Below are 144,179 nucleotides of genomic sequence, written 5' to 3'. Positions count from 1 at the left end.
CTTTTGTTAAGGGAGGGAAAAAAATCATATCATACACCTATAGGCTCAGACTTGGTTTTATTTAACCAATATTTACTGAACATGTGCTGTTTGTAAAGTATGGGGCATAACACAGAGTTGAAGAAAAACAAGATTCCTGTCCTGGAGGAATTTGCAGTCTAGTGAAAAAAGAAAAACTCAAATATAAATAACAGTAATGTAAAACCAAAAATGATTAATTTGCCCACATGAGTCATAAACAAAGAGCTTTGGGAGCACTGAGAAGGCGATTAATTTTAATCAGGGGATTGGAGAAAACTTCAGACCTAGCGCTGACTCATAGCCTACCAGTAAACAGAACGTTAACAACTCTCTGGGCATCTGTGGGGGGCTGGGGGGTGCAGAGAATAGCTCACTACTTCTTCAACCCCTGGACAAGCTCATGTGTATGCCTTGGAGGGTCCAGAACTTAAAGGTAGTTTTTGTGCTAAGGAATGCTTCCCATACATCCTTGCTCACTGTTAAGAGACCCTCTCTGCCATTACCTACTTTTCTAAAGCTTCTGCCTTCAGGTCAGTCATTCTCTTGCCTGCTTGACTTTTGGTGGTGGTGGGGGGGGGGGTTGTTTGTTTCTCTGTCTTTTTTAATGTTTCCTTTAGCTGTCCTTTTTCCAATTCAGAGATTGATTTCAAATTCTGAACCCCTTTGTGCTTGACATTTTCTGACATAAACTTTGTTCATAAGCCTCAAAGAATCAGAAGCTTTAGGAAAATGACATGGTCAATAAAGCAGAAGAGGAAAATGGGATTTCTTTTTCTTAAAAAAAATGCTAAACCCTTAAAAGCATATTACTAAGTGAAAAGAGCCAATCTGGAAAGGCTACCTTACTGTAGGATTCCAATAATATGACAAAACCGGAAAAGGCAAAATTATGGAGATAGTCAAAAGACCAGTGTTAGCTAGGGGTTTGGGGGCTGGGGGTGGGGAGAGATGAGTAAGCAGAGTACAAAGGATTTTTTTAGAGCAGTGAAGACACCGTAAGTATGGGTGTATGTCATTATACATTTGTCAAAATCCATAGAATGTACAACAGCAAGAGTGAACAAGAATATAAGCTTTGGACTTTGGGTGGTAATGATGTGTCAATGTAGGTTCATCATTTGTAACAAATGTACCATTCTGGTGGGACACCTTGATAGTAGGAGAGTTTCTGAATGTATAGGGCAAGGGGATATATAGGAAATCTCTGTAGTTTCTACTAATTTTTGCTGTGAACCTAAAACTGCTCTAAAAAATAAAGTCTATTTAAAAAAAATTTTTTAAGTTAGTATGCTTTGTTTCTTCTACGCCCCCCCCCCATGAGGGACTGTTCTTATATTTAATCACAGTAGTGCCTTCTGAGTGTCTGTACTAGTCTCTGTTGTTTGTCAGCCTTGTAGAGTGAAATTGTATTTCACTTTAACAGAACATAAGTGGTGGGTAAATCTTTCATGCTCCTGGTCCATACATTTTTTTTTTAAAGATTCACTGTATTTTTGCTTCCTGTGATAAGTATTGTGCCTTGATGTGTACTTCAAAGTGATATGGCCCAGATAAGAAAGGGCAAAAAAGAAAGGAAAAAATCAATATGGGGAAATATCATTTCTGATTGCTGTGAAACATTTCAACGCTCCCTATTTGTTTTATCACTCAAAGAAAAACTCTGACAGTATACAAGGCTTATTTAGCACCATACAAAGTGTAGGATGCTAAGGGAAGACAATCTGCCTTGACCAGTCGCCATGGTAACTTCTAAAAGCAAACATTATGTCTGATTAGGTTGCCCTTCTCAGGAAGAATTGACCAGGAAAAGATCTTTTGAAAAGTTTAAAATGAAGGCTAGGAAGATACTGGTACTAATTCTACACAGCTGCTCTCCTCCCTGACTCTCCTAATAAGAGTGACTCAGACTATTTTCTAGAACCTTTTCCCACTCCCATAGAGAGCTTCCAATGACATCCTCCCCTTTTGAAAATGTGCCTCAGCTCGGTTCTTTGTGGTTATTGTCTCCACAGCTCATAATCAGAATTCCAGATATCTTTGTGGTTGCTTGTAAAGAGATTAATGAATGTTCCTGAAGAAAAAAAAAAAAAAAACAATAAAAGAAGTGAAACATAATCGGCTCTAAAAAAAAAAAAGTTGTAAAAGGAAGCAAAAACTCAATCGCGTCTGTCTTGTAGTAATTTGGGAGGCAGGCAGGCAGCAGAAAGGTGGAAACATTGAAGAAGCCAGATGTTTGCTTATGTTAGAATTATTTTGGGGAAAACTCTTATGCTTATTTTGTGAAAGCTCTTTTGGAAATGCTCTCTGCTTTTAAAAAAGATCCTTGTAAACAAGATTTTTTTCCACTAAGTTTCTACTACTAGCACTGCGTCCAGAAAGCATGATGTGTATCCATTATCCTGTTTTTCCTATTTAATATCCTAAATAATGTAAAAAGCAAGTGACTTCACTGAAGGCTGACGAATGTAAAGAGGGTCACCAAGTAAGAATGTGATAGTTTTACTCCTACTTTAACTGAGAGGGTAAAGTCTTCCTGGGCTGGTGTAATATTTGATAGAGGTGGGCTTAGAGAAAATTCATGTAAAGTCTGCAAAATACGTGCAAACCTTCTGGTGCTTTGTAAACCTAAAACACTAGGCAACATCAAATGCTATTGTCCTCACTTACACTGGCGTGGTAAGTAACTAAGGAATCAGTTATTCAACTTAACATAGGAAAAAAATCTTTGAATTTGAGCAAAAGGTAAAACTAAGTGTCATCCTTTTTTCCTCTCTTTATTGAAAGGAAGCAGCTTTTTTTTCTCTGATATACATGAATATTATAACAAATCCTAGAGAGAAATGTGGTCATATACAACAAAATTAAAAATGTATAACTCTTTTGCTTAGAGATAGAGCTCCACAAGTGTAAATGGAAATGCATGCATTGCGAGATTCTTATTAAAGCAAAAGATAGGAAGTTGTCTAAATGTATTCTGTGGGCAGGAGGTTAAAAAATGATGACGTAGTCATATATTGTAATACTATTTTGTTTTTAAGAAGAACAAGGACCTGCTATATGGGCCAATAAGGAATAATCCCCAAAATATACTCTTAAATGACGAGATAGCAAATAGATATGTCCTAAGTGTTTTTCTTATATTAACTCATTTGAACCTCACAATAATCCCCTTGTGTTGGTACTCTTATAATTCCTGTATTATAGAGGAGATGAGGGGCACATAAAGATTAGGTAACCTGTTCAAGGTCACAGAGCTCGTAAAGGGTAATGTCAGGATTTGACCCCAGACATCTAATTTCAGTTTGCAGGATTAAACATTGAAAAATAATGTAAAGCAATGTTTAGAACAGTGTATATAATATACTGCTAATGTGTAACAAAGGATATATATATGCATATATATACATATAATATATATGCATATATATGTATAATAATATATATAATATATATACATAAGCATATATAATATATATATGCTTATGCATACGCATGAACAAACAGACACAATCTTCGATATTCATGGATTCGTTTACTTGCTAAAATGCATTTACAACCTCAAAATCAATATTTACCAAACTTCCCAGGTCAAATGAGGTGGCACTTGGCCTTCTTGGTTTTGTTCCTATACCATAAATAAGTGTCTTTTTTACAGTGTACTTAGTGCCCGTTTTTTTCTCGTTTTTGTGCTTTTAGTTGGTGACTTTGCTGTTTAAAATGGGCCCAAGCATAATAGTGCAGAAGTGCTCTCCAGTGTTCCTAAGCCCAAGAAGGCTATGACATGCCTCAGAGAAAATAATGCGTTAGATAAGCTTTGTTTGGGCATGAATTATAGTGCTGTTGGGTGTTAGATCGATGTTAATGACTCGTAAATAAGATATCTTTAAACAGTAACACATATAAGACAAAGTTATATATTGATCAGTTGTTGACAATGTTGTGCCCAGAGGTCACAGGGTCTTAATTCTGTATTCCACCTAGGAGTAATGATGCAGGAGTTGCTAATTCAATGTTCACCGAGACTCTGGAACACAAGTACTGTGAATAACAAGAATCAGTTATATACATATGTATGTGCATATATGGGCTTATGTATGTATCATGCATAGAAAAATCTTAAGGTGATAAAATAAACTGTTTATAGTAGTTGTTTGGGGGAGGAAAACTAAGATACCAGATGGGGTTCAAAAGTGGGAGAAAGACTTTCTTTTCCCCTTATGAAATTTTACTACGTGTATCATCTATTGAAATATTTTCATGCAAACATTACAGAGAAAGGAAAAGTTTCCCAAAGTTTTGCATAATCCCACCTTCCTGAAAATGGATTCATAAAAAAAAGTTTCTAGGCTTTTGAAATGCAAATATAATATACATGATCATACTCTACTATATCTTGCTTTTTTAAACTTTATATGCTGAACTACTTTCTAGGTCAAAACATGAAGAGGTACCTATTGTCCCTTTTCCTTCTACATCCCACCACAAACACAGCCCCATACTGAGACATAGACGTCACAGATTTCTGGCTTTCCAGATTGCCCTCCCACAACTGGCATTTCTGCAAGACTATAGCAGCAACATTTTGAAGACAAAATCATGTCTTGACTCTGAAATTTAAAGTAAGAACATAGAAGAGGGTATTTCAAAAAATAAGGAGAATCTCCTGACAAGTTTTGTGATTTTTTATGTTTTTACTTTTCAGCCTGAGCCAGAGAATTTTCATTACAAAAAATAGAAGAGAAAAAGTATTTACTCTGAGTCAGTCACATACTAGGTACTGTATGCATGTGTATACATATTTTTTGATCTCACACTACTGGAGTTAGATAGAATCATTCCCATTTTATAGAGAAAACAGGCTTCCCCAAATGAAGCCATTCACGTCTCTAGACAGCAAAGAAGGGAACCCCCGTCTACATTCATTTTCAGATTAAATGTTTATGGATATTTTTGTCCTAATCCTAATATTTGACAGTCATATCTGCAGGTTATGTGGCTACTTTTTATCACTATATACAACATGAAATGGCATCCAGTTTCCCCAAGACCACATAACAGGTGCAATGTGAATTCTAGAACGTAAGAATTAGACTATTGGAGTCACAAGCGCACATGACTCATTGCATTAGACTCATTGCAATTCTAACCTTTTTGGTACATCCACCTTTTCTAATAAAACTAGTCTTCACCAGGAAGATTCTGATTTTGCTATTCAAAAATAAGAATAATGATAATAATAATAATAAAACCCCTTAAGATACTGACATGCCAGCTTAGAGAAAAAGATGATGAAAAATTACAGCTACTTAAGATAATGGCTTCCAGGACCATAGGACCAAGTTAGGTTGAATATAAATGAAGTCAAGGAATTATTCTCATGATTGTATTTCAATTAGACCTGTTGGTATATTCGGTGTTTAAGTCTGAATTGTAATACTCACTAGTTTCCTCTAGAGGGAGAATGAAACAAGAATAGGCAAATAGAGTATTAAAAGGTGGATAAAGTAGAACGATTTTGAAGATCTCCCCTTAACAGAGAAAAGACATTTTGCCAAAACTGTCATAAGCAAAACCAGAGTGGGTAGTGTTATTGTGATAAATTTTCTAGATACAGTTGAATCAACCTCTAATATAAAAAGCATCATGTTTTTAGTTTTCCTTTAATTTTGAATAGAAAATAACTGCACACACACAATTTCACCTACTTCACTCTTTATAAATTGCAACAGTATCTATATTCTAAAAGAGATGATGAGCTGCTAAAAACACTTTTTTAAAAAAAATTGTGCATTTAGTACTTAGTATTCATGAAATAAATACTATGCTTATCTACTTGAATACACAGCAAAGCAGCCTAAGTAAAGGAGGACTCCTGCAAAGCAAATTATCCAATGCTATATAAAATACCACATAAAATTAAGTATCAAGATGATTATCCTTCCTCACCCCACAATCTCCTTAGGATGGTCAATGTTCTGCTAAAATGATCCAATCTTTTAAAGTTTGGAGATCCAGAGGAAAACCACTGAAATAAGTGTTTATGTGCATTGTGCAAGAACTGAAATTCAGGTAGCTTCACTGTTATTACAGAATCTGAAGAAATAAACATCAAAGGGAGATGAGATCACTATCTCCAGAAATAAAGGTTTCCACAAGAGAAACAATGTGGAAGAAAATTATCCTCTTTGCTAACAATATGGTGATTAGCCTTTCCTGCTTTGTCCTGATGATGAGGTGATGTCACTGGTCAGAAGCACTGGCCTATTTTCTGTTCTGCCTATGGTGGGTTGAATTGGATGAAAATAAACATCTTACATAACAGGCCGGCTGTGCACTTCATCTTTTTTTTCCCCCCAAGGAGATTTTCCCAGTGTGAATTCTGCATGTACAATTAACATTGGCGAAATTTCAGCTAAAAAATCTGTTAGGTTTATAAGCAGATTGACAATACAGCCCATGTATGCTGCCTCCCATCCCCCCCAACCACCCTACTGCCTATGCGCATACTCCCACACACACATCATCTCTACCATCACTACCTCCAACACCATCACCTCCACCCCTCTCATAATCAAACCAGCTTTGTACTGAGAAGGGAAAACAGGCAAGTTAAAATTGAAACTGGTCTTCAAAGAGTTGTGACAAAATAGAAGATTGCAGATGAGAGCCATTGTCTTATTCCAGTGATGTAAATCAGACCCCCTCCCCCCCAACTCGGGGCTTGCTTTCTCAAAATTGAAGATGATGAATCAAAGATTACAAGCCAAACCAAAATGATGCAGCCCTACGTTAGTAGCCCTCATGGTCATGAAAAGAGCAAACCCAGCAGAGAGAATTTTCCATTGTAATTTGTAATAAGTAACACAAATTCTGGAATTTTCTGTCATGAATCCCGTTTTGTATGGAGGGGTTTATCAATTTTTAGGTTCTGGCATTTATTGTGGAGGCTACTTATGGAGTGAATATGTTAAACTGAGCATTCAAGTTGATTTCCCTAATTCCTGAAGATACAATAAAATCAGAAGCGCCAAAGAGCTGAAGCAAACACACGCTAGAACAGCCTGGATGGAACTCATTTGAAATCAGCAATATAATTTGCAGTGGGTTGGATGGAGCCCATCAATGGACTTAGTGGTCTTACTTCCAGAGAAAATAATCACACAGTCTTTACTCAGTAAAGTAAATATTTGAATACTTATCATATGCCTAACACTCGACAAATATTAAATAACCTAAATAGTATAGAGTTGAATTTAGACTATGATATAATATTTTTATATGCTAAGCACTAAATATAAATGTTACTAATCTATAGTTCAAGAGAGGAAAACCATTAAAAGTAGATGCAAAGGAACAGATGATGAATTAAGATTATCTGATCCTTCCTGGCGCAAAAATAATCACCAGTTCTCTGTTCCAAGTAGAAGTCACTTTGGAAAGGGCCAAAATGCAACTCTCTTTTGCTGGGCGCATATACATAATGTCAGGTCAAGAAAACCAGTTCTATGCCTATATGTGCATTACTGTGTATCCATTTAGAAGTTCTGACCTATGTTCAGAGGCTACTCTGTCTTTTTTTTTAAATAGAAGTATATAATTGACATACAATATCCTATTAGTTTCAGGTGTACACCATAGTGATTCAGAATTCTTATACATTATGAAATGGTCCCTATGATAAATCTAGTTATCATCTGTCTTCTATAATGTGCACTAGTATGATACATACCTGCTTAATATACACCAGTAATAATGGACAGAGAATATATATATATATATATAATGTGCTGTCTATGTTACTCTGGAGAGAGAACTGCATTTATATTCTAAAGATTTGCATTTAAATATCAACTCTAATTGCTCCTGCCAGTAAGACCTTAAACAATTAATTATACTTCTCTAAGCCTCAGCTTTCTCATAAATAATGTGAAGACAATGATGCTTTTAAGAAATGCTTTGGAGGGCGCCTGGGTGGCTCAGTCGTTAAGCGTCTGCCTTTGGCTCAGGTCACGATCCCAGGGTCCTGGGATCGAGCCCCGCATCGGGCTCCCTGCTCCGCGGGAAGCCTGCTTCTCCCTCTCCCACTCCCCCTGCTTGTGTTCCTGCTCTCACTATCTCTCTCTCTGTCAAATAAATAAATAAAAATCTTTAAAAAAAAAATGCTTTGGAATAAGAAAGAAAACGTGCTAAAGTATCTGACGGTACACAGCAAATAACTGGATATACCTATATATGATACATGTATATGATTGATCAAAGTCATAGATAGTCATTCAGCAATTTTACAAAGAAGCAAGACTGAATTACTTAATATTTACCAAATTTTGATTTCTTGGAGCAATTATTTATTTACTTGGCTCATAGTTTATATAAGAATGTGTAATTATTTGCACTGAATGGGTTGTATTCAAATTAATTTCCAATTGTTGAGCCAGTCAAATATATTTTCATGCCTATTTTATATTTAATAATAGAAGGGAGGAAGAATAAATTATTTCAGTACTTTATTGTCTTTCAAGAGATTTCAACATTCTTGGGAAGATGATAAAGAAGCAATTACAAGGGCGCCTGGGTGGCTCAGTTGGTTAAGCGACTGCCTTCAGCTCAGGTCATGATCCTGGAGTCCCAGGATCGAGTCCCACATCAGGCTCCCTGCTCAGCGGGGGGTCTGCTTCTCCCTCTGACCCTCTTCCCTCTTGTGCTCTCTGTCTCTCATTCTCTCTCAAATAAATAAATAAAATCTTTAAAAAAAAAAAAAAAGAAGCAATTACAAGACATTAAGTAATAATTATATAAGATATAGTATAAGTGTTCTAGGAACTAAGTGGGTATTTTATTGAATTAAAAAGTTATTGTTTTCATGTGCATTTTCAAGATGGTATGTTTATATGTAGAAGAAAAATTTTTATGAATGTTTAAAATAATATTATGATCTTTTCAAATATTTCCATGAATTTTATAAGAAAAATTTCTTGATGTAGGGTTTTTGACAATGTTAAAGAACTTAAATCTGGGAAAGTTTAAAGCTGATAATACTTGTTTTTTAAAAAGATAAACATCTAAGATAAATATATGTGTACAAATGCATAATTTTAACAAATACAGGTACAACACAAGAACTTAGGGATTTATTGAAATATTCTCATGTTTCCATGTGAGAAAATTAAAAAAACTATGGAATTGCAGTCCTTAGTCATAAGCTCTGAATTACCAATGTAAAAATTGGTGGTGAAGGCTTATTGACTTACAGTGTAGGGTTTTATTTTACTATTTCTGATGAAATTCTAACGAAGGAAATTTAGGTTTCATGGGTTCTGGAAAAGGAGTAAGAAACTCAGCTTTCTCTTTGTGTAAAATCTCAAGTCCAGATGCTGGCTTTTTTTTCTTCATGAAAATTCATAATGTATCTGTTATAGCTTCCTAATTAAAGTCACACATGTATGAATAATGTTTTGAAAATCAGTCACCATCCACTTTACATATGTTAACATATATTATGTTTCAGAATAATTTTCTGCCAAAAAGCTCAGTGTACTAGATACCTGACAATAAAGAAGTAGTACAATATTAATTTTTTACTCATTGATTGGGTTCAGGGATTTTATAATATTGAAAAGTGAAAAAAAGCTAGAATTATTTATTTTCTAAAACTGAAACTTTTTGTGACTAAAAAGTGGTTTTATTTTCTTGTGCTTCCAAAGAGCTGTAACTTTTAATTCATTCAACAAATAATTTTTAAGCATCTACTTAATACCTGTTGCTCTTGAAAGCATCTGGAATATATCCATGAACAAGGCAGAAGAAAACATACGTGTATCTCAACTCTAGTTCACATTCTGAATCAACAGTAAACTAAAAACACAACTAGTTCTATAACAGAAGGTAGTAAGTGCTATGAAGAGCAACAGAATGGTCTCGGTGAATGATCAGAGGAGGAAGTGTAGTTCTGAATGGAGTGGTCAAGATTGGCATTATTGAGAAACTGACATTTGAACAAAGATGTGAAGGGTGTGGGGGAGGTGAGATTTGAGTGTCTCTCTAACACTGAATACAGCATAGTACCGATTATCAGGAGTCTGGCTCTGGTATTAACTTCACTTGGTGATCTGGCCAACTCTTTTATTTCTTTAGCTATAAAATAAGAACAGTGAAAATATCTACTCAAGATTGTGGTGAGAAACAATAAGACCATTTATTCCACAAATACATTGTTCAAGGCCAACTAAGGGCTAGGCACTCAAAAGGAGTAGCCATAATCTTGAGCCCTTGAGAAACTTGCATTCTAATAATGATTACATTGTAGCAATGAACAATGACCATGAATTTCAAGGCTTTTGGAAACTGCCATGTATTTTGTAATTGAATAGATACTAAAAAATAGAATCCCCTTTCTCATTCATCATCCTCAGACTTCTGACTGATCAAACCTGGCTGTCTTGATCTCCTGAAGCTTCACTTGAGCTGTCTCTCTCTCTCTACCCTTCTGTAGCTTCTCTTACCTCTCAACCACCCCTTCTCCCTTGAATTCACTTACTCCTTTCCTTCTTTCAGATCCTTTAAAAATAGCATGTTTTAAGAGTACATTCAAAATCCTCTTTGTTTTTCTCTGTTCATTCTTTCCATGGATAATTTAAGTATTACCGATTTTAAATATCACCTCTAAAAAAACCATCTACTTCTCCACTGTACCTAAATTCTGAGCAGAGACATTAGACAAAAGTCTACAGATGAAGAAAAAAAATGACTATTTTATTTCTAAAGGCTAAGAAGGAGGATGCAACTTTACATGGGAACCCAAAGGGCTGGCTAACTGAACCTCATAATTCATTGCCCACGTAGGAAGGCAAAACTTCACCTCTACCCTCCTTAGGATCTCCTCTGAGATAATTAAACTGACATAAGACAGATGAACAGGAGAAAAGCATACAGATTTTACATGTACACTGAGCACTCCTAGGAAAATGAAGACCCAAAGAAGTGGCAAAACCTAAATGCTTATACACTATGTTGATCAAAGAGAGGTAAATGTGGGTAGGTAACTAAAATATATAAGAAGACTAAGGGAAGATAAAAGTTATTTTAACAAGTTCTGCATGGAATTCTGTTAGCCTCGACGCCTCGTCTCTGGTGATAAGAAAGTTTCTTCCCCTGTGGATTTGGGGGGAGGGGGAATCTTCCACATGGGAGTTTTATCTCTTGTTTTCAGGAAGAAAAGGAAAATTTAGAGCATCCTTCTTGCACCTGCTGTTTTTCAAGTGCTTTTAGCTTAAAATAATCCTATGCCACTCACTGAAAGTTGTAGACCATGGAAGTCTTCCCATGTGGAGTGTCCTCCTGGGACTTTGTAGGCAGAGTAAAGTCTGATCAGAAGGCTCTGTACTTACAGCTGAAATTCTGCCCCCTATTTTTTTTTTCATTCCAAACTGTATCCAGCCATATTGTCCAACATAGCACGTCAGTTCTGCAACAGAATTAAAAAATAACATCAGGATGCTCATATAATAAAAGGTATAAAGATCACCCAGCTTAAAAAAAAAAACAAAAAACAACTACTTAAAATAATATGTAGATGTCCCAAATGTGAATATAAGCTCCTTGGCATTATCAAATGCCAGAAAGAAGTTAAAGATTAAATGAACTTTCAAACTAAATTCTAACAATCAGTGGCATTGAATTCAAAATAAAGTCCTACATGAATTACAAGTTCACAGAAAGAAGAGTCAAACATTCATTCTCAACCTTTTCTCAACTTGTCCATCTTTGCCAGAGTTCTCTATGCCCAGGCAGAGTTGAGGCTCTGTTAAGCAGTTCTAAGCCTCAGCTATCATTTGCTAGAATGGTTATTTTTTTTTTTTGAACCTCAGAATTTTAATTATTTTTAAAGTAGGTTTTAAAAAATTTATTTTTGGGGGTGCCTGGTGGCTCAGTCAGGTGGATGTCCATCTCCTGGTTTTGGCTAAGGTCATGATCTCATGGGTCATGTGGTTGAGCCCAGTGTTGAGCCCCACACTGAGCTCCACATTTAGCGGGGAGTCTGCTTGAAGATTTTCTCCTTCTGCCCTCCCCCTGCACCTGTGAACATGCCCTCTCTCTCAAATAAGTAAATATTTTAAAAAATTATTTTTTATGTTTTTATTGAGGCATAACTTACAAGTAGTGAAATGTGCAGATCTTAAATATACAGTTCAATTAGTTTTCACAAATATACACACTTCCCAGTGAATTCCTATCCCTCAAGAAGCAGTCATTCTGATTTACCTGATCCAACAACGTGTCTACGTAGAATCACAAATATGTACTCTTTAGTGTCTGGCTTCTCTCACTCAGGATATTTTTGAAAATTACCTTTGTTGTTATGTGTAGCAATGGTCCATTCCTTTTTTATTGCCGAGTGATATTCTACTGTAGGAATATCCCACAGTTAAAAAAAAAAAAAATCCATTCTCTTCTTAAGGGATTCCTAAGCTACTTCCAATTCTTTTGATGTTATGAAGCAAGTCACTAGGCACATTATTGTACAAAGATTTTTGTGAATATAATCTTTCTTTTTCTTGGATAAATACCTAGGAGTGGAATTTGTAAGCCATAGGATATAAGAATACATAATTTTACAAGAAACTACCAAGCAATTTTCAAAAAAGATGTATCATTGGACATTCCCATGGCAATATTTGAGAGTCCTATTGCTCCATGTCCCTGACAACATGCGACAGTCTTTTTCATTTTATCCATTTTTAGGTGTGTGGTGGTATCCTATTGTAATTTTAATTTCTGGGTGTTTTTTTTTTTTGTTTTTTTTTTTTTTTTTGCTTCATAGTAACAGAGTCCAGACATTTAATATTATTATAGCATGGGCCTCACAATACAATCCCCAGCTCTCAGAACAGTTTTGCTCCTAAGCAAAATTATAAATCCTATACTCAGCAATATTAAAAAAACAGCATAACCTCTTTGATATTTGAGTGAAAACATAAACCATTCAGTATCTTAGTGAAAAAAAAGAGTAGATGGAGAAATTCTGCTTGTTTTGAACTCTGCTAAGATGTCAGTCAGTCTGGGGTGCCTGGGTGGCCAGGTCGGTTAAGTGTCTGCCTTTAGCTCAGGTCATGATCCCAGGGTCCTGGGACCAAGCCCTGAGTGGGGGCTCCCTACTTAGCGGGGAGCCTGCTTCTCCCTCTCCTCCTGGCTCATGCTCTCTGTCACTATCTCTGTCTCTCTCTCTCTCACATAAATAAATAAAATCTTAAAAAAAAAAAAAAGATGCCAGTCTAAACCACCTACCATCCATAATGAAAAAAAAAAAAATCTTAATCTCAACTGGAAAAAATCTACCAGCAAGGGGTTAAATTGAATTTTTTTTTTTTTTTAAGATTTTATTTCTTTATTTGACAGAGAGAGAGCACAAGCAGGGCGAGCAGCAGAGAGAGAGGGAGAAACAGCAATGCTGGGCTCAATGTGGGCTCGATTTGGGGCTTGATTCCAGGACCCTGGGATCATGACCTGAGCCGAAGGCAGACGCTTAACCGACTAAGCCATGCAGGTGCCCCAAATTAAATCTTATGCATTTACTATTTCTGAGGAGGGAAGATCCACAAATGTGTTACCTCTTAATTTTAATTTTTCTCTTTAGTCCCATCATCTCCCTTAGGTGGTTTCCAAGGTCACCTTGTTCATCTGACTAAGCTGATGCAGGGGAATAAAGCAGAGAGAATGACGTGAGGAAGGCTTACAGGAGCCACGCCTGGAAAGAGTATACTGCCCTTTCCACTTACATTCTGTTGGCTGAAACTCAATTCACGTGGACAGAGTTCATTACAAGGGAGACTGAAAAATGAGACCTAGTACAGGGAAGAAGAGAAAATGGGTTGAGACTAGGTAGCCTCTCTGCACATGTCAGTCTGGCCTGCAATGCCAGATCATACGAAGCCTATATAGTCAGGGCCCATGACTGCTAAAAGCAGGCGATGACACTCTCTAAAAGGTTCCCAGACCTTTTTGAGCCTCCTGTGTGTACCTTCACCACCTGAGCACTTCTGACAGGGCCCAAGTGCCTTTGTAGTGGTCTGAATGCCTTTGTTTAAACCTCATGCTTTCAGGGCGCCTGGGTGGCTCAGTCGTTAAGCGTCTGCCTTTGGCTCAGGTCATGATCCTAGAGTCCTGGGATCGAGCCCCGCATCGGGCTCCCCGCTCTGCGGGAAGCCTGCTTCTCCCTCTCCCACTCCCGCTGCTTGTGTTCCCTCTCTTGCTGTATCTCTCTCTGTCAAATAAATAAAATCTTTAAAAAAATGAAAAATAAAAAAAAATAAACCTCATGCTTTCTTAGGTCTCTGCCGCCATAGAGACACCCATTATCCCCTTTGCCTGTGGAAAAAGTTACCATAGTCAGACACCAAAGTCAAAACACCGTTGACCCAAGTTTTAAGCTTTTGTTCAGGCTACAGCCATTGAAATCTGGCTCAATATAAGCTTCCAAAGCCATCAAAGTTAAAACACCTTGCCCATACATAAATTAATGCCTGTGTATCTTTCAGGTCTCAGCCCAAATGTCAACCAATGCTAACTGAATTTAGGACCACAGGAAATAAAGCCAAATTATCACTCCGTCACAGACCTGAAACCTAATTGTTGAACACCATGATACAAAAGCCACAGCCTCAAGATTTGACATACATCAGTTCCTTGATGGTGAGCTGAGCCCCTTCCCTTGTAAGGTCTCTTTTCTTTCCTTGTCTCCCCTCCTCCTCACCCGCCCCACCCTTCGTGTTCTCTCAGAGGATAGAAAACAGTGATGTAATTAAATAAGCACTATACTTGAAGTTAGGAAAGTCTGGATTAATGTGAGCCCTGTTCCTTACCAACTTTTACTGGGAACTCTTGCCTAGTCAGTTCCAACCAGATGCTTTAAATTCAAGATCTCTTGCATTTGTAAAGCACTCTAGAGCTCATAGACTGTTTTCCACTGACATTTAATGAATTATCCCCTATATCCTATGAGGATGCTTTAAAAAGATCAAATTGTCTTTACCTCAAAACCAGCTGCCTGCACTTATTAACCTATTTTCTCTTTCAATTATTTCATTGTCTCTCAGGCACCGATGAAGGAAAACGGGCGGCTCGTGTCTAAGGAGTACTCAAGTCCTAGAAACTGCTTCTTCCTAATTCTCCTATTTCCATTTTGACTGCCACTCCTCCTGTTTGAGGCTTTGCTCACTCAAAGTGGGATTGATATAAATAATCCCAACTGAATTCTGTGTCTCCTGGGAGAAAACTCCAGCACAGTTATTTTAATATCCTAATACACAGTCTTCATTTGACCACTCCCAATTGAAAAGTATTTAGTGCCTCTCTTCTGAGAATTATCTATAAGCTGTGCTGTCTAATATGGAAGCCGTATGTTGCATGGGATTACTTCAATTTTATTTTTAAGATTTTATTTATTTGTCAGAGAGAGCGAGAGAGAGAGCACAAGCAGGGGGAGGGGCAGAGGGAGAGGGAGAAGCAGGTTCCCTGCTGAGCAAGGAGCCTGATGCAGGACTCGATCCCAGGACCCTGGGGATCATGCCCTGAGCCGAAGGCAGACGCTTAACTGACTGAGCCACCCAGGTGTCCATGATTACTTCAATTTAAATTAATTAACATTAAAATTAAAAATTCGGTTCCTCAGTTGTATGGGCCACATTTCAAGTGTTTAATAGACATGTGTGACTAGTGGCTACCATACTGTCCAGTGCAGGTATAGAATACTTCCATAATGGTAGAAAATTACATTGGACAGTAATTTTTTCTCACCTCTAAATAGCTATTGCACCTATAAGTATCTTTTTAAAGCACTTGATGACCTTGACCTTGCATTGTTATTTGATCAGCTGTGTGGTGTCACAGAAAAAAAAGCATAGGATTTTCATTCAGAAAATGTTTTTGCATCTTGACTCCACCACTTCCTAACCACATGGCCTGGGGCAAATCACTTGTTTCCACATCCATAAAATGGAGTTAAAAATAGGACCAATCCTATTTCTTTCTCTGAGTTGTTCTAAATTTAAGTTCATGTATCTGTGAATGCTGTAAAACCGAATGCAAATAGCACTGATAATAGAAGTCATAAATGTTGTTGTTCCTAATATGGTATCGTTTCTTCTCATCACATTCAATAATAAGACCACATCAGATTGTGTATTCTAGCTCCAACAGTGCCATGCAGAAAGCAAGTTCTCAGTATCATTAATATTTGTTGAATTTGAACATTAAAGTATTCCTGTAGAGAACATATGAAATATGTATATTTAAATTTCTAAACATATTAGTATATACTACATATATATTTACTCTTTTCTTCAGCTAAAATTAGGAATATAAATATTTTAAGTATACACTATTGCAAATCAGATCCTATATTTAGACTAAGGGATTTTTCATTAAATGTGAGTTTTTGTCTCTGTGATGATAAGAAAATGTAAAACTAACTTATCCAGATAATTCTGTCAATTCTCCCCGACTCTGTTCTTATTCCAAAATATCTAAACTAACCAGATGTGAGGGAAACTGCATCCAAAATAGTTTTAGGTGGAGTTAGCCAAATGTTCAATTCCAGGTGTCTGTCTGTTCATTTGTAGTCATTTCTACTCATTAATCTGGAATGATCATGCTTATTACAGTTTTTCTTTTCTTTTCTTAATTTTGAAAGATCTAACTTAACAACTGATGGTTACAAATCCCCACAGCTTCCTTTCTAGCTGTTGTTTTGCAGTTGTGGGGATTTGCGGAGCCTGAATGAGGAGTGCTAAAAGGGACTCTACTAGGGTAGGAGCAGAAGGTCACATTTTTTGCATGCAGGTGCTCAATGAAAAGTGTGGCCTCCTTTGGCAATATGACTTGACTTTATAGGACTTTCCTGGCTAACAGTAGAGCCCACAGACACACAGCAAGCCAGGAATGAAGGCTTGCAACTAGAAGTAGTATTCAGATTAAGAAAAAAATCATCTCCTGTAAAAGTAGGATTAAAATCAATTCTGAGAGAACCTCACAGGACTCAGCAAAAGTTTGTCTCACATTTCCTCTCTTGGCTTATTGGGCTGAGGAAAGCAAAATGAGAAGGATATATCTCTGTGTTCGGGGCGGGGGCGCGGAAGGGGGTGGTGAAATTATGCAGTTGGCATGCTTTACCTTCAAAGTGCTGCATTTGGCTCCACATCACAAAATGGGCCACTATCCTACTCCTCAGCAAAAAACACAATTTTGAGAACCAGAGTGAATAAAAATTCCAGGTGTAATTTAGTAGACTAAAAAAGATGTGTAGGGTAGTAAAATTACAAAACCTCACCTTTTTTGTCTTTTTTTTCCAAGTTTTTATTTAAATTCCAGGTAGTTTCACCTTTTGTTTTAATGTAAACCTCTTTTTGATGAATATTGAGCACCATGATTTCATGACTGAGGAATGAGTACTGACCAGAAGAAGGAGAAAAGTTAGACCCTCAAGAAATCCCTAATCTGTTGGCTCCCAGGCAGCCAGCTGAGCTCATGGAGAGCTCAAAAGTGCTGCCTCTGTAAAGTGAGTAATGTCTAGTTGTGCCTGGGATTACAGATACTCCTCAAAGAAATCTTCCCGTAAAAATGGAGATTGGGATATCAGCTTTGAAGGTGAAAATACAGTCCAATAGCTCTATAGCTTTATGAAAAAAGAGAAGTAGAATTCTTCCAGGAAGTGGAGGGCAGAAATGAAACCATATTTCCTTGTCTCTGGGGAAAATGTGCTTTTTTTAATCCTGAGAATAAGTGACACAAAAGCTTAAATAGCATTTAGTTTGTTGTGGGCGGTGATCCCAAAAATATCTCAGGATTGCTTGACATGTGAGTAAATGAGTGGCAGTGAAGCAAATTAACTAGAGCATGTAGATACGTCTGCTAGATTCTTAACAATGTGTTTCGCTCCAGGTAAACAAAGTGTTCAGAGATGGAGTTAAGAGGGTGATTTAGCCAAGCAATGGTTTGCAAATACTTCCCATATGGAAAGGAAACACCACACATTTCTACCCAGTAATTTGATTTCCTTGGCTACATACATATACACACACACAAGATAGATACACACACACACATATGTATATATGTGCATCTATACACATGTATGTATATATACAAAGCATGTGTATATACACATATATACATTTGTATTTGTATTACTTAAGTGAATACCTTATTTATGGATATTTGGAACGCGGATCATTTAAACAATACAAATGCTGCTATATCCAGGAATGATTTCTTAGACTTGGTAAACAAAAACTGAACACATGTATCTGAGTTAGAACAACAGACTAAAATTTAGCCATTTGCATGTGAAATATAAAAGTCCTACATTAGAGAAATGAGGTAGAAGATGAATTAATCACTTAAAAAGACATAGATATTATCTGTCTATGTTTACATAAATATGTATACATATAATATATGCATGTGTGCATATAACACACACATATATAAAATTGGTTTATACACACACACACACCCATACACACACAGGCATATTATTAATAAAGACAAGTGAAACCACCATGACAAACAGCTTCCAGCCTCAGAATTTCAATTAGTGCATCAAGACTTTTTTCTTTCCTTAAAACAAAGAATTTGCTCCGATTATCCACCCCACCAGCACTGCCAGTTACTTGAATGGATTTTATTTATTTATTTATTTATTGGCCAGCTTAGCATCTATTTTTTGTCTTCTGATGGCAATATCCCCCACTAATGTGTGATTTGCACTAGCTAACCATAATCCCAATTCCTGGGAAGGTAATGTGACACAGGGCCCGTTCTGTGTCATTAGCTAAATTGAATGCATCAAATAGAATCTTACAATGAATTTCAGGCCCCAAATTTGGGTCAAAGTATTGATAACAGAGAACACCTCTTTGTGCCAGTCTTGAACTTTGAGAATATAAACATGGAGCTTCTGGCAATCCTTTTAAGTCCACAAGGGAAGAAACTGCCTGGAAATCACATCAGCATAGAGGAAACAGAGCCAAGGGCTAGAGAGAGCAAAGGTCTTGGCAAGAGAGAGCAAAGGTCTTGGCTAGAGAGAGCAAAGGTCTTGGCTAGAGAGAGCAAAGGTGACAGTGCATAGAGTTTAGAGTGGGTGCCCACAGATGAGTCAAGGGAGACGTCACAGTCTGGATTGGAAGCGTATCAAACTAATATAATGTGAATCATACGGGCTGTTTAAATGCCATTGTTTGGGAGGTGCTTTACAACTGTATTACTGAGTGGGCTGGGCCGAATGTGTATCTTGAGGCGTCCGTGTTATTCAATATTGGGCATGACCTAATGATAAGGTGACTGATTTTTTTTAAGGGACCGGGAAAAAATTGAATTACACCCCCCACACTCTTTAATCCTTACACCTTCCTCCACAGGCAGGGCCCTCTTTTGTGCCATATAATGAAGCTGTCGAAGAAATGAAAAAGGATAATACGGTTTCACCATCTTTCTTCCTGTTGAAGCTCTCACAGAGCCTGAGAGACCTAAATCTCCTGTGAGGCAGGGAAGGATTATAAAGCCTCTTCTCACCCTAGGTCCTTTCCAATTATGGACAGTATTCAAGAGCGCAACACCAGCAAAGCTGCCTTTTAAGGTCTGGAGTCTTTTCCTTAGAGGGACAATCTGCCCTTGACACACAGTGGGGGCCAGGGTAAATGTATCACAGAGCTGAGGTCTAGGATTAACTTTAGACTTGGTGCTTTAAGAGGGGACAGTAAAAAGGAAAGGAGTTTGGCTTCACTTAGCAAAATGGGAGACTATATCAAGAATTAGTGAATACATTATTTTAGATGTATGATTTTGTAAGTAATTAAAATAGATGATGGCAAACTTAAACCACAAAAAGGAATATACTGGAAGCGAGCTTGGATAGCTCATGGAATTGAAACAAATATTGAGTGAAATCCTTGGGAAGGTATAAACTAATACAGTTCAAGAGTCTTAGCAGTGGAAGTATGTAAAACTCTCTCTGAAGAGCTGGCATTTAGATGAATGAGTTAGTCTTTCCATTCCAAATTCCAAATTCTTGGAAGAATGAACTTAGCCTTGTGGTGATGGGAGGAAGTCACCGTGGACCTACCTTTCAGCATCAGGGATGGTTGCATAGGTAAGAAATTTTAAACAGGGAAAAAATGGCTTAGATTACAAGGGAGAAGTTCTGACTTAAAGAAACAAACAAAAATACATACATCTGGCCAGAACAATCCTATATTGTATCTGAGAAACTTGAGGGAATCTGTGGGTTGATGGGTTGCAAAACCAGGAAGAAAAGAACAGCCCACCCCTTTCCCACTGAAAGTGAAAATTAAAATGCCCATGTGCTGGTCTTCAGGGTCACAAATGAATGGGGAGATGCTAGGTTGATCATGACTAACCCCACAGGCATTTAGTAGAGAAAGCATGCAGAGGATAAAAAAATGTTTAAAAAGGAAAACAAAACTCTTAGTTCTTGAGTGTAGCAGAAGTAAGGGGAAAAGGGCAAAGGACATGTCAGGGGCTTTGTATTAAGCTGGGATTTCATAAATTAAAAGTTCTGATTCAATTATGATTACATTGATTACAACATCTTAATATATAGAGAAAGCCACTGGGATTTTACAGACATCTTGATGGGATCATACCTCAAGATCATCTGGATCTTTTTGCTCTATTCCTATGTTCACCTCAAACCTTCAGATGACGAGTTCTGTTTCTCTTGAGACAATGGTAGAATAGAGACAACATGGGCCTTTTAATAATAGCTGAATTCTGATCTGCACTGTATTAATTGTTTGATAATTCAATGAGATGACAATGAGATAATGTACAAGTTCTGGGAGCACAGTAGGTTCTCAGCAAGTAAAACTTCATTTTTCCTTTCTCCTGGTACTGTGAAAGAGATACCCAGAACAGATCTTAGTATTCTGGTCTCTGGAAAGGAACAGTGTCTGTTGTGGTCTAGTAAATTTGGGGGTGAGTTTGTAGAAAAATCCTTTCAAAATTTGCTTACCGTGGGTCAGTTTTGCAAAATATCTCAGGATCTGATGAAATAGGAGTATCTAGTTTCTGGATGCTTAGAAAAACTAAGATCATCCATCATCTTCTGTGGTTGCAGAAAGGTAGTACCCTTCTGTAAACAGCTTTTAATAAGACACTGTCCATTTATCAAGAAGTATGCATACTCCCGCATTATTTATTCACTGCAATCATTGATGAGACCATCCAAAGCTAAGGAAGGTAGCTCTGTAGTGCAATGTTATGACTGTTCTTAGCTCAAGTCAGAAGTGATTTGGCTTCTATCAAATGGTTAGTTGCAAACAATACTGGAGGGGATTCCTAGGTACTAGAGGTAAGTATGTGTACGCACGCGCATGTATATGTGTGAGTGTGTGTGTACCACACAATACATAGTTGATATGTGCTGAAATTTTTGCCAGTAAAATTTGAGGTGGTAGTTGTAATATATCAACCCATTTGAAATGCACTGTGGAATTCTGTCATTTGAAACCAACCACAAATAAATCCCTTTGTCAAATGATGCTTGTAAATATTGATTTTGTAAATATTGGATTTGCTAAAAGACATAACTCATGCTCTATGTGAATCTATAAAATCTAATATCAAAGGGAGAGTAGCTCCCTGGTGATGATCAGCATGTACACACACACACACATTCATTCACCCTCTCCAAATATCCATATATAATTAACTAATGAATGAATTGAAAGCTCCAGCAGTTTATGTGGCCACTGGTGAAGAGGCTCTGTTCTGCTACTTCAAATAAATACAACTAAAGCCTGCCAGGATTGTATCAGGCAAACAATAGTAACACTGTCTCATGACTATAGACTCTGCCAGGGCTTTGAGCCTTTAGGAGTCAAGCAGAAGGAATTCTTCACCAAGCCATGGCTCTGCCCCCAGAAAGCATCTTTGTTATGACAAATGGCAGCTTGCATTCATCTATCTCTACTACCAGTAGAAAGGGAAAACAGATAGCGCCCAACACTGAAAAAAATAAAAATTAAAACTGGGAAGAATTTTTAGAGTCTCATCCAGTCTCATCCAGTACTTTCAGACTCCTGAACTTCATGAAATAGCAACATCCGAAAACATAACTAAAATTTTTAGAAAATTAACTAGGGAGAAGGAGGTCAGATATGGGATTTTTACAAAGCGAAAAAAGTTTTAAAATACCACTGCCAGTTTGAAGATGGCAACTTAGATTTAATATCTCCCTCAATTCTTCTTAGAAATCATAGAAAGCAGAAAGGAGACCAGGAAACAGCAGGACAAAACACATTTTCAGTAAAACCAAGAGACAGCTGGAATGCCCAGTTTTGGAGTAAGTGACGGGTGTCTAAGAACAGTGGCAATGGAACAGAAGTGTTACAGAGACAATGGGAGCTACGGGGCTCAAAATATCAGAGTACTTTTTTTTTTTTTGACAGAGAGAGAGAGCGAGAGCAGGAACACAAGCAGGGAGAGTGGGAGAGGGAGAAGCAGGCTTCCTGCCGAGCAGGGAGCCCAATGTGGGACTCGATCCCGGGACTCCAGGATCATGAGCTGAGCCGAAGGCAGACGCTTAACGACTGAGCCACCCAGGCGCCCCAGAGTACTTTTTAAGAGCCATTTTCTGAACCAAAAGTCTAATCCCCTGTTTGCAGCATCAGAAGTGGTGTACACCTTTAAAAACACAACCTTCCATAATTCCAGTTTTGTTTTAAGAAGTACAGGGAGACTGAACGATATCCTATAGTTGTAAGAAGTAGTCTGTCTCCCTGGAAGCTAAAGAGAAGATAAATATATGTATTTTTTCTGTGTGTGTGTGTGTGTGTGTGTGTGTGTGTGTGTGTGAAAAATGCCACAGCTACCATCCCCGCAGATACAAGAAGAATGCAGAGTAAAGAAGTACCCAAAATCCTGCATCCAAGGGAAACGCAGGCAAATTGTGATTCCTCCTCATGAAACCCCCCAAAACAAATACACAACTTCAAAATTAAATACTCAAAATATAACCTAAAAATGATTGATAAAAATACGCTACAAGAATCAAAAGAAACAGAAAAACAGATTAAACTCACAATAAAATTGTTTTCATGGAGTATATTAAAATTGAGACCAGGTATTTTTTCATCATTAAAAAAGATCCTGAAGTATTTCTCTTTGTAAAATCATGTAAAGAAGAGAGGTAATAGCTTAAGGAGAATATGCCAGTAGAAGAAGAGGATGTAAAATATAAGTTAGCAGATCTTCAGGAATAAAAAAAGTAGAAACTGAAATAAAGATGACTCTGGAAGATCCAATATATACATGATTGGAGCACTGCAGAACAAATATAGTTGTACACAGAACAAATATGTGAAAAGAAGGTCTAACTGGCACATGAAAAAGTGCTCAGTATTATTAGTTATCAGGAAAATGAAAGTTAAATTTTTTATCAGATACCACTACAGTAACGTGGCCAAAATTAAAAGACTGACAAGTCCACAACTGGCGGGATGTGGAGCATCCTGAGTCTCATACATTGCTGGTGGGAATGTAGATTCAGCCACTTTGGGAAAAAGTTCGGTAGGTTTTTTTTGTTTTGTTTTGTTTTGTTTTTAAAATAAACATATGTATCTTTGACACAGAGAGTCTACTTCTAGATGTTTATCCAATAGAAGTGAAAACAAATGTCCATTAAATGCATGTTTTCTATAGAAGAATATTTATGCCAGCTTTATTTGTAATAACCAAAAACTGGAAACAATCCAAATATGCATCAACAAAAGAAAGGATATACAAAGAATATTTATTCTGTGGAATGACAGATACTGAGCCATCAACAGGAATAAATTATTCACATGTCCAATATCTGAAATGAAATATCATAGAAATATGTTGAGTGAATAAAAGGTAAATGTAAAATATCATATACTTCATGATTTGATTTATGTGAAGTTCATTCTAGAAAGAACTATGTTCGCAAACCTAACTATGTTAAAAACAAAAACAAAAACAAAAAAACCTGAAATACGGGTTGCCTCTGTGTGTGTGTGTGTCGGTGGGGGGGTGATGGCTGGAAAGGGAAAGTGAAAAAACCATAAGAACTTTCTGGAGTGCTGGAAACATTCTGTATCCTGATAGGATGTGGGTTCAAGAAGTGTACCCATTTTTCAAAATTATATGGTCAAGATTTGTGAATTTAAGTGTATGTATATTGAATTAAAAAAAAAGACAACCCAGTGTAATGAATAATCAGGCAGGAGTTGGAAGGTGGGTAGAAGTGCAGGTAAAATAAAAGTGACAGAATTTTGATCACTGTTGAAGCTGAGTGGCGGCTGCACGTCAATTCAGTCCTTCTGCTTTCTTCATAGAGATCTGAATTCTTCTCAAATAGTTAAAAATTTGAAATAAGAGAAGGTTTCCTTCTACATAAAGAATTGGCATAATGCTCCAAAGAAAACTGCTTTTTTTGGCCTGAATTCTATTTTATCGGTTATTACCATCAGGACTCATGTTTTCTTTGTATTTACATTTGCCTGTTATTTCTTGGCTAATCTTTTTCATTTAACCATCTACATTTCTTTAAACGTATCACTTTAGGGAGCCTTAGGTTGGATTTTGCTGTTAGCCGACCTGAAAAAAATTTCTTTCGATATATGCCATAAACTCAGATTATTGTTATGACTAATAGATTTTGTCTTCATTCTACAGTATTGCTTCACATTATTTTTTCATGTCTTTTACTTGTGGTTTCATGTCTCTATGGTTTTGTTATTTCATGTGATATTTAGAATGAATACATTTTTGCTCTATGATTACCTTTGGGTATTTTTTAAAAGATTTATTTATTTATTTTAGAGATTGAGAGATAGTGCATACTCCCACACACACACATCGTGTGGGGAGGAGCAGAGGGAGAGGGAGAGAGAAAATCCCAAGCAGACTCCCCGCTGAGCGTGGAGTCCAACTGTGGGGCTTGATCTCAAGACCCTGAAATCCTGATCTGAGCCAGAACCAAGTGTCAGATGCTTAACCGACTGAGCCACCCAGGCACCCTGATTACCTTTGTGTTAATAATTAAATTCTATACATGACCTTAATTCAACCCTTCTTTTGGAAATTTAGTTTTTAGTATGAATAATGTTGAGATTGGTCAATACCTGCCCCTTTCTTCACTTCTCTTTCTTCTTTCCTCTCATTTTCTAATTTTAATCACTGGATGTAATTTTAGATTTTATGCTTTTATTCCTAAGTATATCTAATTTATACTTGATTTGTGACTCTCGGGTTATACCATTATACTACCTACTAATATCTATGAAAATATAGGGAGCTAATTATACTTGCCATTAATCCTCTCCCTTCTCTTATTTTTTTTTTTTAAGATTTATTTATTTATGTTAGAGAGAGAGAGCTAGTGCATGAGCTGGAAGAGAATCCTCAAGCAGACTCCCCGCTGAGCGTGGAGCCCAGCGCAGGGCTGATCCCAGGATCCTGAGATCAGGACCTGAGCCAAAGTCAACAGTCTGATGCTCAACCAACTGAGCATATTATATTTACACACTATTCATCTTTATCTTCTTCTCTTGATTCTACAATTAAATATATTCTCTTCACACCCTCACAAACCTTATGATGAAGTAGTTCTAGTCATTTTGTAGTGGCAGATGCTCATTTGCTAGTACATTTCTCAGGAAGTGCTCATGGGAATGACATTCCCAGATGCTAGCTTGTTCATAACTTCATTTGATTGGTTGTCAATGGCCTTGAATTTGAAAGATATAAAAATCCATGTCTCATATTTCCTTCCTGAAGTGTTATAAAAAATATTCTATCACTTACTAACTCAAAAATATATTTTGTTGTGTCCCTGTTTTGTTTTTATTGAGGTAAAATTTACATACATTAAAATTCACCAAATTCATCCTTCTTAGTGTACGGTTCTGAAGCTTCCAAATATATTCAGGTTGTTGTCAGAATTCAGCTCCATATGTTTAGAGGACTGAGGTCTCCGTTTTCTTGCTGGCTGGGAGCTGGGAGTTGTTCTCAGGTCCTAGAGGCTATCTATATCCTTTGGTTCATGCCCTGCTCCTCCATCTTCAAAGCCAGCAATGGTGGATGGAGTCCTTTTCATGCTTTAAAGCTCCTTGAGCTCCCCTTCTGCCTTGTCTGTCCTGCCTTCCTCTTTTGCGGCATCTCTTTTCCACTTTCCTCCTCCTTTTTCAAGGACTTCTGTGACTAAATTGGGCCCACTCAGATAATCTAGGATAATCTCCTTTTTTTAAGGTCAGCTGATAATTAACTTTAATTTCATTGCTAAGCCCTTTCACAGCAGTGCCTAAATCAGTATTTGATTAGATTATCTTTATGGCAGGAATGAGAATATTAGGGGGACATCCTTAGAATTCTGCCTACCACACACAGACATGGAAAAAACCTCACTCAATTTCATTCACAGGGAAATATAAATTAAGCATACACTGAGATACCATTTTTCACTACTTGTACATAGGCAAAGATCAAAGTGTGTCATACCATACTGATGAAGGAGAGAGGTAACAGGAACTTGGATGAGTTTTAACTAGTAGAACATCTATAAAAGTAACATGGCAAAATCTATAAAAATCATAAACATCAGTAGGTGTTTATCCAGAAATTCTACTTCTAGAAATGTTTCCTACAGATATCACATACATATGAAGTGATCTATGTATAAGATGGCTATTGTAGATTGATTTTTGTAGCAAAATACTGAAAGCAACTTAAAGGCCCAGAGGACTAGTTAATCAGTTAATATAACTTGATATCAATAGACTGCAAGACATAGAATATAACAGAATACATAAACACAATGATGAACCTCTTCATATACTGTTAATAAAATTGTAAGCAAGATATATTCTTTTAAAAAGAAGTTATAGAACAGTGGATATTGTATGCATCCAGTTGTGCAGAAAGCAATGCAGAATATATATACCTACATGTACTAGCTTACACTTGCATAAATACCTCTAAAAGTATATGAGAAAAACATAACAATGGGTGTCTTTGGGGAAAAGAAATTGGCAACAGCTGGTGTCAGAGATGGGGCCCTTGGGGTTTTTTGAATCATGGGCCATATGAATGTATAACCTATTTGAGAGTTAAATGAATAAATAAACCATGTAAAGTTCTTCTTACTAACACTATCATTTCTTAGAGTAAATATTTGTATTGGAGAAGCAGGCATTTAATGAGCATGTACCACATACCAAACAGCCACAGAGCACCTCCTGGGCATCATCTCTTTCGATCCTTAAAACAGCCTGTATGGTTAGTACTATTATCTTCATTTTACAGTTGGGAATACTGAGGTTCAGAATGACACATTATTGCCCAAGGTTTCATAGGTGCTAGGACACTGGCCAGGACTTGACCCAGGGCAAATTTATATCACAAATTTCATCACCACATGACAGTAATACTCTACTCTTAAAAAAGAAAGAAGAACATAATCTTAGGATGAATAAAGAATATTCTTTTAAACAAATTATTTAGATAGCATTGTCCTTCTAGTTCCCATTTTCTGTGCACAGTGGCATTAGTTCCAAATCAGAGTTTAAGATATACTGATCGAGTCCAGTCTGCAGTGAGATGCAGTCTCCTGTGCGACACCTGCCACAGAGAGATGCGGTGCTTCTCCTGAACATTTCCATAAACTGACTTGCTCACAGAACAGTCCATCCCATGTATTAAGGCTCACTTCCGTGCTAGCAAATGTGTGCTATGTTGGTATGACATAAGCTTCCCTTGCACCCTTCCTGCCTTTGTCCTCAGTTTGCCCTATGGAGCTGCCACAGAAGTTCTAATCGATCCCTCCCCCGTGTGACAGCTCTACAAACATTCAAAGTATTTCCCTTTTAATGCTAAGCCCTCCAAGATTCTCTGTTTCTCATACAACAAGATTTCAAGTCTCTCTCTCATATGCATAAACAGATAATTCTCCTCTGGGGCACTCCAGTTTGTCCATGTTTTTGATAGAATTTTTTACAAGAGAATATTGACCAGCAGAAAGCAGATGAAGATTATCACCTTGAGTTGCTGAATATCATCCTATTAACACAGACAAAAATAGATTACCTTTATGACAAGAGGATCAGTCTGGTAACTTGTTTTGAGCAGGCAGCCATATAAATCCTTAATTATTTTTCACATTTGCAACTCATGGGTTTCCCACCCCACCAGAGAAAGAATGCCTTGTCTTAAGGGCAAGACTTTAATATTATACCTATTCCATTTAATTTCTTTTCAAGTCAGCCTGTTGAAACATGTAGAGGCTAAATTCAGAAGAATACAATGGAGAAAGTAGAGAGAACTTAAAAATGGAAAAAATAAACATTTTTTAAAATGCTAAGATACACAGTAGTACAAATGATGGGTTTTTTAATTCATTAGTGATATATCTATTGACACACTAGTATTTTCATATTAAATTTTTGAAATATTTTATTAGCATCTAGATTTTATTTTTTTATTTCTTTTTTTTAAAAGATTTTATTTATTTATTTGACAGACAGAGACACAGTGAGAGAGGGAACACAAGCAGGGGGCAGTGGGAGAGGGAGAAGCAGGCTTCCTGCTGAGCAGGGAGCCCATGAGCCCATTGTGGGGCTCGAACCCAAGACCCTGGGATCATGACCTGAGCCGAAGGCAGACACTTAACGACTGAGCCACCCAGGTGCCCCTAGCATCTAGATTTTAGATCATCAATAAAATTGCATTAAGTTAAATAACTAACATTTATAGAAGTGTACTGTGTATCAGGAATGATTATAAGGGTTTTCAATGAAATACATTCTTTTACTTTGCAACAACCCTATGATATAGATCCCATATTCTCTCCAATTTGAAGATGAGAGGAGTGAGCAAATTAATTTGCCCAAGGTTATAGAACAAACAATCAGTAAAACTGGTATTTGAAACCAAGAAATTCAGTTCTGAAATAAATGACATACTGATAGTTACAAAATCATTCTGTAAAGGGCCAAGCTTCCTTGAATTTCTTCCTGAAACAGGTAAAAAAATGAAGGGGGGAAATCGGAGGGGGAAACAAACCATGAGAGACTATGGACTCTGAGAAACAAACTGAGGGTTCTAGAGGGGAGGGGTGGGTTAGCCTGATGATGGGTATTAAAGAGGGCATGTATTGCATGGAGCACAGGGTGTTATACGCAAACAATGAATCATGGAACACGACATCAAAAACTAATGATGTAATGTATGGTGACTAACATAACATAATAAAATAAAAGAAAAAAAAAGAAAAACCAAAAAAAAAAAAAACCCAGAAATTCAGGAATATGCAGAATCAGTAATGGCTAGAGACCAGGGAATCGTAAAGAGACAGAAACTCAAAGATGATAGAAAGGAAGTAAAAGGTGCAGTGATTGGGTGTGTTCTATACACACTGGGTTTGAAATCAACTCGGCCACTAACCAGGGTTGAGGACATGAGCAAGTGACCTGCCCTGGGTGAGCTCCAGTTTTGTCACCTACGAAATGAAGGTAATGATATCTCCTTCAAAGGCGATTTACCAAGAGCAAATGTGAAAATATATGTAAATCATTTCACAGTGCTGGACACATAGTATGCACTTAATAAATGATGGCTATTATATTATTATTATAGTCAAGTTTGAGTCATGACACCGGAGGGAGCTTATGCCTGGTAAATTCAATTTTCTCCCTCAGTGAAGTTGCTCATGTCCCTAACTTCTAGTAGGGCCTAATTCAGGAATGTGTGCTCAATAATTAATCACAGATTATATTTTATTGCATTAGCTAATGTTGCTTTCTACTTTTAGCTGTTCCATAACTTCATGGGGCATTTGTCATTTTTCTTTTTCATTAACTGAAAGAAAATGTAAAATAAGAAATCTAGAGAATACTTTTTTTCTACATTTCTAAATTAAAGAGTATTTTCCTTCCCTGGTAGAACATTACAATGTCTCTAATAATGGCAGTTTCTTCAACTGGAGAGCAAATATAGTTTAGGATAAAAATTCAGCAGAATATATAGCTGGGTACCTGGGACAGTCATTGGACTTTCATCAATACAGAATTATCACACGTAGAAAGGAAATAATTTTGTTTAAAATTGAGTTATCATTTTATTATTTATTTAGATTTTAGTGCCCACTTATTTTTTACACTGCTTGCAACACTGTTTATCATTTTTTATTTTATTTTATTTTATTTTAGATTTTATTTATTTATTTGACAGAGAGAGACGCAGCGAGAGAGGGAACACAAGCAGGGGGAGTGGCAGAGGGAGAAGCAGGCTCCCTGCTGAAGAGACAGCCGGATGCGGGGCTCGATCCCAGGACCCTTGGATCATGACCTGAGCCGATGGCAGACGCTTAATGACTGAGCCACCCAGGTGCCCCAACACTGTTTATCATTAACATTTTTAAAGATTTTATTTATTTATTTGAGAGAGAGAGAACACCTGAGAGGGGATAGGGTCAGAGGACAAAGCAGACTCCCTGCCGAGCAGGAAGCCCAATGCGGGACTCGATCCAGGGACTCCAGGATCATGACCTGAGCCGAAGGCAGTCGCTTAACCAACTGAGCCACCCGGGCGCCCTATCATTAACATTTTTAGACACATTCCTCATATCTTCAGGTTTCCAGGAACTTGTTTCTTCCAGGAAAAGTATCCCCAGGCATGAATGACTGACAACTCTAGAAACTACTAACCCATAGCCAGTTTTACTTCTCTTCAAGAAGATTAATAAAACTGTATTCAATATCTTTTTAAGTTATAACATAATACAATTTTATCAGTGGAGACTACATCACTGGATAGTGAAGTTAAAACTGAAACCAGATCCTGTGACTTCTCAGCCTTAAACTGGATTATGTTCCTATCAAATGCAGGACATGAGCCATACTTATTCCCCAAATCTTTAAGACCCTCTGTGGGTTCATCCTCGCCTAGCTCTATGACCAGGTGTCTTACGCATCTTTTTGAATGTTCTACTCTAGCTATCCTGGCATTCTTCATGACTCTGAACTTCCCTAACTTTCTGCCTTCACCAGAGTTCCTCTTGCAAGGCCCACCTCTCCCCAGACCTTTATTTGAACGGTCCTTCTTATTGTTCAGGGCTCAGCTCAAGGCCTTTCCTCAGAGATCCCTACCTTTATCTTCCTTTTTATTTTTATTTACTTCCTCCAATTTTATTTTTTTAATTTACTTTTATTTTACTATGTTATGTTAGTCTCCATATAATACATCATTCGTTTTTGATGTAGTGCTCCATGATTCATTGTTTTCGTATAACACCCAGTGCTCCATGCAGTACATGCCCTCCTCAATACCCATCACTGGGCTAACCCATCCCCCCACCACCCTCCCCTCTAAAACCCTTAGTTTGTTTCTTGGAGTCCATAGTCTCTCATGGTTCGTCTCTCCCTCCAATTTTCCCCCCTTAATTATTCCCTTCCCTCTCCTAATGTCCTCCACACTATTCCTTATGTTCCACAAATAAGTGAAACCATATAATTGACTTTCTCTGCTTGACTTATTTCACTTAGCATAATCTCCTCCAGTCCCATCTATGTTGATGTAAAAGTTGGGTATTCATCCTTTCTGATGGCTGAGTAATATTCCATTGTATATATGGACCACATCTTCTTTATCCATTCATCTGTTGAAGGGCATCCCCACTATTTCCACAGTTTGGCTATTGCAGACATTGCTGCTATGAACATTGGGTGCATATGGCCCTTCTTTTCACTACATCTGTGTCTTCGGGGTAAATACCCAGTAGTGTAATTGCTGGGTCATAGGGTAGCTCTATTTTTAATTTTTTGAGGAATCTCCACAGTGGTTTCCAAAGTGGCTGTACCAACTTGCATTCCCACCAACAGTGTAAGAGGGTTCCCCTTTCTCCACAACCTCTCCAACATTTGTTGTTTCTTGCCTTGTCAATTTTTGCCATTCTAACTGATGTAAGGTGGTATCTCAGTGTGGTTTTGATTTGAATTTCCCTGATGGCTAATGATGATGAACATTTTTTCATGTGTCAATTAGCCATTTGTATGTCTCCTTTTCAGAAGTGTCTGTTCATGTCTTCTGCGCATTTTTTGACTTGATTATTTGTTTTTTGGGTGTTGAGTTTGAGAAGTTCTTTATAGATCTTGGATATCAGCCCTTTGTCTGTAGTGTCATTTGCAAATACCTTCTCCCATTCTGTGGATTGCCTCTTTGTTTTGTTGACTTTCCTTTGCTGTGCAGAAGCATTTTATCTTGAAGAAGTCGCAAAAGTTCATTTTTGCTTTTGTTTTCCTTGCCTTTGGAGATGTATCTTGAAAGAAGTTGCTGTGGCTGATGTCAAAGAGGTTACTGCCTATGTTCTCCTCTAGGATTCTGATGGATTCCTGTCTCACACTGAGGTCTTTCAGCCATTTTGAGTTTATCTTTGTGTATGGTATTAGAGAATGATCAAGTTTCATTCTGTATATAGCTGTCCAATTTTCCCAGCATCATTTATTGAAGAGACTTTTTTCCATTGCATATTTTTCCTGCTTTGTCGAAGATTATTTGACCATAGAGTTGAGGGTCCATATCTGGGCTCTCTATCCTGTTCCATTGGTCTATATGTCTGTTTTTGTGCCAGTACCATGCTGTCTTGGGTATCATTGCTTTATAATATAGCTTGAAATCAGGCAACAGGATGCCCCAGCTTTGTTTTTCTTTTTCAATATTTCCTTGGAGATTCAGGGTCTTTTCTGGTTCCATACAAATTTTAGGATTGTTTGTTTCAGCACTTTGAAAAAAGTCATTGGAAGACTGATTGAGATGGTGTTGAAGGTATAGATTGCTCTGGGCAGCACAGACATTTTAACAATGTTTATTCTTCCGATCCATGAGCATGGAATGTTTTTCCATCTTTTGGGGTCTTCTTCAATTTCTTTCATGAGTGTTTTGTAGTTCCTAGAGTATAGATCCTTTACCTCTTTGGTTAGGTTTATTCCGAGGTATCTTATGGTTTTTGGTGCTATTGTAAATGGAATCATTTCTCTAATTTCTCTTTCTACAGTTGCACTCTTAGTGTATAAGAAAGGAACTGATTTCTGTGCATTGATATTGTATCCTGCCACATTACTGAATTGCTGTATGAGTTCTAGTAATTTGGGGTGGAGTCTTTTGGATTTTCCACATAAAGTATCATGTCATCTTCGAAGAGAGAGAGTTTGACTTCTTCTTTGCCAATTTGAATACATTTTTTTCTTTTTGTTGTCTGCTGTTGCTAGGACTTCTAGTACTATGTTGAACAATAGTGGCAAGAGTGGGCATCCTTGTTGTGTTCCTGATTTTAAGGGAAAGGCTCTCAGCTTTTCCCCATTGAGGATGATATTCGCTGTGGGTTTTTCATAGATGGATTTTATGAACTTGAGGAATGTTCCCTCTGAAGAGTTTTAATCAGGAAAGGATGCTGTATTTTGTCAAATGCTTTTTCTGCATCAATTGAGAGGACCATATGGTTCTTCTCTCTCCTCTTATTAAGGTATTCTATCACACTGATTGATTTGTGAATGTTGAACCACACTTGCATCCCGGGGATAAATCCCACTTGGTTGTGGTGGATGATCCTTTTAATGTACTGTTGGATCCTATTAGCTAGGATTTTGTTGAGAATTTTGGAATCCATATTTATCAGGGATATCTGTCTGAAATTCTCCTTTTTGATGGGGTCTTTGCCTGGTTTGGGGATTAAGGTAATGCTGGCCTCATAGAATGAGTCTGGAAGCTTCCCTTCTGTTTCTATTTTTTGAAACAGCTTCAGGAGAATAGGTATTATTTCTTCTTTGAATGTTTGGTAGAATTCCCCAGGGAATCCATCAGGCCCTGGACTCTTGTTTTTTGGGAGGTTTTTGATCACTGCTTCAATCTCGTTACTAGTTATTGGCCTATTCAGGTTGTCAATTTATTCCTGTTTCAGTCTTGGTAGTTTATAGGTTTCTAGGAAGGCATCCATTTCTCCCAGGTTGCTCAATTTATTGGCATATAGTTGTTGATAATAATTTCTAATAAGTATTTCTATTTCCTTGGTGTTAGTATGATCTCTCCCCTTTCATTCATAATTTTATTAGTTTGGGTCCTTTCTCTTTTCTTTTGGATAAGTCTGGCCAGTGGTTTATCGATCTTATTAATTCTTTCAAAGAACCAGCTTCTAGTTTTGTTGATCTGATCTACTGTGTTTCTGGTTTCTAATTCATTGATCTCTGCTCTAATCTTATATTTCTCTTCTAATGTGTAGTTTAGGCATCATTTGTTGCTTTTTCTCTAGTTCTTTAAGGTGTAAAGTTAGTTGGTGAATTCAGGATTTTTCTTTTTTTTTAAGTGAGGCTTGGATGGCTATGTATTTCCCCCTTAGGACTGCTGACGTGTTTTTGTTCTCACTGGTTTCCATGAATTGTTTAAGTTCTTCTTTGATTTCTTGGTTGACCCAAACATTATTGAGCAGAGTGGTCTTTAGTTCCAAGTGTTTGAATTTCTCCCAAATTTTTTCTTGTGATTGAGTTTCAGTTTTAAAGCATTCTGAGAATATGCAGGGAATAATTTCAATCTTTTGGTATTTGTTGAGATCTGACTTGTGACCCAGTATGTGGTCTATTCTGGAGAAAGTTCTGTGTGCCCTCAAGAAGAATGAGTATTCTGTTGTTTTAGGGTAGGTTTAGGTTTCTGTTCTGTATATATGTCCATTTGGTCCAGGGTGTCATTCAAAGCTCTTGTTTCTTTGTTGATTTTCTGCTTAGATGATCTGTCTATTGCCGGGAGTGGAGTATTGAGGTCTCCTACAATTAACATATTTCTATCAATATGACTATTTTGGTTAAGAGTTGGCTTATGTAGATGGCTGCTCCCATGTTGGGGGCGTAGATATTTACAATTGTTAGATCTTCTTGTTGGATAGACCCTTTAAGAATTATAGTGTCCTTCTGTGTCTCTAACTACAGTCTTTAGCTTAAAATCTAATTTGTCTGATATAAGAATTGCTACCCCAGCTTTCTTTTGAGATCCGTTGGCATGGAAGATGGATCTCCATCCCTTCACTTTCAGTCTGGATGTATCTTTAGGTTCAAAATGAGTCTCTTGTAGATAGCATATGGATGGGTCCTGTATTTTTATACAGTCTACAACCCTGTGTTGTTTTATGGTAGCATTTGGGCCGTTCATGTTGAGAGCAATTATTGAAAGATATGAATTTATTGTCATCATGTTACCTGTGAAGACCTTGTTTTTATAGATTGTCTCTGTAAATATCTGTTCTATATCACTCTTGGGGTCTTTCTCCTTTTATAGAACCTCCCTTAATATTTCTTGCAGGGCCGGCTTAGTGATCACTTATTCTTTCAGTTTCTGCCTGTCTTGGAAGCTCTGCATTCTCCATCCATTCTAAATGACAGCCTTGCCAGGTAAAGTATTCTTGGTTGCATGTTCTTCTCGTTTAGTACCCTGAATATGTCTTGCAAGTACTTTCCGGCTTGCCAGGTCTCTGTGGATAGGTCTGACGTTTTTCTGATGCTCCTTCCTCTGTACGTAAGGAATCTCTTCCCCCTAACTGCCCTTAAGATGGTTTCCTTGGTTCTAAGATTTGCGAGTTTTACTCTTACATGCCGAGGCATTGGCCTGTTTTCCTTGATCTTGGGAGGGGTCCTCTCTGCCTCTAGGACATGAATGTTTGTTTCATTCCCCAGATTAGGGTAGTTCTCAGATACGATTTGCTCAAATATATCTTCTAGTCCTCTCTCTCTCTCCACTCCCTCAGGGATCCCAATAATTCTGACATTGGAACGTTTCATGGTGTCACTTATTTCTCTGATTCTATTTTCATGGATTTTGAGTTGTTTTTCCCTGGTCTCCTCTTTTTCCTTCTGGTCTATTAATTGGTCTTCTAGATAACGAATTCGTTCTGCCTCGCTTACCTTATCTAGATTAGATTGGATCTCATTGATAGCATTTTTAAGTTCTGCCAGTTAAGCTTTCATTTCTGCCCTTAGAAACTCTATGTTGCCATTAATCGATTTCTCCATTCTAGATATTGTCTTCACAATTGCTACTCTGAATTCTCTCTCCAACATCTTGATTATATCTGAATCCATTTGCAAATCTGTGGCAGAAGTCACAGTCTCTGAGTCTTTCCTATTTTGGGGGTTCTTCCTCCTAGTCATTCCATTGAGGGATGGTTGAGGGAATGTACAGAGTCCAAATTATTGACCACAACCCAAGCAAGATGCATCTGTTTGATAGGGACCTTAGGGTTGCTGGCCTCTTGTTCTCCCAGCCTGTCTTCTGGGGGAGGGGCCTGCTGCACTGTTACTCAGGCAACCCTATTTGAGCAGAGTTGCCCTGCCCCCTGTGATGGGGATGGGCTCAGTGAAAACCGTTTTTGGGGGGCTTTTGTTCTCTGGTGGCTTTCCCTGGCAGCTTTCCATGTCTCTTCCGAGAGTCAGAGCAGAAGAGAATGTTTCCAACCCTCCACCTCAGAGCAGATCACAGTCTGTTCTTCAGTGAGCTCTCCAGGCCACACTATCTCTGTTTCTCTCTGTGCTGCTATAAACTGCAGCGTTCTGGGTTGTGTGCCCCTCAGCAGTGCTCCCAGTCCTCACCTCCAGGTCAGGGCATGTCTCTGCGCTTTGTGCTTCTAAAACCGCCAGCCATCCCCAGTTCACATGCCCGGACCCACCACTCCAGGTTTCAGTCTTGGGGCTGCCCTAAAGTCCTTTCCCCACCGCTACCGGTCTGAGAATCTGTGCCCTGTCCCCAGTGTGGGAGGCTATCGCTCACCGGTGGTGTAGGATCCCCACAGCTCCCTCTCCCTGCCATTTACCTTCCCATATCTGCCCACAGAATCACAGCTCCCTGCTTCATACCTCAAAACCAACCGCCTGGGATATTCTGTTTGTAGAGATCCAGATCTGTCTTCTTACATCTCAGGCTGATTTCGTGGGTGTTCAGAGTGGTCTGGTAGATATCCAGCTCAATTCTGGGGACCAGTTGGAATAGGGCCCCCTACTCCTCTGCCATCTTTTCCTCTCCCCTACCTTGATCTACCAGTGTAAACTTAATTCCCCAATCCAGTCATCATACACTGTTAAAACTCTGCTACATTTCAGTTAGAAAGATCACTATTTAAAAATATCTTTTTTATTCATTTGTGAATTTATTTTCCCTACCAGAATATGAGCATCATGAGAGAAGTAAATGTGTCTCCTTTGATCACTGCTGAATCTTAAGGATCTAGCCAAGTGTCTTGTACGTAACAGATCCTCTAAACATATTTCTTCAATTAATAAATTGTGGCAGATTTAAATTGTGGTTTTCTATATGTTTGAATTAGCACAATGGCATGGTGGCTACACTTACTTTGGAATTAGGCCCCCAAGCTTTTCAGTCTCCAGCTCTGCCACTTACAGCTCTTTATTACCTTCATGTGTCAGATAGGACTCATCTCACAGGCCCAGTGAAAGGACTGTCTGCAATAATGACTGTCAAGTACTCAGCACAGTAAGCTCTTGATAAATACTGTCTATGATTATGCATTTTTTTGTATTCAGAAAGCCTTGTTGTTTTAAAGGTTTCATCATATACAAATTTAAAGTAGAACTACTAAGATTCATCTGGCTAATGAACGCATTTTTTCTTAATGCAGTTTATATCTGCTTTCTTTGGTTAACAAACATAAGTTAGCATCCTCTTTTGTCTTTGCAATTGTCATATTCTAGAGGTGCGCATCCACTTCATGGATGTGACTATTATTTTCTGTGCAAACAATTCTTGCTGCTTCATTTATACACCAAATATATCTGAATTTCTCTGAGATAGTTTTATACTAGAAACTAGCTATCCAGAAGGGCTTAAGGTAAATTAAACACATTAACATTTATATAATTACAATCTGAGGTAAGTTTATGAAGGCACTATAAATGTGCTATGAAATGCATAATCTTATGTATCATAAAAAGAAAACCAATTTAGATTAGAGGTGGGAAACAACTTACATTAGAGGTGAGAAAAGGCATCTTGGAAGAAATGATTTTTGAGTTTAAATTAAAGGCTGAGCACAGGTTAGCTGGGCAAACACTGAAAGGTACAGTGTTTCTATGAGAAATTTCCATGGAAAAACTTCCAGAGAAATAAAAAGATTACAAACTTAAAGGAAAAGGGGGAAAAATTTGGTATAGGGTAACAAGTGGGGAGCAGAGGATTACAGATGAGGTTGTAGAGGAGACTGAGGTCAAAGCCCGAGTACCTTATAGACAACAGTAGGAATTTAGGATTTTGTCTTTTAGTCAATGGAAATTCATGAAGATTTTACATAGATGGATATCCAGATTATATTTGCTTGTTCAGAAGCTCACTTTGGCCACATTGTTGAACATGGATAGGATGGAAAGAGAAGAGGTTACCTCATTAGTTTGTGGCAGAGAGGTGGTGCCTTAGAGAAGGGCAGAGGTGCTTTGAGAAAGAGAATGAATTCAAGAAATAGTCAAGACACTTTCAGTCTTGATATATCAGAAAGAGCATGAAGACTGCTGAGTGCCAAAGACTTTTGTTAAATAACTATGAGACTAAAAAATCACCTGGCTAAAATCACTCATCAATCCACAAATAGTTATCATAGTTGGTGACTGTCAGGTATGAACAAGACCATGATAACCCTTATGAACTCCAGTTAAAACAGATGTGAAAGAGTCACATGAAGTTGCTGACCTCACTGAGAAAGTTTTAACTGAAATCTAAAACATCTAGATTTTTCCTAGATGTAAAATATGTTGTGTCTGAAACCTGTTTCTTTCCAAATTATATATAAATAAATTGCCAACACTGTTCCATAAATTGAAAGTGTATTCTCTAGCTATAATAGGATGACAGTTTATTTCAACAAACATATTTAACATTGCCTACAGGCCAGCCACAGAGATATGCAATGGCAATACAAAGATCAAAAGACCTGACTAGGCGAAGAAATGCAGCAGATGTGCCTTCATCCTGGGACTTGCAATGGTTTATTATCTTAAACTGGTTTTGAGGAAGAGCTAAAGCTGCTGGCTAACTATTGTCAGAATGGAATTTTTATAGCAATTGTGCTAACAAATAAAAATCATACTTGTTGAGTATTCTCTAACATTTATATGAAGAAAATAAAAGATGAGTAGGCACTTAGATCAAGTATCATGAGTTCCATGAGAGCAGGTGCCATGTCCATTTTATTCAATATTGTATTCTCAAAATTTAGCTCATTATCTAGGACATGGTATCCATCTGTTAAATTAATGAATGGCAGAATAAATTAATGCCTGAATTGTGCTATGTGAGGGTAGAATTTAAAACCCCTACTTCTGGAAAGGCCCATCAGGATACATAAATATTCAAAATAAGATCTAAGATCGTTAATAGGGCCTAATTAATTGGTAAGAGTTGCCCTTTGCCTTTTCCAGATAAAACTGCCTTACCATTCTTTTCAACCCAAGACCCCAGGGTCTTGACTGAGAGTTCATTGAAGTGATCAACACACACACACACACACATGAAGGAAATGTCCTGTTCATTGGTTTTGCTAAGGTCCACTTCTTTGTAGAATTAGCTCACTTTCTGTCAGGAAAAGAATGACGTCATACCTAGGCTTTCACGAAAATTCCTCTCTGCCAGGTCTAGTATTTAATACAGTTCAATTGTAAAATTATTTCTTTACCTCTATTATGCATTGTTTACTCTCTTTATTGAAAAACAAAATGAATAAAATGAGGCCTATACTCAAATATTTCAATTTAGTTGGGGAGAAAGAGAAGTAAACAAATAATTACAATGTACCATACTAAGGACTATAATAGAGTATAACAAAGGATGCCATCAAAGCCCTGGACAGACATGTATTAGTCAGCTTGAGCTGCCAGGACAAAATACCATAGACTGAGTGGATTCAACAACAGAAACTTATTTTCTCACAGCTTTGGAGGCTGGAAAATAAATATTCAAGATTCTGGTAGAGGTCAGTGTCTGGTGAGGCTCTCTTCCTGACTTGCAAGGGGCTTCCTTTTCACTGTGTCCTCATGTGGCAGTGAGAGCAAGCCCTGGTCTCTTGGGGTGTCCTTGAATGGACACCACTCCAAAATCTCTAAAGAACTTATCAAACTCAACACCCAAAAAACAAATAATCCAGTCAAGAAATAGGCAGAAGATTTGAACAGACATTTCTCCAAAGAAGACATACAAATGGCCAACAGACACATAAAAAAATGCTTCACATCCCTTGTCATCAGGGAAACACAAATTAAAACCTCAATGAGATATCATCTCACTCCAGTCAGAATGGCTAAAATTCACAAGTCAGGAAACAACAAATGTTGGCGTGGATGTGGAAAAAGGGGAACCCTCCTACACTGTTGGTGGGAATGCAAGATGGTGCAGCCACTCTGGAAAACAGTATGGAGGTTCCTCAAGAAGTTAAAAATAGAGCTACCCTACAAATCAGCAATTGTACTACTAGTCATTTACCCGAAAGATACAGATGTAGTGATCCAAAGGGGCACCTGCATCCCAATGTTTGTAGCAGCAATGTCCACAATAGCCAAACTGTGGAAAGAGCTGAGATGTCCACCAACAAATGAATGGATAAAGATGTGGTATGTATATATATACACACACACACAATGGACTATTACTCAGCCATCAGAAAGGGTGAATACTTACCATTTACATTGATGTGGATTGAAATGGAGGGTATTATGTTGAAGGAAATAAGTCAATCAGAGAAAGACAATTATCATATGCTTTCACTCATATGTGGAATATAAGACAGGACAGACGACCATAGGGGAAAGAAAGGAAAATAGAATGGGAAGTCATCAGAGAAGGAGAAAAACCATGAGAGACTCTTAACTATAGGAAACAAACTGAGGGTTGCTGGAGGGGGGGTGGGCGGGGGGATGGGGTAACTGGGTGATAGACATTAAGGAGGGCACGTGATATGATGAACACTGGGTGTTATATGAAACTGATAAATTATAGAACACTGCATCTGAAATTAATGATGTACTATAAGTTGGCTAACTGAATTTAAATAAAAAAATAAGGACACCACTCTTATCATATTAGGGCCCCACCCTTATGATCTTAGTTAACTTTATTACCTCCTTATAAGACCTATCTCCAAATATGATAACATTGGGGGTTAGGGTTTCAACAAATGAATTTTGGAGAGACACAACTCAGTCCATAGCAAGGCATCTAAGGCAGAGAAAGGTTGAGAGACATCATGGAGAAACAGCAACTGGGGAGCAGTCCTATATATTAGGGAAATGGTTAGGACCTTCCAGGTAGAGGGGACAGAGTAAGCACATATGGGAGCAAGAAACTGAATAATGAGTATTGGCGTCATATAAAATGTGAAGCAGAGAGTGAGGTCACTGCTGGGGTCTGGAGATCTAAATTCAGGAGTCACCAGAATGTCAGACTAAATGAGATCATGAAAGTAGTGAGCGTAGATAAAGGAAAGGTCCAGTGATTAAGCCCTGAATGGCACATCAACAGGTCAAGTTGGCTGAGAGGTGAAAGGTCCAGCCAAGGACACTGTGAAGGAGTGATCAGTGAGTTAGGGGGCAGGAAATCCACTAGAGTGTGTGTCCTGGATACCAAATGAAGTCTGAATTTCCAGGAGAAGGGAGTGGTTAAGGGTGTTAAATGTTATCCCATCGGTAGGTCTAGTAAGATGCACACTGAGGACTGACATTAACTTAACAAAGTAGAGGTTGTCTAGTACACTGGCCGAGAGCAGTCTGCCTGCAGTTGTAGATAGAGGCTCCTGCCTGGCTGAAGTGGGTTCAAGAAAGAAGGGGATAAGCAGTGGAGAGAGAGCATATAGGTAAGCCTTCAGGGAACTTCGCTACGAAGAAAAACGGAGGTGAGCTATATGATACGGGGGCAGTTCCAGATAGAAATAGGCCCCCAAAGCATAGGCCTGTTCTAAAATCCACACTCTGCCCTGCAAGTGTCAGTTTACATTTACGTCCAACACCACCTGGGATGTGTTTGACTGTAATAAAAACAAAAATGTTAACTGAAAACAACCGATCAAGCCCACATTTTGAAATATAAATGATGTATAGTTTACTAAACCTTCTGAAGCTTGATTATCTATTTGGCTGATAGAAAATGACATAATGAAGCTTGATTATCTATTTGGCTGATAGAATGGGTTTGGTTTTGACTTGCAATCACTCCTATAGAATAAAATCGTATTTTGACTCCCTAGCCATTTAAGTTAGAAGAAGTGTCTCTGCTCTGGCTTTATTAAAAATCTACATTTTACATATTTGGAGGCTCCAGCCTACTCTTTGTTTTTCTTATTTATTTCCCTTACCTTATGAATTAGAATGTTCACTTTTTATAATAGTTACCTCCTTTTCTCTATTTGTCTGTTTTTTTCTTTCACTGGCTCTGGATAATTCTTATCACTTTGCATATTGTGCAAAGGTTTAACTAAATACTATACTTTTGTCAGGTATATTCCTCAGGTTTGTTTTCCATCTGTATGCTCTCTGGTAAGTTATGAATTTCCCTGAGTATGGCTTCCTTAGATCTGCATGTACTTCTTGTGGCATTATGCATTTTTATTTTATTTCCAAGTGTAGCAGAGACATCCTGGAGTGGCTCCCAATGATCCACACACTGGTGTGAACCTCTCCCCTGGGTGCAGATGGGATCTGTGATTTGCTTCTATCCATGAAGATAGCAAAGGTGACAGAATGTCGCTCCTGTGATTAAGTCATGTTATGTAAGACTCAGACTAGAGAGAGATTCTCCTGCTGGCCTTGAACAAGTCAGCAGCCATGTTGTGAAGTGCCTATGGAGAGGTCCACATGGCATAGAATTATGGATGACCCCTAAAACCTAAGGGTGGCCCCCAGCCACAGCCAATAAGAAGCCAGCACCCCTCAGCCATATGGCCTCAAGGAAATGAGTCCTGCCAATTTAAATGAGGTTGTAAGTGGATTCTTCCCTGTTATGCTTCCAGACAGGCTTATGAAACTCTGATCGGTAGACCCAGTGACACTATGCCCAGACTCCTGACCAACAGAAACTCTGAGATAATAGATGTTGTGATGTTTTAAGCCACTGAGTTTGAGGTAATTTGTTATGATGCCAAAGAAAATGAATACACAGAGCTTTCTGTGATTTTTGTTAAGAGATTATCTTTTTTTCTATGCACATCCCTGCTCATTTTTAGATCCAGTCTGGTAGTCTCTGCCATCAAGGAGTAGTTTCAACAAATTTAAATTTACAACTATATTTATATCAAATTATTTCTACTATATTTTGTATTATTCATTTTTCAAAGATGTTATTTATTTAGGAGAGAGAGAGAGAGGGAGAGCATAGAGGAAGAAGCAGACTCCCTGCTGAACAGAGAGCCTGACACAGGGCTCAATTCAGAGACCCTGAGCTGAAGGTGGACGCTTGAGCCAACTGAGCCACCCGAGCCACCCAAGTGCCCCTGAATTATTCATTTCTGGAATTTTCTGTCCCCCCCACCATTTCTGGGTTTTGATTGAATAGCTTGAGTACCCTTCTGCCTCCTTAAAAATTATACATTCTATTTTTGATTTTTTAATATTATAATCGTTTAACCCTATTTATTTCTTAAATTTACTATTATCTATATTTTGCCTTTAACAAGGCAAGTATTTCAGCATTCTATTATCTCACTTAGGTCTCTTATCTGTTATTATATTGATATTATCTAGAATTTGGAAAGCATTATATAGATATTATCTAGAATTAAACTGTACCACCTCAACCTTGCATGTTTCTAGAGCATAATCTGGACTGTTTTCGTAATGAGAACTTTCCTTAAAAGTGTTTGAATTTGTGTCTTTGGCAAAGCCTATGAGATCTTCTATGCCTCAGAATATTTCTATCCTGCCTTCACTTTGGAATGACAATTGTGTTGGTTATAAATTTGGTTCATGGCTTCTTTTCCTTCAAAACTTAAAACGTGTTGCTCCATTATTGTCTATGTTTCATTGCATCTGTTGAGAAATGAGATTGAATCTAATTCTTATCCTTCCATAGATAATGTGCTTTTCCTCACTGAAAGCTGTTAGATTTTCTTTTGGACTTTGACCTTCACTGTCACTCTCTTGTGTGTGGATGTAGACTCTTTTTTTTTTTTTTGTCCTTCCTACTCAGCCCTCCAGGAACTTTCAACCTCATGTTTTAACTCATTAATTCTGGATTTACCTCCAGCATTTCTCCAAATACTTCCTTGTCTTCATTTTTATTTTTCTCTCCTTAAAATCCTATTACTCCTACCCTCCATATCTATTAGCTTTCATCTATCCTTTCCTGAGGACCCTTCTCTGATCTGATCTTCCAACTTACCATGTCTTTCTCAAGTTAGGTCCATTTTAAAAATCTCATCTACGAGTTTCTCTGTTTCAAACTATCACAGTATTGATACCTAATATTCATCCTTGCTTCTTTCTTATTAACTTATTTTTTGCATTTGGATGATATTGTTAATATCATCCCATATATTCTTTAACATATCTGTCATAACTATTTTTAATTTTTGGTCCATCAGTTCTAATGGCTCTGCTTCAGAATGTATGCCAGTTCTACTCTAGACAGTATAGATATTATATGTTGTTCAGTTTTTGCCCTTCTTTTACAATAATATCATTCCTTAAGGCTCAATTTATTTTGTCTTATGACCTCACCTTTAGTTTTTGTTTTTGGATCTCATGTTTTGGGAAGGGGCCTATGGCAGGCCTTTGTCTGTGATGGCAGCAGTGAGTTTAGAGATGAGTAAAGATGAAACCCAAATGCAGAGACCCTCTAGCACCACAGACCTGCTCCCCAGGGAAATCCTCTGGTCCCAACTTTATCCTTAAACACTGTAGGAGAAGTAGCATGGGGAGATGAAATGGCACTAGGTTATAACTCATCAGTCTGAGAGGTCTGGAGGGAGGGAGTAGAGGAGGGAATGCTTGGAGAAGTTGTTTATTCTGCAATTGTTTTATCAACTCCTTGCCTCAGAAGGGTTTTATGTTGCCTGTATGTTACCCCACGGACACCATCAGTAGCAGAATGGCCCATGTGCATCTAAGGTTATGGGATAATTAATGACTGTGCCAAGCACCATGTGCCAGACACCAAGAAGCATGAGCAGATCATCCAACCAGAGGTCTGCCTACAGCCTACAACAGCCTTCTCGTTCTCCACCCCAACTACTGTCCTTCCTCCTCAATCTAGATCATCAGAAAACACCAGCTCAAGCAAATTTTAGAGCTGGCTTTTAGGGAGAGCCAGCAGCTCAAGCTAACTCACCATTTTCATTGCATTTTCTCTACATAATCTTGAGTCTATTCCTGCATTATCTCTGAGTTTCAGCAGAGAGATGACTTTTTTGGCAAGAAGAAAAAAAATCTATGTTCAATAAAACTGAAAAGTGCTACCAATCCTACAGAACTCATGAGCTCTAATATTTCTGTTATTAAAGAAAGCATCAAACTCTTTCTGGTAGCTGGAACCACCTAGTATGTTATTGTTTAATCAGTTAATTCACTGTGTAATTAGTTAATACAAGTGAACATTTGTATCCAGTCTCCACAAGCTATATGGGAACCAGAAAGTCCTAGAAAGTGGTGACATACCTCATTCATTCATTTAGTTAAAAAACATTAATTGAACAATTTCCATGTGCCAGTCTCTAGGCTATGGAAGCAAGTAACTAAGATTAAGTATTTGTTTTGAAGGAGATCTTCACTAAAAGAATTATAAGGGGGATAAACAGAGCCTTAGATAATTATAATTATATGCATTCATAGATTTTATACAAATGCTAATGGAGCATAGAGAAAGGTGCTCCTAATTTACCAGTGAAAGGTAGGAAGATTTCCTGTAGAAATGTTCCCACCCGATAATATGGCACAATATCAAGGTCACGTTGTTCTGGACTCTCAGAAAACTTCTTCTTCTTTTTTTTTTTTTTAAAGATTTTATTTATTTATTTATTTGACAGAGACAGAGGCAGCGAGAGCAGGAACACAAGTAGGGGGAGTGGGAGAGGGAGAAGCAGGCTTCCCGCGGAGCAGGGAGCCTGATGCAGGACTCGATCCCAGGACTCTGGGATCATGACCTGAGCCGAAGGCAGCCGCTTAACGACTGAGCCACCCAGGCGCCCTCAGAAAACTTCTTATTAACAAGGTCCACCCTCAACTGTTCCAAAATCTCCACACAAGGATTCTGCTTGCCATTGCAGAAAAACAAAATCAAAATAATCTGATCTGACTATTGTTTCCTGAGCCTACAAATTGTTTGTTAAACCAGTTTGGTACATGCCAGTTCTAACTTCTTGAAAGTGTGGTTTGTGGTAAGCCAGCACCTACCTACCAAACATGGGCCTTCTTGTACACCAAGGGGAGAGCACCTGTGATTTTGAAACCCTGACATCTGGTCATATATATGTCCCAGATGCGGATGTGAAAACCATGTCCTGTTATTACTTTTCACTATTTCCTCTATCTAGAATCACTGAATAAATCAGTTCTGTGAGCCCCTGGAAATCACAACTCGAACCTCGAACATGTACCTTAAGATCAAATCTATATGAGCTCTATAATGATAGGTAAATCTCACTTATCTCATTTCTTACTCCAACTATATGAAAAGATTTTGCAAATGAAATACACCAATTATTTATTCAATAGAACTGTATGTGGTGTTACTGTTTCCTAGGTACTGGGGCAGGTGCTAGGGATGTAAAGCTAACCAACACATAGAATGCGTCCTTCCTGGAATTTGCAGTCTCAAGGAACAGACTGATATTGAACAAGTAATTATGAATGCAGTGAATGCTACGAAGAGGAAGTACAGGGTGCCATGGAAGCACAGAAAGGGTGCTTTAAAAAAGTGGCTTCCTCTGTAGAACAACTGTGGGAAATTGAGATTTCACATTAAAATCAATAGGGCTAGAATTGTATGCTTCATTTTTTAGAGGTCGCATTGTGAATGGCTATGCTTCTTATACCAGGATACCCATGGGGGATCCAGAAGCCACAAAATAAACACAGTGCATATTTCTGGTGCTTGGGTTTCACATGAAGATTTGGGAAAACAAACATTTTTTATTAAAACAAATATAGATATATTATGGAGTAGACTGTATGCGTGTTAAAGATAAAAGATGAAACTTCAAAGAAATTTCACACTTGCTGTGATTCCCTTTGAACTAGACCCCCAGACTCCCTAGGGGTATATATTCATTCTCCTCTGCCTTTAGGGGTACATTATAAAAAAAAATAATGTTTAGCAAGCAGTAGAAAGGACGTGGGGCCTGGTACCAGCTGGGCAGCCTTTGCTAAGCCAGTTGTGACTCAGTTTCCTTGGGGATAACATAGAGATAATGCTTTACCTCTCAATATTGCTGTGAAGATTTAATCAGATAGCAAATGAAAAATTTCCAGGGCAATGGTTGCTACAAAATAGGCCCTCTATAAATATTAGTTACCTCTTCCAATAACAGTGAAATAAATAGTTGTTTAAGATTCTTACTGCTTCAACTCAGCACAGCTAGAACCACAGAAGGAACAACCAAAGATAGCAGGTTTTAGAAAGCCCTGTGTTATGTTCCCATCTGTTTATCCATTAGCATAATAGCTACAGTAATAACAGCTAACAAATGTGAGTGTATGTGTGGTGAATCTGAAATGATTGTAAACTGTAATTTAAGGAAACAAAACAAACAAAACTACCCATTTTCCATATGTTAATATATTTTTACTCTGTATTGCTATTTTTAACCATTTTATATTATGACAAAACAACAACAACAACAACAACACAGGACTGCATCCACTCCTTTTGTGAATGGAGTAGAGGATTAAAGAATATAAGAACTCTTGGTAAACTCTAAATCGGTAAACAATTACAAAGTGTGATTGTGGCTATGATTATAAGGATGTGCTAACAAAGGGCTCTGTAATTCTAAGTACTAGGTACTTCCATATCCAGGCAGCTGGCATATTTATCTTTTCTTAAACTCAATTTTGACTGAATTTTGCTCTCTTCTTCAATGTCCTAAGCCCCAGTGAATGAGGCAAACTGAAAAGTTTAGGAAACTTAGCTATGGATAACAGAGGAAACTCCAATTATATCTTGTTCTTTTTCCAATAAGAAAGAAGCTAGGTAGACATGATTTATTTTAATATTCGCAAATGTTTTATATCTAAAATGGAACTGGATGTCTTCTTTTTTTAAGATTTTATTTATTTACTCATGAGAGACAGAGGCAGAGGGAGAAGCAGGCTCCCCGCGGAGCAGGGAGCCCGATGCGGGACTCGATCCCAGGACCCTGGGATCATGACCTGAGCCGAAGGCAGACGCTTAACTGACTGAGCCACCCAGGCGTCCCATGGATGTCTTGATATTACAGAAGACTAGTTAAATAAAATTTCTACTTGTTTCACCTAATGGGACTAAGAGAAATGAAAATATATAAAGGTTGTGTTTATTCTCAATCCTTGTTACTTAAAATATATTATTATATAATTACAGTGCTATGACAGAAACTTGAGTTGTAGAGTAAAGGACTGCTTATCGGGATCTGCAGTGAAGCAAATAGAAGTTTCATTAGGAACATGGTGGGTCTGAACTATGCTGCCAATGCAGAAGGTCAAGGTCAGTTCATCAAGTATAAATCATGCAGAGCTCATCACCTGTACCAAAGAAGGTCCAGGGAAGTGATTCAAGATTGGAGTCATATAATTATGGTCTTCCCAGTGCTAAGAGAGCTAAGAATTCTAGTTGCCTTCAAGAAAGGCAATCAATAACTGTCTTTAAACTATCATAAGTGGATGGATGTCTGGTGTTTTCTTAAGGTCCCTGATAGTAGCTACTGCACATTATTGCTTTCATGCAGGACTGAATACTCTAATGGCTAGGCATAGGGCAGAAATCATTCCTACTTACCACATGGGCAATGATACCAAATACATTAATTTCTGACTACAACCTAGCCAATGTTAGCAAACGGAAGTTACAGCCCATATTTCCTTCATTACAATGTCTTATGGCCAGTGCCCTCTGATGAGGCTTTTCTTCTGTCTGGGCCACAGGGAAGGTGTCCTTTTACCATATGTCCTACCAACCTCTGTATTTACAATGGATCGTGCTAATCCTAATCCTATGCAGTGAGATCTGGCTCCTCCCCCTTACTGGAAAAGTCCCTGTTGGGGCCTCACGCCTATGGGCTTATGAAGAACAGCATAGTTTCCTTTGTTGAAAGTAAGGAGAAAGAAATGCAACATCTCACGTGTCTGTGGCCATTGTCTCTACTTTTTTATGGATATGTGAGGAACCAAGTTCTTTTTACCAGACTTTTTGGGTTTCTGGAAACTCTTGAACTGATCTGACAACTTTAGGAGTCTAAAATGAAGACTGGAAGTTACAAAGGAGGTACTTAATATGTATCTTTGGTGATGCTGAGATTCTTGATTAATGTGTCTTTCTTTACTGAATAAAAATACCCGAGGTACTTTTCCATTATTTGGTCCTTTTATGTGTTTCTCAAAGTAAAATTGGTCTCCATGAATAAAAGATAAGTATGTTCTAATTCTGAAGCCTAAATATTAAGTCTGTAACTTTCAGGAAGACTTAGTATAAAAATCAGTTAGGGTTCTTTGCTTGTAAACAACAGAAACTGACTCTAGGTCACTTAGGCTAAAAAGTACATTAGGGATCTAATGCAATCAAAAAGAAAACTGAAGAACAAATCTTAGAAATAAGAAGAGGCAGTCTCTCATGGGGATAGAAGGCCCCTGGATATGTCATCTCACCAAGAGAATTTTCCTGATAGAAATCAGGGTGCCCTTGGGAAGCAAGAATGGCTGATAGGTTAGTTGCACATTCTTTGTTTTTTGTTAGAAGTTACAATATTCCTGACAGATTGTATAATAGACTTATTAGCACCCTCAATCACTTCATAAAACTGGTGCTGAATAAACAGTTATTGATATTTAGAGTGACCAAGATTGCTTAAGCATTAACCTGTAAGTGTAGTTTTTCACCAGAATTGGGATCTTTGGTGTGTATGGTGGCTGTATTACTGTCACTTTTGTGAAGTCCCTACTTTCTTTACCAAAGTAATATTTCTGAGAGAAAAAAAAAAAATATTGTGAAGAGAACCAAGAATCTTTGTTTTCTTACAACCACAGGAACAGATCTGCTAAAGCCCAAGATGTCGATCACAGATATTCATTAGAATAATGAATTAAATGAATGCCTATCTATGATTTTAATTGAGAGATTTGATACAATTTCACGAGGATTTTTAAAGTGAACAACTGCCACATGTGTAAATCCAAAAACTACAGCAGCACTCTTCCTCTACCTAATGTAGTTCTCTGTCTTGTAATGACTGGCAACTCCTTTCTTGAATGTTCATGGTCTCCAGGCTCTGAAATTCTCCAGCTGTGGCTGGCACATGCCTACATTATCCATTATGTTTGGTGTATATCCCAGATGAAGGCTGTTCCTTTTCACTTATATTTTCTCCCCATTTATTTTCTCATTCAGGGAAGGGCTCTAGATAACAAAAGACACCCAAAATTATGTCCGGTTAATTTATAGTTCTAGGGTTGTTCTTATTCTGCATTGGCAGTAAAAAATCCTCAAGTCTTTGTCCTCACAGAGATTGATCTTTAAGGCATATGGGAAGTTAGCTTCTTCTTAAGGTGAGTTGGGACAGTATCAAGTGACACAGTTTAATTTGAACATCAATCCAACTGTCTGTTCACTGTGGAGAAACTTTTGAGAGGAACCCTCATTAATTGGAATGAATCTAGAAATTGTGTCATGAGTCCTGGGTTTAACCAGATGTGATTTCAGAAAGATAATCTGCAGCCCTGAAACTTCATTGGTGACGCCACTAATCCTACAGGGTGGTCATGCAAATTATCTGATAGGATCTATTTATTCCATTCATTCATTCAACAAATATTATTTGAGCTCCTACTGTGTAGCAATCCCCACACTGGGCACAGGGAACACAGAAGTAAATAAATCAGACAGACCAGGGCACCTGGGTGGCTTAGTCAGTTAAGCATCTGACACTTGATTTTGGCTCAGGTCATGATCTCAAGGTCTTGGGATTGAGACCCACCAGGTTGGGCTCCACGCTCAGTGCAGACTCTCTGCTTGTCCTTCTCCCTCCCCCTGCTTGCTCTTGCTCTCACTCTCTCAAATAATTAAATAAAATCTTACACACACACACACACACACACACACACACACACCCCTTGCCTCATGAAGCTTACATTTTATTGAGAGAAGAAAGCTATTAAACACATAAATGCACATATAAATAGGATAATTCCAGATAATTATAGGTGACTTGAAGAAAATAAAGCAGGGTAATGAAAAGGGGGCAATGATAGCTAATTTAATTAGAATGGTTAAAGAAGCCTTCTCTGAGTAGAAAATATTTGAATAGAGATGTAGATGATGAAAATAAGCTAGCCAGGCAAAGGGCTGGGAGAATAGCTTTCTGGGCAGAAAGAACAGCTAGTGAAAATCTTAGGACAAAGAGCTCGGCATGTTGAAAGATTATCTGCATGGAGCAGGACGAGCAAGACAATGAACAGTAAGAGAGAACCTGGGTGAGGTAAAAAGAGACCAACACTGGACACCATGAGAAATTAAGATTTTATTCTAATTGCAATCGAAAACCATTGAAGCGTTTCAATCAGGGGAATAATAAGATTTAAATGTTAAGATCCTATTTTCTGCTGTTTTAAATTGGTCATAGAAGAGGAGAATAGAGGCTGGGAAATAATAGGATGTTTTGCTCAGGTATAGGTTGGCCAGGGATTTGAATAAATGGTTGTGGAAATAGTGAGAAATGGTGGGATTTGATATACATTTTGGGGTAGAGCACACAGGATTTTCTGACATATTGGATATTGGGAAATTGTGCTGAAGAAAGGCATTCTGGATGACCCATCTGCTTTTGAACTGGGAAACTAATTGGATGAGCAGTGATGCAAATAACTGTTATATGGAATATTGGGAAGGAGTTGGTTGGGAGGTCGGTGAGAATGGAATGAAACAGACAAGTGGAGTAAAAAATTAAAGACTTTGGATATGTTAAGTTTGTGATACCTTTTAACCAATCAAGTGGAAATTCCTATATGAATCTAGAGCTCAGGGTAAGAAATGAGGGAGATAGAACACACAGTCCTTGCTATACATATAACCAGTGCTAAATCCAGCCAGCCAGCCACCTGTCTGTAATATTTTCTAAGTATTTGCCTTCTTACCACCTATCTATATACTTATTTGTTGTTACAGATACTCAGCAAATGTGAGTGGGATGTGAATCATGCAATTTTATAAAATATAGATTCTATCATGCTTTTTACACGGAATCCTTCTTCTTTATGAAATCTGTAGCCAACACTGTAAAATACAATTTCATATTCATTAATACTTAATTTGGTAAAGGACATTGTTGAGTATTACATAAGCTTTTTTCCTATCCAAATAACTCCAACTAATCTTATTTTTTTCTTAATATTTTCAAAAGAATCCATATATAAGCAACAACTGAGAAACGGTCAAAATCTGGACCTCATTAAAAAAGTTAATTTATCTGAAGAATGTTTAGGGTTGGTGGGTTTTATCATTAGCTTTAATTTGTTTCTTTCTGTCAGGCTTTCTTTAATGTATTTTTAGTATTAACATTTTAGAAAATAAACTTAAAAACTTGCTCAGAAGAGAGGAGAAAAAGTTTCAAAATAGCTGTCATTTACAATGCCTGAAATTTATGCTTGAAAAACCTAAAGAAGATTTGCCATCAGGTTCACATCATAGATTTATAGGGAGAGAATGAGGAAATTGATGGTACTGTATAATAAGCACTTTTCAATTTGCTTTGAAATACCTTTTATTCCTGAGATGGAATACTGGAAGCTGGGAAAGAATATGTATGAAATGACTGAGAAGTAACAGAAGCCTAAAAGAATAATAGGATCCTATACTGATAAGCTGGGAAGATTTCTGTTAACAAAACATGTCGTACTTGGTGGAATTTTATTCATCTACAAAATTTCAGGCTTCTTGGATTCAGAGAATGTAGTACTTGCTAATCATTTGAACCATAAGATAACATTTTAATGAGGATTATGTGATTTCACTGGAAGGGAAAATGTTCTAAATCCTTCCACTCAAAATTGACGACTTGTATTTAAAACTGTCTGACATGACCTAGAGTTTGAATATAGATTTAACACTAGGCAAGCAATGCTGGGTCCCGTTTTGTCGGAATTGTTGTCCTCTAGAATTATATTGGTTGATGTTAGAAATCTGGATTGGGGGTGTAGGTCCCCTTCTTTACACTAGGGCAAGAGAGGCTAACTCATTGGAAGCCATGGAATCAAAAGTTATCTTTTACACTTTGTTCACAGCCTGAGCCCCATGGACAAAGATTGTTCCTGTGCTGCCTGTGCAGTGTTTCCCAGGCTGCCCATCAGACTGTGAAAAGCTTTTCTGGAAGAGAGAGCATGAGTGAAGAGCATCACGGAGTGAGGACGCACAGGGCAAGCTGTATCAAGGGCAAAAACGTAGACAGACATAGAACTGTGGAGATGAACAGAATGTGGTTAGAAGCAGCCAGACTCCTAGCTGAGGTGGTGAAAATGAAAAACACGAGGATGTTCAAAGGCAGTGTGAATGGCAAAGATGAAGAGCTCACGCTCTGAGAACCAGACTGCCCCCTGTCTCTGCCCCTGAGTAGCTGTGTCACCCTGAGCAAGTGGCTTTAACACCTCTGTGTCTTGTTTCCCCATTAACACAATGAAGATAATAACAGCACCTATCTCATAAGCTACTGTGAGGTTAAATGAGTTGGTAAGTTTAATAGATTTAGAATGGTACCAGGAGAGTAATAAACCCTTGGTCAATATTTAGTTTCTATTTTCATATCATAAGTGAACTTAAGAATGAGTTAAAAAAGATTATATGAGGCAAAGTTTGCAGTAATTCACAATTAGTTTTTATCCTTACCCAAGGACATCTTAGTAGAAACACACACATACACTCACACACACACATACACAAACATACACAGAGTCAATCCAATCCAATCATAGGGTAGGGTAAGGAAGACACTTAACAGGTAGACTATCATGTTTCAACCTAAAAATAATAACCAGAAATTAAAGAACTCTGGGATAGCTCCAGAGGAAAAAGAAAAAAAAAAGTAGAAAATTCTTCAGGGCATGTTATTGATATTTTATGAGAATTTGATAAAGCAGAGCATTTAAGAGTGAGTGCTAAATTTGTGCAGGGTAATAAAGGCTTCAAAAGGTAATAAGAATCTTGGACCCTGCACACATAAGGTGCTCTAAGAGGCTTAGTAATTACCTAAATGAAAGAACATTGCCATTTCCATAATCACAATTCAAATCCAGGGGTCACTTATGGTTGATAATATTACAGGTGCCATTCCATCTTTTGTGGCACAGAGGCTTTTAGCAGGAAGCAGCTCACAGACATTTCCTATATCTTGTTCATTTCCCCATCGTTTCAATGAGATATTTCAGCCTTGTACATAAAACATTTTCCATACTAGAGCCTGCTTGTGGAAAAGCTTTGTGGTCTGAAAATAACATCGAGCACATGAATGTGAGTAATAAAGAAACCTTATGAAAACAGGGTCCAAAGGACTTAAATTAGTGATAGTTTCATTTTACTGAAGATGTTCACATGCAAAATTATGATGTCTAATCATACTTGTATCTTCTTTAGGTGAATCTGGCAAATTTGAGATATATTAAGGGGATTCTTTCATATTTGAGATTGTCCTAAATAATCTCCACCAAAATTACATGATAAGATCATTACTCTCATGAATTATTATATTGATAATCCATGCTCAATGTCTGCTTATAGGAGTAACTTAATAGCAAGTAACAGCAAGATAATATTCTCCAGTGATTTTTCTGTGTCAGACCACCCCAGTTTTGATGATTCCTCAGAAGGACTCATAGGACTCAGCCTATGGTCATGCTCATGGCCACAATTTATTATAGTGAAAAGATATAAAGCAAAATCAGCAAAGGGAAAAGGCACATGGGGCAAAGTTCAAAGGAAACATTAGACACAAGCTACCAAGAATTGTCTCTCAGTGGAGTCAGACAGAATGTGCTTAATTCCCTCAGACTATGAGTTGTAACAACATGTGTGAAGTGTTAGCTACCAGGGAAGCTTGTTAGAGACTCAGTGCCAGGGATTTTATTAGGGGCTGGCAAAGTGGGTACCCTCTGCATAGCATGAACCAAAATTTCAGACTCCAAAAATAAAAGCAGATGTTCAGCATAAACGATATTATTTATATAAACAGTTTAGGCACCATGAGCCACTTTTACCATCTAGGAAAAGTTCTGTATCAGTGTAGGGAACTATTTGCCAGTAAAGTTCCTGACACCAGCTAAGGGACAACTTTGTAAGCAGACCTGTCTAAGGATAGCAATCCCAGGCTCCTTCCTGCACATGTACCAAGGCAGACTTTCAGACCAGTTTTTAAACCAGAGAAGAAGGGAGCTTAGCAATCTTGACAACCCTGAACTTGACTTACCTAATGAAACTGTCAGAAATGGTAGCACGTTTCCACAGTATAGGTCACTGCCAACTGACAAGTGTTTAGGCTCTATTAACACACTCTATCACTGCCACCCAACCACTGCTTCTCCAATTTTTTTTTTCTCTAAGGAACCATCACACATTCCCCAACCCACTTAAAGAAAAGAATCTGATGTAATCCTTAGAAAGATAAGAACCCTATCTACCAGGGAGTATGTCTATCTAATTTTACTAAAGAGCATCTTCACAACTATCAAAATGAAGAGACAAATTTCTATGTCAGAGATTCAGAAATCTTAAAGAAATATCAGTCAATTCTTGTTTTTCTTCAAAATTGTAAATTCCAAAATGAGAGACAAGAAAATTTTGACACTCCCGCTTCTATTTATATTGTCCATTATTAAACTGTGCCAATGTTAGTTCCTAGAATATTTTCCAAATCTGTCTATTCTCTCCATATCCACTCTGTCATTCTCATCCGAGCTACCAATATTGCTTTATGATATACCAATACAAACTCCCAACTGGTCCTCCTGTACTCCATTTTGATCCTGCCTTTTCCATGATCTATCTTACAGGCAGAGTGATCTTTCCAAAGTCATTGATCATTCCAGGTTACCCATCAACATCTTTCCATATATTAGTGACAGAAAAAAAAAAAAATCACCCAAATCATTATCAGGCTCTGCATTATCTAGCCCATGCCAAACTTTGTGGCCTGACTTCATGCCTTGATGACCTTGCCTTCTGAGTTCGATCCACAGAGACCTCATAACAACCATAGGGTCTGCTCACCAGCTACTCTCCTTCTTAGTTAAGTTCTACTCATTGTAGTCTTGACTCAAAATATCATCTCCTTGGGGGATCCTTTCCAATCTGCTCCTTTGCCCCAAAGCACACTCATGAACGCACTCATGCACATACACCCGCGTACACACACACACACACACACATTCTTGGTCACATTCTCCTTCTGGATATTCTTTAGCATCCTGTAATTCTCCTTCACAGATATACCAGAATTATAACTGATTATCTGTATAATGAGTTGTATGCTGCATATCTGTACCTGGAGAATATAAGCTACATGAGAGCAAGGAATCCTTTTACCTTGTTTATTCCTCTATTTGCAGAATCTCGCACAGTGCCTTGTGCATACTTGATGCTGAATAAATATAGATTGAATGAATGAATCATTCAATATCTCTTTTTTTCCTATGCTTCACTGTCCTTAGCATGACACCGAGCATGACCAAAACAGACCTAACAAATATATAAGTAGACTGGTTGCTCTGTACATTGGTGCAATCTCACAAGATTTCAAAATTATTTACTCAGCATGTAGCATTTTCTATTTATCCTTGTTATTGTGTTGGTTTTATATTTTATTATTTATAAAGAGTTTCCAGAAAGATGTGAAAGAGGTAATAGAATATAATGATTAGAGAATAAAAGAGAGAAAGGACCATTTTTATCACCTAAGTCCTGTCATGAGCAAAGCCTAAAATATGTGTTTCCCACATTTTCTACCAGATCTTTAGATGACTTTTATCTCTCTTCCTCAATAAGCCACTTCTGCCACCTGAATCAGGCAGCCAGTATGCACCTGTGGGTCCTTCTCAGTTCCAATCTAAAAGGACATAGAAGACATAATTCTTGCCTTTGATTATCATCCAGAATCTCATTTCACTTAGGATTTACTCATAGATGTTGAAGTATGAATATTGTCTTTGTTTTCTTGTCTGTATCATCTTCCTGCTTATTCAATCTTAACACTAAGACATTCAGAATCTCTTCCTATTGAATTGAATAGAGCTGGATTAAAAACCAGCCTTGGAGTGACATCAGACAGCTACATAAGTTATTTCTGACTTCATTTCTCCATACAAGAAGAATGACTAACAACTCTTCAAGAACAAGGCACCACTGAGAGAATCCTAGACTAGGGGGTTGAGGTTGAAACACCTCCCTGCACCTCAGAGCCCAAGAGAGACTGTATTGAAGGGTAGGAAAAGTGACTACACATTGACTGCATTGACCCTCCCCTGGGCCAGTGCAGGACCATGCAGAGAGGTGTCTCTTGGGCCTCTGGTTCCTCCAGTGGGAAAAGAGAACCCCATGGGACAACGAGCCCTCCACCAGCATTGGGGGTTACTCTGTTATAGCTGCTACACTGATCTCCCACCATGGGGACTGCAGGGGGGATCTATGAGGCCCAGGCACTGGGAATCTGACTGTGATAAGCAATGTGGAGGAGCTTGCAATAATGAACACACATGGATCTTGGCAGACTGAATTCATACCTGCAGTTCCCAAGTAGTAATCCCAACCAGTGGTTATGCTCATCTGCAGAACCAAGTTGAGATGTATTCTGACCAGAGAACTTGGTGGGGTGCAGATATGCCTGATTCAGATCCTGGAATGAGGAGTTTTGTTAGCTCTAGTTTGCCCCCAGTCAGGCAAGGACCTGAATAACAGCCTTACCACCTATGGAGAATGTCTTCCAGCTGCATCTGACCAGAAGGACTGGTGACAACTCCTGAAAGCTGTGTAGCTCAGCAGTGCCTTGAGCTCAGAGGTGGGCAGGCAGAGCTGAACTCCCCCCTCCACAGCAAAGCCAATACTGAGCTTGGAGCATTCCCTTGCTACACATGCAGGAGCTAATTAATAGCCAAGACTGAGGGTAGCTCTGGGTGCCTCCCAACCAGAGAGCCTGTTTAGGAATTTGAGATAGTCCAGAGTATCCCCTTCCCCTTCTACACAGGCAATGGAGCTAAAACATAGCCCTGCTTGCTGTGGACAGTCTCTTCTGGCCCCATTGGACCAGAAGAGCTGGTGATAACCCGTGGAAGCTGTTATGTGCTCAAAATGAAAGGTAGGCCTGAAGAGCTGGCAGTTTGCAGAGCAAAGCCAGTGGCCTGTTTGGTCAGGGAACTTGGGGTGCAGATTAGTTAAGACAACAAATAAAGAGCTCTATAAGCTCTTTAGAGTTATTTTTCCCACTGGGCCTCAGGCAGGGTATCTTTGTAGCCCTGCTTATTGCTGAAAATATCCTTCAGTCTGGCCAATCAAGGAGGCTAACCAGAGCATACAGGAAGCTCCATAGATCATTCAACAACCCTATATACAGTGGCACTTGAACAGAGAGCACAGCCCATGGCTTTCTCTGTCTGGAGAGCAAAACCAGTGGCTTCACTTGACCAGGGAATTCAGTGCACACCCTGGCCTGATTTGAGTCCTCAAACAATAAGCTCTACAGGCCCTGGTCCTGTCCTGCTGACCTGCCAGAGCAGAGAAGTTAATTCATAGCCACACCCACTATGTATCCAGTCATGACCATTATATATTATATATTAAATTATATATATATTTATATTTTGTAATTATAGTTTGTATATTTATTTATTTATTTGACTACTTGACTCAACTCTAGTCTGCTTCATTCTGCACTATATCTTAATGTGTTTTATATGATACATGGACAATAAGAGATGCTATTAAGAAAAAAAAAAACCTTACCTGTCTTTTTTTTTTTTAAAGATTTTATTTATTTATTTGACAGAGAGAGAGACAGCAAGAGAGGGAACACAAGCAGGGGGAGTGGGAGAGGAAGAAGCAGGCTTCCCGCTGAGCAGGGAGCCCGACGCGGGGCTCAATCCCATGACCCTGGGATCATGACCTGAGCCGAAGGCAGATGCTTAACGACTGAGCCACCCAGGTGCCCCAAAACCTTACCTGTCTTAACTGTAATTTTTGCAAACTGGTTATGAGGATATAAGATATTTGATTGACAAGAGATAAGGACTAACAAGTCAAGAAGTTTAGCAATTGTTTATTTCCAGAGGTGAAGAGGGGCTGAACAAGCAAGAAATGTCTGTGGAAGATGATGAAGAAAAGGACTTGAGACTCTCTTCCATTCTTTTGGAGTAAGAAGACAGAAATCCAGTGGTTAGTCAAACTTGACTGGCACAGAGAAGGGTACCTGAAGCAATTATGGGCAAGAGATTCATGGTAAAGCAGCAAACAGCTCCATGTGAGGCAATTGCAGGTAGAACCAGTCCATTCGGATGCAGACTGTGATGGGGAGATTGGACACTGTTCTTTCCAAGACCTGGGTCTGAGAAGAGCCTGTCTTGGACACAAATCCAGCGAAAACTCTGAAATAAGACTTCTGTGTTAATCCAGAACAAGTTGAATTCAGAATGTGTGCACTTATCCTTTACCACCTGTTTATAATTTGTGCTCCAAGATTAACCATGCAAAAGGCAAATTTTTTTTTTTTTTAACTCAGACCACCTTTCAGTTTCCTGATGGCACCAAGTGTGTTACCACCCAAAAACTTATGTGCCCTTCCTTGTGTCTGGAACATTTCCCCAACTCTGGTTAACACTTACTCACTCTTACTACCCCACATTTGTGTACTCCTTCTAGAAGACTTTCTCCATTCCACCCAATTTAAACCAGCACATTGCTGGCTTTATAACATAAGGTCCTGATCAGATATTTATATGAAGTATTCTTACAAAACTCATGACAATTTAAACATACTTTTGTATTTGTATTTGTTGAATAGCTTGTCTCCCTACCAGCCTACTAAGGTTAGAGTTACAAGATTAGAGTTGATGTCTCATTTTGTTTACAATTGTCTCTAACTCTTAACACATTGGTACAGTGATTAATAAATACTGACTGAATGAATAAATACCAGTTATGAAGGTACACTAGGTTAATAATATCCCATGGAAGATGGGTGGAGAACTGTCAGAGGCTGTGAGCACAAAGTCTCCAACATATATGGAAAATTCCTACTAAACCTGAAGCGACAGGATAGTCAAGCACGGGTACCTTACTGTTGTAGGCACCTTGATGGTTTCAATATAACTTATTCATGTTATGTTTTCTTTAAGGTGTAATCATATCTTTCACGGCTGTAGACTGTGGGTTCATGTTACTTGTCCTGGTTGCAAATTAGTAAATGCATTATGTCATTTTTATAGTATACTACCAAAAGAAGAAAGTCTGTCAGGTGGAATAAAGTAAATTTAATTAATTCCATTAAACAAAATCAGATGATCCAGAAAAAGCCATTTTTTGAAAGAGGTTGAATTTATACTGAAGAAATAAATTGCCCTATAAACATAATGTTGGAAATAGAAGAAAAAGAAATGACCACATGAGTGCACATTAAGGTAGATGATTTTTAAATCATGTTTTTCAAAAGAACTGGGCTAGAGGTGTTGAATAAACTTGGCCCTCTTATTATTTTGTTTTTCTTGAGTAAACTTATACCAAATATCTGCATTAGTGACCCTGTTATCATAAGACTCATTAATCTCTACCAACACTGGTGAACAGCCAGTAGTGGGCGGGACTAATAGAGCCCTACCTTTTGTCAATAGGGATGCCATTTAACTTTGTTGCTGCTCTAGATTAGTTTTTAACTGAAATTGCTTATATATGACTGTTACTGCTAATGGGAAAGGATATTAAATATAGATTATATTTTTCATAGTCTAGCTAGCTGGGCATCTTGGACTTAATACTCCCCATCTGTGACCCTTTACAATACATTAAGCACACCTTTTCAGCAGCAGCCCTATTATAGTTAATCATGCTGAGGAAGAGATTGTACTAAATGTATTAGCAAGACACTGACATTAACCAAATGCTAGTCAGATGTGTCAGGGAACAAAGAGCTAAATCTAGGCTCTGTCTTTTCAATGGACTTTGAGCTTTTAAGTCAACGGTATCTAAGTCTTTCCATCCATCAGTGTGAGGATTTCTGGTCTCTCAGATTACATTGATGTGTGGCCACACATATTATAAGACTATAGTAGTCAACTTATCCACTTCTTTAGGAAATTTAGATGCAAATTTTACTATTTGCTTTCCTGCAATGTGCATATTCTTTCAGTGAAAAGCAAAACACATTAAGTACATGGAGTTACAGGAAATAACATAAGGCTTTTAAACTTTAGGAAAAACAAAACAAGTCCAATAGTAAGTACAGTGATAATCTTAGCAACATATAGAATGCACTATAATGATACATTTCATTTTGGAAACTACACTGCCTTCTGTTAAAAAAAAAAAGCAGATAAATGGTATAGCCTTATGATATGAAATGTAAATGTTAATGGGAGATATCAAATGTCTTGGAAGAATATGCTTCTGAAAGCCTTGGAACAATTGGGGTGCCTGGCTGGCTCAGTAGGTAGAGCATGTGACTCTTGATCTTGAGGTCATGAGTTCAAGCCCCATGTTGGGTATAGAGCTTACTTAAAAAAAAAAAAAAAAAATGAAAACCTTGGAACAGAAAGAACAGGAGACTGAGACAAAGCTACTGCACAGGAACAGGGAACTGAGACCTGCATGTATCAGGAATGATTGTTAAATTGAATTGTATCTTTCTCAGCTTCATACAGTGAAATTATAAAGGTCTGAAGGTAGAGCTGATGGGTGGACCTGCCCTATCAGGATGAGGCTGAGATTCAGAAGTAAGCTTTTAACAAAGATCAGATATTCCTATGGTTCAGTATGGGACATAGGCCAGAATATAAGGGGAAGTTGATAAAAGAAGATTGCAGATCCAGGGCTATTTAGGAAGAAAATAGTATTGAAAAGACTCTGACCTATCCACAGTAGCTTCAGGTTATGTCGGTTCCCTATACTTTATTAGTAAACTGCATATAATCTGCCCCATAGAGTAGCTTTAGGTCTTCTCAGGGAATCCTTTATTATATTTTAAGGTTCTAAATTTTAAAAAATCTAATTTTGTTTTATACATTTAAAGCCCTAATATTTATAATAATCTTTCACTCAGAAATTCTATTCCTAAGTAGTATTACTTCTTAATCATAAATTATTAGCTAACATATATGGTGCCTACCATGAGTCAGCCACAGTCTATATACTTTATGTTCAACCTCAATAAATTCACACAGCAATCCTATGAGACATGTACAATTATATTTCACAGATGAAGTGAGGCACAGGAAGTTCAAACAGCTTACCTAAATGGCTCACATAGCTATTGGCACACAAGGCTGCGAACCCAAAGGTTCTGGTCCCTGGGGACTGTGCTCTTAGCCACTAGAGAATACTACTTGTCATGAGGGTAGAAATATCAGCTCACTAAAATGGAAAAACCACCCTAGATGAAATAATTGGGGATTTGTTAAAAAAAAGTTAGGGCATATCTATATAACAGATGACATAAAATGTTATCACATGAAAAATGATGATGTTATATTGATTAACCAGAAAAGTAACCTTGGTCATGAGAGGCTGGATATTGTGAAGCAGAATCCCTAGCTGACCAGAGAAGGACATGCAGCATGAACAGCAATAAATCCCTGTTGCTTTAAGTCACTGTGATCTTGAGTTTCTTGTTACTGGAGTATAATATAGCCCATTCTAACTAACACAATTAATAATCTGCATATGCTCTAGATACAGAGACAGAACCTGAAGAAAAAAAAAACCTAATCACAGTGGTGAAGAGGAATTGTACCCTAAGTAGTATTCCTAAGTAGTATTGTGATAAGTAGTATTGATAATCCAAATGGATTATCCTGAAACAGAAAAGGGCACAAAAGCACTTTAATTCAGTTGTCACGACCTTCTGTATTAGACATATCCATTTTTAAAAACTAACTGTTAGATACTTAAATCTCCTTTTCTGAAAATGTGAATAATTTGCTGTGAGAATTCAATGAAACCATAAAGGGTGCTTAGCATAGAGCCTAGCACACAATAATAACTCAAAGCACAGTAGCTTTTATTATTCATGGGGCGCCCATCTCAGCAACATGATAAAGCAACAAGTTGGAGCTCGAGTTGCCCTGAGAGAAGATCCAATTTCTACTGCCAGACAAGGACTCATTTGTCTTTCTCTTTTAGCAACTTTTAGATTCTGAGCGGAGAGGTGGCAGGGGGAGGGGCTTGCTCCCCATCGAATCCATTATTTAAGATAAAATGACTGTAGCCTTTCACATAATCTACATTCACAAATAAAGAAACCAAAGTTCATAGACAAAGTCAAAAGCTGGTAAACCAGAACTCCCAATTTCTCTTTGTAAAATATTTCACATTATATGACATTTTCATTTAATGCTTTATCTCATTAACTGAGACAGAGAGAGAGAGAGAATCTCAATAACCTACCCGAGAGAATAGTGCCCCCAGGACCTCAGTAAAAAATTGTGAACAACATTCCCAGTCCATGAAGCTCCACCAGAGTGGCCACAGATGGTTTTGACCATCAGGAAAGCCATCAGGAAAGAGCAGATATTGAAGAATGACCCATCTTCTTTGACTGGACTCTCCCATAATGTGTAGGTTATATAAGAAGAGATTAAATCAAGTCTGAATAATACTAAATTCTTGGACTGTTGTTGACTTCACTATTCCTTACAACTAAAAACAAACAGAACACACTCTACCAATGAAAAGAATCAGGAAGTGTGAGAAAGGATAAATACTGTTTATAACAACAACAGAAAACAGCGACAAATAGATGAGAACCTATGTTAATAACAACCTAAAATTGACACCATAATATTAGAATACATTCTCACAAAACTATCAAGTTTTAACATGAACTCTGAATAATCTGATTAAGATGTCTTTAAATCGTATGTGGCAAGAAACAAAATGCTGTTGGCAAATTCTGCTTTTACCAAGATTTGTATTAGCATCCTTCCTCTTGAAAAATAGTTTACCTCAAGTGTTCATTTCTCACTGAAAATTAATGAAGAGAATATTTACATCTTATAATTTTTTAGAGAGATTTGCCATGGAAGTATTTAGACAGATCCTTCAATACTTAGAAGAGAAAAAAGAGATCAATATTGATACATTCCCATTACCAAAAAAAAAAAAAAAGTTTTACTTCTCAAGGGATCCTTTATAACTGCTATTTCAAGCTTAGTAGCTTGTGCCCCCATAAAATACAATTAACTTTGCCACTAGAAATTTAAAGAGATCAAGTCCTTTCTTGGTATGTTTATAAAGCAGAACCAAGATATTCCTAGTGTCTTTTTAAAAAAGGTTATATACAAAGAAAAAAATTATCAGCAAAATGAATACATTTAAAATTACATATTAAAATTACTATGCAAAGTGACACAAATTACTTGATCTCTCCATATTTTTACACTGAAATTAAGCTGAATTTGTATATATAATTCTAATATTATTGTAAATCTAGTTCTTATTTGTTACAGAAAACAGATTTCATAAGTGGCATATTTAAATTTTTATTAAAAACACAGATTCTTCCCTACTGTCTAGAGTCTTGAATACTCCAATATTTTTCTTTATGTCCTATGAATTCTAAACTTTGCTCCTTGGAATCCTTGAGTTCTCAAATAACATAAATTGCCTAAAGAGGGGATATATTAAAATATTATGATATTGCCTAATTAGTACTGCTTTATTATCCTCTATGCTATAGGCTATAGATAGGGTAGATTCTATCCTATGGGATTTTATCCTTAAATTGATCAAATAAAAAAAAATACATATATATATGTCTGTGACAAATAGCTCTGATTTTATATATGTCTTTTGTATCTGGCTATTCTATTGAACAAATATTTTTAGGAGGTAGAAGAAAAATCAAGAAAACAGTCCCAGATGTTACTTATTTCTGCAACCTATTATGTTCTAATCTTTGAGAGATTTTTAATCTCTCATATTTAAGGATCTAATTCTATCAGGTTTATAAGTTTTTACAATATCACAAAGACTTTGTCTTTTTACTGAATATGTATGATATAAGAGTATTTTCTTTAAAAAACATGATATTGGTTAAAAACACCATTTAGAAAAAGCAATAAAATTCTAGCATTTATTTTACTCATCATTTCATAAAAGGTTAGGAATGTAATTACTTAAAACTTGCAAACTTTAATTTAGAATTCACAGATTATATTGCTACCCATTTATTTAAATAAAAGTGTTTATATTTTCCCTCTTAGGGTATCTTCTGGCATTGTGGTCATGTTGATGATTGGTACACAGCCTTAAATGTTTATTTAAAAGAGAAAACAGACATTTCTCCAAAGAAGATTTACAAATGGCCAACAGACACATGAAAAAATGATCCACATCACTCGGCACCAGGAAAATACAAATCAAAACCGCAATGAGATACCACCTCACACCAGTTAAAATGGCTAAAATTAACAAGTCAGGAAACAACAGATGTTGGCGGGGATGCGGAGAAAGGGGAACCCTCCTACACTGTTGGTGGGAATGTAAGCTGGTGCAACCACTCTGGAAAACAGTATGGAGGTTCCTCAGGAAGTTAAAAATAGAGCTACCCTACAACCTAGCAATTGCACTACTATGTATTTACCCCAAAGATACAAATGTAGTGATCTAAAGGGGCACCTGCACCCCAATGTTCATAGCAGCAATGTTCACATAGCCAAACTGTGGAAATAGCGAAGATGTTCATCAACAGTTGAATGGATAAAGATGTGGTATGTGTGTGTGTGTGTGTGTGTGTATGGAATATTATGCAGTCATCAGAAAGGATGAATATTTACCATTTATACCGATGTGGATGGAACTGGAGGGTATTATGCTGAGGGAAATAAGTCAATCAGAGAAAGACAATTATCATATGGTTTCACTCATATGTGAAATATAAGAAACAGTATAGAGGACTGTAGGGGAAGGGAGGGAAAACAGAATGGGAAGTCATCAGAGAGGGAGACAAACCATGAAAGGCTCTTAACTACAGGAAACAAACTGAAGGTTTCTGGGTGGGGGGATCGGGTAACTGGGTGATGGGCATTAAGAAGGGCACATGATGTGATGGGCACTGGGTGTTATATGAAACTGATCCAAAGGGACACCTGCACCCCAGTGTTTATAGCAGCAATGTCCACAATAGCCAAACTATGGAAAGAGCCCAGATGTCCACTGACAGATGAATGGATAAAGAAGATGTGGTGTATACATACAATGGAATATCACTCAGCCATCAAAAAAATGAAATTTTACCATTTGCAACAATGTGGATGGAACTGGAAGGTATTATGCTAAGTGAAGCAAGTCAGTCAGAGAAAGACAAATATCATATAATTTCACTCGTATGTGGAATTTAAGAAACAAAACAGAGGACCACAGCAGAAGCGAAAGAAAAATAAAGTAAGACAAAATCAGGGAGGGAGACAAACCATAAGAGACTTTTAATCATAGGGAACAAACTGAAGGTTCCTGGAGGGGAGGGAGGTGGTTGGATGGGGTAGCTGGATGATGGGCATTAAGGAGGGCACAGGATGTAATGATCATTGGGTGTTATATGCAACTGATGAATCACTGAACTCTACCTCTGAAACTGATAATACACAATATGTTAATTAATTGAATTTAAATAAAATAAAATAAATACAAGAGAAAACATATGGGGCACCTGGGTAGCTCAGTCGGTTAAGCATCTGCCTTTGGCTCAGGTTATGATCTCAGCATCCTGGGGTGAGCCCTGCGCAGGACTCCTTGCTCAGTGGGGAGTCTGCTTCTCCTTCTCTCTCTCCCTCTCCCCCTCCCTCCCAACTTATGCTCTCTTTCTCTCTCTAAAATAAATAAAATCTTTAAAAAATTAAAAAAATAAAAGAGAAAACATACATACACATGTGCAGACCATAGGCATACACAAATTTCTCTGAAGTAGTATTTCCAAATTAACAATTATTCCCAGTGTTTTTTAATCTGCATCCATGTATTTTATTACATAGAAATAAAGAGAGTATTAATGATAACACAGAAATGAAAATGCTATTACACAGTTAAGATATATAATTCCAGTCTGAAAAACTTGCCTCTTCGTCTTTCCAGTATGCTGGAAAATAATAGCAAGAAGAGTGAAACTCCTTCCAAGATGGCCTCTGTATGGGAAAAAACACTCCTCCTGTGTCTCCTTCTTACTCTCAGGCCACTACTACACTCACAACACTTCTAACACCAAACATGTGGGTTTTATCCCATACCAAGCAATTCTCTGCAACATCAGTTGAGTGTCCTACAATTTAAGTAAATTTCTGACACTATCAACCTAGAGATAGCATCAGATTCCACAGGTTAAGGGCTCAATCCTGCAAGACTGCCATCTACCTCTACTTCAGATTCCAATTTGAAGCATATATATGTATATAAAACTGTGAAATAGCGCTGTGAATTGTGCAAGACTGTTGAATCACAGATCTGTGAACCTCTGAAACAAATAATGCAATATATGTTAAGAAAAAAAAAAAAGAAGAAGATAGCAGGAAGGGAAGAACGAAGGGGGGGAAATCAGAGGGGGAGACGAACCATGAGAGACGATGGACTCTGAAAAACAAACTGAGGGTTCTAGAGGGGAGAGGGGTGGGAAGATGGGTTAGCCTGGTGATCGGTATTAAAGAGGGCACGTTCTGCATGGACCACTGGGTGTTATGCACAAACAATGAATCATGGAACACTACATCAAAAACTAATGATGTAATAATGTATGGTGATTAACATAATAAAAAATTAAAACAAAACAAAACTGTGAAATATACATATGCTTCAAACTAGCACATGTACAACATATAAATCATGCTATATTAATAAATAAATTAGCACACATAAAAATTTATATATTATGTATTTAAAATTATATATTATATATTAAAATTGTATACACACACATACAAGTGCTTCAAATTAGCACATTTTTATTGCTCATTCTTTGACACTCTAATCTACATTAAAGTTAATTTGGAAAACTGCAAGTTATACAGTTAGTTACCCATTTGTGTCTCTAACCCTTGTGGTAGTATACATTCCTTCATTCAAGCTGTTGTTTCTAAGTAAACAAAGGTACCACATTATAAAGACAAAGAAACAACTTGAGTTACCAGGGTCTTACAATTTTATTATAATCAACAATAGTGACAGCAATGTTTTATTTTTTTTTAAATGGGGGATTGATTAAATAAATGGTAGTATATTTATGTAATGGGATATGAGGCCAACAAAATTATTATTTTTACTATGTTATGTTAGTCACCATAGAGTACAACATTAGTTTTTGATGTAGTGTTCCATGATTCATTGTTTGCATATAACACCCCAGTGCTCCATGCAATACATGCCCCTCCTTAATACCCATCACTGGGCTAACCCATCCCCCACCCCTCTCCCCACTGAAACCCTCAGTTTGTTTCCAGGAGTCCATAGTCTCCCATGGCTCATCTCCCCCTCTGATTTCCCCTTTCATTTTTCCCTTCCTTCTCCTAATGTCCTCCATGCTATTCCTTATGTTCCACAAATAAGTGAAACCATATGATAACTGACTTTCTCTGCTTGACTTATTTCACTTAGCATAATCTCCTCCAGTCCCATCCATGTTGATGCAAAAGTTGGGTATTCATCCTTTCTGATGGCCACTATTGTTCAACATAATACTAGAAGTCCTAGCAACAGCAATAAGACAACAAAAAGAAATAAAAGGTATTCAAATTGGCAAAGAAGAAGTCAAACTCTCTCTCTTTGAAGATGACATGATACTTTATGTGGAAAATCCAAAAGACTCCACCCCCAAATTACTAGAACTCATACAGCAATTCAGTAATGTGGCAGGATACAATATCAATGCACAGAAATCAGTTCCTTTCTTATACACTAAGAGTAAAACTGTAGAAAGAGAAATTAGAGAAATGATTCCATTTACAATAGCACCAAAAACCATAAGATACCTCGGAATAAACCTAACCAAAGAGGTAAAGGATCTATACTCTAGGAACTACAAAACACTCATGAAAGAAATTGAAGAAGACACAAAAAGATGGAAAAACATTCCATGCTCATGGATCAGAAGAATAAACATTGTTAAAATGTCTATGCTGCCCAGAGCAATCTATACTGTCAGTGCCATCCTAATTAAAATACCAACAGCATTTTTCAAAGTGCTAAAACAAACAATCCTAAAATTTGTATGGAACCAGAAAAGACCCTGAATCACCAAGGAAATGTTGAAAAAGAAAAAAAAAGCTGGGGCATCCCGTTGACTGATTTCAAGCTATATTACAAAGCTGTGATCACCAAGACGGTATGGTACTGCAGACATATAGGCCAATGGAACAGAATAGAGAGCCCAGATAAGGACCCTCAACTCTATGGTCAAATAATCTTCAACAAAGCAGGAAAAATATGCAATGCAAAGAAGTCTCTTCAATAAATGATGCTGGGAAAATTGGACAGCTATATACAGAAGAATGAAACTCGACCATTCTCTTACACCATACACAAAGATAAACTCAAAATGGATGAAAGACCTCAATGTGAGAAAGGAATCCATCAAAATTCTAGTGGAGAACATAGGCAGTAACCTCTTCAACATCAGCCACAGCAACTTCTTTCAAGACACATCTCCAAAGGCAAGGGAAACAAAAGCAAAAATGAACTTTTGGGACTTCATCAAGATAAAAAGCTTCTGCACAACAAAGGAAATGGTCAACAAAACAAAGAGGCAACCCAGGGGATGGGAGATTTTTGCAAATGACACTACAGACAAAGGGCTGATATCCAAGATCTATAAAGAACTTCTCAAACTCAACACCCAAAAAACAAATAATCAAGTCAAAAAATGGGCAGAAGACATGAACGGACACTTCTCCAAAGAAGACATACAAATGGCTAACAGACCCATGAAAAAAATGTTCATCATCATTAGCCATCGGGGAAATACAAATCAAAACTACATTGAGACACCACCTTACACCGGTTAGAATGGCAAAAATTGACAGGGCAAGAAACAACAAATGTTGGAGAGGTTGTGGAGAAAGGGGAACCCTCTTACACTGTTGGTGGGAATGCAAGTTGGTACAGTCACTTTGGAAAACAGTGTGGAGGTTCCTCAAAAAATTAAAAATAGAGCTATCCTATGACCCAGCAATTGTACTACTGGGTATTTACCCCAAAGATAGAGATGTAGTGAAAAGAAGGGGCATATACACCCCAATGTTCATAGCAGCAATGTTCACAATAGCCAAACTGTGGTAAGAGCTGAGATGCCCTTCAACAGATGAATGGTTGAAGAAGATGTGGTCCATATATACAATGGAATATTAACTCAGCCCTCAGAAAGGATGAACACCCAACTTTTGCATCAACAGCAATGTTTTAAAATATTTACACCCACAAAATAATTTTTTTGGGGGGTAGGCTATTTTCTTACTGACTTTGTTAACAATTGCCAATATGTGGTAATAACAGAAGAAGACCAACTTTAGTTGCCTTTATTACTGTTCTCAAATTCTCTGTGGATGATGCACTCCCTAACTGCCTGCACCTGAGGCAGATAAGTCTCAGCACCCTGCCCTCTATACACCATTGACTGCTCTTAGTGCCAGTGTCTAGAAATTTCTATTATATCATATATGCTAAATGAATTTTTGATGAATGAGATACTGAGAAATTATTAAGTTATTAAGGAGTATCTGTAAATCTACTATTATTTTATGTTTTTTGTAGACTTTCGAGAAGTAAGATCAGGCATGATAATCTGATTCTGGTTCTTTATATAATTACTCTCTATTACCACTAAAAGCCACTAAGCCAAACATTTTACTTCTAAGAGTTTGAGAATGTAATAGGCATATGACACCAAGTATGAACCATTTCTTATTGTAGTTTGTGTAGCAGTTTTTGGCATCCCAAATAATACGTTACAAATAAAAGTATATGGGATAATATTATTACACAATTAGCAGAATGTCTGAAACACAGTAAGCATGGAATGCATATAAATCTCCTCCATAATTGTTTTCCTGCTTGATTTATGATGTTGGGCATTTGGGAGGTTGGGAGGGAAAGAGAATATAAAGGAGGTGAAAAATCACCAAGTGATTATTGCCAGACTTATAGTCTATTATTAAAACTGTCTTTACTCACATTATTGGAATAATGGAGACTCACAATTTTTTTTCTTATCTGTATTCTCATTTTAACTGTTGACAATAAATTAGAAAAACATAAATATTTGCTCTCAGATTGTTAATGTATTTTTCACTGGGTATCCCTTTATATCTGTTTTACAAGACAAAAACAAAACTGCTATTTGAGCTTTCCAATAGCAGTTTGAAAATTTACATTCCTTTACCTTTTTAAGGTATAAATCAAGAAAAAGCAGTGCAATACCAAATTGTTTGGGATTCCAAGAAAATATCAAAAGATATATTTGGCTGCTATTCTTTTCTTCTTCTTACCCAGAACACCCTACTTTAATTTGATTTGTGTATTATGAAGTATGAAAAGGAAAGAATGAAGGGAGAAAAAAAGGCAGGGTTACTGGTGAAGAGTTAGCGCTATAGAATTTTTTAAAATAAGTAGTAAGATGGCCATAATTATTCACTCTTTTAAGCAAATTATCTTATTTGACTTTGTAAAGAAATGTTAAGATATTGACTAGTTCTGATAAGCACAGCATTGTACATTCATGGTTCATTTTTTGCAAAATAAATGCAATCATCCTGTTTCCTTTATTCATGGCTCAGAATAGAAAGGCACTACCTTCCCACATCGACTCTAGCCTTGATCATCTAACTAGCTTTGGTCAATGGAATAATAGTGAATGTGACATAAGAACTGAATGTTCTGTAGATGCATTGGGGATTGCCTTCTCACTGGTTTGGGGAGAATGCAATCACCACTAAGTCAAGAAGCCCAAACAAGTCTGCTGGATTATGAGAGAGCAAGGCCCTGACACCCCAAATACTTTGGCTGCCCTGATCAACAGCCTGCCAACTGCCAAATGTCACAGCCATCATCTGACTCATCAGTTAGACACAGACATATTAGAGGGCCTAAAAGAGATCAGCCCAGCCTGCTCAGACCAGAAAAACTGCCCAGACAACCCAAAGAGCAGTGGGTTCAATAAAGTGATTGTTGTTTTAGGCCACCAAGTTTTACAAGCAGTTTGTTATAGAGTAAATGCTAGCAAATACAATATTTTCAGAAAATTTCCAAATACCCAGACAATACTGGTAGAGCGAGTAATTTCATTCACAGAGGAAGTTGGTTTTAAATTTAAAAATACTGTCATATAGGTACAGGCTTTTCTTCCAACACTACCTCTGATTACCTGTCTTTTTTCCTAATAAAACTGCAGAAACCATCTCCTGGTTAGCAATGTGATGAGTGCAGTGATGGTCAAATTCTATCAGAAATCCTTTGGAAAATATGAAGCATAACGCAGGGATAAAGTAGAGAACATTGAATTTTTGTTAAGTGCTGGGCATTGAGCAAAGTATTTCCCATGTGTTGCCTCATTTATCCTTCAAGGAATGCCATTTTTAAAGAAAAAAAATGAGACAAAGATAACCCAACTAGTAAGTTGATGAATCAAGATCCAAATTCATGTTTGTCTGATTCAGAAAGTATTTAAATATATCCCAACCAGGAAAACATCTTAGTTTGTATAAATACTTGACTACTAGTGCTTAAAGAGAGTTTTTTTTTAAGATTTTATTTTTGAGTAATCTCTACACCCAACGTGGGGCTCGAACTCACAATTCTGAGATCAAGAGTCACGCACTCTACTGACTGAGCTAGCCAGCACCCCAAAGAGATTTTTAAAAATACATTAACAGCATTTTTAAAGATGAAGAAACAATGATCTACAGAAGATAAATTCAAGATTTTGCAGCTAGAGAGTGGCATGGGGGAACTAGAAGGTTTATTACAGGAAATTAGAGTCTTTAGCCTAACATGGTTAACTATGATTCCTACGTATTTTATACTTCGGATCTCACGGTTTGTCTTACCAGGATTGAAGGTGATAGGGGGTGATTTGCATGTGGGGATGGCAGTGATACAGAAAATACCTCATCCAAACTTTAGAGGTTGGCAACTGCCAATTTCCCTGCTAATATTTCAGCATGAGGTCATTGTTTAGAAATGGAAATCTCAAATTTTGTGCTTTTTTATTTAAGGAATTTTCAAAGAGACAATTATATGAGCAGTTCCCTAAATCTAGCAATATACTTTTTCTTTTTTGAGGGGAGGGGTGGGGATGAAAACACAATTGTTATTTTGACTTGCAAGGTTAAAGCAAATTCAAACAAGAGTCTCTTTAATCAATTCAAGAAGAACTAGAGCCAGAATTATCTATTTTAAAGAAAACATTTGAAAAGATTCCTTTACTGTTAAGGAAAATGAAATATCAGTAACGGAATCTATAATTAAAGAGCAAATGTAAGCTGTTTCTTAACTGACTTTCAATCACTTATTCCAGATTTCTAGATTACCTCTGATATTATGTGTCCTTAAATTTTTTTTCACCGTATGGCCCCTAGTTGCAATATTATGTTTGGTGGTATAATTCAATTCAAGTAGGTAGAAGAATTGTATGATTTAAAAATTTCAATACTTAGAAGAGAATTTTTTTCCTGATCTTATCCACAACTTAAATTATTTTACATGCTATGTGGAATAGACCATGACTGAGGCAATGCTGCAATCAAAAGGTTACATTGTCTAGCTTTGAAAAAAAAAGATAACATTGTCTCTGGAACCATAAACATGTAATAAACACAAGTTATGCTCAGGTACTGGGATATCAGCTGTCAGTCACATTTATTCAGACTTTGGCTCAATAACCTTATCAGTCCATTTAACATTGAGAACTTCATTGATAGAAAATAACATGGTTTGTCCTACCCTGCTGTCTTCCATTCTCTATTATTCTAACCCTGTTCCATTTTTTTTCTGTATTACCTCTAATTATCTAATATACCTACATACTTAATATTTACTTGTTTATTAACTGCTATTTCATATAGGTTCTTTGAGATCAGCCATGTCATCTGTCACCCCTGTATCCTCAGTGTCTAATATGCTTCCTATCCCATAGTCAGTGCTCAATAAATATTTTAAGTGGATATATTAATACCCTTTCTACTTTTTCTAGTTATATAAACTATTGCAAAGTTATTTAACCTTTTAAATTTTTAGTTTCTGGAATAACAGACTAGAAGTGTAAATTGTGTTCCCTAGCTTCTGTTGCATGATATCCAATCATACTACCATTTTATTATCCCCTAGCCCCTCACATTTCTCTGTGAGTTTCTCATGATATATTGTATACGTAGTATGAATAAGTTTATTAAATATATTTTGTATTTTCTTTCTTTTGCCTTGCTTCTTCTCCTTCTCCTTCCTCCTCATCCTCCTCTTCCTCCTGTCTCCTTCTCCTTCTTCCCTTCTGTCTTTCTCTCCCTCTAATCTCAGTTTTTCTCTTTAGTAGTGGTAGATGAGCTGCTCCCACAAGGCAATTCTATCTCCCACCAGGCCCCTGCTAGTCTGAGGATAGCTCAGGATAACTAAGATTTTGTGTCTGGGCTCTTAGAATGACTTCTTTTCTAGAAAATATCTAGTGCACTAATTCAAATACAATCCTAGCAGGCTTGACTGATCATCCCATCGAATAACCTCGAATCTAAGTGAGAGATACAATTTAGACTGACTACCTTCCACTGTACTTTCCCAAAACTCCTGGGAGATAGTAAGCAGCAAATGAATACAAGTTTTTGTCCAGAATCTAGAATCGAGTTATAATTAGCTTGGATCTAAAAGGAATTTGAAGGTTATTCATTCTAATTTAATGTGTGAGGACATTAAACCAACAGAGGCCAAGGGACAAGCTTAAAGTGAGCTAGTAACTACTAAGAGAGATATTTGAGACTAAATAAGGCTAAGCATGGAGGGATAGTGATTTTTTAAAAAAAAGATTTTATTTATTTATTTGAGAGAGCAGGGGGAGGAGCAGAGGGAGAGGGACAAGCAGACTCTGAGTTGAGCACGGAGCTGACATAGGGCTCGATCTCACAACCCCAAGATCATGCCCTGAGCCAAAACCAAGAGTCAGATGCTCAACTGACTGAGCCACCCAGGTGCCCCAGGATAATGATTTTGAAATATCCATCAGTGTGTGTGTGTGCGTGTGTGCGTGTGTGTGTGTACTCTTTTGCAATTTTCATCTACCCTCAGATTCTTCCTTCCATTTAGTCAGCAACACATTCAACAAGAGGGGAAATATTCAACAGATTCAAAAAAGGAATGAATTTATAAAAAAAAAAAAATTATAGTGTTTGTGTTTTAGAAGCCTCAAGATTAGGCCCAGGAAATGGGGACCTAGGTGTTTAGGCAAGAAACTTAGGAAGAATGTGCAATGAGTAAGAGAATAGGTCACCTCTCCTACAACTGGAAAGATGTCTTTGGCTGCACAGGAAGATTGAGAGACCAGAGAATTAGCCTCAGGATAGAGAAGTAGGTTGGGCCCAGGTTGAGGGAACAGGAGCTGTGGGGCCACATGATCAGGAGTGGCTTCAGCATCTAGAGATGGAGAGAGCACCATCTGTCCCACACATCCCAGCAGCCTCATGGAGGAAATGCCCCCAAACTCTCAATGGGCACCAAAAATATTTGGCTCAGGACCTACCTTGGCTGTCCTTTCCATTGGCATCTAGATTCAACTGTAGACTTTGACCACTGACCATTAGGAGTTACGGCCCTTGATTCTGCTCTTTCCCTGAATGTCTACATATAATCATTTAGAAAAAGTATCCGTTCTACCTCTCAAGCTTATCCTCACTTATGTCCACTTTCCTCCATCTTATAGTACAATTATTTTTGTCCAATCCATCCTCATATCTCATCTGGAATCCTGTAGAACCTCCTAATTTCTCAGGAGTCTCTTTTTCCTTTTGTCCTGCCCAAATCCTTATTTTATACAGTAGCCAGGATCACAGAAAAAGATACTCCCTTCAATGGCTTCTCATATACTCATCCTGGCGTATCAAGATCTCTTTAATTTGGCCCCCACCTACTTTTCTGAACTTATTTCCTACCTCTCTACTCCTTATCTACTAGACCCCTCCCACACTGTTTTTTTTTCAGTCCACAAACATTCCAAGTTTTTCCCATATAAGCTCATTTTCTCTGTTTCCTCTTCCCTGATTGTACTTTCCTATCATCTTTTCATAGCTGCTTCCTTTTTTTATTTTTTTGCCATTCAGATCTTATTCTAAATGTTCAGATTTAAAGTTATTCTCCATCACACACAGTCTAGCTTTTCACACTAATAAATGTTATGACTTACTTGTTTGTTTGATTGCTGACTGTCTTCTCCATTTAATTGTAAGCTCTTATGATTTTTTTTTTCAGTACTGGCCCCTCAAGTCTTGAACAATGTCTGGTAGGTAGTAAATATTCAATTTGATAATAAATGGATAATAAATATAGATGGATGAATGAATGGAACTTTGTGTTTGGATGCTGCTTGGATCCTATCTGGCTTACCATTTTCAGTGTTCTGGGATGCTCAAAAATACTTGCAAAGAATGTTGCTGGTAGAGGTTTTGAAGGAACATTCCCTCCCTATCCACTGCCCTCCTACACACACACACATGCCCCTGCATGTTGATACAGAAAGAGAAACATGGAAGGAGCTCAGTAAATGCTAGTTGCCTTATTAAATGTTTTTGACCTATTTGCTTATGTTCAGAGGTAGAAACATGTAACGCTCACATTTTGGAGGTGGACAGACAACTTCTGCCCAGTGATGTCAATTACTGGTCATAAGACCTCTGGTAATTTTTTTTTCTTTTTGGCTTTGTATGGTTAAGCAGCTATCAGAGGAAACTTGAATCAGAGCTAAGAAGATTTTTAAATTAGAAGAGATAATGCCTAATAAGTAATGAAATTTAAAAAAAGGAAGTAATTAAATTTATATATTATCACTAGTTATCATAGTTATAACCAATCATGTTATCACTAATGATAAAAGTTATTACTGACAGTAATTAAAAATAGTTATTAATACTAAGAGTTATTACTACTGCAAAGAGTTGTTAATAGTTATCAGAGTTTAACACTAATGATGAGTTATTTTCTGAGTACTTAGGATGTGCTAGACAGTATTCCATGCATGACACATGCATTAATTCTTCACAACAGCTCTAAGCAGTTAATTCTATGCCAATTTTATAGATGAGGGAAGTGAGCCTCAGAGAGGTGAAGGAACTTCTCTAAAGTTCTCCTAGTAATTTACCAGAGTTGGAATTTGAATCCAGAAATTCCATCCCTAAAGTCTGTGCTTTTAGAAGAGAGCCTGGCATATAATAAATATTAAATTAGTTTTGAATGCTATAATATCCTCTCTTTATTTTTAATTTTGATCTTTTTTATTATTTGTATGAGCTCTTCATATAGCTTTTGTCACATTTGCTACCAAGCAAGATCTTTGTAACATCACAACATGTTAAGTATAAAATTGAAGCACCTAAGAAATGTTCCAAGTCCTTTAGTTACTTAAAACTAAAAAGAAGTAGGGACACTTGGGTGGTTCAGTTGGCTGAGTGTCTGACACTTGATTTCGGGTCAGGTCATGATCTCAGGGTCATGAGATTGGGCTCTGTGCTCAGCGCAGAATTGGCTTGTCCCTCTCCTTCTCCCTCCGCATCCCCCTCCACACTCATGCTCTCTCTCTCTCTCTAAAATAAATAAAAATCTTAAAAAAAAAAAAAAAAAAAACTAGGGTGCCTTGGTAGCTCAGTCGGTTAAGTGTCTGACTTAGGCTCAGGTCACCATCCCAGGCTCCTGGGATCCAGACCCTTGGTCAGGCTTCCTGCTCAGTGGGGAGTCTGCTTGTTCCTCTGCCCCTCCCCCAACCCAGGCTTGCTCTCACCGTCTCTCTCAAATGAATAAATAAAATCTTAAAAACAAAAACTAAACTAAAAAGAAGTAATATTGTTTGGTGGGGTGGGGCTGAGGGGAGTTTAAATCTAAATCCTCCACGCTCATATGAACAATTTAACCTACATAAGTAGCTAGCCTCCCTCAGTTCTTCTGCCATCCGTGAACAAAGCCACATGCCATTTGAAATTCGAAAATGGCTGTTTTGTTTTAGGATGCAATTTTTGATCTGTGCATTGGCATCTACTAAATCTGAGAGGCCCAGGGATCCAGGTTGCAAAATGTGGGAAGCTAAACTAGCTGTAGCCTCTGGACAAATTAATTCTCTCCCAGAAGCTTACACTCAGTGGTGTCAGAAGCATGTTGTGTCCAGTATTTGTCTCATTATCTTCAAATTGTGCTGGAGAAACACATCTGGGGTGATATGGCTCCTCATGAGGGGGAAAGATATAATTTGCTGGGCTGATGCAACACAGTGGGAAGACGGGCCACATTCTTCACCAGTTTCGAAGGACAATGGCAGTGAGCTTTTTATGAGCTTTGGTTATGCTGCACTGAAATGATTTGCTTCCATCCCAGTAAAGATTTGCAGTGCATATGGTTCTGATAAAAAATAAGAGCTAGAGATAGTTCAAGGTCAGGGTAGAGGTGGGGCTTACAGAAAAAAGACAATTCTCTGAATTTAACTGGTAACAGTTGAAATGTAAAATCCTGAAAGAGAAAACTCTAAGAACTTTATCTTATTCTTTATCCACTAGTGTAATTAGGGATATGGACACTTAAAGGACCTTAGGATTGTGACTGATTTTCCAGGATACACTAGTTTCAAACAGCTGAATATTCTCACCAATTGTCTCCATTTTTTAACCACATCTTGATTTTTTTTCTCCCCAAAATATGGCCACATAACTAGTATACATATTTCTCATTTAAGACATATAAGGCTTCCCCCACTATCCAAAAATAAAAACCTTTGAAACTTTTTGTAAGCCAAAATGGCACAAAGCAAGGAAGCAATTATTATTAATTTATACAGAAAAATATTTTAGCATTCCCAGACTCAAAAATAACCTCTCTTAGGCTTTTCTGATACCTCAGAACACATCTTGCTACTGGAGGCACAAAATAAGTTGAGATAAAGTACAGATGCTCACAGACACTGTTCAAAGCTAGGGAGGCTGAGTGAGTTGCCTGGGAAGGAGTTGGGCGGGGCCATTCTCACTGCTCAGGTGCACTCTCTCTCTATACGGCTCACTGCAAAGCAAATGCTGAATGCTGAATGCTATTTTTGCTTTTGCTTTTTTTTTTTTTTTTTGTAAAAGCAAAAATCCTCTTTGGATTTCTTTCAGTTAGTGAAAATGTAGGTCTTCTGTAAAAGTGAAGTGGCGTTAACAAACGTTTGAAAAGCAAGGGATACCTGTACTTGGTTTGACAGCATCACCATTCTGTATCTAATTGAATGACCAAATATAAATATATAGAAATAAGCTTATCTTTACACAGTAGCCCCCGCCCCCCGCTTACCTGTGTTTTTGCTTTCTGCCTGTTCAATTACACACAATCAACCATAATCCAGAAGCAGATGATCTTCATTCTGAGGTAGCCTCAGGAGGTCAGTAGTACCTAACGCCACACCACAGTGCCTACGTCATTCCCCTCACTTCTGTCTCATCCCCGAGGCATTTTATCATCTCGTATCATCCCAAGAAGGGTGAGTGTAGCACAATAAGATATTTTGATATGTAGAGAAAAACTACATTCACATAACTTTTATTACAGTATATTGTGATAATTGTTCTATTTTGTTATTAGTTATTATTCTTTATCTCTTACTGTGACTAACTCATAAATTAAATTTTATCATGTTGTGTATGTACAGAAAAAACACATAGTATATATAGGATTGGCTATCTGCAGTTCAGGCATCCACTGGAGGTCTTGGAATGTGTCCCCAACAGGTAAGAGGAGACTACTGGAATTGAAAATGAAGAATCAGAATGTGAATATTATTTACCTTCTTGACTACTGTTCTTTGAAAACAGAGACAAAACTCTTAAGACTTTGGAAGGTGGAAGGGATGAAGAAATTCAGTTTGTAACACACTGGGAGAAGAAGCAAAAATATGATTCCTAAGTTATGTAATACATACTTTACAACAATACAAACTGACAAACAGTATACAAATTTTAACAAAACAGGAAATAAGCTTAACATTTTACATAATGATTTTATCTTTAAAGACATGAAAAATATTTTTCAATAATGAATACATTCAAAATGAACTTTATGGGGTGCCTGGGTGGCTCAATTGACTGGGCATCTGCCTTCGGCTCAGGTCGCGATCACAAGATCCTGGGATGGAGCCCCACATTGGGCTCCCTGCTCAATGGGAGTCTGCTTCTCCCTCTGACCCTCCACCCTGGTCATGCTCTCTCTCTCTCAAATAAATAAATAAAATATTTTTTTAAAATGCACTTCACTCCTATCTAATGAATTATTTGTGTAATTCCTTATCTTTGGTTTTCAGACATTCCAGTGCTAATGAGAACTTGAGGTGTTTGTTTAAAATGTAGATTCCTGCATCCCTGTTCTAGAATATCTGACTTAGTATGTCTAGGGAAGAACCTAGGAGTCTGCTTTTTTAACAAGTTATTTGTGGAGACACTATATTTTCCACCTGTGAAAATAAATCTCACTTTCACTGAATGCCTACTGTGTACCACTTTTACAAATGATTTATTTCTTTATTCTTTACACCAGTCTTTTGAGTTAAATATTGCTACCTGCATTTTATTGACAGGTGAACTGAGGTTGAAGGAAGACATTTCTCATGATCATACAACATATAAAGAGTGGAGTCAAAATTCAAACAGAAACTGATGATTCCAAAGACTTTGCTCTTCCCTATTTACTGACTATCATGATAGAGACACATTCATAATCAATACTAGAAATAAAGATGGGGGTTTTTTGGGGATGGGGGGCCATTAGAAAAGGATAAAATGAAATGTCAAGAGAATGACAATCTTTTTAATGATGTCTCCTAAATTCTCATCATGAAATCATAACCCATTGAAAGGAAACAATAAAAATAGGCATTGAATTGAGAGAGTAGTTTAAAATGAGAAATAAAATTACATTCTCTAATTGAAGGTTAGTTAGTTATGAACAAGCATGCCTGTAAATTGGTGACCAAATTCTGGTTAATCACATTTGGGGGTTTAACCATGTCAGTGGCTCAAAATTTAGTTATAGGAAGGTACATATAGCATTAGATGAAAACAGAGAAAAAACAAAAATGCTTCTTAGTATAAAAAAATACTTCTTTATTGACTTCATTTTTGCAATCTGACAAATTTGTTGTGGATGTGGAGTGACACCATTTCATAAATTCAGAATTTGTTGAGCATATGGTTGACAGAATTCTAAGATGCCTCCCAAGATACCCCTTACTCCCAGGGTGTACACCTTGCATAACACCCTCCCCTTGAGTGTGGGTGGGCCTAACTTAATTAGGCGATGGCTACCAGGGATAGAAGTCAGACGTCAGACCAGGTTCAAAGCATGATAGGGCCTATGAAGGGGGGCTACATGCAGGAAACTACAGAAAGCCTCAGGGGCTGAGAGCAGCCACTGGTCTATAGCCAGCAAGAGAACAGGAGCCTCAGTGCTACAACGATACACAATTGAATTCTGCCAAAGCTATATAAACTTGAAAAAAAGAACTCCAAGCTCCAGAAAATAATGTACCTTGGCTGATAGCTTGATTTCACCCTCATGAAAGGCTGAGGAGAGAACTTACCTTAACTAGCCCTGGACTTCTGACCTATGAAACCATGAAATCGTACATTTGACGTGCCTTAAGCCTCCATGTCTGTGGTAATTTGTTACAGAGGAATAAGAAATAAGAAATAAGAAAATAATACAAGTGCCTGCTATATATGCCAGTACTTAACTACCACAGGGGTACAACCATGAACAGGAGGGACAAAATTTTCCACCCTAATGAACCTAAGACAGTAATGGAGAAAAACTGACACGACACAAAACAGAATAAATGTATATACAGATATTCAAGAGTGGCACGTTCTATGAAGAAAGTAAAATAGGACAAGAGTGAGAGACTGACTGATGGGGACTGAGGTGGGACTTCACCCAGGGCAGTCAGGGAACAACCATCAAAATTGATAAGAGTTGTGTCAAGGCCAAAATGATGAAAAGGAGGCATTACATAAAAACTGGAGTTTGGATCTTAGTCTAAACCCTTTGAAGAGTTGTAGGCATGGGGAAGGGGTGTTTATCTGAATGACTCTTTGGGAAGATGTTCCAGTGGAAAATGAACTTAATTGGGGGTGGGGAGAGAGTGGAGAGATGCAATGGTGGTGTCATCGTCCAAGAGAGACCTTGCCCATTGCAAAGATTTCACTATCACGCAGGACAGACATGAAGGATCAGGCTGGAAAGATAATCCCCAGGCTTGAAAGGGGGATTTCACGTAATGTTGTTATGGATCATATATTATAGACATTTTCTTTCATAATTTTCAGCAAAGACATTTTTCTCTAGGGTATTTCCAAATCCAGATAACACAGACCTCTATTATATATATATATATATATATATATATATATATATATATATATATATATATATATATATATTAATATTTTATTTATTTGACAGAGAGAGAGATAGCGAGAGCAGGAACACAAGCAGGGGGAGTGGGAGAGGGAGAAGCAGGCTTCCCGCGGAGCAGGGAGCCTGATGTGGGACTCGATCCCAGGACTCCGGGATCATGACCTGAGCCGAAGGCAGACACTTAACGACTGAGCCACCCAGGCGCCCAACACAGACCTCTATTATAAGAAGAGTGGTAGGAAAGCAAGATGGCGGGGTTAGATGGAGGTGGAAATTCTGTCAACCTAGTTCAAAAGCCAAAAGACGGTCTGAGGTTTTCAACAAATTAGTAGCTCAGAGAAAACTGAACATTAAACTTTTACATACTTATAGTATTTCTTAAGATTATCTCAAGTCACATCCAAGGTCTGACAATCATCTTTTTTCCTAGTAACAATGCATAGGAATTCAGTTAACATTTTTTTTTTTTTGGCCCAAAACAAATGTTGTAACTATGTAGTGAATTCTCCTTTGCTCAAAATTAACTTATTATGATCAGAATAAGTGTTAGATTTTCAAAATATTAGAAGTTTCTTCACACATCTTCATAACATGGCACGTGGCATATATTTATGTATATTTTTAAATGTTAGCATTTTCCTCTGCACATCTAAGTCTCAGACTAATAGGAAAGAATAACACTATACACAGAAAAGTAAACCTAAGGAATTTTCTTCAGAATTAATTTACGACAACATGTAAAATTTAAGACATGTTTTCAAATAAAATTCCCAACTCTAATTAGTCCCAAAGAGAGCACAAGATTACAACGGAGTAGAATACAATTTTGTTCTCTCACTCCTTGTTTTCATCTGTCTTTCTATTTTCATCCCTTGAGAAAGCTGTTATAGACAGAATTGTGTCCCCTCAAAATTCATGTTGAAGCTCAAAGTGACTGTATTTGGAGAGAGGGTCTCTATAAAGAGGTAACAAGGTTAAATGAGGTTGTAAGGGTGGGGCCCTAATCGGATAAGACTTGTGTCATTACAGGAAGAGACAACAGAGATCTCTCAGAGAAAGGCCATGTGAGGACACAGAGAAGCCAGGAAAAGTGCTTTCATCAGAAAACAACCATGATGATTCTTTGGTCCTGGACTTCCAGCCTCCAGAACTGTGACAAAATAAAGTTCTGCTGTTTAAGGCACTCAGTCTGTGGAATTTTGTTGTGGCAGCCAGAGCAGACAAATATACAAACTGAATTCAAATATCAGAAAAAATATCATATAACCACATAATTAAAACATTAGTTCTAATTCAAAGAAGTTCAGATTTACACAAGCAAGTCAACATCCTTAATTTACCAGCTAGTGGACATGTTTGCTTTTGATTAGAGACACAAATATGGGGTCCTCTAAGCCTTGGGAATGTTAATGTTGAATTGATCACTGAATATTATTTTTGCTTTAATATGTAAGATTTTGATCAGTTTTTGTCGTATTCTTGGCAAAGTTAGCTTTGCCCTATTCTGAATTGAGGGTGAGTTTAGTAAACGTATTATCCATAGGAAGCAATTTGTGTATTAAAATAATAGACACTGACTAAATTCCTTTTATTTCCAATAGTTTCTCTTGTAATCTATGAGAAGGAATGGTCTAATCTCCATATGTAAATAAATAAATAAATCAGCAGGAACAACAATCATAATGAAAAAGAAAATACTAAACTTATATCACATTACTCAGGAGGAGTTTATTATCTTACATTTCCGGACGTCATAAGTCCAAAAATTGGTCCTATCTATAGAACCAAAAGCAAAGTGTCAGGAGAGCTGTGTTCACTCTGGGGACTCTGGATGAGAATGTGTCCCTTGTTATTTCCAGCTTTTAGAAACTACCTCCATTTTTTTGGCTTGTGGCCCCCTTTCCAGCAATGGTACCCTACTGAGTCACACCTTTTCTGACTCTGGCCCTTCTGCCTTCTCTTGTAACAGCCCCTGTGTTTACACTGGACCTACCCAGGTAATCCAGGATAATCTTTCCATCTCAAAATCCTTCACTTAATTACATCCACAAAATGCCATGTAAGATAATATATTGACAGGTTTTGGGGATTAGGACATGGACATCTTGGCAAGGCGCATTACTTTGCTGATCATAACACAGCTGCCCTAGTATTTCTATTTATTATGTGTGTTGGCAGGTAGAATTTGAAGATAAATTTAACTGTGTGTAGTTCATGTTAAAGGAGGCAATATGAAAACCTAAAATATGGTGATGAAGAAAATTAATGTGCAAGTTTTTAAGTAAGGCTTCTTTTTATTTGTAGTGAAAAATGTTTGTTCTAGGGGCGCCTGGGTGGCTCAGTCGTTAAGCATCTGCCTTTGGCTCAGGTCATGATCCCAGGGTCCTGGGATCGAGCCCCGCATCGGGCTCCCTGCTCTGCAGGAAGCTTGCTTCTCCCTCTCCCACTCCCCCTGCTTGTGTTCCCTCTCTTGCTGTCTCTCTCTCTCTGTCAAATAGATAAATAAAATCTTTAAAAAAAAAAAATGTTTGTTCTAGCAAAGGTACCATCTCACACAGAATGTATTGGAACTCTACAATCTCTTCAAGCCATTATAAAAGTACTTTGCCAATAGTTACACCTTGCAGAAAAGAAGTTCTTAAAATATTGGTAGAAGATGTGTCAACAAAGAACTCAAACAACTGAGGAGTAGATACTTTTTATTTGGGAAAAGTACAATTGTGCTCTGAGCTGTGAGGTATCAAGATTGCCAGCTAGTGTATTAATAATAAAAATCGTTAACTAATAGATCCTTACTATGTGCAACTGCTACACTGTAGCCTTTACATGCATATTATTATTCTGTGAGATATGCACTGTTAGGATCCCATTGTACAGATGCAAAAACTGAGGTTTTAGAAAAGTAAGTGCTCTTCCCTATTACTTCACAAGTGAAACTGGCATTCCATCTCAGGTCTGCTCACAATAATATGATAGGACAAGGTGGTTTCAGTTACTGTGGAATTTTCATCAGAAAAGGCACAGATATTTCCGAACTGCCCTATTATTGTTGTTAATTGTCCTTCATGCTACCCCTGGGAAAATTTATATTTTCTATGATTTAGAGTAGGAACCTGAGGTCAAGCAACTGTATTTCAATTACCCTTCCATTTTTTTAGCTTTCTGAGTAGTAGCATATAATGTATGAACATAATTGAATTTCAAGTCATATCTTAATATCAAAATGTGGCTTTTTTCTAAAACTATGCAGATTATATATATATATATATATATATATATATAATCTTTAATTTTGAAATTGGCCACTTGTTCTGAAAAGAGCACTGGTTTTGGAGAAAGCACGAATTAGATTTGAGTTTGTATTTTGCAACTTACTCTCTATGTGGAAAATGATTAACTTCCCAGGGCCTTCGATTCCTTATCTTTAAAATGGGGAAAATAATACTGATCTCATGAGACTGTTACATATATTCTCAAGAAAGGCTAGATTACTCCTCTAATGGAGTGTTATTTTTTGAACATTCTCAAAAGACAGAACTCTCCCCCTTTCCCTGATCATTTTGCCACTTACAAAAATATTCTAAAGCCTTGGGGGTTGGGGGTAGAGAAAAGCCACTTTTTCTCTTACTGTGTTGAGTGAATTTTTTCCCAAATACTCTTTTGTTTTCATTTTTGTTTTGTTTTGTTTTTAACTTTATTTTCAGTTGCTTTGAGCAAGGTTGGTCATTATTCCATCATAAATGATTCTTGAGCATTTTCATGTTGAACGAATTGCAGTGGGATTCATTAGCAATTTCCAGGTTTGCCACGTTTCTTTGCGCTTTCTTTCTGTGCTCTGCAGAGATGCCAACATCCTTAGTGTACCCAAAAACCCAAGATGCCTCTGATTGTTGAGCCCAATGTTATGCAGAACATATGAAAAAACCAACAATAAGTGCCTTATTAAATGTAGTTTTTTGAGAGAATGCGATTTCGTGTTTTAACAAATCCCAACTGGAGTAATGAAAGGTCTCTTCTGGGCCACCTGGGTGGCTCAGTCGGTTAAATGATTTCAGCTCAGGTCATGATCTCAGAGTCCTCAGATGGAGCCTTGGGTGGGGCTTTGCGCTGGGAGTGGAACCTACTTAAGATTCTCTCTCTTTTTCTTTCTCTCTGCCCCTCCCCTCTCCCTCTCTTGGGAAAAAAAAAAAGGAAGGAAGGAAGGAAGGAAGGAAGGAAGGAAGGAAGGAAGGAAGGAAGGAAGGAAGGAAGGAAGGAAGGAAGAAAGAAGGAAAGAAAGAAAGAAAGAAAGAAAGAAAGAAAGAAAGAAAGAAAGAAAGAGAGAGAGAGAAAGAAAAGAAAAAAAAAGAAAGAAAAGAAAGAAAAGAAAAGAAAAGAAAAGAAAAGAAAAGAAAAGAAAAGAAAAGAAAAGAAAAGAAAAGAAAAGAAAAAACAAAAAAGGGCTCTTTGGACATCCAGCAGTAACTTGACTCTGGAGATTGAGCTCTGACTGAGCTTTGTGACAGGGAAGACACCATATATAACCATATTCTTAGAAACATTTCATTGAATTTCCAAACTCTTCTGGGCACATTTACTTCATCTCTTACTTGTTTGGTGTGGAAAAGCAATTACTCTGTGGTGATGGCGCAGTCAAATCTGTAAACAGTTATTACATTTCAATTAGAGCTGCATGAAACTCAATATATTTGGTTTTCTGGGAATTAATATAAATCTTTTGTGATGTTTCGATTCACAAGGGGTCCTACCCCACACATTTGGCTCTCAGCAACACTCAGATGCATTCAGATGTCAAGGACTATTTTCCCAGCATTAAGCACTCAGACTGTGGCTAAATTCTCCTGAAGTGTATTGGTCACTAGTCAAACTCCCAAGTCTTCCAGCTACACCACAGGTTTTTGCCAAGAGAAGTCAATTTAGGCTGGCTCTTGAGTATGAAAGGAAGATTCTGATAAATATTCTGTCATAAAACACGCACTTGATCACACTCATGGTCTTCCTCAAATGCTCATAAACCACTGAAACACAAACAAGACTTTTTTCATTACCGATAAGAAGAATGGCAGTGAGATGGAGGAATGTGAAGACAGAAACTAATATTTACCACACAGCAACAATGGTCCAGTCACTTTTCTTAGATTATCTCTTTAAATTCCCACATCAACACTGCAAGGTAGTTATTATGGGTCACTCACCATTCTCCAGATGGGAAAATTCCTATTCAAATTAAGAAACTTGCCCAGATTTACCAGGTAGATGGTGGTGCTGGGAATGAGCCCAGGTCTCTGTTTTCAGAGCCCATGATGATTCTTCTGTCTCCCAATGTACAGATATTTGGAGAATGTGCTTAATTTTTGTCTTTTCCCTTTTTCTTTCCATTGCTCATCATGGCTCATGAATGCCTTTCAGAACAGCCCGGTTGGTCTATCCACTCTTTGTACTAGTACCGCTGATTCTCTTTAAATTTTCTATATACTCAAGGAAAAACGCAAGAAAAAGAGTCAAATGACGAAGGAACTGTTCTCCCCGCTCGTAAATGTGTTACATATGGTGGTGTGGGGAGGGACAGACCGCAAGCAGCATTAACCAGGGAGGATTTCGCACTTCTACCAACTACCATGAAAGATAACATATGGACTGAACATTTATTCCAAGCAACAGATTTGTTTCTAGTTACTCTCCAGCAGTTGAATGAAAGAGAGGGGGGAAAAAAATACCTTTTAACAGCCATCTGAAAATACTCTCCCAATGAAAGAAATAAGGCTGATCTTTTTTCAGACTGCAGAACTAACATTTTAAAAAGTAAATCATAATGATTCAATTTAAATGTATTTATTGAGCTACAATCACCACGAATCTACCTCTTCACATGCTGCCTGTCCTGTTTTTTGGAGGAAAGACAATCTTACTATAATAGACTCATTACATGTTTGTTTTATACTATTTTCAAGTTATTTCTTTTTATTTATTTTGATCATTATCTTATATGTAATAGGCCTTTACAATATCATGATAAAGATGAAAATTTGTGTCAATTAATGGAGACATCTTCCTGTTCCCCATCATTTTATTTTTAATCAATCATTTGCTTCATGTCACCCAAGTTATTGGTTTGGATCTGGAAAGATTCATAACTTTTGGCATTGCAAAATTCTTCAGGCTGAGAAAAAAGGTGTTGTTGGGAAACCAAAATTTAAAAGTTAAGCTTCAAATTGTTTCTACCCTCCAGGCTCCTGACATATAAAAGTATTAACAACATATGTCTAGTTAGATTTTTAAACCACATGAGAGTTAAATAGGATGAGCCTCTTTGAAATATTGTGCTTTTTGAAAATAGGAAGCAAAAGAAAATAAAAGAGAAAGCCTATAATTGCCTTCAAAAATACATATTTGAACTTTTCTCATGCTCTCAGGTAAACCAATCTTATAAATGGGCCCTATTCTGTTCTTGGACCTTTCTTTATGTTAGCCGTCACTTCTTTTAAAGCTAAGTTGAACGTTCTTCACCTTCAAGAAGCAGTCTCTGACAAATTCATTCCTTCTCCCCATTAAGACTTTCTCCTTTTTTCCAGTCATTGTCAGTGTGTATACACGAGGTTCAATCTTGCCTTGTAATTGCGCCTTTAAATAGCTACTTACCTGACCTTCTGAAAAAAGAAATTTCTTTCGGAAATTCTTTGCCGTGAGAGCTGATCATAGGAAAAAAAGACTATAAAATCTAGACTCTACAGCCTGAGAAACAAATGCTTATCAATACATAAAGTAGATTTAGGATGAATGTGAAATTATCATCAAATCCTGTTGTTAAGTAAATAAAAGAAGTCGTCTTTAAAATTGCAGTCATGGGGGAGAGAGATAAAAATTACATTTTTAAGGTATACATAAATTTGGAGTTGGGGGATCCAGTGTAGATTGCTCAAATGCTGGTGGATATTTTGAAAACATCTTCTCATCTTGTGATTGCTGTTTCTCCAGGAAGTCCAGCCTACCCACGCCATACCTTTCACCTCCCTGAGACCGGAGCAGAACTCTGACCCTATGTACTTGGCTCGGTCTTAGAAGATGTCTCAGTTTACTAGAGGCTCAGATTTTCTCCAGCCTTATTTAATCTTACATCACACAAATCATATACAGACATTCCAAATATATAGACAACTTAACATATCTAAAATTGAACTCCTGATCTTCCACCCTAAATTTCTTCCTAGCATTCTAGAAAACTTCCTCTTTTCAGTCACTCATACTAAAATATTGGGAGTCTTGATTTTCTTCTTTCTTTCTCTCACCCCAATATTCTTTAAAAATGTCAAGATCATGAATCACAAAGGAAGACTGAGCAATAGTCACAGAGCAGAGGAAACTATAAGCGGGCACAGACTAAATGCAATGTAGTATTCTGGATTGGATGCTAGAAAGGAAAAAGGATATTAATGGAAACACTAGGGAAATCTGAATAAAGTCTATAATTTAGTTAACTGTATTGTACCAAGTGAATTTCTCAGTTTGGACAACTGCTCTGTAGTTATGTAAGATGTTGACATTAGGGAGAGCTGGCTAAAGGGATTAAGGGAATCCTCTTTACTACCTTTACAACTCTACATCTAAAGTCATTTAAAATTAAAAATAATAATAATAATAATGAGAGCTGTGATTGCATGAGATAATGCATGTGAAAATATTTATAAATTGTATGGAGCTGTCACTATGGTAGGCACTCTGATTATGTACATGATGATAATGAAAAGCAGTGCTTTAGAAGATGATAGTGCGCTTAACAATTGGGTGTTTTGAACTGACTGGCCCATTTAGCCAAATTAATCAAATAGCCTCGGTGTAGCCCATAACTTTAAGTGAAGACAGCTGTGAGTCCAGCTTCCAGATGGCCCTCTATGAACGTCACCTTTTGGCCTTTATACCCTTTTGGAGTTCCCTCCCACAATGAATAGGACCAACTTGTATAACCAGTAGAACAGTGAGGAAATGATAGCGCATGATTTCCAAGTCTAGGTCATTAAAGACATTATGACTTTGGCCTTGCTATCCTGGAGTGATCATCCCGGAGAAAGTCAGCCACCATATTTTGAGGATATACAAGCAAGCGGCCCATGTGCCAACTTCCAGCATCATGTGGGTAAGTCTTCTTGGAAGCAGATCCTCCAGGCCCAGCAAAGTCTTAAGATGATGCGGCCCTTGTAAATGCCTTGTCTGCAACCTTATAAGAGGCCCTGAGCCAGAAACATCCAGCTAAGCCACATCTGAATTCTTGACCCAAAGAAACAAATAAATGCTATTGTCTTACACTATTAAGTTATGGAGTAATTAATAGATACTAATAGATAACTAATACAACAACCTTTAAAAAAAAATAAGCAACAAACATTTGTCTAAGATATCATGACATAAAGCCAATGACCTGAAAACAGACAAAAACAAATAATATTCTGGTAGTAGTTTGGTGAGATACATAGTGCAGTCTTCTCTTTCTTTTCTCTCTTTCTCTCTTTCTCTTTTTCTTTTTCTTTCTTTCTCTTTCTTTCTTTTTTTCTTTTTTTCTTTCTTTCTTTCTTTCTTTCTTTCTTTCTTTCTTTCTTTCTTTCTTTCTTTCTTTCTTTCTTTCTTTCTTTCTTTCTTTCTTTCCTTCTTTCTTCCTTCCTTCCTTCCTTCCTTTTCTTTTTCTTTCTTTCTCCCTCTCTCTCTCTCTTTCTTTCTTGTCCTCTGTTTTATTTTTATGTCCAGGTTTGTGTTTACATAGAAAGTAGATTTTTGCTACTCTTCTGTTACAGCAATTGCCTTTGAAGAGTATGCTTCTTTCTGCTACAGATCTTTTCACTGCTGTTGTTTTGTTTGTTTGTTGTTTGTAATTATCAAAATATAAGGTGTCCCCTTCTGGAAATATTATTCAGGAATCAGAGACATGATGTTTTTCCATTCAAAATTTGAGCAGAAAGAGTATAGGTTTGGGATATAAGATTCTGGCTGCTGCCTTGCCACTCCCAGACACATGGTTTGGGAGAGGTTCAAATTCTAAAGTGTTACAAGTGTCCACTTGTAAAATGAGGGGGTAAAACAAATGTTACCTGAGCTTCCTAAAGCTTCCTAAGGTCTCAAGACTCCTTTAGAAAAATGAAAGTGTCATATATCCTGCTTCTTTTGAATGAAATAATTTAGCCTCACTTAATTCGGATAAAAGTTGTAAATATCCCAGAACAACCATTCGCCAGTCACAGTTCTCCGCAAACAGGCAGAACAACAGACTTAACAAATATGTAAATGCATAAAACTCCTTTGGTGGCTGCAAAACAAAACCTTTGTCTCACTGAACAGCCTCTGTTTTGTGACGCTGAGGTTCTACATGCTATCCTATAGAATTCTTCCTGGAATTGGTATTTTAAAATTGAGGAGCAATTTAGTGAGCTGCAAAGCCTCGCTCTCTTAGCCCAGGCCAACATTCATGACACATTTTAATAGAATAATGGGCAGTTGGGCATCTAAACTTTACCCTGCTATGGATCATTTTTGGCAGCTGGGCTTTTTATTCATCAGTCTGATTGAAACTGCTCTCCTGACAGAAGCAAAGATACTCTTCTTTGTTCAGGGTTTCCATAAAAGGCGAAATGGAAGTCTTTGCAGACAGACTGGCGTGCCTGAATAAATTTATTTTCCTAGGCTTCTAGCCACAACGGTGAGCAAACAAATGCCTCTTACCTACATCTTTATATACACCATAGGAGAGCAAATTTATAGGATATAATACTCATTTGCTTTGACTTTGTCCTTCTGTTTTAAATCATTGCCCAAACTTGCATTTTTAAATCTTTCCCTTATAATTCTTAACATTGAGCCCTGGGCTATTTGAGCAATATATGGTGTTTGTCTGTGTCTATGTGTGTACACATTCATTGCCTATGATGTTGGGGGAGGAGGACTGGCCTTTTTTTTTTTTTTTTAATCCTCTTTCTTTATAGAGAACAGACCTCAAAGGGTTTCCTTCCCTAGCTTCTTAACGTCTTTTTCAAGCATAATGATTCTAGACAGACCAAACAACTGACCAGTGATCCATTGTGTTTTTAATCATTTACAGTCGGATTCCTACATGGTGGTGCCTAGTATTTGGTTTTGAAGAATGCTTTCTTGGGGACCACATTCAATCCAGCCTTTCTGAACAATAAATTACCTGTGTTTGGGGGCCCTTGACAGCCTGTATTATTTTGACCTCGTTGAAAATAATGGATGATTTGGAACAATGGTCCCTTTTGAATTAAAATATAAAAGGTTTGAGTTTCAGAGTTCAAGATAATGAGTAGGCCCAAAAAGCAGACTGGGCCCAAGTCTCCCCAAGAGAGGAAACGTGGGGGGCAGTGGGCGGTGAAGACATGAGGGAGAGAAAGCATAAACAGAAGCATTTGGATAGACACATTACTTGTTTTTTTTTTTTTTCAGGGTTGGGAAAATGATTTTGTATCCTGCACTGCCCCAGATGTTCAGTCAACTATATAGTTACAGTTACACTAACATGAGCCAGAGCAGAGCTTTGTGCAAATATTATGATCATCCTGAATCACCCAGGAGAAATCTGTGGTCTTCTGTATGGCTGGTTAGCTAACCTCTATCTATCCTTAACTGGGAGGTGAGGAATGGCGGGCAGGGGTGCTGCAATTGTTGGCACTGTGGATAGATTACAAGGGAAAACTGTTTTTAGCTGAAAATGCATCTGTCTGCACATTGGTGAAAATTCATCATCAAATACTAAATTACAGTAATAGTGTTTAAATGTTTAGGAGAAAAAAAAACAATTATTTTCATATGTAAGTATATGTGTACATATAGGCACTCCCTAGAACAGGAAATAATCCCAAAGTAATGATGTCACTTAGAAATAGAACTATCTTGGGGCGCCTGGGTGGCTCAGTCGTTAAGCATCTGCCTTCGGCTCAGGTCATGATCCCAGGGTCATGAGATCGAGCCCCGCATCGGGCTCCCCGCTCAGCGGGAGGCCTGCTTCCCCCTCTCCCACTCCCCCTGCTTGTGTTCCCTCTCTGGCTGTGTCTCTCTCTGTCAAATAAATAAATAAAATCTTTAAAAAAAAAAAAAAGAAATAGAACTATCTTTTGCCACAGAAATAATGTTGTTAATTAGTGGCTAGATTTCCAGGCTAAACAAAAGTGATCTGAATTGCCAGTTCAGTTAAACTAGGATTTTAAGATTTAAGTTTAAGAGTTAGGATACTGTCCAGAGGCAATATACCACAAGGGTTAAGAATCAGAGATACTAGGGGTGCCTGGGGGGGACTCTTGATTTCAGCTCAATCATGACCTCAGGGTCGTGGGATGGAGCCCCATGTGGGTTCTGTGCTCAGTGAGGAGTCTGCTTGGGATTCTCTCTCTCCCTCTTCCTCTGTCCTTCCTTTTCTAACTCTCTCTCTCAAATAAATAAATAACAACTTCAAAAAAAATCAGAGATATTCACTTTTAAATCCAGTCTCCCCCCACTTACTAGTAGTATCATTTTGGGGAAGTTCTGTGACCCCTCTGAACCCCAGTCTCCTAGTCTGTATATTACAGGGATCAGCAAACTGTGGCCTATGGGCTAAGTCTGGCTCACCACCTGTTTTGGTCCAGCTTGCAAGTTAATTTTTTAAAATATTTTTAAGTGTTTAACATCAAAGGAAGAATAATCTTTCATAACATATGAACATTGTATGAAATTTATATTTCAGGATCCATAAATAAAGTTCAACTGGAACATGGCCATGCTTATTTGTTTGCATACGGTCTTTCTTTTTAGGCTACTGTTTTGCCACAAGGCAAAAGGTTATGATCAGGACCACACACCCCACAGAAACGAATATACTTAATCTGTAGCCCTTTACAGAAAGTGTTTGTGTAACCCTACCATAATACCTATCTTATGGCACTGTATGAGGGTTGGATATTATAGTGTTTAAATATTATAGTGTTTATAGTGTTAATATAAACACAGTGAATCAGAGTGAAGAAAGAAGCTCTGGGCTAATGCTGCCTCTGACAACAAGTACGTGGCTGTGTACGCAGACTTCACAAAGCCAGAAAACAAAGACAACGCTGGGAAATAATTCAACATACTAGCATTTCTCTTCCATTTATAAGAATGAGTGATGGTGTCAGAAGGTGTTTACAGAAAAATGGAAATGTCCCAATTTTGTCAATCTGGTTTAACCTAACTGCAACTAGACTATAAATTCCCATTAGCTAATTCAACATCTATTTTAATAAGACGCAAAATTTTGCTGCAAATAATACTTCTCTATTAGTTGTTGTTCTTGTCATTGAACATTTTATGATGGGAATCTGTTTAAATTAATAGAACATGGATATGTGTCTGATAATGAAAAAATACATACTGAAGACATATTTCAAGGTCAAATTTTTCATTACTGAAGTAAGAATGATGAAATATAAGGATACATTCAAGGACAGAGTTTCTCTCCCTCTCTTCTTAACAGTAAAAGCCACACTGCATTGAGTGTTTTCTCTGTCCGATGCTATATAGAAATTTATTTTTAATTTTTCTAACAGCTCTGTGAGATAAGATGAAACTGGGAATAAGAGTAGTTAATTCCACTGATGTGGAAATCTCATATATATTTAGACCAAAGGAAAGCATAATGGTATCTTTTGGAATGCATCCCCACCCTCTCCACTTTGGTATGGCCACAGGGCCCTATAAATAACCCAGGACTCATCGCTAATGGAAACATGTAGCTCTGTTTCTAAATGAGTTTCTATTGTAATTGTAATTATTATTGAATCAATAACCATAGAAAAAGTAGTATAAATATCACTATTAGTAGTGATGCTCACTTACTGGGTCACACACAGATATTTATGGCCCACTATGTAACACACACTGGATTAGGCCCTGAATACGCAATGTAAAACAAAACAAAGTCCCCATCCATTGGCTCTTACATTTTATTGAGCAGAGGCAGATAAACATCAAATATTTTTTTTTAAATAAACTAGAAAATATCACAAAGTATTAAGTCCTATGATTGGCTATGTTGTAAGGGAAGGGAGAAGAACACTTTTGGTTAGATGGTCAGATTAAGTTAGAGTAGAATAAGAGTCCTGGTTGTCACCTCAGAGAAATTTAAGATTGCATCTCAAAGACTCGCTCAGCTACAGACAAAAGGCTTTAAGAAGCTTAAAGGCCTTGTCCAAAAGATCTTTATGTTCAGCCCAAAGTAGGGTGAAGCCTGTCTCAGAAAGATCTATGGGTGTGGCTTTGTCTCATGCAGTCAACTACAATAAGATCTCTAAGAAACCCAGAAAGCTATTAAGAGAACTATAATTGTTGGAAGCACCTCCAGTTTGGACTGAATTGGACAGACAACATTTACATTGAAAAAAGATCTCTGGGTCCCCAAATTTACACAAGCAGGAAGTAGATCAAGAAAGCTTCTCAGCCACACAACAGGCCACTTCTAAAGAAAAGGAGGATGACTCAAGAGATACGGAGAGCCGCTTGCAGAAAGGAGAATGAAGCCCTAATCAAGGACTGGAAACAGGTGCCCGGCTAGATTTCATAGTTGTTACTAACCAGTGACTACTAAAGGCTTCTCTTCTGCCCAGTTTTTAAATTACAATTATCCAATCACGGTGTCTGTGTGTAGAAGGGGTGAAATGGGGAGGTGGGTCAAATAACTTGTCTTTTAGTTCACAAGCCTTCAAATGAAGAGAAGTCACTTTGGAAAAACTGTGACTGAGGAACTTCCCCTGAGAAACTCCCCTTACCCCATTCCACTTCAAACTAATTTAGATGATGAAATATTCTGGACTGGGCCTGAACCTGACTCCATATTGGGGTAAGACTTTTGGGGATTTGGGGAAAGGATAAGTTTACTCTGAATGTAGGAGAATTGTCAATTTATTAAAGTCCAGAATTTATTTTTAATTCAGCCCTCCTCCCTTCCTTCAAACTCTTGGCAACCACTAATCTTTCTATTGTCTCTATAGTTTGGCCTTTTCTTAGAACATCATATAGGTGGAATCATACAGTGTTTAGCTTTTCCAGAGACTCTTCTATCTCCTTCCTTCCTTCCTTCCTCCCTCCCTTCCTCCCTCCCTTCTTTTCTTCCTCCCTCCCTCCCTCCTCTTTCTTTCTTTCTTTGTTCTTTCTTTCTTTCCTTTTTCTTTCCTTCCTTCCTTCCTTCCTTCCTTCTTTCATTCTTTCTTTCATTCTTTCTTGGTTTCTTGCTGTTATCCAGATAATTAACAAAAACTAACCATGCAAAACTGGGTCCTGCCCTCTCCTTTTGTTCTCAGCCCACCTCCTCAGTTGTGGGCATAGGTCTGGGGTGGGAGGCAGGAGTTGTTAATGCCATAGGGAAGAAATGAAAACTGGCTCAGAGAGGGAGAGCCACAAAAAAAAAAAGAGAGAGAAATGAATTAAAAGCCCTCCCATCCCCTCCAGTGAGGGTTAAGTTCCTTTCCCCAATTCCCCAGCGAGCAGAAGTGAGTGCCGCACCTTATGTCTGCCTCTTCCCTTGTGTCTGGTTAGAATGGTACAGCAGGGCTGCAGGGGGCTGGACTGGGGCCAGGACCACTGAAGAACTATACCACAAAGACAGGGAGAAGCAGAAATGTGGAGACCATACTGACATCTAGGCATATGCTCACCCCTGAGCACCTGGGTATGGGCAGGATGAGACCTCTGAGTGAGAAGAGTCCAGCCTCCACTGACAGGAGACTCCATGGGAGGGAGGGTGAGGGTGCTGAAGAGTGTTCCCAGGATAAGCCAGGAATGTTCCAGGCATCGCTTCCAGCCACAGTGTGAGGTGTCCTTACAAATGGGTAAGTCCACTGAATCCATGGACTTGTGGTAGGGTATTGTTCCACAGAATGGATGAGTCCACTGGCCAGTGTGGGGTGGAAAGGGACAGATGATCACAAAGGAAGAAGGTCCACTGGGAAACGGATGGTGTGTTCCCATCCTCCTGTAGGTGAGCCACTAGAGATGAGAGGGAGGTAACCATCCCACATACAAGATGGCACAGAAGGTGGGTGGGGGTCCGAGTGGAGATTGCACTGAGGCAAGAGAGTCCATGAGGGGAGCTGGGAAGGGGCAAGGAGTGGTGCTGTATCCACATTCACTTCAGAACAGAGACTCTTTCACTAAGCAATATGCACTTAATTTTCTACTATGTCTTTTCATAGCTTGATAACTTACTTCTTTTTATTGCTGAATAAGATGCTGTTGAATATTTATCCATTCTTCTGAAGGACATCTTGGTTGCTTCCAGTATTTTGACAATTGTGAATAAAGTTCCTATAAGCATTCATGTTCAGGTTTTTTTAAGGACAGAATTTTTAACTCATTTGGGTAAATACCTAGTGGCACAATGGATCATATGGTAAGACCAAATTTAACATTCTAAGAAACTGCCAAACTATCTACTAATGTGGCTGTACCATTCTGCAGCCCCCAGTAATGAATAAGAGTTTTGCCCCACATCCTCTCTAGCATTTGGTATTGCTAGATTTGTTGTTTTTGTTGTTAATTTTTTGGTATGTTTTATATAGACAATCATGGCATCAATGAATAAAGGGAATTTCTTTCCCTTCCCAATCCTCCAAACCTTTGTTTACCTGTCTTGCCTTATTGCACATGCTAGGCCTTCTACTATGATGCTGAATAGGAGTAGTGAGAGGGTCATCCTTATTTGTTCCTGATCTGAGGTGGAAAGCACCTAATTTATCAACATTAAATATAATCTTAGTTGTAGGGTTTTTGGTAAAATTCTATATAGAAGTGGAGGAAGCTCCCTTCTATTCCTAGATTGCTGAGTTATTTTTAATCATGAATGGGTCTTGGATATTGTCAAATGCTTTCTATGCATCCATTGATATGATAATATGATTTTTCTGCTTTAGCTTATTGATGTGGTGAATTACATTAATTGATTTTCAAATGTTGAACCAGACTTGCGTATTTGGGGAAAATCCCACTCGGTTGTATTGTATAATGTTTAATATATTGCTGGATTTGGTTTGCTAATATTTCGTTGAGGATTTTTATGTCTATGTTCATGAGAGATATTGGTCTCTAGTTTTCCTTTCTTGTGTTGTCTTTTTCTGATTTTGGAAAATTCAGAATTCTGTCCTCATTTCTTCCTTGATTTCTTGTTTTGAGTTATTTCTTTTAAGAAGTCCAATTTGACCCTTTCTTCATATGCAAACTTTCAACTTGTTATTTGAAAATTTTTGCATGTGGTCATTATTGCCAGTATTTTGAAGTCTTACAGTGAACTATAAGTGATCTACTAAATGGCCTTAGTGTGGACATTTTTTAAAAAGATAATTGTGTCGGTCATTTTTTAGACTTTTTTAATTTGGAAACTTAGGTGTTTTAGTTTTAGAAATTTTTTTCACATTCATTGTTTATTAATGTCCTCCCTTCTGTTATCTTCTTCTGGAACTCTTTTTGGTCAGCCTTTGGACTTTCTGGATTCATCTACTAATATTCTTATAATTTTATTTTATTTTATTTATTTATTTGACAGAGAGAGAGAGAGACAGTGAGAGAGGGAACACAAGCAGGGGGAGAGGGAGAGGGAGAAGCAGGCTTCCCACCGAGCAGGGAGCCCGATGCGGGGCTCGATCCCAGGACCCTGGGATCATGACCTGAGCCGAAGGCAGACGCTTAACAACTGAGGCACCCAGGCGCCCCAATATTCCTATCATTTTGTGTTTATCACAATTTCCATTTAATTTTGTTCTGCTTTCTCTAAAGATACCTTGGTTTTATCATCTAGCTCTTCAGATGAATCTTTCATCCCATTTTCATATTTCTAGTTTTTAAGACCTCTATCTAGCCAACTGACAGTTCCATTTTTATAGTATCCTACTGAGTGCAATGACTTCTCATTTATCTGAAAACATAAATAATAGTTTTAATTAGAGCTTTTGTCTATTCTCTGCATTCCCTGTTTTCTCTGAGTTCTTTTTTTTTTTTTTCTCTTTCTTTGGTGCCTTTATTTTTGAGTGGCACTTTCCTCAATAGCCAGAGATTTTGTTTTCTGTTGATTTTCAAGAGGAAGGCATTAGAAGCCTAAATGGAAGCTCTGTGTGAGGGGATGGAATCTTCCAGCTGAGAGGCTTGGCCTTGAGAGTGATTTATTGGGAATCCTTTCATTTCATATTGGAAACCCCACCCTACCACCTACCCCAAGGCTTTCCATTTCTCCCCACCACCAGAAAAAAACAAAAACCAAAAACCTTCCAATCTCCTGGTGGTTGTGTATGCCAAGCAATAGCAGGGCGCTAGTAGCTACACAGTTCAATGTATAGACTTCTACTCAGTCTTGTTTTCAGTTTGGCTCTTCTCTTCTGCTTCTGCTCTATGTCCTGTCCCTGAGCCTAGGACCTCTTGTTCTGATTCAGAATGAACCTGCAGTTGCCTGTCAGACTGGGGATGGGTGAGTCTGTTGACCATACACACCAGTGGAGAAGATCTACCTGTCTCTGCAGAGGTTCCCCACCAGCTTCCTGATTGCAGCACCATACCTTCCCCTGCTTCGTGTGATCCTGTCCTGGGTTCTGGAGAGATCAAACTAGGCTCAGTTCTCACTACCTTTCTCTCCAGCCAGCTTTCTCAGCTCTACTAATGCCTCCATTTACTTTCCATTTACTGCCAGCACTTGCCATTTCAGTCTATTATTGTCTCCTCGTGCATTATTTTTCTTCTGTGTGTTTTTACCATTTTAAATTCCTTTACTTTCACTTTAATGAGGTTTTGGCAGCAGGCAGAAATGAAAAGTATGTGTTAAATCTATGTTTAATCAGAAAGCTACCAGATCATTACAAACATACACACACAATCCTAAAAGGATGTTATACTACTTTATTCCAGATACACCAAGAACATATGATTACTAATCTAACAGGCATGCAATTAATTTAAGCAAAACCAAAATTTGGTTTAAGCATTCATGTATTAAACATCACAACTCCTAAACTGTATAGTTTGTATAATTATCTCTCCCTAAAAATGCTATAATAAATAAAGGCAAAATGATTTCCTAGTTGTCTAACACTGCAAATTTATTTTCCTGTAATATCAGTTATATGAGGTCTTATGAAAGTCTCTGGAAGCCAAACTTCAGGATATCAGAGTCCATACAAATCATAAAGAGAGAAATCCTCTACACCCTTGTCTATATCGGGAGTCTAAATATTTTCATTCAAGGAAAAATTGAAGTGCAAAAATGTAACAAAGGCATCTTTAGATCTCTGGATGTGCAATGAATCTTTCTCAATATCTTCCCAATGTTTAAACCTCTTTTTAATTACCCTCCTCTATTTTCCCTTTTGGGGAATTCCCCACTGTTTGCAGAATACGGAATGAATCAGGTGCTCCCACTAAGAATGCGGAATGAATCAGGTCCTCCTCCCACCCCCTTCCTGCTTCAGTCAGGTACAGCCCAACTGCAGAGTCATGGGAATGATTATGTACATTGTGCCTTATTCATGAGGGTAACAGGTCAAGAAGGTCAATGGGGACTCAAAGTCAGCTGGGGTCTGTTTATCTGCCTTTCCCCAGATAAGGTACCATGTTCTAATTCATATAAAGATTTAGTTTGGACTAACAATAGTTGTGGTCATTCAGACTCACTCCCTCCTGAGGCTTTATATCTAAAGGTACCCTGGTAGGCACCTCCATTCTAGAAGCATGTGGATCAGACTGATTCTACAGCATCACAGTTGATGGGCTTCCTACTGCCAGCCCTCAGGTGGTCCTGAGTGTTTCTTCTTTTTCTATCCTTGCCTCTCATTACTATTGTGAGCCCCCATAAATTTTACTTTAGCTGAACACAGTCAGAGTTGATGACGATTGCTTGAGATCAAAATTGATACAGTATAGATGTATTAATGCATGGATGAAATAGTATCACTTAGAGTTTTTTGGAGGAAAGTGGGGTGAAAAAGGGAAGGGATGTGAAGCAGAAAGAGAATTCGGTAAATTACTGAAAATGTAAGCTCTGGTTCTATCAAAGACCTCCCCATCACCATCTCCTTACCTTCCTGCCAACTCCCACCCTAACTCTCTGACCTGCAGCCTGGTCACAGAAGTGTAAAGGGACCTAGTGCTTGAGGCCCAGAGCAACTGCTTTGGTTGGCTTTATCCTGGGGTTGGCTCTGTCAACACCAGTAAGAACAGACAATAGGAACGGGAGTGTGCACGACGGTAGGGATCTGAGCATCAAAGCAAAGAACAATATTCAGCTTGAAATAAGGTCACTTGCTTTTGATGTAGGGGCTGAGTGGGAAGGAGGATCTCAGACCACAGGTTTTTAAATGGTGAAGAAACCAAATAGCAGCAGTTTGTTTTTTTTTTAATTGCTTTTTGGCAGAAGCCTGTAAAATGAGAGCTTGCAAAGTGAAATAAAAGAAAATAATCAAAAGTCAAAGTTTTTCCCTTAGGTCTGAGGCACCACAGAGACAGAAGAGCCTGATTAAAATGAGCCATTTATCAGATACATGCATTGTATTATTCATTCCAGTGTAGAATGCTCAAAAAGGAGGGAAACAGAATTCAGATGAAACAGGGCGAGCTTGGTTTCCTAGTCAGTGTTACCCATAAAGGGAAGAGCAGATAAGCAAATTCAATTTGGGAAATAATGACACATCCTATGAACTGGGACCCATGTGACAAGCTGTTGATGCAAAATACAGCAAAAATCCTTGTCATAACGGCTTATACAGTTGGAGCCTTTCAGAATGACAGAGTACCCGCTATTGTGTTTTATTGGCTTTTTTTTCCCCTTGGTCTGTAAGCCTCACTGAGGATATACATCAAGGTATTTATTAAGGAAAAAAAATAATATTTCAAAGTAAAGGTAATAGCCATTTATGCTCTATGTGAGAAGAGGTAATCACAAAATCTGTGGAAGGAATAGAAGGTGAGCTGTGTACTGGAGCTGAGTGTGTAAGGAGTCTCCCTGCGTGGCACTTCATCAATCACAGTAGCAGGATCCTGTGGTAATTCACGCAGAGGCTAAACCAAGGTTTTTTCTTCATTACTCAGTTCACGTAAAATTATCTGTGGTCCTACTAATGAATGCACGTGAAGTTAGCTAAGGAAATAAATTCAGAAGATATTTGAGAAACTGCACAGGTGGGCCATGAAAGAATGAAACCGATGACCCAGGACACACTGTGATTTACGTTGCCGAGGCACACATTTGAATCATGGGTTCTACAAAACTGGAGAGCCCAGGGAGTTATTTGGTACATTTTGTTGTTCACCACATATCTTTAAATAAACACTACCTCTTACCTTAACATAAAATCAAGATTTTGTTTCACCACAGGAAAACAGCTGGATGGTAATTGCTTACATTTAGAGACGAAATTTGCAATGATGGAATTTCACTTTGAGATCCTTTGGGGGTAGTTCAAAGAGATAAGCTGCTATCCCCCCAGGCCAGTTGAAACTGAGGACAGACTTTGAAAAAATTTTAAGAGTATGCTTGTGTTGGTCTGACCTAAAACATTGGCTCTCTGGTAAACACAAAGTGCATACGACGGAGTGAGAGCACCAAGACACAAGCCCCAGTCCTCCAGAGGCTGGCACCGGAGGAAGAGCCCTGTAGGGGACCTCACGGGGACACATGGCTTATCGACTGTGAGCCCATATGGAGAGTCAGAGAGGCAGACGCTTCTGTTTGCAGGTTTAATTTTCAGGGTTGCTACTTCTCATATGAGCAGCTTCTAGTAATTGTGCTCTAATGTTGAACAGCTATAAGTGGTTCATTATCTAAGAGGGATTAATAATTCCTCACAGCAACTGCAGGTAAGTCATCTTCAAGAGTGATTAAAATGTGGTTTGGTCCTTCATTGGAAATGGTCCAGAAAATGAAAGACAACAGTTAGTTTTGCTGATGGTCATGACAAAAGGTAAAATAAAAAGTGTAATATTCAAGCAGTAGTAGCTCACCTCTCTGATGGGATGAATTGCATTAACAGTAATATTAGAAATTTAAAAATAGGGTGTTATTTGTTAATTTAGGGACTTTTTTGCAATCACGGGGTATAATCATCCAGAATGTCAAGGGGCAACCATAGTGTAAACAAGACTTGAAAGGGATCATCAGTTACTTTAGGGATCAAATGGATTTCAGATGCCCTCAAGCATCAGAATGCACAGACCTGAACTGTGCCAGTCAGATCCTCAGTTAGCATTCCAGCCTATAACCATGAGCTAGTTATTTAATATCTCTGATCCACAGTGCTTTGTCAGTAATACAGGGTTCAATTTACATTCCCTATCTACCTTACAAGGCTGTTCAGTGCATTCAATAGAACATAATATTCAAGAAACTTCTGTCTCTATTGCTGTAAAAAATAATAATAATGAATAATGTATTACTATTATTTTTTTACAGTAATATTTCATGATGGATCCATATGCTAATTTTTAACTATCCCCTGTAATTTCTAACTATTCTATCCATTCCCTACGACAAATTTATCAACAATTTCTACCAGGCCATTTTCAGTCAGCTAGGTTCTAGTTTATTCTTTGGTACTTAATGCAAAAATACTGCTTTTACAAGCAAAATTCTATAATTCACACTACTGTTTGGCTTTTCCCAATGAGTCCTAACAGAATTTATTATATCCATTGAAAGATAATGTTATGTTTGTTCATTGCCTTAGCTTGGTCTACTTCCTGCCATCCCAACTAATTCCTGAAAATTTAAACATGTTTCAGATTTCTTTTCATCTTCCTATGCTATTGTGGTAGAGAAAATATAGTCTCCCAAATATATAGAAGGCCTAATCCCTAGAACTTGGGAATATGTTATTTTACATGGCAAAAAGAGGTTTGTAGACGAATCAATTAAGGATCTTGAGATGTGAGAATATCTTGAGCTATCGAAATGAGCCTATGGCAATCACGAGGGGCCTTACAAATAGGGAGGCAGGAGAATCGGAATCAGAGAAGACAATGTGACAACAGAAGCAGTTGAGTGATGTGGGGCAATGAGCCAAAAATGTGCCTGGGGTGGCCTCTGGAAGGTAGAAAAGGCATGAAAATGGACTCTCCCTGAGAGCCTCTGAAAGGAACACATCTCTGCTGACCTATTTTAAACCCCAGGCCTCCAGAATTGTAAGTGAATAAATTGGTGTGCTTTAAGCCACCAGGTTTGTGGTAATTTGTTACAGCAGCAATAGGAAACTAATAAGGCTATTTTTATGGGTTGGTGCTTTTTTTTGTTGTTGGTGGTGGAGGAATGTTGTTAGTAGTAGTATAGGTTTTATAATTGAGTCAGGAAGCCAAAGCCAAAGAAAACGTCCGAGTAGGAACAGTCTACACCAAACCAAGAATGGCTATAATGGCTTCCTTATTCCCCATCTAAATTAGTAACAACAAATAGGAATATGGCAATTTTAAAGACTCAAAGAACCTGAGAAATAATAAAATTAATATTTAAATAGTTGCTAAAATATTTATCAGCTGAGAGATTTGGGGAAGGACATAAATGGTATCTAAATATGGTGAACTCCAAGTTATTCAAAGCTTTAGTTTTTTGTTTTTATTTACTGTATTTGTACCAGGCAGTCATATCTCATTTCACTTTTCCATCAACTCTGAAGGTATATATGGTTAATATCTCCCATCTTAATAGAGAAATTGGGGCTGAAACAGAATAAGTAACTTATCTAGGACACACAGCCCATAAATATTACATCTCCACCATCCCCCTAACTACAGGAAGTTGAAATTGTACTTTTAAATGTCAGTCACTTCCTTATCTTCATGAACTCTCTCTTTTTTAAATTTTTTGTGTCCCCAACACCTAGCATATTGACTGCTACATAAGAGACACTTAATTTCCTGGGAGAATAAATAAATAGGTGACATTGCTATTCTGTGGCTAATTCTTAGGTTGAGGAGTGAACAATTCATTTGGTTTTAGGGCCCCGGCTACAGCATCTCATCTAGTAAGTATGACCCTTTGACCTACACTCCATGATATCTGTGGGAATATAAAAAGACCTTTGTTGAGATATTTTTTAAATGAATCACTTAAAATATAATAAAACATGTAGCTGTGAATTTTAAATGAATTTCTGGATTATTCAGAAGTCATTATTAAGTGAAACAATTTAATAACAATGACTTCAAAAAGAAAATAAACAGAGGATCGTGGCAAGAAATTCACAGGAATAGAATATTTAATCAAAAACATTCAATAAAAGTGGAATTGCTCTTAAAAGCCAGGCTGCATTTTTTTGGTGGATTAACTGGATAGATTCCACGAACATTTGTCTAAGCCATTATCTGGAAAATCACTTTCAATACCAATACAATGAAAATATATTATCCATGCTAATAACAATGTTCCATCTGTTGAAGCACTTTATAACCTACTGAAAGCCATACCTGCTGCAGAGAGCCTTATGGTTCTGAATTCAAAAACAGTTGCAAGTTGAATGCATGTAATGGTATTACCTGGTAGGTAAGCCAGGAGCTTCCTTTTAGTGGATTTCTATGGTACTGTGAACTAACCTTTCAAAATAAACTACCCTGAATCAGCCAGGGGCAAATTTTACTGAACAATAGACAATCTATCTCTAGCCAGTGATGGGACTGTTCAGTTTTGAAGATATTGTAATTTAACTGCTCTTTAAGACTGAAAGCTATTTCATATGAATACCTAAAGGATAAGCAAACAGTATAACCCCAAATTAAGTATATTTATAAACCATGAGCTCTTATTCAACAAATTTAGAACATTTATCATGCAGTTAATCAAAGAATACAAAATTTTGAAAGTAAAGGTGCAAATTTCCTTATAATAAAGGCCATTATGTCAGATTTAAGTCACTTAAGCAAAGCAGGTAGGCATGTTGGATGGTGATATTCCTTCTGGTAGAATCAAACTGAGGCCTGAGTAATTCTCTAAAACCAGCTTAGAAAAAGCCATAGAAAGGTGACATGCCAGACAGTTTAATCAATGCCCAATTCATTAAATATATGTACACAAATGGAATGGCTTTTGATGATGTGAATGTACAATCAAACACACCTAAGTATAAATGTTGGCAAATATTATCTCTCTTCAAAATGCTGAAGAACAGGAAAAGTGAAAAATCAAAGAAAGAAATTTCAGAATGAGCGAAGAATATTTTGATTATATCAGGAGGAATATTAGCAGATTCCTAGAGCTCAAGGGGAAGCACTTAGCACTGATCCAAAGGCATCTAATTACTTCAGAAAACGTGAGCTTTCTCCATAATATTTAAGGGTGATGAGCCAGGCAGTGGAGAATTCTTAAAGAAATGAAAAGGCCCATGTAAAGTATCCCATCTAGTTTACCACCCAAAGACCTTTATAAGCCCACCTTCAAGTCAAATTTTCAGCAAATATTTTGGAACAGATGATCGTTTCTTTAAATGTAGTTTTAAGAATCTGGGACCCTGAAAATCTTGGGCCTACTCTAGGGAGATTCTGGACAATTTGGTGCTTTTAGCCCAACTTTACTAGATCCACATTAAAAAACAAAGCAAAACAAAACAAAGAAAAATCTACAGCTGATCCATCTCAGACAGAATGTTTCCTGAATTTAAATACAGGACATTTAAATACAATGTTTACATTGTTTAGTTTTTTTTATTTGCTTAATTTTCTCATGTATTTTTGTTATCAGTTATATTTTCAAAGAGGATATTTAAATACAATGTTTACATTGTTTAGTTTTTTTATTTGATTAATTTTCTCATGTATTTTTGTGATCAGTTATATTTTCATGGTATGAGATATGTTTTTTAAGAAAAGAATATCCTAAGTACAACAGTTTGCTGGTAGAAAATAAAGTTAGCATATGACAACATGGAAAAGCTGGGTAATTAGTTGGAGGATATGCATATGATTAAGGCCACAGTGAACCTTTCTTTCAGCAAGAGTTATAGGAGTACAGAAAAGTGCATAAAGTGGTGTGATCTGAGCCAAAATGATAAGAAGGCTCTCATGGAAGAGAGAGACTTAAAAAGGACTTTGAAGAATGGGTAGGAGTTGGCTACAAGGAGAGGGGTTCAGAAGTTTTTCCAGGTTAGAGGAAGCAAAGTAAAGGTTTTGAGTCAGAAATGAGCATGACCTAGAACTGTGAGGAAACCAGTCAGTCTGGACAAGGAGTTATTTATTTCTTTTCATTTATTCAATAAATACTTACTGAGTAACTATTAAGTTCCTAGCAGCATACTAGGTAAGAGAAACACGATGAATAATGTATTGTTCTGCTCTGAGTAACCTCGTTTGTCTCACTAGAGAAATTCTGTTAGTAAGACATTGTGTTCAGCTTCCTGAAAAAGCAATATGACTAATGTGGCTTAATCAGAGATTCCCAACAGGTGTGCTATATAGGACATTTCTGTTTTGCCAATGGGTTATATACAGGTGTGACAAGATAATGAACCCCTCATTCTTCCACTTGAGAGCAAATCGATCATTTTAAATATTCAACTTTGTCTATGAGTTGCCTTTTCCTTGAAAGTTTCAAAAATTATCATTTTTCTAGAATCTAAAAAATGAGGAAATTTGCTTTATCAAACATGTTGATATTTTGCCACATTCAAAAAAAATCCATAATACACAGCCAGACATGGTACCAAAGTTCCATAATATTACTACAACTTCCTTTCTTTCTTTCTTTTTTTTTTTTAATTTCATCATCCTTCGTATATGGCTTTTATTTTCATGGTTGTCACCTGACTCCAAAATGGCTGCTCCACATGTAGCCTCTCATTATACTCCAGTTATGAAGAAGGGAACTATACCTGTATTAGGAAACCAAAAGTTATTCAGAAACTACCAATGTTCCAATTGTTCTCATTGATTAGAACTATGTCATGTGAGTGGCTTTAGTTTCCAGAGAGTATGGGGAATATAGGCTATCAGTTGGATATAGGCTATTCAAAAGAAAATCATAGTTGTTTTAGTAAGAACAAAAAGGAGAACAGTAACTGAGTCTGTTTGGTCTGCCCCAGAGACAAGTATATAAGCAAACAATCATAATATAATGTATGAACTCAAGCAATATATAGAGTATCTTGAAAAAAAAAATGAAGAGATACATTAATTTTGTCTGAGGAGGTAATTAATATTTTATAAATGGCAGGAAAATTGAATAGAGTCTTGAGTCTAAAGAATTAACTTAGTGTTAGCCCAAATTAAGACAGGGCAAAAATCCTGAGACAGTGAAGTGTAGAGCTAGAAATTTGAGTTTGGTAGCCAAAAAATCAAAGACATCTGCAATTTTTTTTTTTTTTTTTGAGTTCCAAAAGCTTACATTAAACTCCCTCTGTGTTTTCAGACCTGCTCTTTTTGGCTAGGGAGCCAGCACTTCCTAGGAGAAAGATCTACTAAGAAAATTAGTGGTAGACCCCAACAAGAATGTGGAGGATACCCATTAGGATGGCTACTATTGAAACAAAGCAAAATAAGACAAAACAAAACAAAACAAAAAAACAGAAAATAACAAGTGCTCGTGAAGATGTGGAGAAAATGGCACCTCTGTGCACTGTTGATGAGTATGTAAAATTACACAGCTGCTATGGGAAAGAGTATGGAGGTTCCTAAAAAATTTAAAATGTAGTAATAAATAAAATACCCATTCCACTTTGGGTTACATACCCAAAAGAATTGAAAACGGTCTCAAAGAGATATCTGCACACCCATGTTTATAGCAACATACAATACCCAAAAGATGGAAGCACCCTGTATCCATCAGCAGATGAATAAATAAACAAAACATGATACATACATACATTCAATGGAATATTATTCAGCTTAAGGGAGAAATTCTGATACATGCTATGACATGGATGAACCTTGAAGACATTATGCTAAGGGAAATAAGCTAATCACAAAAAGACAAATACTGTATGATTCCCCTTATATGAGGTACCTAGAGAAGTCAAATTTATTGGGACAGAAAATAGAAGGTGGTTGCCAGGGGCTGAGGGGAGAGAGAAATAGAGACTTACTGTTCAATGTGTTGCACAGCAATATGAATGTACTTAACACTACTGAACTGTATACTTAAAAATGTTTAAGATGGTAAAAAAAGAAAAAAAGGCAATTTAAAGTTGAATGCTTCACACTTCAACAATTTTCCATCATTCTAGAGCCTTACACTCCCAGGATGTTTGTAGCAGTGTAAGTCTAACCATGATTTTTATATATCACTTTATTTTTTGATGGTGCTTTCCCACATTTTTCTCAAACATTAGAACTAGAGAAGTTCTAGACGAGGGTGAAAATAATGGCAGATCATTGTGTGATGTCCTACCTTGCCTACGATTTTTAAAACCATAGTGAAAATAGTGCTCACACAGCCACGTGCTGCTTTTGAATTAAAGTTATTATTCTAGAGATAGATTCAAAACACAAATCTCTTTATTACCTACTTGGCTGGTAGTTGGAAGTGACAAGCACCTGAAGGAAGAATGAATTGTTTTTATGGATGCACATGGGCTTTTTTCAAGAAGAGTGCAGACAGGAAGGAGTATGGGAGGAACAATATCTTGGAAGAGGAAAGAATGTGTGCAAAAGCATGGAGGCATGAGAGAGGATGGTATTCTAGAACATGAACACAGTGCAGTATGGCAAGTTTTTAAGGTGCATAAGAAAGAGTTATTGGAAATGAGAACAGAAAGGTAGGCAGAGATGTTGACTGCCAATCAGGTACATGTATTTTCATAAGTAATCTTTACTTGAGGGAGGTACATTAATGTCCTCATTTTTCAGTGGAGCAGTGTGAAACTTGGGGAGATAAAATAACAGTTAATATTATAAGAATGTCTACCCAGGCAGCATGACATTGAACTGCCTGGTCCACGAGGCTGCAGATTGGTCAACAGATAGTACATATTTAGTGGGTACAGGGTGGTCTAAATAATCCTTTACATATAAATATATGTATTAGTGGTATTACCCACAAAGAATTTTCCAGCATCAGGAAACAGGTAGGTGGAAATCGTTCCAACTTATAGAGCCCAATTAAAGGAGTTAAGTGAGTTATCAGGGAGCAATGAGTGCTGGAAGTATAACTTGAATCCAAGTCTTATATATTGTCAACTAAATCTTGCTCCCTCATTTCTCCATGGCATTTTTGTTTGTTTCTTTGCTTGTCTGTCAGAGAATATGGCACAATGTTTGGTCTCATTAGTAACCTTTTCAAAGGCTTTGGCAATAGATCCTATCTCTGAGATGAAAACTAAAGCTATAAATTCTTCCCATGGTGACCCCTATTGTTGATTGAAATGTTCAGTCCACTAAATGCCCAACCAAAGCTAATATGTGACTTTGAATTCCATCTCATTTCACAAATACCTTTAACTCTACCATAAAATTCTTCTGACTCCTGCTCTGTATCATATTAACTTTTTTAATTACATAAGAAATTATCAAAAGCCTTCACTGGAACTCTGATGAAATATATAAAGAACTATTGACCCAAGTCCATAAATGGAAATGATTTAATATAGAGGAAAGAAGAAAGTAACATAGGATAATCCATAGGTAGTATTAATTTGGATAAATTTGAATTGTTTTAAAGAGGAGGAAGGCCTTATTGAGAATTAATGGCAAATGCAAATTATACAAAGTTTGGAAAATATTTTTATTAGATAATTTAAATCCATCCATAATTAGCTGATTTTAATTAAGCACTTACTATGCACCAGGTAATGAATTGAGCACTTTTTATCCCCAAGCCTGGCTAGAAAACTGGAGGCAAAACGGTAACAGAGGGGATACATTGAGCCTGACAGGAGGCAGATCTGGGAGCCAACATTAAGCCATGAAGGTGAACTCTCCAGCCCCATCTGCTATGTGACTCCAAGAATATTTGCATCCCCTCACCTCTACCTGCAGTAAGCAGAGGCAAAGGAGTCCCTGCAGCAAAGAGAAATGCAACAGTCTGAGAGATGAGGGGGGAAAAAGTTGGAACAAGAAGAAATGGTCTTTGGATTTGAAGGAAGAAGAAAAAAAAGAGAAAGGTAAGGTGAACTGTACCTTTGAATGCTATGGAGATCAAGTGGAGCAAGGCAGGGAAATGGTGCTTTAACTTCCCAGCTAGAAAGTCATTGCTGATTTTATTGGAAGACTTTTTTAAGTAGAAAGAGTGGCTAGAAGCTAAGTTGTAGTAGGTGGAGAACAAGCAGAGAACAAGGAAGTACAATGTAGTACAAGCCCCTCTTTAAATAGTTTTTGCTACGGGAGTGAGAGAGGAATTTGTGAAGATTTCTGCTTATTATGGCCTTTACCTTTTTCATACCGTAGGGTATGAAAGGCACCAGACAAGTTTATCTGTTGAGAGTAATGATGTTGGTGGGCACAGAAGTCAGAGAGTGGTTGAGAACCAAAGGGAAGATGTGAGGTATGCTTTAAAAAGTAAACAAGATTTACATCAAGATGACAAGAGAATTATTCTGTGTTTATTCCTTAAAAACTGGAACTGTGGACTCAGAGTGCATAGGCTGTAGTATATTCTGATGTACTATTTAGTACACTCCGCCTAGAAGCAGGGAGTTCTTTGTTCCATGTGCCACAGGATTCCTGTTCCAGTAAAGCTGTATTGTCTCCAGTATTAATGCAAAAAGCCTGGAGTGCACAATTCCCAAACACTGAGAGCACACTTTGACAGACAGACACACGTGTGATACAGGGCGGCAACCACTTGAAATTATCAAAAATAAATGTACACACCAATCTCTCCAGATGGCAGAAAAACCTTTCAAAGTAAATTGATGGGGCTACAGAACTCTTTTTTAAATGAGGTGAAGGATCCATTTAAAGCAATTTCATTAGACCTATTTGATCTCAGAACCCTCCCAGAGTAAATGCATTCATTCATTGGTGCCAGGTCCTAACTTGGTATCAGTGATATGTTCCACGGCCCAAGAATTGTCTTTCATCTGCCCTTGGAAATGCACCAGAGCACTACAAAGACTCAAACTGAAATTAAACTGTCTTCAAGCTGCAGAGCAGACTAAAGTAGAGCTAGAAAATGTCATGTTAATACAAGTCTATTCTTTTAAATACTAGCCTAGACTAGAATTGCCCATTGTGGGTTTTCTTACCATTTATAACATGAGCTCCAGCTATTTAAATGTAGCTTTAGTCCACCAATACATACTTTTCTTCCCATATGAGTATATCACGCCATCATTTGTGGGCTACAAACCTCTGTCAATCAAAGCATTGTACCAGACAGTCTGCCCTTCCGCTCTCCTTTGTAAAATTGCCACAGATGACGTCAAGTTGCAATTCCCCTCTGCCCACCCGATAATGAGCTGGCACATGCTGGAAAGATCGATGTCAAACAGAAGGGGGAGATAGTTTTGAAGCTAACACTTTCAGATGCCATTTGATTCCATTTTCAGAAATCAATCTCCTTCTCCTTGACAACTCTGAATGTGTAATCACTGCGATTTCAGTTCATTGAATGACCAAGGGCTCCCTTTCACTTGGGAACATTTTCCATCAGAGTCAAATGGAAATGGAGTATTTTTGCTGTGGGGGAGGAAAAAAAGGTAGAATAAACAAGTAATCTATCGTATGTATGAAAATGGGGTATGCACAAGTGTGTGTGTTTACATGTACATGTGTGGCTATCTGTACATACAAACTGGCTACAAAGTTGATGCCATCAACAGTTATTCCTGAAAAACTCCATATACTTGGAGACTAAAGGCAACTACAACTGTTGTGTAAATGTTCACAGACATGCTCATCTGGATAATGGATGTTAGTTAACTTTTAATTCACTGAGTTAATCCAAAAAGCAGAAAACAAAACAAAACAAAAATAACAAAAACACAAAACCTAATGCCTATTACTTAGGCTTGATTTATGGTGGAGTTTTTATGTTTTTAGAAGGAAAGTTGCCTAGTAATCTAAAAATGGATAATACTCCAAACAAAACAACAAGACCACATGCAAGCAACCTAACTACTGAACTTGGCAGGAGTTGACGACCAAAGAATAGACTCCAACCAAAACTTGAATGATCACAGTTGTAGAAGCCAAGGGCCAAGAGAGGATGAAAAGTGTTTGCTTTCACAGAAGTCCTGCTTCTGAATACCCATCATAGCATGGTATGAGAAGGCAGAAAGGAAAGTATAATTAGAAAAGGAACCAACCCATGCGGAACTGAGAATTAAGACACTGATGTAGGTAGAGGTTCAGACCAAACTGTGTTTTTGGAGGGTAAAGGCAAGGAGTCAGAAAGAAAGCATGAGCTATTGACATGTAACATCAAATTCCAAAAACACTGAGAAAAGGGTAGGATGGCAAGGAAAGCAAATTATTTCTTGTGGTTACACTGAAAATTAGCTGCCATCAAACCACACTTCTTGGAGTAAAGCCATGCCCTTCCAGTTCTTGAAGTACTCTGTTCCTGCCCAGGGCAAATTGCTGTGTGTATCCTAGTACCAATTTGTTTTAATCACCTCTTATTTGTCCCATCCATGAGTGAGAGATTCTGGCCCTAGGGTTGTGGGGATGGCCAAACACACAACATCTGACACTATTATACTCACAGCCCAGGGAAGGAAAACATCACATACAAAGCAGGGCTACATGGAGGCTGCACTCAGGAACAGAGTGAACAGCTGGGGCCTATGGGAGGCAGGCTTTGTAGTTTCAAGAGGGTGGGATGACTTTTGTCCTGTGGGAGGATGTGATTGGCTTGTTTGAATAATCCCATGGACCCCCCCCCCCCCCAGGGGACTAAAACCAGGTACTCAGGCATAAGCAGGAACTTTACTTGGTCCCCTTGATAAGGAGAGTTGCTTGGTGAGGGGACCTTATCCATGGGAGCAGAACTGGGAGGGGAACTTGTGGTTAGGCCATTTGAGGTCCTCCTGGGTTTACCAGATGTCAAGGCAGCAAATACTATTGGCTCTTAATTTTAGGCTTTATACCATAAACCTAATGAAGGACCAGAAAACCGGCAAATGTACCACTTCTGCTTCCTACATGTAGAGCTTCCTTGTTTCTTAACCCTGTACTAGGAATATATAACCTGTCTGACTGAAGAAAATGCTCTACTTAATCACCCATCTCTCTCTGTACACCCAGTTTCCAGGATGGTGTAAGAAGCAATTAAACTTTTGGTTTCTAGTACTTTGCCTGCTCCTTTCAAGGCTATATGTAAAGCAGGAACAGACAGAAGTAGGACAAGAAGTCAGCAAAGTCCTTAATTAAATAGAGTAGATGATAACAGTAGTGAGCACTTGAAAATTAGATCTGATGTATATGTGTTGCCAAAGAAACTGTCTGGAGGATGTGGGGACTTGGTGCTATTCTTTAAAAATATACCTTGAAAAATTCTCACTTGCCTAGACAATATTAAAGGAAATGGGGAAAAAATTGATGTCCATTGAATTACTTTCACTGGATACTATATTATCCAAAAAAAGTGATAAAACTAATCAAACAAAATAACGTGCAAAATGTTTTATTTTCAGTGCATGTGGTGTGCTAATTCTTCCACTTGTCTCTATGTGTATTTGGGGCTAATCCCCCATGGTATCATTCTGAAGACATTAAGCTTAGCTTTGAAAGATCTCATACACATTTACTAGATTACCTTCAGAAATTTTACTCTAGTAATTCAGCATAATTTTTGTACTAAAAATAAAGTACTATCAACTTCAAAATGTTAGCAACTTCTTTACCAATTCCCTCAAGCAGAAATGATTGTCCTACCATCTGATATTTAAAGTGCTTTGTTTCTTTCTTTATTATAGTACTTGTCACACTGTATAGTAATTATGTATTTATACATCTGTCTCCCCATCTAGAAGGTGAACTTTTTAAACTAAGGAATGATCTTACTTCTTCTTTCTATTACCATCCCCATCACTAGCACACTTATCTAACATATGTAATAGTCTCTTAAGTTTTTTATTGAATGAGTGAATGAGTTAATGAATGTCATCCCTCTCAACTCTGAATTTATATATATGAATGCCTATTTGACATTTCCCCTGGAATATTTATTAGATACTTCAAACTCAAGACATCCAAAAATACATCTTCATTTTCACTCTCTCAGAATGTCTTCTTTCTTTGCACTTCCTATCAGGAAATGAGAGCACCACACACAGTTGTTGAGGCCAAAAATGTGCAAGTCAGCCAGAGGGAATGTTATCCAACTTCTTAATCCAATCTAGCAGCACACCCTGTCCACCACCAAAGTGTAGCACATATCCATTTACTTGTCTGCATTCCTGTTAAGATCATTCTCGTCCAAGCCTTCAGCATTCATTCACCTGATCTCCTCATTTACACTCTTGCCTGTCTGTTCTCCACATAGCATTTAGGATGATCCTTTAAAAAAATAAATCACACACCACTATTCTGCTTGATGCTCTCCATGAGCTTTGCTTTGCTCCCACACTAAAGTACCTTGGCCCAACTTGCCTTACATGTAGACCTTTTCCACTTGTCTTACTTCATTTCCCACTGATCACATTCCCCTCAGTCTGTCCCAGCTTCCCTGGCCTCAGAGATCCTCAGAGAGGCCCAGCCCAATCTATCAGGTTGTTTTATTAATGAATTGTTTCATTTTCATAAATTATTTTTCCTTTAAATGTGCTCATGACAAGTCCCTTTTTGTCACTGAGGGGTCATCTTAAATTCCATCTCCTTATTAATACCTTTCTGACCTCTCAATCTAAAGCAGCCCCTACGTCATTCTCTTAAACATCATTTGATCCTATTTTTATCACAGTAGTAATGGCCATCTGAAATTTTCTTGTTTACTTATGCTAGTCTTTATTGTTTACAGCTAAATTTTCAGAGCTTCAAAATGTGCTTGGCACATTAACGACCTTCAGTAAATGATGTTTGGGAATGAATAAGTTCATGGATACACTAAGAAACTGAATCAATGAATATATAAATGAGTTTGTAAGTAAATGCATGAATAAAGGAATTTTATTTCTTGACATTTATATTATCTTGATCATATCAGTACTAATAGGAAATATTATGTATTACTAATCATGAGCTATCCATCTCTATAAACTTTATATGACATATAAAAATTAATAAAATCTGGTAAGAACCAACCTTATAAACTTAGATATATTTAGATTAAGAAAACCTCTGACATACTTTTTTTTTCCCATTGCCATAATTCATAAGGAAATTTTTTAAAGTTTCTTACTGCAATTAGCTTTATTCTATTTTCACCTTCTTTTCTTCTATCCTTTACAAGTCTCTAAGGCTGCAGAATTCACCTATTATCCATTTTTTTCTGGAAAAAAATGACTACCATTGGTCAGTATTGTAATATGAATCTTCTCAGATAATTTGAATAGTCCTATAGTTATTGAAGAAATTAAATATCAAGTTAAAATCTCCAAAAGAATACTCCAGGCCCAGATAATTTCACTGATTAAGTCGGCTGGACATTTAAAAAAAGAAATAATACAAATTCTATACAAATTCTGCCAGAAATTATGGAGGAAAAACTTTCCAACTCATTTATGAGGAAAATATTATTCTAATATTAAAATCAGGCAAAGGCATTATAAGAAAAGAGAACTACAGACCAATATCCCTTGTGTACAAAGACACAAAATTCATAATAAAATATTAGCAAACTGATCTAATAATAAATGACAAAGTGGGGTTTATTTCAAGAATGAAAGGTTATTTTAACACTAGAAAACAAATAAATGTAATTCGCTATATCAATAGACAAAAAGAATCATTCAACTAGATACAGAAACATCATTTGGCAAAATCTAATACCCATTCTTTATTTAAAAAAACAAACTGTCAGTTGGGGCAAGTGGGTGGCTTAGTTGGTTAAGCATCTGCCTTTGGCTCAGGTCATTATCCTTGGAGTCCTGGGATGGAGCCCCAGATTGGACTCCCTGCTCAGCCCAGGAGTCTGCTTCTCCCTCTCCCTCTGCCCCTCCCTCACCTCCACTCATGTTATCTCCCTCTCTAAATAAATAAATAAACAAAATCTTAAAAAAAAAAAAACAAAAAACTAGCACCAAGCTAGGAATAGACTTTTTTCTTTACTTTAATAAAAGGTATCTATAACACACTTACATCTATCATCATTCTTAATTGTAAAAGACTGAACTTATTTCCTAAGAAGAAAAACAAGGCAAGAATATCCACTTTATAACTTCTTTCAACATTGTACTATAGGTTGTAGCCAGAGCAATAAAGCAAGAAAAATAAATAAAAGCACCCACAAAATTAAAAGCTTCCAAACAGTATGCTATTGGCATGAGGATAAACAAATAACTCAATGTGAAAAACAGAGTCCAGAAATACACCAACACATATATAATCAATGTTCAACAAAGGAGAGAAGAATATTCAGTAGAAAAAGGATTGTCTTTTCAACAGATGATACTGGAACAACTAGATTTCCATATGAAAAAAAAATTTATAAAATTTGATCCATACATCACATGATACACAAAAATTAACTCAAAATGGATCATAGGCCTAAATATGAAACCAAAAACCATAAAAGCTCTAAAAGAAAATATAGAAAAAGTTTCTGTGACTTTGGGTTAACAACAGGAAAAACATACCAGCAAACATGGCTTTTACTTTTTACTAGGGAGTATAAAATGGAGTCAGTAAGAATTGACTATTCTATTCCCAATAGAATACATTTACAAATTTTAATAACTGACAGAAATAAATTATTGGAAATATTGTGGGTTAGCATTAACAAGGATTCTGCTCTAAATTTGATAAGTGTTTTTTCTTCCATTTTTTTTGTTAGCATCACTGGGCTAAAGTCAGTCGTGCATATGTTAATTGAGGGAAGGAAAGACACAGAACTAATTTATAAAGCAGAATAAGTCTACTGTTTTCCAAATGATTCTGCCTACATCATTTTTTTTTTCCACCTTTGCTCTTTGTATTCACCAGGAATCCCTGGCTTCTTCTTAACCTATATCTGTGACAAGTCCTCTTCAGCTTACAGCTTCTCCCAATGATAACCAGAACAGCTAGGAAACCTACCATTCAACAATGTTCTATGGGAAAGCCCAGAGACACTTGGTTTTCCAAATCTCTAAGGAATGCACTATTGAGAGGGGCACCAACATCGCTAAGAAGCTTGCCATCTGGTGGTGAAAGAAGCTGTTACACAACTGATATCAATGGGACATGATAAGATATCAAAATAATAGAGACCAGCTGGTAGTATTTAACTATGAGAAAGCAGGTGGCTGCAATTATAGAAATAAGCAACAAAGTCTGAATGGCAGCCAGAAAATGGGGGTGGTGCTGACCTACAGAGAACTATGGTGATGGTTATATAGAAAACAGTGCCCTAGAGGTTAGATGTATTAGCAACCCGCAAGGGTTTTTGCTCAATCTATAAAATCAAAATAATTCAAAGATGGATTATCAGGAAGCTGAGGAAATTCACTCCAATAAAAATCATGACCCCTTGCCACTTTACAGATCTGAGCCAGATTTTAGACCCAGGACCCAGTGACTGAAGGAAAGGCCAGGTCCTCAGGAGGAAGGACTCCATAACACCATTACATGTGGAGGTTCTAATTACTCCTTCAGAACTTCCCCCCAAAGGAAACTATGGTCATTGATGCTGGTAACTACACTGGGAAAGGGGGAGAATTCAGACTACTCAGACATTTGAAAATGTCTGACACAGGATCTGAGTTGATACTGATACTTGAGGACTTGAAGCATATCATGATGCCCCTTTAAGAATAAGGATCAACGAAGACCAACCAACAGAGATCTGTCCAGGTTCAGCTCACAGTAGGTCCACTGAACTCATGGATCCAGCCAGTGGTCATTTTCCCAGCCATCAAATGAATACTTAGAATAGACATGTTTGCCAGTTGGCTGAACTATCATGTTAGTTCCTTGGTCTGTGAAGTAAGAGCTATCAGACTGCAGAAAGCCAAAAAGAAGACTAAAAACTCTCCTCCTCCCGGAAGAAATAGTAAAGGCAAAATGATATTGTATCTTGAGGACTGGCAGAGATTGGTGCCACCCTTAAGAAACCAAATGATGCAGAGGTGATGGTTTTGATTATATCTCCAAAAATAGTCTGGTCTCTACAAAAAACAGATTTTTGCAGGGGGATTATAGTAGACTACTCCAAACTTTACCAAATACCACCAAACATTAGTAGTTGCTGTTAAAGATGCAGTGAAAGTTACTGGAACAGATTAACACAGCCTCAGCATATGGCCTGCACCCATCTATTTGGTATATGCCTTCTTTTCCATTCTTACTGGGAACCAGGACCAGAAAAGCAAGGTCAGAAAAGCATATCGCTTTCATGTGGGATGGGAAGCTTCATGTTAACTCTTTTACTCTCTGTCATAAGAGAGGCTGAAGAAACTTGGACCATGTGGCCATTTTGCCAAATTCCATAATACAGTACATCCCATCAATGACATCATCCTAATCAGACTGAATGAGTGAGAAATGGCAAGTACATTAAGGTCTTCTTAAGATAAATGTGCTATAGAGGATGCAGGGGCCTACCACATCAGTGAAGTTTTTAGGGACATGCTAGTTTGGGGAATATTTGGGCATCCTTTCCAATGTAAAAGATAATTTGCTACATCTCCTATCTCCCATCAAATGGCTGAATGTGAATAAGTAAAAAGAAAGAAACACAAAAATCTACCAAGTGATATGGAAGGCTGCCAAGTTTAAATTGGGCCTAGAGTAGGATGGGCTATGTAGCAAGTGCAAGCTACAGTGCAAATGTCTCTGCCTCTTGGGCCATGCAAACCAGCAAACAACAGATATTAAAGATATGTGTGATGTAAAAGTTGCCTTGTAGAGTTTATGGCAAGCATCAGTAGGAGTACCACAAAGTGGATCCACAGGGTTCCGAAGCAAGACCTCAGAAAACTACAGCAGAAAATTACATGCCATTTGAAAAACAGCTGCTGGAATGCCCTTGTGCTCCAGTAGAGCAGAGCACCCAGCCTTGGGACATCAAGGGAACAACCAGCCAAACTGCCCATCATGAGCTGGGCTCTGTCAGAAACAAGTTATAAGATCATGTGGACCTGACAGCAATCCATTATCAGATGGAAGTGGCATCTACATCTAAGATGGAGCACTGACTGCAACAGAGAGCACAAGTAAGCTGTAGAAGCAGATGGCCCGGACACTTGTGGGGTCATACACCACTGCCACCCTTATGGCTCTCTCTCCACTTATACTCATTTCACATGGGCAAGGAAATCTTTATTACTAATTGCTAGAGAAAAAAGTTTGAACTTGGTTTGACTCAATATTTGATTAAAGCCAAAAAAATGGACCACAGCTACATTATAGCCTGTCTCCTGATGGCACTGAGAAAAAGAAGTGAGGAGAAATCCTGCCATTGACCAGAGCTTTGGACAATGTGACTACCTATTCACTTTGTGTGGAATGAAAATTGGCCTGAGGTTAAAAAATAGACATAGATATAGATTTATGGACAGTGGTGAATGGCCTCAGAGCTTCATCAGGGGAATGAAGTGAAAAAAATATTAGTATAGCTAAGACAGGGAAGCCTTGAGAAAATGCACATGGATGAACACATAGGAGTTGTCACAAAGCATGTGGATTTTTGTCTGATATAATAGTGCCTATCACAGACTATCCATCATGGAAGAGGCACTAATCAACTAAACAACTTGGCCAGTCAAGGTCCCTGCATCAACTTCCTCAGTGTTGCCACAGTGGTATACATAGTAATAAGAATGGAAGCTATTGGGGCGCCTGGGTGGCTCAGTTGTTAGGCCTCTGCCTTTCGGCTCAGGTCATGATCCCAGGGTCCTGGGATCAAGTTCCGCATCGGGCTCCTTGCTTAGTGGGGAAGTCTGGTTCTCCCTCTCCCTCTGCCCCTGCTTGTGTTCCCTCTCTCGCTGTGTCTCTCTCTGTCAAATAAGAGAGAGGGAACACAAGCAGGGGGAGTGGGAGAGGGAGAAGCAGGCTTCCCACTGAGCAGGGAGCCCGATGTGGGGCTTGATCCCAGGACCCTGGGATCATGACCTGAGCCGAAAGGCAGACGCTTAACAACTGAGCCACCCAGGCGCCCCTAAATAAATAGAATCTTTTAAAAAAAAAAAGAATGGAAGCTATTCATGACAAAAAGTATAGGTTTTCCATCACCAAATCTCATCTAGTCACTGCCATTGCAGAATGTCTTCCTTGCCAACAACTGAGCTCCTGATATAGTACCATGCCTCAATGAAGCCAACCAGTTCTCGGTGGCAAAACAGACTGATTTCATTGGATTTCTTCTATCCTGAAAAAGGAAGAAAATCATGTAAATTATTGACACATATTTTTGGTTTAAGTTTGACACTGCTGCCCACAGGGCCTCAGTTCACATCACTAACTGAAGGCTTATAAAATTTGTTCTATCAACAAGGAATCCTACATAATCACTTCAGTCCAAGGTGCTACTTTTAAATAGCAACAGAGGTTTTTTTTGTTTTGTTTTGTTTTGTTTTGTTTTTTAGCAACAGAGGTTTGCAGAGAGACATTACCATGAGATCCACTGGTCCCACCACATGCTGCACCACTTATAAACTGAGGCACCACCTTAGGGGTGATACCAAGGAAGGATAGAATCTCATCTTCCAGGGCACAGTATATGCTCTAAATTAATAACAACTGTTTGATGCTGTGACCTCAACAAATAGAGTACATGAATCTAAGAACCAAGGGATAGAAATAGATTATTATCATGTTCAGTAATCCTTCTGGGGAATACATGATTTCCATCCCTGTGACTCCAAATTATGTGGATATAGAACCATGGTGAGTGCCACAATACCTCCATGAAAGTTTAAGCCATGGCTGCCACCTAGTCACTTCAGGTATTTTGTGACAAAACACCAACAGACCAGGAAAGGAGACTATCCTGATGGGGGTGTTTGACCCTGATCATCAGGAGGATAAGGAGCGGCTGTTATACCTGGAGGCAGAGAGAATACGTTCGACACCCAGTGATCTACAATGACGTTTCTTGATATAGCCCTCATCAATCTTGACAGTAAATGAAAAAGTGTAGCAACCATATCCAGAACTAGGGACTCAGACCTCATATAGATGTGTCACAAGACCAACAGAGATACTAGATGAACTTGAGGAGTGGCTAAAATGGACAGTAGGGCAGGAAAATGATGAGCATCATTTGTGTTCCCAATAAGAATTATAACAGGGGCTATAGATAGATTTGTCCCACTAGCCTTTCTCTTAGAGTTTTCCCAGAAAAAGAGACCTTCTAGAATTGTGGAGAAGCTGTTACTAGGTGGGTGAAGGTATTTCATGACGCAAGTTGAGCTGAGTGACTGCAGGTGTGGACTACACAGTAAACTGTGCTGAACCCCTTTCTTGCCCTCTTCAGGACTGAGAAACTCATTGTTTCAATCACTGGCAGTGTTGCCTGTTTATGACTAACTGTTGAGTCCCTGTTTAGGAATTACCCTTGGCCAAAGGGAGCTGCTTCACTTAGCCCACACTTAATACCTTTCTGGCCATTGTGTTGGTATTAAGTCCCAACACCACTGCCTCAATTTTAGACATATCTGAAAGGCCATCCCAGCTTCAGAGCTCCCTTGTGAATTCAGCTGAGTGTATTATTGGAATGGTATCACAGTTCAGCTTCTTCCTCTGCTTAATTTTCCTTCATTCTCTACAACTCATTCATATTATTCATTCTCTGCAACTATTGTTCTTGAAAGCTCACCCCAACAAACCCCCTGCATAAAAATCTCTGGCTGAAAGCTTGTTTCTTAGGGAACGGAAATTATGAGATTAATGGATAATTTTCATTATCCTAATATGAAAAACTCTTTTGATCAATAAATTTAACTTACATTTACATTTATTTACATTTACATTTATTTTTATTTATTTACATTTACATTTACATTTTACATTTATTTACATTTATTGCAATTATGACTATACTATGACTCTCTTCAACCATTTTATTTTATATGACATATTTGCCATATTCTCTATTTCTCTTACTTTTTGTTCATTTAAAAGTTACACATTATATTTTTATGCTTTTTAAAAAAAATTTGGACTTAAAAACTCATGTTTATGTTTACTATTTTACATCAATTTTCTAAATGTATTATTATTTATAGCTTCTTCATGGAAAAGATAAGTACATAGGAATATGCCTACTCCTACCTCATGTTTGCAGCATACAATTTTCTGGGTTGTCATTTATAAACATTTTTAGACTATATTTTTTAAAGAAAACATTAAATTCTACTAAATTATTTACTCATCCTTATTTCTCATATATCTTTTAACATCCTCCTGGAATTCTAGCTGTTCTTTTTCATGAAATACTTCCTCTGAGATTCCTTTTAAAATTAAACTTTCTGTGGTAAAAGTTCTGAGATCCTAGATGCCTGAGAAAAAATTGTACTTTACTCTCACATTTGTGTGAAGAGTTAGACAAATAAAAATTCTAAAGTTTCTTTTCTTTGAAAATATTATTTCTTTATATTCTATTTTTTTAAGTTTTAAGTTTTTAAGAAGTCTGATACTAATACAAAGCTATTTTATAGGCTCTTAGAACCTTTATCCCTTCTTTTACTGGTATTCTTAAAATTCAGTTTAGTTTTTATAAGAGTTTTTAACTTTGTTCTGTTTATTCTTTGTTGTTTAGCATTCTATGTGCTACTTCAAAATGATTTTTTTCCTTCTTTTAATTTGACAAATTAGGGTAAGTTATTTCTTCAACTATTTCCTCCCATTATTTCATTTTTTATTTTTTCTCTCTCTTATGGAAAATTCATTACATATCTGCTGAGACTTTTAGACTCCATATGTCTTTACTTAGCATTTTTCTTTTCCATCTCTCTCCCCCTTACTGATCTCTTCCTAGGATTTATTAAAATGGTTTCTAAATCTGACCTTTCAATTCAATAACTCATTCTTTGATTATTTTCTTTGTGTTATTAAATGCGTTCATTGAGTTGCTTGTTTGAATTATTATATATTAACACCCAGTATTTTGAATTAGTTCTTTAGAAATTGCTTACTCCTGCTATACCAATATCTTTATCTCTTTAAAGATGATTTTCTTCTTTTCTTTTTTAAATCCTTTCTTCATCTGGCCAAGGGATTCTGCTTCTTCTCATACAAAGTGTTGAACCTGTTGTCTTTCTTCTGTAGTGACTGCCTTCCTCAGATAAGTTGTTAGGCTTCCCTGAGGCCATTTTTTCTCCAGATGTATTAGCCACTGAGTTAATGATGAGCAATAGGGAGAGGTGGCTAAAGCAGCCCAGGCCTTATTTAGTAGCTTCCCGTAAGTTTAGAACTTGGGAATGGAAGTGCCTAAAGGTAGGAAGCCTCTTTTTTATGAACTCCTCTATACCAGGTAAATCTATCTTCTAAGAAAATTCCTTCCACTTCCACCAATATTATCTAATATAATATAAAATGAGCGATATAATTTACCCACCTGCAAGTTTAGAGGAAGTGGTGAGAAGTAATAAATGGCAATAGCCAGCCAGTCTTCCTACACTTCCTGTTACCTGCACCTCGCCCCAGCTAGATGATATTATCATACCATCCCACCACCACACTCAACTGGCTCTGCTATTCTTCTGCCTTGCATTAATCACTGACTGGGCAATGATCTTCCCAAGGCAATACTGGTGAGAGGCAAGGAGCAGGGAGATATCACAACAAAAAAACCTCTCCCCTCTCCCTCCCTCTCATTGCACCTGGTTCTCTTCCACTTTAGGGAACTATTTCTTTACACTAATATGATCAACTTCTATTTCTCAAGGTTTTTTCAGAGTAAATGTATACTCTTGCTAAGAAATGGAAAGTACTGAATATTTAATAAGTCTGTAATGCAAATATTCTACTTAAATCTATCAACTTCCTTCCTGCTTCTGTGCCTCTCTGGATTTGTGCTAGGGAAAAAGGCATAGCAGCTCACATTAGTTTGTCACCCTGTCCACCATCACTTGATCTATGCCATTTGGACATATTCCTTAAAAATAACATTTCTGAAAGATCGTTCAATTTCTGAAAATACATAAAAAACACCAACTTTCATATGTGACTTTTCAGCTTTCTATCTGAAAATGACATAACATCATCTATGTACCTTATTTAATAGAAACAGGGACCAAAAAAACAACCTGAGGCTAATTAAGCATAAAGTACCTCAAGCTTTAATTCTGGCACTATTTCAATTTTCAGTTCCTTGTTTATGATTCATATAATAGTTTGCTTTAGACAAATTAATTAGTTGTATGTGTCAAGCTAGTTAAATGCATGCTAAATATTTTCCCAAGAGAACTAAGTCGAAACTGGGTGCTATTAAAACCTTCAAATGAACAAAATGTGTTTTTAACAAGTCTCACATTATTAATTGGAACTGGATAGTGAGGCATATTTTTGGATGCATGCCGAGAATAATTATGGTACTTCTTTTTTTTATTGGAACAAAATGAGTTAATCAAGAGACACTAATCCAGCTTACCATGGCCGAAGCTTGAAAGCATTGTCAGAAACTAACACACCTTATCAGTTTGGGTTAGGGTTGAAAAAGCAAGTGGGGGTCCAGGGATCATTCCTGTGCTATAGTTTATGCCTTAAGGAGATCATTACCCAATTTCCTTACTTCAAGTAGGTAAGGAATCGGATACCCAAAAAATAATGTTATTGACCTAAATTCATAAAGCTGGTTGGCAGCAGGGCCAGAATTATGAAATAAATTTGTATTCTTACCATAACTAAATATTGGCTTAAAAACATTGCATATTTAGGGGCGCCTGGGTGGCTCAGTTGGTTAAGTGACTGCCTTCGGCTCAGGTCATGATCCTGGAGTCCCGGGATCGAGTCCCACATCGGGCTCCCTGCTCAGCAGGGAGTCTGCTTCTCCCTCTGACCCTCCTCCCTCTCATGCTCTCTCTCATTGTCTCTCTCGCAAATAAATAAAATCTTAAAAAAAAAAAAAAACATTGCATATTTAGTAAGTTTTATTATACATTGTTCTATGTTAAATCTAAGCCTAAATGGTATTTTATCTTTGAAAAATGTTATAAAATCTGTACAAATTTCTTTTTATAAAAATATTTCCAAATAATTGAGTCATTGCCAGGAAGAACTCATTGTCTTCTATAGTGGGGTTTTTTTCCCCCACCACTGATTTGTCCTTGGTTAGTATCTATTCATTCTTCTTTTCTTCTTTTGGTACTTTTAAAAAATTTCCTGTCTCCATGATGCACAGCAGGACTCTTATTCAATGTGCCCATTCTCTACCCCCTAAATCAAGCAAGTTAAATCAGATTCTCCCTTCTAAGACCTTAAATCTCAAGAAGCATGATGTCAGGGGAAGGAAAAGTACCAGATGAAGAAGTTCATTATAACTAATTTTAGTTGTCTAGACTCCTAGATCTTCTGAGTATCATCTTTACACAACCTTGATTTTCTAGTTTTTCATCACTCTTCTCATTGTTCTTATCATCCAACTAATTGATATCCTGCTTTCTCTGCATGAGTTAGCTACAATCAATTTGTGTTACTTGCCATCACTGGGGTCTAACTGACACAGTCTCTATCTCTGTGCTTGAGGCAGGATGAAACCTTAATCAGGTTGTGTTTGGCCAGGAATGGTGTCATTCCAATAAGAATTGAGTTGACATACATCATTTGTCCTAGTGTTTCATTTGCTTATTCTTTAGTAAAAAACACAAATGACATAAGGGTTGACATAAAACTTTCACTTGTTAGCACAATCTATGATTATTGGACATATCTGGCCCTAATACCTTAACTCAGTATTCAAATTAAAAGAGGCAACTGCCCTTGTGCTTAAGGCTCAAGAGAAAGACAAATGTCTTAAGGGGGCCCTCTAAAGAAGGCTCATAAGAATAAAAGTCTTAACCTGAAGGAATTTATTACATTTTGCCTTTACTATTGAATTTTAAAATTTTGGTTTCCATGATGATATATATTTTAAGGAAATGACAAAATGAATACATGTGTTACAATGGGATTCTTAAATAAGCCTAGAATGAACTGAGAGCAGTAGAAAGATCATACGAAGCCTATAAAAAGCACTCAGTAATTATTTTAGATGCTGGGAGTAATTGGTACAGAAGATTTGGGTAGCAGCATGCCAATATGGGAGAGTGAACAATGTTTTTTGTTTGTTTGTTTTGTTTTTTTAAGATTTTATTTATTTGCGAGAGAGAGAACGAGAGAGAGAGAGCACGAGAGGGAGGAGGGTCAGAGGGAGAAGCAGACTCCCCGCCGAGCAGGGAGCCCGATGTGGGACTCGATCCCGGGACTCCAGGATCATGACCTGAGCCGAAGGCAGTCGCTTAACCAACTGAGCCACCCAGGTGCCCTGAACAATGTTTTTAGAAACTGTCAGGCATACTGCTCTTTCTGCCCCAACTGAAGAAATACAAAGCCACTGTGAAGACAAAGAAGAAGATGGGGAAGGGGAGAAGGGGGAGAAGGGCAGAAATAAAAAGAAGAAAAACTAATATTTATCATAGATAGTAGGGACCTTTCTATATGTCAGTACATGCTAGGTGATTATAATAATCATTTGACTTATTCCTACCTGTCCTGTGAGACAGATATCATTATGCTTGTTTGATAAAGAAATGAAGGCTGGAAGAGATTCACTTCTCTGAGGACACAAAACTTGTGAGTGGAAGATGGAGTTTCTGGATTGGATCTTCTGACTCTAAACTCCATGCTTATACTACTGCTAGTGCTTTCCTGGCAGCTCAGTAGCGCTGCTGCTGTTACTATTACTGATACTACTGGTGCGACTACCAGGGCATAACTAGAAAGACCCGTAGATTGATGGAAAAGTCCTTGGAGAGCTTCACTAAAAGGAATTAGCCTTCCTTCAGTGTGTCTTAGGTGCTTATTAAGTTTCACTCTTGTGCTAGAATGGGATACACTCTGGTTGAACTCTTCAGTATTCTTTCTCTTTTCTCTTCCCACTGTTTTATCAAGATAAAAATAATCTCTTTGTATTTAAGCTGTGTTGATTACAGCCTGCTTCTGCATGGTAAGTTTTGCTACCAAACCATAATCTGACCCAGTTTCAGAATCTATTGATGACTTTTCTTGCTCTTTCTTCTGTTTCTCTCTCTCTCGACATAGGGAACTGAGTCTTTTTTTTTTTTTTAAGATTTTATTTATTTATTTGAGGGAGACAGAGAATGAGAGAGAGCACATGAGAGGGGGGAGGGTCAGAGGGAGAAGCAGACTCCCCGCCGAGCAGGGAGCCCGATGCGGGACTCGATCCAGGGACTCCAGGATCATGACCTGAGCCGAAGGCAGTCGCTTAACCAACTGAGCCACCCAGGCGCCCAGGGAACTGAGTCTTAAGAGCAGCATAGGATTGGTGGGGAGGAGGCATAACAAATACTCATGTTATTTAATTATACTTGTCTCCTGAAAACATAGCCAAAAGTAAACCCTGTATTACCTAAAACAAACTTCCTTCTCTCTGCAGTAGAACACAATGATTAAGAGAGGTGGATCAAGCTATTTGGTTCAAGTCCATTTGATTTTAGGTAAGTTTTTTAGCCTGTCTAGGCTTTAATTTTCTCACCTGAAAAGTAGGATGCATAAGATAAAGGCAATCAATACAGGGAAAATATTTGGCATTGTACCTGGCAAATAGTACCCCTTAATAAGTATCAGCTACTATTTAAATTGTGATTGTGTTAGGATGAGATCCGTGATTCTTCTTCCTCTGGCTTCTACTTTTTCTACCTCTTCTGAGTTGTTTCATTGGACTGAGACTGAAATCCATTTTTTTTAAATTTGAGGCTACATATTTGCTGGGCATCAAAAGATGGTAAAAAGAATTAAAATGGAAAACATGGAATAGATTAAAATGAGAGAAAGTTTGGACTAATGTAATAAGGAAAGCATTTGAGTCAAAGAAATACAAATAAAATCTATATCTGTGTGGATGACATTTTAAATTAGTCTTTAAAAATGGTTCCAAACTTTTATCCATTTTCCACATCAGAAGATCTTGAAAGACAAAAGGACAGACTAGCAATTTACAAGTATGCCTGGACTGGAGGGCCTTGATGATTCTATTAGCACAGGCTTTGAAGTAGCTTAATATAAAGCACATACACTGTCTATAGCTATAGCTTATGGTTGGCAAATACTCTAATAAAATTGATTTTGCTTATACCAAGGAAAATGGCCACAATGTACCAAACAGCCTTTTAAAATACAGTGAGACATTTTAGTATCTACATCTGCTCTCACAAACTTCAAACTATCATCCAAAACAAGTCTAAGTCTTTGTACAACCAAATCTCTTTATCAAGTATGTCAGAAGACCTATGATATTTTCATATGTCAAAGCAAGTTGCTCAGGCACAGCAAAATCAATGCCAACACAACATCAGTCTTCCAAGATTTTTAAACATCTACTTGTGCTTTTAGGACAAAAAGTCAAGTAACAGAAAAGTATCAGTTATCTTGGTTTGAGTAAAATAACAACAGTGGGAAAAAATATAGCTGTGTCTGGCAACATTTTGCACTACGATAACAGAAACCTAACAGATACAAGAAGGAATTGTGAAATCCAAGATTTCCTAGGGTGTGAGGGTACAGAAATTCTTAGAAACTATTGGTGGAAAGGAAATAGAGTAAAGTGTTTTTGGAAGAAACTCAACATCTTCAATGCATCTACCCTTTGACTTAGCAATTGCACTCCTGGGAATTTATTCCTCCAGGAGGCATTTGTGTAATGACTCAGCATAGAATTCTCATGGAGACTTCCTGAATTCAACCCTGGCTCTGCAACATAAGTTAGGGAAACTACAGGACCGTAGCAGGCCATAAAATGCCTCAGGATTAGAAAAGTTGCTCCCTCTGGATGAAGGGAGACTAGGGACCCAAGGTTTGACAACCAGAAGGTATCTTTGGGCATTTTAGAATAAATCCCCCCTTCTTTCTGCTAAAAACAGCCTTGGGCCAAGGTTTGGTGAACAGTTCAAGCTGGATGTCAGGCCCAACTTGCCACCTCAAACAGGTATCCCAGGGCAAGGAACAACCTGCATAATCTAGGGAGAATGCAAAGAGCACCAACTCTACAGGATTGTTGTGAGGTTCAAATGAGATTATCTATATAAAGTGCTTAGTGTGGTGCATGGCACACAGTAAGCTCTCAATTAATTATACCTATTATTTTATTCTCATACACTACAGACAATGGGTGTTCAAAGAAAATTAATGTGATATTCATTACAGTATTGCTATAAACATCCTTCAATAAGAAAGAGTTTAAACAAAATCTAGTACAGGACTTGAAATTCTATAACCTTTACTTTTCTCCCAATTTTTTATTGTGGTAAAATACACATAACAGAATTTACTGCTGAGCAAATTTTAAGTGTACATTTCAGTGGTATTAAGTACATTCTATTGTTGTGCAATCATCACTGCCATCCATGTCCAGAACTCTCTTCATTTGCAAAAAATAAAGCTCTATAAACTTCAAAAATAATGAGATGGATCTATACGTAATAACATGTAAAAATGTCTATGATATATTATTAGAAAGGAAGTAGGAAAGTTGTAATATAATCTGAATCCATTTTTCAATATAAAAGAGGGAGGAAGTGAGGGGAGGAGGACGGGAGGGAATTTATGGGATTATCCTGTCAGCAATGGTTTTCTGGACATTGCATTTCCTCTCATTCAATAGTTAGTATAGAAGCTTCCCTGTTAGTACAATGTGACACAGTATAATAATAATAGTTGCTATCTCATTATTTTGACAAATGAATTAGTACTTGTATAGCAGTTAGATCACTGCTGGGCCCTTGTTAAGGGTCACAGAAATGTTTCTATTCTTGATACAATGAAAGTTTGGGAAAGATCTCAATATGTGTCCTCTAAAAGAGGTAGAAGAATAATAGCCACTGAAAAACTATTCTTTCAGGTATCTTGATCTTTTAAAACTGCTGCTGCTACTAAGAATAAAAACAAAACAATGATAAAAACAACAAAAGTAATAGCTAATGTTTATTGAATACTCTGTGTCAGACCTGATCAACGCTTAATCAGCATTATCTTATGCCATCTTCACAAGGTTATGGGATAGATTCTAATATCCCTATTTCATATGTGAGGAAATGAAAGCTCAGGGAAGTTAAGTGGCTTGTCCAAAATCAAATGCCTAACAAGCATTAGAACATAGTTATAAAATCAGAGATCCTACTTCCAGAAGGTCTTAATTATTCCTAAGCATCGAGAACACCATAATACATACACACACGAGTATGTTTACTGTACGTGTGTGTACGTATGTGTTGTAATAATAACAAATTAGATTTAGGCATATGCCAAGTTTTAGAATGTTAAATCATTGACATTTTCTAGAATGCAGTCTGAAGATACAAAAGGTATATGACATACTTCTTATTGTATTTCAATTATATGTTTATATATAGTCTCTCCCGGACAGGTACAACTTTTTCATCTGTGTATACATTTGGCTTAACAAGTAGTGAGTATATAACAAATTTCACTAAATTTTATAGTATTGAAGTAGAACTTAGAATTATTTTAAAATAGCAAATCCTACAGTTTCCATTCTGCTTACATTTTTTGGAAACCTTGTCATTGAGATGTGCCTCTCAAATTGAACTCCCTCTGTTTGCAACTTCCTTAGGATAACGTCCCTTGTATATTTTCTGCACTAGTCACATATGAGGTGACCTATCTTCTCTGTCCAATTAGAGCAACCAAGTCCTATGTAGAAAATTCCTAAGAAATGTCAATATACTCAACCCACTAATTTGCTTTTCCAAAACTATGATGTTAGAATTAACCCTTTACAATTAAATATCTATTTTTAAAAATTTATTATTGAACTATAGTTCGCATACAGTATTATATAAGTTTCAGGTGTACAACATAGTGATTTAACAATTCTATACATTATTCACTGCTCACCATGATAAGTGTAGTCACCATCTGTCACCATACAATGTAATGGCAATATTATTTATTTTTTTTAAGATTTTTTTTTTAATTTATTTATCTGAGAGAGAGAATGGGAGACAGAGAGCATGAGAAGGGGAGGATCAGAGGGAGAAGCAGACTCCCTGCTGAGCAGGGAGTCCGATGCGGGACTCGATCCTGGGACTCCAGGATCATGACCTGAGCCGAAGGCAGTTGCTTAACCAACTGAGCCACCCAGGCGCCCCTGTAATGGCAATATTATTGACTATATTCCTTATGTTGTATTTTTCATCTCTGTGACTTATTCATTTTATAATGAAGTTTGTACCTCTTAATCTCTTTCATGAATATTTATTTTTAATTTAAGAGTTGTCCTCCACTTTAAAATACCACTATCCAAAACAAAACTTCTATGAAAGAACATTATATAGTCATTCCTCTGTTCACAGCCCCAATTTTTGTCTTTAAAAGAGGCTCCCGTATCTTCATCACTTCAGCTCTAATTCCAAAGCTTTACTACAAAGCTTTGGAGACAACTTCTTTGTGTCTTTGTTCTTTCTCTAGACTGACAGTTTCCAGTCTACTTCTGAAACTTAATTGGAAGAAATGCTTCATATTCTCTTGTAATTTCTCTGCTTCCCCTCTGCTGCTTTAGCACCTCTAATATACAGTGGAAAGATGCAAAGAAGAAAAAAATAAATATACACATAGGTGTATGGTAAGCTGGATCCTACAAATCTTTGAACTGCCTTTTCCAATCCAGGAGGAAACCCACAACCACCTTCAAAACTATACACTTCGGCCATTCCTCTGGATAGGGTGCTCAACTATTCTGTTGGTCCCCTCAGATAGCATATAAGATAAACTTTGTCACAATTTACCATTTTTAAGTTTATAGTAAGCTTATAGTAAAAAAAAAAAGTATTCTAAAACAAGGAAGAAAGTGATTTTATATGATAGCAGTAAGTTTAATTGTAGTGATAATTAATAATCTATTTATTGAGATTCTATGACAAGGACTCAACATATATCATCCCAATTAATTCTTACAACAACCTAACTTAGTAAATATTATCCCCATTTTATTGTTGAGGAAACTGAGACTCAGAGAGATTAATTGCCAAAGATCACACAGCTAACTACTTACTAATACATGAACCCAGACCTCTTTGACTCTCTTACATTAAGTACTTATTATAGTTTAAGATTTTATTTTTTTAATAACATAGGACTTCTACAGAAATCTCGAGTACATTAATAATCTCCAAGATAGAGTTCATCATAAAGCTCATAGGAAATATGCCATTACATAACATATCCATTGGTATTGAACTTTTAAAGGGTGAAAATAATCTGATCTGAAGAGGCAAGCACTGATACATGCCAGGCCAGTGTTTGCTGCTATTTGCTCTACTTCTAAAGTGAAATGCTAATAACCTTACCAAGTTTTAAAGACCTTGCTTGCTTTCCAACCTCACCTGGTTCCATTTTTTTTCTTAACTTATCTCTCCCCTGTCCACCACAAACATCTTAGTTTTTCCCTAATGCACCTGTCCCAGGATGTTTACACACTGTTCCTTTTTCGGATATTAGATGGCTCTCCCACATCCTCCAATGTTTACACAGTCGACCTTTTTCTATCCTTCAAATTTCAGTTTAATTGTCACTTCCTCTGAAACGCTATTCTTGGTCACTTGACCTAAGCAAGTCCTATTTTCTTTGCACCCTGTTTGTTTCCTTCATAAGCTGTGATTTTATGTTTATATATAAATATAACCATATATGTATATGGTTTGCTTATTTGTTTATTGTCTGCCTGGAAGCTTATTAATAGACTTAGTGTCTATTTCTTCACCATTATATATCCACAGCCTAATTAAAGTCTGCTCACTAGTTGCTGAATGAATAAATTATATGTTAAACATAAGCTTATAATGTGGAGTGAGTAACAATAAAAAACATTTAAAAAACATTTAGGGGTGCCTGGATGGCTCAGTCGTTAAGTGTCTGCCTTCGGCTCAGGTCATGATCCCAGGGTCCTGGGATCGAGCCCCGCATCGGGCTCCCCGCTCCGCGGGAAGTCTGCTTCTCCCTCTCCCACTCCCCCTGCTTGTATTCCTCTCTCACTGTATCTCTGTCAAATAAATAAATAAAATCTTTAAAAAAATTATATATAATGTCAAGTTAAACATCTAACACCTCAGTTTATCATTATCTCTACTTGGAACTTCGTGTTTTTCTAACATTTCTTATCATAAATGAGATGCCATACAATAATGACCAAAACTCTCAGTTATAATTTGACCATCACAGCAAAGTCCAACTGACACTGACATCACACTAAGGCAGGAGGCACTGGGTCAAAATAATCAGGGGTGATGAGAAAGTAAGGAAGGATGATTCATACACTGGAGAATTGTAATTGCACAAATGCAGGATAAGACTTAGGGAATCCATGTGGATATGAACCAGTTAAAACATTTTACAGATTGAAGAAAAGGACCAATGAGTCATCAAAGGAAACTATTTTCAAGACAATTTTTTTTCCTTAAGAAAGAAAATGGGTTTGCATGCTATAAGATTTTGACACAAGCTACAAGCACCCAAACAGGTGATACCCTCACTCATCAAAGTTGGGCTTGCATCCACTCTCCAGAAACCATTTATGTTGTAAGTTGTAGGCCTTCTTATTTGACTTAATGTCTTCAAATTCTCAGTGGACATTGGAAATACTGAATCTCAGTTCTGAGAGGCAAAAGACATTATGATTATTTCATTGATTCAGCCAGTGAGAACTGCATGCTTCCCATGTGCATGGTGCTGTGTAAAAGTACCTCTTGCTCCAACCCTCTTGTATTGTCAGCAAAAATCAATGCTCCTGGGCCAAGGACCTCAGGCGTGGTGAGATACCAGAAGCAAGACCTGGAAACAGCCTGCTGCTTTGTGCATGAGTGTGTGTGGTAATAAGGACTCTATGCAATAAAACTCCAAGAGGATTAAGTTGTGTCCAACCTAAAATCCACCGTGATAGATCTGCCTTTGCTTACACTATACTTTCCTGATGGATCTGTGCCTGGTAGGTACATCTAGCAATCTTCTCCCGCCATATGCATGTATCTTCAATTTTTTTTTAATCCACAGTCCACTCCTCTTCTAAACTTCACTCTCACCTATACAACTGCCCATTCAACATTATTCCTTGGCTAGCTAACATTGAAATTAACATGTCTGGAATGAACTCTGGATTTCAACGTTCCCCCAAACTTTCACCCTCCCCATGTGCCATCTCCCTCAGCAAATGCCACAAACAGGTCGCATTCTTGATGTCCTCTTTTTCTCACATCCCATTTCATATTCCACACTCTGTCATCAAATCACTTAGGCTCTATCTTCATGTTGTATTAGAAATACTCCCAGTTCTCTGTTACACACCATGTGAGCCACCATTGTGTCTCCTCCACAACACGAATCACTTCCTACTTGGTTTCTCAATGCATCCTTTAGAGTGTTTTTGCCACATAATAGCCACAATTATCTTTTAAATCATGAATCATAGAAAGATACTCTTTTGCTAACCATAGTCCCTCACCCACGGCTTCCTGTGTCATTTAGAACTCAGTCCAAAGGCCTGACCATGGCCTATAAAACTGTCCATGATATAACTCTTTCTCAGCACCATCACATCAGCTTCCTGCTGTTCTTTGATTAAATCAAACATGCTTTCCCTCTTCCACCACTCCCAGAATCTCAGTGTTCTCCGTAGAGATCCAAAGGATCCTTCCTAAGGACACTTCCACCATGTCATTCTCCCAGTCTCCTCTTCAGAGAAACCAGTTCTTTCTAAACCATAAAAAATGAAAAACAGCACCCTCCCTTTTGTCTGTTTTGCTTTGTTTTCTACTTAACCCTATAATAATATTCACCTGATACTATGCAATGCTACATACTTGTTTTGACTACCTATCTCTCTATAATATACATTTCATGTCTGTTTTATTTACCTCAGTATCCCCAGAACCTAAAATAATGTCAGGAACAAATTAGATATTCAGAAAATATTTATTGAATAAATCTATTAGTCCAGAAATGAACCCTAAATCCGGTTGTCTCAGGGTTACCAGATGGCCTTTATATCAACTGAATGGAGAGCCCGGAGAAAATCCTAAGGCCCGCTACATAATGTTAGAAGATCATGCTGGAATTTTATCCTGCTCTGGCTTGTTCTTTGCTCCTTACTTGCTATTCTAATATGCTGGGGGACTAGGTGTGGACACTAGGGGCAATGAGAAAGTAACCAATTCCCTGCACTTAGGATTTTATCCTCTATAAGCTTATGATATATTGAGGAACAAAGCAAGGTAAACATTCAGTAGAAAACCTCCCAAAAAACAAGAGTCCAGAGCCAGATGGCTTCCCAGAGGAATTCTACCAAATATTTATTTATTTATTTTTTTAATTTTATTTATTTATTCATGAGAGACAGAGAGAGAGAGGGGCAGAGGGAGAAGCAGGCTCCCAAGGAGCAGGGAGCCCGATGCGGGACTCGATCCCAGGACCCTGAGATCATGACCTGAGCCGAAGGCAGACGCTTAACCATCTGAGCCACCCAGGCGCCCTCTACCAAATATTTAAAGAAGAAATAATACCTAATCTACTGAAGCTGTTTCAAAAAATAGAAATGGAAGGAAAACTTCCAAACTCATTTTATGAAGCCAGCATTACCTTGATCCCAAAACCACACAAAGGAGAATTACAGACCAATATCCCTGATGAACATGGATGCCAAAATACTTACCAAGATACTAGCCAATGGGATCCAACAGTACATTAAAATGATTATTCACTATGACCAGGTGGGATTTATTCCTGGGATGCTAGGGTGGTGCAACATTCACAAATCAATCAATGTGACAGAAACATTAATAAAAGAAAAGACAAGAACCATATGATCCTCTCAACTGGTGCAGAAAAAGCACTTGACAAAATACAGCAACTTTCTTGATTAGGATATTACTGTAGATTTAGATAGCAAATGATAAGTCCTACCAATATACGTTAAAAGAGTTCTTCAGTGTTTTCCCACTTACTCTGGTGAGTTTCCTGTTATTCAGTTGTCTTGAAGATTTTTCTAAATCAACTTAATATTTCCTTTTTTTCTTTTTCTGAAGACAGTACTGGTTATGATGGTACTGACTTCTGGGTGAAAACACAACTCTATTTGTTTGATTAACTTCAATTTAAAAATACAGACTTTAATTGCTACACAAAGAATGTGCCATGCTTTTGCCAGAACAGCTACACTTCTTGTCTACTGAGCAAAGTGCACTTAAGCCACATCTGAATAATCTACGCTGAAATTCTGCTTCATATTGTGGCAGCAATAAAATTTTATAATGCTTTGTTTTTCCCAACAATTGAATAGGACAGTCTTGGGAAAAATTTTTGAAACTAATTAAGCCTGTGATATTTCTATGGTACCTGCAAATATACCCACCTAAATTTTCCTTCAGATTATCCTAATCTCTAACATTTCCATAGTTCTTGATTTAAGGAATGAATACATTAACCCAAAGACGTACCCTATTTTTCTGATTCAGATTATCTCAGGTAGTGCCTATACAAATAAAATAAATTAGACCTTTGAGGTATTTATATAGATAATTCAAGTTTAGGGCACATTTGTATGACTTGTTCTCATTTAACAACATATCATTCATTTATATATACACACACATATATACATCACACATGTTATTAATATGCATGTGTAATAAAATTCATAAATTTATCAACTCAATAAATATTTATTGAGCACCTATAATATGCCAGGCAGTGTTATAAATCCTAAGGATACTGTGGTAAAGAAAATGGACAGAAATACTCTTGGAACTTAGTTTCTATGAATGGGGGAAGGAAATAAGACACATAATAAATGAGTAAAATATAAAGCCTGTTAGATGGTAAGAACTGCCAAGGAGAAAACACAGAGCAGGAAAGAGGAATATGGGTGTAATGTGTAAGTGTAGTGTAATTTTAGGAAGAATAACCAGATGATGTTTCACAAAGAAGGTGGATTTTGGTAAACACATGAACAAAACACAAGGGTTCTAGGTGTTCAAATATCCGGGGAAAATCCCTCTCGGCAGAGGAAAGACAGCCTGCAAAGGCCCAAAAGGAGTGTGCCTGGGACTTCAAGGAGCAGCCAGGGGGTTACTGGGGTGGAGAAAATTGAGGTCAAAGAACAGGAGGTCAGAGAGATGGGGCGAGGGTGCTGCAAACGATGAAGATCATGGATGTCAAGGTTAGAACTTTGACTTTTATTCTAAGTGGAATGGGAAATCATTGGAAAGTCTCAAGCAAAGAAGTGACATGCATGGACTTAACATTTTGAAAGAATGCTTCAGCAGCTGTGCTGAGAATAAACGACAGAATAGGACAAGAGTAGAAGCAAGAACAGCAGGTAGGTTCTTGTGCAATCTAGATTTAAGAGAGGATAGTTTTGATGGCATCATTGGAACTGAGAACTGGTCAAATTATGAAAGTAGAGTCTAGGGAACCAGACCATATGTGGTATTTGAGGGAAAGAAATGGGTCAAGGATTATATGAAAGTTATTGACCTGAGCAACTAAAAGAAATGACATTTCATTAATTTAAGTGAGGGAAAATTGAAGGACAAGTAGGAATGAGCAGTTGTCCTATCGTTAGTTCAGTTTGGGTCATTTGAGACGCTTTTTTGACATTCAAGCAGAACTGTCAAATAGTGAGCTGAGGAGTGAAGTCTGTGCTGGAGAAATAAATGTTCAAGGTCTAAATCGCATTGGAAACCATCAGAGTGGATGAGACCCCCAAAGGGGTGAATGTAGATTGGGAAGGAAGAGATCCATGGCCTGACCCCTGAGGCACTATAGCCTTTGAAGAACAGGGAGATGATGAGGAATCGCTAAAAGAGATTTGAGGAGTGTCTATGAAGGTAGGAAAATGCAGCAAATATGTTTCCTGACAGAGTGATCACTGTGTCAAAACTCTGGGTAGGTAAGATGATGCCTGAGTCTAGCAACATAGAGCTGTCTTCAGCATAAAATGTTATTTATCCAGATGATTCCATGTATTAGGACAAAAATGGTTCTCCAAAATACTATGACAAGAGAATGTAATTATTCACTTAATTTTTTATTATGTCTCCTGCTGCTTAAAATTTACCTGGATTGGACTCTGAGCATGGAGGCTGGTAGATTAATAACCAGCATCTGACACCTTTAAATATAAATGTATTTAAATATAAATCACCACCTTCAAAATGAATTGCTGATATTGGTAGAACCTTTAATGCTTACAGTAACTTTCAATTACATTACGGAGTGCACAATAGTCAACATATGGGAATAGTAAACGTTATCACTATTAATGTCATTTTACAGATGTGGAAAGTGAGGTTCTAAAGGATGCAGGGACCGGTTTCACTATGCATGTATTAGGAAATGGAATTAAACCCTGTAATCTGGATCCATTTTTTCTGCTTATACCATACTGCTTATACCACTGACTCAAAAACAGCAGAATATGTATGTGCATGTATGAGCCATGTGTATGGGTTTGTATAGGTATCTGTGTATATATACATGTATGTGTGTGCATGTTTGTGTGTATATACATATATCATTGTTGTCATTGTTTCTGCTTTTTTATTAATCTACTCATACTCTCTTAATCATTTTCCCCATGACCATCAGCAAGCAATCATCGGGGAATGAGACAGGGATTGTAGTCTCTGTTGTAGCAGATAAGTGTTTTGGAACCAGGGGTTAAAACTCTAGCTGTCACAATTTTTACCTATGTGACCTTGATCTAGTTTCTGGCTTAATTTCTTTATCTGTAAAATGCAGATCATCATACCTACTTTAAAAGATTTTAGGCAGTCAAAACACACAATGTATAAACTTGTCCTCTAAATCTTTCTTAGGCTAGACTGATCACGTGAGTATGTTCTTCCATACCACCCCTTCTTAGCATTTATCACACTCCATTGTAACCGTGAGTCTTCAGCATCAGCATTTTGAAGACAATGACTGCCATTTTCCCCATTTTGTTCCATGAATATGGTGAAATGATGGCTATGCAAGGGAAGAACAAAGCCATGGCATATGTTATGACAGTATTATTAATGTCATTATTATATTATCTAGAACCACAAAAATCAAACCCATAATTTGTCCCAATGATAAGAAAGTTGATTGACAGAATTGCATTGCCACAACACGCATTTTGCATCTAATTTGGACCTTTTATCTATCATGTGACCATGTTAACTAATGATTGCTCAAAGCTAACTGACCAATGCTGCTAAAGCAAGTTATTTTTAAACTAATCCCACAGGTTGGCAAAACTCAAACTGAGGATATTGAACTTCAACTAGACATTCATTTATCCTTAAAGTAAAATCTCATGTCTTCCAAGCTTCTAGAGGCCACCTTTTCTTTTAATATACATAAGCTGATATGAAAGTTGAGTTGAGTATATAAGGACTCCTAAACAAATGCTTCTAAAGAGAATTAAAGAATACAAAAATGAGTAAATAAATGTGCCAGTGATAATTATTAGCAAAAACAAAGATTAAAAAATACAAATATTTTTCTAGGTTATCAAATACCAGAAGAATAAAGTTCCCGTTTTTTTGGTTTTTTTTTTTATAAAGAACATAATCCTTTTTTTTAACTGTGCAGGCATGCTGTGAAATGTTTCCCCTTATTTATTTCCTTTTTACACTCGGTTTTTAGACAGCTGAAAATTATGAGTTTACAGAACAAGATGTACTTTTCAGTTCTTATTTTATGGCTGAGTACTATGGTATGCACTATTATGAAAACAATTCTAAACTCTGCTTTATTATATTATATTGTGCAATTTATATTCAGAAGATATTATTAGCACCAGGGGACAGACAAATTTAATAAAAGACACAGTATTCCTGTTGCCCTAATAGTTACTAAAATGAAACTTCCCAGAAGACATTTACAGTGTCTTTTCAAAGATATCCTGCATACTTTTGACAGATCAATTGGGGCCTCTAGATATGAACTGTAACATGTTCTTAGAGACATATAGCACTATGCTGGAAGAAATCTTTACAATCATCTAGGTTGACTCCCTTATTTTACAGGTGAGGACACTGAGGCTGAGAGAGAATTCATGACTAAGCTGTGGCTAGAAGTGAGGTCCCTTGATATCTAATCAAGGATTCCTTCCACTGTTATTGTCAATAATGGTAATAATCTTGTAGGGCACACAGGCATTACCAAATATATCCATATCATCCCTTAAGAGGCTCCAAAGGCAGACAAGAACAATGTAATTTTCACCATTTCTCAAAGGAAAAACCACAGTCTTGAGGGGATAACTAACTTAGTTAATATTATCTTGGTTATTTATCTGTTTACATATTTTTTGTCTGCCCCTTGAAAGAATATAAGTACCATGAAAGCAAAAAGCATGCTCATGTGGGATACTGCTGAATTCCCTATGCTTAGAACATGTCTAACACACAGAATTAATTCAATAAATATTCATTAAATAAATGAATATAAATTTACTAGATATGATAGGGACTACAAAAATTTATTAAAACTTAGGATTGATCCCTAAAATGTACAGTCAAGAACCATCCATACATGCATGCATGCACACACGCATGCACATCCACACACATGCGTGCGTGCCTACACACACACCCCATAAAGCAGAATATACTAAATGCCACCCAATCGGAATATATAAGGTATAAGAAAATTGAAACAGTCACTGGGACTCTTGTATCAAGGAGTGTACAAAAATTGCTAAGTAGCTAGGAAGCTTCAGCAATGTTACAAAGTATGAGAAAATAAAGGATATAACAGAAGTTTGTGACCCCCCTCCCGCTATCCTGACTAGCCTTGGGTGTTGCAAGGTAAGGACTGTCAGAGTTGATATAGGGAAGCTAAGCCTGTCTGAAGCTTGTAGGGTGAACAGAAGTCATGATAAATGGTGAGAGTATTTAGAAGATGAATAGGATGCAGCCTGAGAATGGTTAAAAGGGGTTTAAGAAATAAACCAAATCTTTTTAGAGATGTAGAGTAAAAAATGGTAGACAAATATTAAATAAGAGAGTATTGACAGTAAGACATTGGCTGTAATACATGATCATGCATTTGTGAAGAGATGGTGAAAGAGGGGATGGAGGGATAGGAGGAAGGGGGGAAGAAAGGGAGAGAAGGAGGGTGGGAAGGAGAAGGAAAGAAGAGAGGGCAAGAGGGAGAGAGAAGGGAGGATGAAGGAAGGGAGAATAAGTGAGGAAAAGAAAGGGACACCTACTCTATACTCAACATTGGGTACACAATGCTTTCACATACATCTTGATTTAATCCTCAAAACTTTCCCTTTTCAGATGAGAAAATTAATGCTCTGAGGAGTTGTCAGCCTTCCAAATATCCCTACAGTGAAGTAAAGTCAAGATTCAATGGGAATTGGGGCACCTGGGTGGCTCAGTCAGTTAAGCATCTGCCTTTGACTCAGGTCATGATCCCGGGGTCCTGGGATCCAGCCCTGGGTCGGCCTCCCTGTTCAGCGGGAAGCCTGCTTCTCCCTCTCCCACTCCCCCTCTTGTGTTCCCTCTCTTGCTGTCTCTCTCTCTGTCAAATAAGTAAATAAAAATCTTAAAAAAAAAAAAAAAAGATTCAATGGGAGTCTATCAACTCCAAAGCCATTTGGCCACACACATTTTCAATCTATTTTGTACAGATATTCTGAACTTTTTTTACATTTTTAAATTTAATTTAGGCCTCAGTGATTACAGAGCACTTTTACATAGTAACTTATTCTATCTTTATAAGAACCCTATAAAGGAATGTTCTAACCCCTACTTCATAGGTAAAGAAATACTTTCAATCATTTCATAGATGAAAAACTGGCACATATCTCTACTCAAAGCTCCTCTATAAAAACAGGCACATACCAATTTTTAAATTCCAAGAGAGAGGAGAAGAGGAAGACAGAGAAGACATTTTACTTACCGAGAAATGCTCCA

The sequence above is a fragment of the Mirounga angustirostris genome, unplaced genomic scaffold, assembly GCF_029215605.1.
Source record: "Mirounga angustirostris isolate CCGP_5_RB_7025 unplaced genomic scaffold, mMirAng1.0.hap1 SCAF_5, whole genome shotgun sequence".
Classification (NCBI taxonomy): Eukaryota; Metazoa; Chordata; class Mammalia; order Carnivora; family Phocidae; genus Mirounga; species Mirounga angustirostris.
This window is presented reverse-complemented; position numbering follows the sequence as displayed.